This window comes from Gorilla gorilla, chromosome 5, assembly GCF_029281585.2.
Source record: "Gorilla gorilla gorilla isolate KB3781 chromosome 5, NHGRI_mGorGor1-v2.1_pri, whole genome shotgun sequence".
Lineage (NCBI taxonomy): Eukaryota > Metazoa > Chordata > Mammalia > Primates > Hominidae > Gorilla > Gorilla gorilla.
In genome coordinates, this window is record NC_073229.2 from 70,746,148 (window position 1) to 70,890,326 (window position 144,179).

General features: G+C 40.7%; 5 protein-coding genes across 9 annotated transcripts; 2 read left to right on the plus strand and 3 right to left on the minus strand.

The window, feature by feature from the left end:
- Positions 1–16,694: 16,694 nt before the first annotated feature.
- GSTA4 (glutathione S-transferase alpha 4) lies at positions 16,695–34,141 on the minus strand. 2 transcript variants are annotated; one of them, XM_004044208.5, is made up of 7 exons: positions 34,008–34,141; positions 32,905–33,009; positions 26,102–26,153; positions 24,190–24,322; positions 23,206–23,347; positions 21,321–21,452; positions 16,695–17,337 (listed from the first exon to the last, which is right to left on the minus strand). In XM_004044208.5, the coding sequence occupies exons 2-7, from the start codon at positions 32,989–32,991 to the stop codon at positions 17,215–17,217; spliced, it is 669 nt and encodes a 222-aa protein (XP_004044256.1). In that variant the 5' UTR covers positions 32,992–33,009; positions 34,008–34,141; the 3' UTR covers positions 16,695–17,214. The 2 variants fall into 2 exon arrangements, with proteins under 2 accessions (XP_004044256.1, XP_063563733.1); XM_063707663.1 differs by lacking the exon at positions 34,008–34,141 and adding an exon at positions 31,585–31,839 and having other exon boundaries at positions 32,905–32,995.
- Positions 34,142–40,038: 5,897 nt separating this feature from the next.
- Positions 40,039–80,006, minus strand: CILK1 (ciliogenesis associated kinase 1). 2 transcript variants are annotated; one of them, XM_019030131.4, is made up of 13 exons: positions 79,887–80,006; positions 76,715–76,769; positions 71,340–71,461; positions 69,880–69,959; positions 58,011–58,143; positions 57,114–57,285; positions 54,860–55,027; positions 52,441–52,758; positions 50,816–51,006; positions 50,548–50,696; positions 48,210–48,338; positions 45,054–45,176; positions 40,039–44,043 (listed from the first exon to the last, which is right to left on the minus strand). In XM_019030131.4, exons 1-13 carry the CDS (start codon positions 79,985–79,987, stop codon positions 43,889–43,891), a joined length of 1,896 nt encoding a protein of 631 aa, XP_018885676.1. In that variant the 5' UTR covers positions 79,988–80,006; the 3' UTR covers positions 40,039–43,888. The 2 variants fall into 2 exon arrangements, with proteins under 2 accessions (XP_018885676.1, XP_055247077.1); XM_055391102.2 differs by having other exon boundaries at positions 52,420–52,758.
- On the minus strand, positions 79,887–100,320 carry LOC129534347 (uncharacterized). Its single transcript, XM_055391104.2, has 2 exons — positions 100,167–100,320; positions 79,887–80,159 (listed from the first exon to the last, which is right to left on the minus strand). The coding sequence occupies exons 1-2, from the start codon at positions 100,210–100,212 to the stop codon at positions 80,017–80,019; spliced, it is 189 nt and encodes a 62-aa protein (XP_055247079.1). The 5' UTR covers positions 100,213–100,320; the 3' UTR covers positions 79,887–80,016.
- A 3,809-nt stretch (positions 100,321–104,129) lies between these two features.
- Positions 104,130–104,427, plus strand: LOC129534349 (uncharacterized). The gene has a single exon (XM_055391110.2). The coding sequence runs from the start codon at positions 104,158–104,160 to the stop codon at positions 104,425–104,427; it is 270 nt and encodes an 89-aa protein (XP_055247085.1). The 5' UTR covers positions 104,130–104,157.
- On the plus strand, positions 104,406–136,814 carry FBXO9 (F-box protein 9). 3 transcript variants are annotated; one of them, XM_063707664.1, is made up of 15 exons: positions 104,435–104,546; positions 106,987–107,064; positions 109,813–109,899; positions 112,236–112,393; positions 112,572–112,614; positions 115,252–115,309; positions 117,232–117,331; positions 119,393–119,523; positions 120,922–121,036; positions 130,862–130,980; positions 131,167–131,257; positions 131,901–131,996; positions 132,322–132,415; positions 133,953–134,104; positions 136,165–136,814. In XM_063707664.1, exons 2-15 carry the CDS (start codon positions 107,050–107,052, stop codon positions 136,271–136,273), a joined length of 1,368 nt encoding a protein of 455 aa, XP_063563734.1. In that variant the 5' UTR covers positions 104,435–104,546; positions 106,987–107,049; the 3' UTR covers positions 136,274–136,814. The 3 variants fall into 3 exon arrangements, with proteins under 3 accessions (XP_055247081.1, XP_063563734.1, XP_055247082.1); XM_055391106.1 differs by lacking the exon at positions 106,987–107,064 and having other exon boundaries at positions 104,406–104,546; XM_055391107.2 differs by lacking the exons at positions 104,435–104,546; positions 112,572–112,614 and having other exon boundaries at positions 112,236–112,392; positions 115,250–115,309.
- The last annotated feature ends 7,365 nt before the right edge of the window (positions 136,815–144,179 follow it).

Sequence of the window (144,179 nt, forward strand, 5' to 3'; positions counted from 1 at the left end):
GTACTCACTGCTTGGCAATAGGTGACAGTCTTACCGCTCAATGGTAGGCAATGGTCTCACCACTTGGTGATAGTCTTACTGCTTGGTGATAGGCAATAATCCCTTCTGGGTCGCCAAAATGTGTCCGGAATTGGTGGGTTCTTGGTCTCACTGACTTCAAGAATGAAGCCGCAGACCCCTACAGTGAGTGTTACAGTTCTTAAAGATGGCGTGTCTGGAGTTTGTTCCTTCTGATGTTTGGACGTGTTTGGAGTTTGTTCCTTCTGGTGGGTTCGTGGTCTTGCTGGCTTCAGGAGTGAAGCTGCAGACCTTCACAGTGAATGTTACAGCTCTTAAGGCAGCGCATCTGGAGTTGTTCGTTCCTCCTGTATGGAGTTGTTCGTTCCTCCTGTCTAGAGTTGTTCATTTCTCCTGGTGGGTTCGTGGTCTCGCTGGCCTCAGGAGTGAAGCTGCAGACCTTCACGGTGAGTGTTACGGCTCATAAAGGTAGTGTGGAGTCAAAGAGTGAGCAGCAGCAAGACTTATTGCAAAGAGTGAAAGAACAAAGCTTCCACAGTGTGGAAGGAGACCCGACCAGGTTGCCACTGCTGGCTGGGGCAGCCTACTTTTATTCCCTTATCTGGCCCCACCCACATTCTGCTGATTGGTCCATTTTACAGGGAGCTGATTGGCCAATTTTGACAGGGTGCTGATTGGTGTGTTTACAAACCTTTAGCTAGATACAAAAGTTCTCCAAGTCCCCACTAGATGAGCTAGACACAGAGCACTGACTGGTGCATTTACAAACCTTGAGCTAGACACAGGGTGCTGATTGGTGCATTTACAAACTTGAGCTAGACACAGAGCACTGATTGGTGCATTTACAATCCTTTAGCTAGACATAAAAGTCCTCCAAGTCTCCACCAGATTATCTAGATACAGAGTGCTGATTAGTGCATCCACGAACCCCGAGCTAGACACAGAGTGCTGACTGATGCATATACAATCCTCTGGCTAGACATAAAAGTTCTCCAAGTTCCCACCAGATTCAGGAGCCCAGCTGGCTTCATCCAGTGGATCCCACACCGAGGCCACGTGGGTGGAGGTGCCTGCCAGTCCTGCACCGCGCACCTGCACCCCTCAGCCCTTAGGCGGTCAATGGGACCAGGCACTGCGGAGCAGGGGGCAGCACCCATCAGGGAGGCTCGGGCAGCGTGGGAGCCCATGGGGCGGGGGGTGGGGCAGGGAGCCCACACCCACCCAGAATTCATGCCGGCCCGTGAACACCACGCAGCCCTGGTTCCCACCCGTGCCTCTCCCTCCACACCTCCCCACAAGCAGAGGGAGCCAGCTCCAGCCTCAGCCAGCCCAGAGAGGGGCTCCCACAGTGCAGCAGTGGGCTGAAGGGCTCCTCAAGCATGGCCAGAGTGTGCGCAGAAGGCACCGAGAGTGAGCAAGGGCTGCCAGCACGCTGTCACCTCTCATTAATGTCTTCAGAGGGAGGTCACTCAGGTTTGCAGATTTCCTTTCAATCAGTTCCAAAAGCAGGAGCAAACATATAGCTGCACCCTTTCAGACATCTGTTATAATTGAGCTAAGAGACATGTCATCTCTTGCTCTGAGCCCCTTTCAAGGTGTTAATGTAATGTTGGATTTCCCTTCATTTATAACCCATTTATTCATTCCTTTACACTCAGCTACTTCTCCCCTGATCCATTAATACCTAAACTTTTTCACCTTTGGGAAGAACATTAGAACCGCCACTGCGCTGGTCTAGATTGCAGGCAGCAATACTAGTCTAGCAAGTACCTCCTCCTCAGTCCACTGCCATTCAGGTGGGGTACAGTTCCATAGGTGGAGAACTAGTGAGCTATTTCTATCGCCAGGCAATATAGCTGCATTCATTCAGCCCCAATTTTGCTAGACAGGATGAAGGCACAATCCTTCCCCATCAGGCCCTTAGGAATTCTGACATAAGGTCTGAAAAACACTGACAGGTTCTTGCTTAGAAATCCCTGCTTCCAGCACTTCTAGTTGCAGCCCCAGTCCTAGGACCACTGCATCATGTTGGCAATACGCCCCCAAAATCTGGCCATAAACTGGCCCCAAAACTGGCCATAAACAAAATCTCTGCAGCACTGTGACATGTTCACGATGGCCATGATGCCCACACTGGAAGGTTGTGGGCTTACTGGAATGAGGGCAAGGAACACCTGGTCCACCCAGGGCAGAAAACCACTTAAAGGCATTCTTAAACCACAAACAATAGCATGAGCGATCTGTGCCTGTTCTAACGTTCCTCCAAAAGGTGAAAAAGTTTAGGTATTAATGGAGCGGGGGAGAAGTAGCTGATTGTAAAGGAGCTGCAGATAACTAGTCCAACCCATCCCTTTATTTCAGCCCATCCTTTTGTTTCCTGTAAGGAATACTTTTAGTTAATCTATAATCCATAGAAACAATGCTTATCACTGGCTTGCTGTCAATAAATATGTGGGTAAATCTCTGTTCAAGGCTCTCAGCTCTGAAGGCTGTGAGACCTCTGATTTTCCACTCCACACTTCTATATTTTTGTGTGTGTGTTTTTAATTCCTCTAGTGCTGCTGGGTTAGGGTCTCCTTGACCGAGCTGGTCTTGGCAGCATCAGGTAGGTGAGAAGAAAAACGTTTTTGAGGTGATTTGGGAAAGACAGAAAAAATTATAGTCGTTATACAAGTGTACTCTTCCCTTGGCAAAAATTGCATAGTCGTGTCACTGAAATGTGGGTTAGTTGCCACATGTATTGTCCAATTAACAAGAGCAAGGTCTGATACCAAGAAAGTTAACTTAGCCCTTTCTTGCCACAGTCTTTTCACCCTCTGGGGACCATCTGTATTGAGTTGCTATTAAGATTCAGTTCTTTTACATTGACTCTTGAGCTATTGCATGTTGAAAATTGCAGGAACTTCCTAAAAATTTATCACTTTACTGTCTTGGGAGACACCATGATAAAAAGGCACTTTGTTAACCCACATGCCCTGATGAGAGAAACCACTTGGTGGTTCTGTGACTCAATCCTAACAAACCTTAACATGAACCTTACAATAAAATGAATGTGGAGAAAACATGAGAAGAGGGAGAGGAGAGACTGTGCCTTGTTTATCTCTCCTTAACAAGAGAACTCGTCAATTCCCTGGCCCCCACCAGTGACCCAAGCAGGATGCTAAAGGAGTTACCACACTTTTAGAGGTCAAAAGTGGGGTGGCTAAGGAGTTCACAGACATGCCAAAAGCACCACGGGACAGCATACCCAGTGGCTTCCGGCATGGGCAAAGTCACCTTGTAAATGGGCCATGTTCCAGGTACTGACCAGGTGACAGGCAACCAGCAAAGCAAAAGCCACTGGACCATTGACAAGCGATGCCTCACTCAAAGGACCCCCACTCCCCAACCCGGTCTCCACCTGACTGCCTTCTGAGAAAGATAAAGCAGCACTGGGCCGAGCGCAGTGGCTCATGCCTGTAATCCCAGCACATTGGGCGGCCGAGGCGGGCAGATCACCTGAGGTCAGGAGTTCGAGACCTGGCCAACATGGTGAAACCCAGTCTCTACTAATAAAAAAATTAGCCTGGTGTGGTGGCTTGTGCCTGTAATCCCAGCTACTGCTGAGGCAGGAGAATCGCTTGAACCCAGTAGGCTGAGGTTGCAGTGAGCCAAGATCACGCTACTGCAATCCAGCCTGGACAACAAGAGTGAAACTCCATCTCAAACAAAACAAAACAAAAAAGATAAAGCAGCACTGTTGAAGTTCAGTATCAGGGGCACACTTGGGAAGTGCCATCTCTCCACTGTCCTTTTAGTGCACAGAGCTCTGATCCATTTGACCCCTCTCCACCTGCTCTGAGAGACAGGATAAAGCTGTAAAGCTGGTGGGGGAGCTGGTCTGGTTAACTCATGTGGTTCTGTCTCACTAAAACCTTTATCAGACCAAATTGTATTTGAAACTAATCCTGGGTGAAAGAACATGGGCACAGGAACTACTGTTAAAACCCTTTATACAATGGTTCTATTCTGCTCCCCCAGTTAGACACGCTGACTGTTACCTTTTGGTTTGTCCTGTGAATCCAGATAAGGTCACTTCTAGTAGCCGACAGAAAGCTGTTTTTTTGTTTTGTTTTGTTTTGTTTTTGTTTTTTTTTTGAGGCAGAGTCTCACTCTGTTGCCCAGGCTGGAGTGCAGTGGTGTGATCTCAGCTCACTGCAACCACTGCCTCCCAGGCTCAAGCAATTCTCCTGCCTCAGCCTACAAGTAGCTGGGATTACAGGAACGTGCCACCATGCCTGGCTAATTTTTGGTATTTTCGTAGAGACGGGGTTTCACCATGTTGCCTGGGGTGGTCTCAAACTCCTGAGCTCAGGCAATCCGCCCACCTCAGCCTCCCAGAGTGCTGGGATTACAGGTGTAAGCCTCCGCTCCCGGTCTGAAAGCTGTTTCTAGGCAGTGGTCACTTAAAATGCAGGCTGGCTGGTCCTTCTTCTGTCTAGTTATTCTGTTAGTAATGAAAACTCAGCTCTGGGCTGCCCACAGGAGACGGGTCCCTAATGTAACACTGAGTGTCATGATTTTCTGGCTCTAGGTATTATGTCTTTCCCAGAGACCTGGTCAAGATGGTGAGATAGCAATGGCTGTACCTTGTGCCAATGACAGTAAAATCTCCCAGATGATAGGAGCGGCAGCAAAATGCCATTCTCAAATGAGAAAAATAGGGCAAGCTTCTTGCTGGCATTGCAGAGCCAACATTCAAAGAGATGCAGAGATATGGGCCGTTGGATATGCTGGAACAAAGCAGTGGGGTGGGGCAATATCAGACAAGTGGACACCAGTCTGGGTACTAGAGATGGGATGCAGTTTTTCCTTTGGGAGAGCTGGAGTCACAGGGTGAAAGGGGAAACCTCTGCTCCTTGGAACATAACCTTCTGGATGTGGGCTAACAGCTGTTCTGACCTCACCAAGGGAATGAACACTGAGAAACCCAGGTGTGGATCCACTCCTGTTCATCTGCTCCATGCAAGTACAGGACCATGTTCTGTACAATTCTCAAATGGAAGTGATAAGTGGGTGTTAATATCCCCTTCTTTCTAAGGCAGGGGTCTCTGGGGCCTCAGGGGCACGAGTCCTCACTATAGTGACACAAGCTTATTCCATCTAAGCCTCAGTCTCCTAATCCTTAAAATGGGGGTTGGTGGTTGAACTACCCACCTTAAAGGGTTATTGTGGGGCCTGAGGATGGAAGCAAGCAATAGATAAAATACGGGCTGCACTCTGTGACCTATATCAAGTAGAGTCCTCCACGCCTCTTTAAAGGAATTACAAACCGATTTAGTGTTTTCTAGAGTATCTTTTACAAAGATTAGCTTGTCTGTTAGTTCTCCATGTCTTTTGAAAAATGTTTGTTGTAAATGCAATTGATATTTTGTAAAAGAAAGCTAAAACTATTGTAAATTTGACTCAGTATTGCAATAAAAGGTGTGTTAAAAGAAAGATCTGGAGTGGCTTTTGCCTTCATTTTGTGATTTATGAGCATAATTGGAGAATTTTCATTGTTTGGCGCTTTGTGTTAGTGAATTTGGAATTTGGAATTTCGTGTGACGCCTTTGGGCCAGCATAGTTTTCCCCACTTCACTCCTGCCTGCCCCCTGCATGTTCTCAAGGCACGTGGGAGATAGAAGGATGTAACTTTGAAGGCCAGCACCTCAAATGATAAGCAGTTACCACTTCTTGTAAAAATCTCAGCAAATGTTTTCATGCCCCATAAATAGCTGGCTCTGGCCAAGTAGTCACCGTACCTGGTCTCTCAGCCTCGGCTCCATGGGATTCTAAATTAGGCTCTCAGATTGCTTGAACCCGGAAGGCAGAGGTTGCAGTGAACCGAGATCGCGCCACTGCACTCCAGCCTGGGTGATGGAGGCAGACTCTGTCTCAAAATAAATAAATAAAAATAAATAAACTAGGCTCTCAGGAGGCATGATGAATGGACTGAACTAGAGGGTGTCCAAAAAGCCTCAGCAGGACTCCATTCCCCACCCCGAGCTCCTCCCGGGAGGAGCTCTTCCTTGTAGAACAGCTGAGTGCAGAGAAGGGGCCCCATACATCTTACAATCTCACGCCCAGCCAAAAGCCAACTTCTGTCTCTAGATTCTACACTGCAAAATTCTGAGGAGGTGGTAAACTCCTGGAAGGCAGGGTCAGGTCATGTTTCATCCATCCCCCTGTGCTATACTGCACATCGGCTGTGCAATAAATGTAGTGGATACTGTCAATGTACTATTTTAGGATACCAGTTTCTAAATTTGATAATATTCCTGTGTCCAGTCTTTTATTCTTTCTTTCAACATCAACATTTATTAAGCTCCTTTTATTTATTTACTTCTTTTTTTTTGAAATGGAGTACCACTCTGTCACCCAGGCTGGAGTGCAGTGGCACGATCTCGGCTCACTGCAACTTCCGCCTCCTGGGTTCAGTGATTCTTGTGCTGCAGCCTCCTAAGTAGCTGGGATTACAGGCGTGTACCACCACGATTGGCTAATTTTTGTATTTTTAGTAGAGATGGGGTTTTGCCATGTTGGCTAGGCTGGTCTCAAACTCCTGGCCTCAAGCAATCGGCCTGCCTCAGCCTTGCAAAGCGCTGGGATTATAGACATGAGCCACCGCCCCTGGCTGAGCTATGGATAAAGTGCTAGGTTAGGTACTCTGGGCACTGAAAGATAAATAAGATGTAGTTCCTGCCATCAAAAACATCCAGACTACTATACGGTAAGTCAGAATGAAATAAGTGTTTAATAAAAGTACAATATGGTATTAAGAATTGAACAGAGCCTTTCTGAATGAGTACAAATAGATATAAGTTTGTTTGTCTGACCTCTCATCCTTCTCTTCCTTATGGCATTATAAGTTCAGGGCCTAAACCAGGTCCTTTAATCCTTTTTCCTTGACCTCTAATGAATTTCAACAAAGATTAGGCTAAATCACAGCTTAGTAATATAGAAGACCAAGTTTGTTTATACTTCAAAAAGTAAACCCAGTTATTCTGATTGTTTAAAAGTATACTGTCAAAGCTTAAAAGAACAGGTGCAATGGAAATATATACCCCATCTGTGAGAAATGAAGAAGCAGGGAACGAAGGAGCAGTGCTTTCTGGATTTCACCCAAAATGCAAACACTTTGAGAACTCCGCTGGAAGGTCCAGAACCTTAGAAGCTAAGATGAGCAGGCACTCAAGCCCATCTCCTCAGCTCTGGTTTTTCTGACGCTGATATTGGCCAACAGGTGTGTCCTCACATGGGTCTTATAACATTGGAAATTAAGTCCTATCTCTCAGGGCTTGAAAACTTCACCTGTGTGTAGCTTCGCCTGAGATGAGCCAGCCGTGGGGATGCATTCCCCCATCCACAGCCCTGAGTACATATCTAAGGTGGGCTGAGCAGAAAGGAGTGAAGACAGCATGATGACCTTTGGCTAGTTGGAGAATAGCCTTTGATTTAAAAAAAAAAAAAATAGGCCCGCAGCCGGGCACAGTGGCTCACGCCTGTAATCCCAACACTTTAGGAGGCCAAGGAGGGTGGATCACCTGAAGTCAGGAGTTTGAGACCAGCCTGACCAACAATGGAGAAACCCTGTCTCTACTAAAAATACAAAATTAGCTGGGCGTGGTGGCACATGACTGTAACCCCAGCTACTCGGGAGGCTGAAGGAGGAGAACCGCTTGAACCCAGGAGGCGGAGGTTGTGGTGAGCCAAGATCGTGCCATTGCACTCCAGCCTGGGCAACAAGAGCGAAACTTCATCTCAAAAAAAAAAAAAAAAAAAAAAAAGCTCAAGATCTTTTAGAAAATGTGGAAGAACACATTTACCCAAACACATTAATCTGAGTTAGGCTCTGGGTACTGGAAAAAAGACCCAGGTTCAAATCTCAGCTCTCTCTCTCACACATGAACAGGTTTCTTAATCTCTCTGAACTTCAGTTTCCTTATTTGCACAATGAGGCTAATAGTGCTTAATTCATTTCGTTATGAGGTTGAAATGAGATAATGTGTGCAAACTGTTGAACATAGCAAGGACTCAAAAAATGCCACATACACACACATACATCTCCAGATTGCAGCAACATTCACAAGTAAGAAAAGCAGTCAAACTTGCTTCTGATAGAAGTGCAGGGCATTCTTTGGAAGTGTGATTTTGGAGCAGCGGCAGTGGTGCCTGGGAGCCTTTTAGAAATACAGGATCTCAGTCCCTGAGCCAGGCCTACTGAGCCAGAACCTGCATTTTTAACACCATCTGCTGGAGATTCATACGTATAAGAAAATTAAATTTAAGAAGCTGGGCTAGAGTGAAAACAATTAACCTGCCTCTGGGGCTCAGTGTGCGGCCCTGGGTTGTTCTCCCCAGGGACTGCTGGGCAGGCATACATTACAGGACATGATGTTTAAAAAGGGGGCTGAATAAATAAAGTGCTGGAGTTGTATGTGGCTATGGATAGAGAAAGGAGAGGGAAGACTAGAAAATTATAAGTAAATTCCTCATGTTAGATCATCTGCATTAACCCTCTTTTAAGATCAGAACTCCTAGAATTCAAGGCCCCCCTTCTTTTTTTCCCTACCTTGAGAAACAAGGGTTTGTGTTTATTAACCAACGGGAGGGAAGTCAGAGCAGTGCAGCCTACTAACCAGCCCCTCTTGTAGTCTACCCACCTAGGCCAGCTGGACTAGGAAGGATTGGAAAAAGCAATAGATAGGCCCCCTCCTCCCTGCCCCAACCCAAGGTGAGTTCCCAGGGAGCCAGAGCCTGCTGAGTAAGGAGGAGGAAGTCAGCAAAGGTCAGAGGCCAAGGAAGGAAGGAAGAAACAAAGCCACCAGGGAGACAGCCTTGGGGAGATCTCTTGGACCTTCACTCTCAGTGGGCAGGGGCAAAGCCCCCCAAATGCAGCCCCACAAGAGGAACTAAGCAGAGGTACATTCATGTCAAAAACCTTGTATGTGGGGATGGGGGGGTGAGGATGTCCAAAGTCAAGAACAGCTCCCTCCAGGGTCAGTCCTTGCCCAAGGATGCTGGTTCAGCCTCCAAGGCTTTGTCTCCATACCAAGTTTACACCAGGGAGCAGCCTCTGACATGCCCAAATCCAGGGAATGGATACAAGAGAGGACAAGGGGCCAATTGCTTCTTTAAGATCTGTCCCATGGCAAATTCCGAGTCCAGTGGAAGTCCAGCCTTCAGCTGCTGGGGTCTCCCGTGTCTTCCTTAATTCATACAACCACTTGATCATGGGTGTGTTGCACTCCACCACCAACATGCCACAGGGGACATGCTCCTGGGCCTGCTCCCCAACAGTAGCCAAACGGAGGCGGAAGCAGCTTCCCTCGGAGTTGCCCCCACCCAGCAGTGGGCCCAGCCAGGGACATGATGTCCAAGTTGGCAAGGCCCCCCTTCGATTCCCAAATTTAACAACATGCCAGATGTGTGGGTTCCAGCCCTGAGGCAGGGTCACAAAGAGATGTCAGTTTCCTCAACTATAAAATGAGGAATTGGTTTAGAATCAGATCGTCTCCTTAGTTTCTTCCAGTTTTAACCACCCCTGCCACTGCCTTTTTTTTTTTTCTTTTTGAGACAGGGTCTTGCTCTGTTGCCCAGGCTGCAGTGCAATGGTGTGATCATGGCTTACTGGGCCCTTGACCTCTTGGGTTCAAGGGATCCTCCCATCTCAGCCTCCCAAGTAGCTGGGACCACAGGTGTATGTCACCACACCAGGTTAATTTTTCTGTTTTTTGTAAAGATAGGGTCTCCCTATCTTGCTCAGACTGGTCTTGAACTCCTGGGCTCAAACCATCCTCCCGCCTTGGCCTCCCAAAGTGCTGGGATTACAGGTGTGAGCCATCACACCTAGCCTTCAAGGGTCTTTTAATCTTGTTTCTCCTCCCATGCATTCATACTTTGCCCTATGGTCTTATCTGCTGAATACACCTTGTAAAGGGAGCCAGTCTCTTTGCAGTGACATTCTACTGACAATGTTAACAGTCATTCTGGATCGTTGAGGCAAAATAAGCACATTTTTCTCAATGACTTGAATAGTTAGGCAAAAGCAGGTTTTTAGTGAGTTTTCTGGATAATAAAAATTATAAGAAGCGAATTTAGGAGACCGCCAGTTTTAGGGATGTTTTGGGCCAGAATATAAGATGTCAATTCTAAATATATTATCAATAGAAATATCCTTAACATTTACCTTAGCTTCACTAATGGATCAGAATGGCCTATCTTTATTACAACCAGCAGATAAGAATGTGTCACTGGAACTAAAAACTCTCCTGGCTAGCCCTGAATTTCGATTTGCTAGTTTAGAAAGATGTAGCATCACTTTTGCTTTAAGTGTATAATACAACAGAGAAAGAATATTTTAAAGTTGGAAGATAACAATGAAAATAACACAACCAAAGGTTCCAGTAGAGCTTTAAAGTATAGCTTTATTGTAGCTTCAGTAAAACTTTAAATTTACAGTGATTGATTATAAATTATTTCTCTCTACTTTTCTGACATATGACATGTTAGCAAAAGACTGAATTAGTTGGGTTTGACATGCTACCAGCAAACATGGTCTCCTACATGGAACCAGCCCTTCCAAAAAAGATCTCAAGTATTTACATGGCACTTTTAGTACACAACCAACCAAACAATATTACTGTGGAGGAGGTGATGGTCACTTACTTTGTAAAATGATTAAGGAGGGAGGTCTATTGCAAGCTTGTATAAAAAGCGCCTTCTCCAGAGACCCCTATATTTCATTTTCGGAAACTAAATTTCCTTTCAACTAGGGCCTAATGGATTGATTCATGTTTCCAAAACTCACAAGAGATTGACTTATATCTCCAAGGCTTACAAACATATTTACATTAAAAATATATCTGAGTCAAGAAAGAGATTTTTATCTACCCAGGTTTTTGAGACTTCTTGGAGAATAAATAAGGTGAGCTATCACATGGCTCATTGCTGTCGAAAGACTGGGGCGAGAGTCCTAGAAAAATTTGTGTGAGAATTTTTGAGTTCTCATCTTGGCATAGTTCCCTGGGGATGTAGAACCCTGAAGGAAGACCCCAGGGTCAGATCATTTGAATTAAATCTTCCAAGCATACATGGAATAGATCTGTAGGTGCAGGAAGACTTAGTTTACCCGTTAGACACCATGGCACAATGTGGCTGGGGCCTACGTCCTTTTCAACTAGGTACAAAATTATCTGACATTTGCTTGAGATGGAAAAAATGTAATGGTCCAAATAATAAGTATTTTTAAATTCTACTAAGCATATTATGTCAACCAATCAACTGAAACACCACTTAACTCTTAAATACTTATTTTTAAAATTACATGTAATGTGTGATGCAGGTATGGGGATATTTTAATACGTCTGATAGTATGTATATTATGCATAGACAATAAAAACCTTCAAAAGGCCTTGTCTACACGTACATTGGCTGTTTTTCATTTACATTATCTACTCTGCAGAAAACAATATCTGTTTATTTCATTTGATAGACGCAGGCTTGGAAATACTAAGCATTAAATTAACCACAAAGTTAAAACAGTTGCTGAGTATAAGTAGAAAATTGGGCAGTAAAATATTATAACTATCCAACCAGGCCCCCAAAAGAGTATATAAGAACTTCACCACTCAGCTTCTCTCCTAGGCTCTTATCTCCAGGGTGCTGAGGGGAGATTAAGTGAGGGTTTATAACCCTCTCCTTTCCTATTGAAAGCTCTGCCCACTCAAAGTATCAACCAACAGTCATTCCAGTTTGGGCCACACCTCTGGGGTTTCACTTTACATTCATTTTTTAAAAAATATTTTATAGCACGTTGAGCTAACTAAGAAGAAAGTAACATTCCATTGGCTCATTCAACAATTGTTTGCTGAATACCCTTTTCTGCCAGACATTGTTTTAGGATTTGGCTCTATAAAGGTAGGTATGACAGCATTTCTACACCTGTGGTGCTTACATTCTAGAGGAGGACAAGCAGTACATATATATTTTTTAATGTGGTTTGTTCAAAATAATAGCAACAATGTATTGGTTGATTATAACTTGTGTATGAGTTAATGTATGAAAGCAAAGTTACAAAGTATGGGAAGGGGCAATTAGGAGCACTGTGTTATGAGGTAGCTGCACTATTTGAGAAGTGATATAGTGTTACTTGAAAGTGGTCAAGATTAGTTGTTAATATATACTGCAAATTCTAGGGCAACCACTAAAAATATGTTTTAAAAAAGTATAATTGATTTGCCAAGAGAGGAGAGAAAATGGAATCATATAAATAATATAGCCATATGTGATGGTTAATACTGAGTGTCAACTTAATTGGATTGAAGGATGCAAAGTATTAATCCTGGATGTGTCTGTGAGGGTGTTACCCAAGAAGATTAACATTTGAGTCAGTGGGCTGGAAAAGCCAGACCCACCCTCAATCCGGGTGGGCACATCTAATCAGCTGCCAGCACAGCTAGAATATAAAACAGGCAGAAAAATGTGAAAAGACCAGACTAGCCTAGCCTCCCAGCCTACATCTTTCTCCCATGCTAGATGCTTCCTGCTCTCAAACATCAGACTCCAAGTTCTTCAGTTTTGGTGCTCGGACTGGCTCTTCTTGCTCCTCAGCTTGCAGATGGCCTATTGTGGGACCTTGAGATCATGTGAGTTAATACTTAATATTAACTACCCTTTATATATATATCCTATTAGTTCTGTCCCTCTAGACTAATACACCATACAAATGGAAGAAAAAAAAGAAATAAAGGAGCGACAATAGGAAACAGCTACAAACATGGTAGGTATACATCCAACTACATCAGTAATTACTTCAAGTGTGAATGGTCTTAAATACACCAATTAAAAGACAAAGACTATCATGAATAGATTAAAAAAAAAACAAGTCTCAACTGTGCATATACAAGCAAGCCATTTCATATATAGAGACACAGATTGATTAAACAAATAAGCATGCCAGAGGGTGCTGAGTGCTATGAAGAAAATAAAACAAGAGGATAGGAAAGAGGTTACGTGGGGGCTGGGCGCAGTGGCTCACTCCTGTAATCCCAGCACTTTGTGAGACTGAGGCGGGCAGATCACTTGAGGTCAGGAGTTCAAGACCAGCCTGGCCAACATGGTGAAACCCCGTGCCTACTTAAAATACAAAATTGGCTAGGCGTGGTGGTGCATGCCTGTAATTCCAGTTACTCAGGAGACTGAGGCACAAGAATGGCTTGAACCTGGGAGGCAGAGGTTGCAGTGAGCCAAGATCGCACCATTGCACTCCAGTTTGGGTGACAGAGTGAGACTCTATCTCAAAAAAAGAGAGACAGAGAGAGGTATATGGGTGTATGAGGGTGGGGGTGGGGGTGGGGGAAGCTCTGTAGATCTTATGGTCAGAAAAGGATTCCCTCACATGGGGATATTAACACTAAAGGAATAAGACACAGCCTGCCATGCAATGTTCTGAGGCTTGTTATTTGGGTTAAAGGAATAAAATGCACATTCAGCCATGAGGGAACATCAGCAAATACAAAAGCCCCTACTGGTTATTGTCTGTTGCAGCCCCTGTCCCGAGGGATTCACTTTCTGCTCTGTTCCGTCCCCTAGGGAGGTTGGCCCCTGCAGAACTGCCTCGGCCAGGTGAGGACAGGAGGAGAGTCAGAGTCAAGTGTTTCTTCAAGCACTTAATCTGGCAAAACCTCTCTGAAAGTGTGGCTTTATTCTGGGTCCCTTGGCACTTCTGTCCTAGACACCAGGGTCCCACATTGTCCATTTTTCCTCTTGTTCCTGACACTGAAGCCTCTGCAACTGCCCCATTTAGGCATGGCTGTGCACTTTAACCCCGTTGGTTCACGTGTTGTGGCTTTTACTCAGTGAACCTCTTGTCTTCCTTCTGCTCTTTCTTGCACCCTGTCTCACTCATGCTGACTTTGGGTTTAGCCTTGAATGCTCAGCATGTTGATATTTTTTGAGGATAAATGATCCTGTCCCTGACTTCCTACTCTATTATCAAAGTCTGATAACTCGTGAAAATTGTAGGGGGTAATGGTGATGGCGGTGGTTGGAGGTTTGAGACTAAAGGGTGGGAGCCTGCACCAAAAAAGGAAATGATGAAACTGGGGTAATGGCACCTGAGGCAGAACAGGGTAGGAGGGTGCTGGTTTCCAATATGGAAAGCAAATTGCACAATTTAAGGTCATGCAACCACGAACACGAGAAACATGGGAACCTCTTTCTGTTGGAGAGGGCCTGGTCTCTTGTTTTTATTTCTCTAATCCTTTAATTCAGTGCAGAAGCCAAACTTCCTCCCTGGTTTTTTCCTCAAAGAACCAGATTCAGGGGCCCTCTTGTGTCTAAGAGAATTAAAACCCAAGCAGCAAGTACTTGCAAAATGGTTTAAGGTCTATATAGCCAGCCCTTGATTAAAATTATCAGGCAGTGACACTGGGTGGTAAAAATAGCAACACAGTAATATAAACTAGCCCAAATTTGCTGCCATCCCACAAAACTCAGTACAGGTTGAGTATCCCTTATCCGAAATGCTTGGGACCAGAAGTGTTTCTGACTTCAGAACATTTTCGGACTTTGGAATATTTGCATTATATTTACTGGCTGAGTATCCCAAACCAAAAAATCCCAAATCCAAAATACTCCAATGAAGATTTCCTTTGAGCTCCATGTCGGCACTCAGTTTCGGATTTTAAAGCATTTTGAATTTCTGAGCATTTCGGATTTCAGATTTGGGCTGCTCCACCTGTTAATACAGACCCCTGAGGATTGTCAAGTCAACTGTCTGTTCTCATGTATAAATTAGTCTCTAAATGTGTGTAAAATGTTTATCTTCCCTGAAGAGTTTAGAGGGAAGTTTGAGGGGAACCACCCTTAGGTTGGATGATTCATTCAAAGGACTCACAGAACTCACTGAAAGCTGTGATACCCATGGCTATGGTCTATTACAGCGAAAGGATACAGACGAAAACCAGCCAAGGGAAGAGATGCATGGGGCAGAGTCCAGGAGGGATCCAAATATGGGCTACCAGATGTCCTCCTGTGGAGACATGGCAGCGTTCACTCCTTTCGGCAACACTGTGTCAATACCCATGGTGTATTGTCAACTGGGGAAGTTTACCCAAGCCTTGGAGCCTAGGTTTTTTACTGGGGGGGGGGCGGGGGGGGGGGTCCATCAGGTAGGCCTGGCTGACTGCCCAACAGGTGATCTGTTTTCACTCCCTCCAGAGTTGAGCTGATACCACGTGAACCAGAGCTCTCACCCAGTATCACATTGCTGGTGTGGCTCAAAGCTCTCACCCTAAATCACATTGTTACTAGCTGGGTGGCCCAAGAACCCCAGGCAAACAAAGACACTCCTGTCAGGTCTAGCATTCAAAGGACTTAGAGACTGCCTTCCAGAAGCAAAGGCCAGACCTCTGTTGGGGCAGGGTGAAAGTCTTTACTACACACTTCCCATTTTCTTTTTTTGTTATTGGCTACTGCACTCAGGGGCCTGGCCAGGGCTGGGCCTCTTTCTCAGAACAGCAGCCTAGGTCAGCACTGTTCCTCAGGCCTGCCTCGGGGCTGCGCCTGCCACCAGGCTTTTGCTCTTGCAGGAATTTTAAATATCAGGGTGATAACAGAGTGCTCACATTATGTAAATATGAAGGCAAATCACTGCCTTGATGTTTGCACTTGATTTTCCTCTGACAAAAACAGTATTGATTGCATCAGACAATGATCACCTCCCACTTGTCTTTTCTTCTTTTGTTTCCGCTGAGCAAAAAATCCCTTCTGTAGCGAGAGATAAATGAGACTGTCATCAAAAACTTGCCTTTCCTTAGTTTTAAAATTTCTGAGTAGTAGATACTCCAAAAGCGGCAATTCTTTCCTTTTTAAAATTACTTCTGCTGTTTACATGTGTGTCTCCCCCTACCCTATGCTGAATTCTTCTAAAGCAGGGGCTTTGCTCTACGATTCTGCCTCCTGGCAGTCTGCCTGGCATGTAATAGGTGCTTGATTAGTATTTCTTTTTTTTTTTTTTTTTGAGATAAGGTCTCACTCTGTCGCCCAGGCTGGAGTGCAGTGGCGTGATCTCAGCTCACTGCAGCCTCCGCCTCCCAGGTTCAAGCAATTCTCCCACCTCAGGCTCCCAAGTAGCTGGGATTACAGGGGTGCGCCACCATGCCGGGCTACTTTTTGCAGTTTTAGTAGAGATGAGGTTTCACCATTTTGGCCAGGCCGGTCTCAAACTCCTGACCTCAGGTGATCTACCCACTTGGCCTCCTAAAGTGCTGGGAGCCCCTGCGCCCAGTTGATGCTTGATGAGTATTTGAGACGTGAATCAACACCAGTTTAACAGCAGCATTATATTAACAGACCATACTTTTAGTTCTGAAATGCAAAAAATTAGAAGCCTACAAATAACCATTTTGGGTAGTAAGAAGATAAAAATAATATATATTTGCATTTTCTTATACATGTGTCAGATGTAACTGGAAGGGTACACAAATAGTAACTGCATTTGCCTGTGAGAAGCAGGATTTGGTTGCGGGAAAGCAGAGTTGAAAAGACTTCCAAGACTGTAGACCCTTTTATACTTTTTTGATTTTTGAACCGTGCAAATGTATTCTATATTTGAAAAAAACTAACTAAAAAATTCTCACAAGAAGACAATGAGCAATGACTCATAAATTCTTTATTTTGGCTAATACTGATTGCACTCATTACTACCATTTTATTTATTACAGCTCAGAGGAGAGTCATTTACCAGACATTCGGTTGTTATTAAACACTAAAAATTAGGCAGAGACTGGAGGGGATAAGGATAAGAGAACAGGATAAGGAGAGCAGAAAGACGCTCAGGAGAGCAGAAAGACACTCAGGAGAGAACAAGAGATCCTGCCTATTCTTATTATGAGGATAAACTGGCTACAGGACATGAGTAGCCCAATCAGATCTAACTTAAATACCAGCCTCTCCAAAAAAGTTTTCCAATAAAGATCCCCTAACAATTATTTACTGGACAAAAAAGGTTGATATTTCTAGAAGAGATGATCTCTTTGACACAAAAGACCCAACTTAGGATCCAGCTTAATACATAGATAGCACCATGACAGAGCTGGGATCCATTAAGACATGACTGTAGACAGTACCATCTCTAGGAACACGCTGTCACTCACACATGGATGTGTTGTTTTATGGCCTAAAGATGTTGTAGACGGTTCTCACGTAAATTTCATCAGGGGGAGGCTTCTTCTTGCTGCCAGGTTCAAGGAATCTCTTAATTGTAGGGATATTACTTAGTTTCACTGTGTACTCCTGAAAAAGGAAAACCAAAACTTTAAGGCTAACAAAAAAGGTATTAGATACTACGAAGATATGGTTATGCAAAATGGCCCATCAAAATTTGTTCAATAAATACTTGTTGAAGAGTTCCAAGCAGAACTGAAATCTAGCATTTGTTTAGCAGGGGTGTCCAATCTTTTGGCTTCACTGGGCCACACATAAAATACACTAACACTAAAGGTAGCTAATGAGCTGAAAAAAAAATCCCAAAATATCTCATAATGTTATAAGAAAGTTTATGAATTTATGTTAGGCCACATTCAAAGTTGTCCCGAGCCACATGCAGCCTGCGGGCTGTGGGTTGGACAAGGCTAGGTTAAGATCTGATCTCTATGATTATTTACAATCTCTGTCATCAATCACCGGTATCAAGATCAGGCTTTACACAAATCTCCAGGTTCACAAAAAGATAAGCACTCTTTACAGAAATGGCAAAAGTAAAAACATACTCAAAATAGAATTATGACACTTAAGGTGAAAAAAAAGGAAGGGGAAAACTCACTGAAAACACCTCCAGTGTATTGTTTTGTATTGTTTTTTAACAGTAGTCAATTTGAAGCAGTGGGAGTGGGGAAGGAACAAAGAAATCTGTAACTGGTTGTGATCAATTAGCTGTAAACACCACTTGGACTAGCCACCTGAAGTGCACTGATCTGCTGGGAGAAAATGCATGAGCCACTTAAGTAAAGGTGCTTTAAAAAGTCACTAGATGGTACAATTTATATCTTAAGATTCAGCTTCTTCAGAGTTTTTACTCCTATCAGTAAATAAATCCTCTTTCTGGCTATGTGCAGGAAATAGCCAGTTGCATTTTTTCATAGCCTCTGGCTCAGATAGCAGATATTTATATAAACTGGAATGGAAGAAAAAAATTGTATTTTTCATTCACAGAATCAAATCTTACCAATTCTCAGTAACTGAGAAGAAAAGCCCATTTGATCTAGTGAAAAATCTGAACTATATGAAGAAGCATATGCTCATCATATATAATTATTCTAATAAAACCTTTTAAAGCTATTTAAATAAAACCATTTATTTAAAAGTGGTCATTTTAAATAGCTACTATTTATTAATTGCCTATTATGTGCAAGGCACAGCCTTAATTAAGCACACACACAAACATACATACGTCACTAATAGTAACAAAAACCCTAATAATGATGCCAATTAATTATATATAAATATGACAATTTTCTCTTTTCATTATGTACTTAAGCTCTACTTGTATGATTTTAAATATTATACCAAAATTTAGAATCTTGTTCCAAATGATGTATTGTTTCAAGATTTATCTGGGGTTCATAGTTATCAAAGTATAGTAAAATTTTTGTGACTTTTTAAATCCATTAATCAACACAGGAATAACCCTTTAAATTCAACACAGATCTGGTGTCCGATTCTGAAGTTTTAAAATATTGATGCTCAATCTGATCACAGATTAAAACTGTATTTACGCAGATAATGCTTGGGGCTTAAAAAAGGGTTGTTATTATAGTATCATCAATGTAAAAATACCAATAGGTCCTGGTGCTACAGTTTACCAAAAAACCTTGATCTCTATCATTTACCCTAGACTTTTAAAATCTTTTGTGTCCATTCAGTGAAAAGTACTTTACTGCCTGTGAGGTGTGTGTGTATGTGTACACAAGCATGTATATATATGCATGCCTGGAAAGACTTCACTTATTTTGTTTTTTTTTTTTCGAGACACAGTTTTGCTCTGTCACCCAGGCTGGAGTGCAGTGGCATGATCTCGGCTCACTGCAACCTCCACCTCCCCAGTTCAAGTGATTCTCCTGCCTCAGCCTCTGAGTAGCTGGGATTACAGGCACATGCCACCATGCTCAGCTAATTGTTTTATTTTTAGTAGAGATGGGGTTTCACCATGTTGGCCAGACTGGTCTTGAACTCCTCACCTTAAGTGATCCACCCACCTCGGCCGCCCAAAGTGCTGGGATTACAGGTGTGAGCCACTGCGCCCAGCCTAGATTTCACCTTTAATAAGCTTAGCATTCTACCTACTTCTGGGTTCAGCATCCCACCTATTTGGGGCCAAAGGTACTTCTAGTACTTCTAAATGTGTTTCTCAGAAACCACACAGTCTAGTGGAAAGAGTACAGACTTAGATCCCAGACTCCTCTGTGGCTCCCAACTCAGTCATCCACAGTCTTGCAACTTTATGCAGAATGTAATGTTGCCAAGCTGGTAATTTTCATCTGTAAAATGGAGATAGTGAAGCCCATCTCCTAGGGTTATTGGGGTGGGGTTGATGGGACAGATGAGCAAATGCATGTAAGTGCCTAGCAGACTGACTGGAATGAAGCTGGCACTCAACAATTTGCAGATCCCTTCCTCTGATTTCCCTTCTCTGCTAAACAAGTAACTTTTTTAACAGTGCAAAAGAATACTTCAGGTGAAAAGTATCCTAAGTTCTGAATGAATAAAATCAAATTAAGGAAAGTCAATCTCTGTGTCTGCAAAAGTAAATGAAAAAAAAATTGAAAAAAATATATAAACTATAACATAAATGATATGGTGGTTTATTGCCTTGTTGAAGATTTTTATTCTCATTTTCTGGGTGTACTTATTGAACTGGTGGTAATTGCTCTCATTAGTATATCAAAATATTTAATAGACTTGGCAAAAAATTGTTTTAAGTATGTGTGTTACTCTTTGGAGAGTTAGTGTATCTCTCTTGGCTTTTGATAACCTGCTCAAACACATAGCAATTTGGTCTGTATCTGGGCTGTTTCAGGGATTGGCAGGCTTTTTCTATAAAGGACCAGTCAGCAAATATTTTAAGTTCTGCAGGCCATATGGTCTCTATCAGATCTACTCAACTCTGCTGTAGAAAAACAAAAGTAACCCTGACATTGTGTAAATGAGTGGGCATGGCTTTGTACCAATGAAATTTATGAATACTAGAATTTGAATTTCATATAATTTTTATGTGTCATGAAATATTATTCCACAGATTTTTTTCAACCATTTAAAAATGTAAAAACTATTCTTAACTCACAAGCTGTATAAAAACAGGTGGCAGGCCAGGTTTGGCCCAGGAGTTACAGTCTGCACATTAGACTTGGAGATAAAAGGCTAAGGTTCTAGATAAAACTCAAGCAACCACTGGCTAAGCCAGCTTGGCTGCTGATTTATCCTGGGTCTCTACTTCCTCAAGTGAATATTGAAGCCATTAAATGAGTTTTTTTTAAAAGGCCCTTCTCTCCCTTAAAGTTCTATGATCAATCCTGCCAGAATAACCCTGAGGGATAATTTGAACCACACAAGTCTTTCCTTGGAATTCTCAGAAGGAGAATGGTAGGAATCCTTTGGGGTGATGTTTAGGGTGCTAACATCTCTCATTTGCTCTCAGAGCTCAGGCTTAGAATTTCCTAACTTGAGACCATACTATTTCTGAGAAAGGGGGTCATAGCCTGATGAATGAGACTGTTTTGATGTTTATCTTGCCCACTATTCCATCAGTAGATACATGTGAGTGTGAGACCACCTCATCTCTATGGTTATTTCTATGGAAAGTCCCCTGAGGCAAACTCCCTGTGCATGGAGTTTTTTCCAGGAGTGCAGTTACGGAACAAAATTAAGATGAAAATTTCTGAGCTGGGTGTGCTGGCACATGCCTATAGTCCCTGCTACTCAGGAGACTGAGGTGGGAGGATCTCTTAAGCCCAGGAGTTCAAGACCATTCTGGGCAACATAGTAAGATCCCACCTTAAAAAAAAAAAAATCTTTTACACTTCAATGATCTTTCAACTTGAAGGATTTAAGGACCAGAAAAATAACTTTGGGTCCTTACTTTCATTTCATTTGCCAAACTAGAATCTTAAAAATATTACACATACACACACACACACACTCCCCAAAGCCAACCAAACAACAGGCACTGAAGGAAGGCCCAAGAGTTCTAGGCCAATCTTCTAATACATAGTTTTATTTACCTGGAGGAAAGGAAATGCAGACAGGATATTAGGAATTTTCTCTTCTAGAGCTAAAATGGTTTGGAGTAAAATCACATCTGCAAGGCTCAGCTGATTACCAACAAGAAAGCTTTGTCCGTGACCCCTTAAAATCTGTAGGGAAATGGTGTGCATCAGTTACAATATTCCACATGGAGAGACTGATGAGGCTATTGAATCAGTGCAGTATCTGAGAAGAGGTGAAACTATGACCTTGTCATTTCATGCTTTCATAAATAACATCAATTAAGAGAACGCACCCTATATCTGACAGAGAGAGTGAGAGGGGGGGGGGGGGGGAGAGAGAGAGAGAGAGAGAGACAGAGAAAGTACAAAAAAGGTGTGGAAATGAAAGCATCCTTAAATATCTGCTGTGGATCTGAATGAGATATTGAAGTGGGGAAGGGAAAATTCCTTATTTCTGGATTTAGCATCTGGTGTTTTGAAAAGATATATCTACTCCAAAAATGTATCTACAGAAATGCATGCAGGAGGCTTGGGGAGGGGCAGGGTGATTTAAGAAATCTAAGTGATAGATCATCTTCAAGGGGCCCACTCTTATTTCCCAGTTCTGTTGCTAGAACATCAAGAGGTGTAGTCATAAACTCAACCCAATTATAAAATTAGACTTCCTCTTACATGTCCCAAAACAGAGAAAATGAAAAGCTTGAGTTCATCTTGACTCCCATTCTGAGGGTAACGTATAGGTGTGGGGCTTATAAGAATAGATTGTGATTAGGGAGAGGCAAGAAGCAGTGGTAGCAAAGGGGAGATCCCCTTCACAGTCAACTCCTGGATGCCCATGGGTGTCTGCATGTGCACAAGTGTGTGTGTCACAGGGACTCCGAACACAATTCCAGGTCAAATATAGCTACTGGAGCCAGAGTGGCATAGTACAATGCATCCTGAATTTGTAGTCAGAGGCCAGAGTTCCAACCCTGCACTCCATTTTCTGGCCATGTCACCTTGGACAGGTCACTGAATCTCTTCATGACTTCATTTCATTATGTGTAAAAGGGACAACGGTTCTCACCTCGTAGGCGTGTTGCAAGAAACCCTGACACAGTCTGGGCCCTTGGGACCTAAGAATGAGCAGTGAACCTTTGCCAAAGCACCAGGTCCTCTGTGCCCGTTCCAGACCACATTTCTTCATTATCCTATTTTACATTCACAAAGTGCCTGTGGGAAAGATACCATAAAACCTAGCTACAGAAACCCCAGAAAATACCTCTCCTTTTTCCTAAATCTAGTTCCATAAAGATGGTCAGAGGAAGCTTGCCAAATAGGTCTTCCCATATTTTCACATCCTCTTCTTTAGTGTTTGCATTGAAACACTAAAAAAGTTCCTCCCAGTTCAGGAATAAAGAATTTGAAGCTCAGAAAAGCAGATATAACAAGAAGAGAAAAACAACAAAACCAAAAACAAAAAGAGCAAAGGGAAGATAAATAAAATGGAAATGGTTCTCCTCCTCATATCAAATTATCAGGGAGGAAGTCAGCTATGAGACAGCTGTTCAACAACTTTTGTTGAATGAATGAGGTAGTTTTTGTTTTCTGTATCTTTGAAGTTTCTGCTGTATCCACACAAGGTGGGAACTTGGTGAATGCAAGGAACAATAAGGAACAAAGGCAGGGAGCCCATACTTTTTCTAGACTTCTGAATCATGTGGTCCTAGCAGAGTCCAAGGGGCTCTAAGACACCAGCTTTGTGCTGTGGCCACTATTAGCTCTTAGGAGTCCATTAGCTCTTAGGTTAGTTCAACTGGGCTCAGTTTTAAAATCCTTGGACAGAAAAGGGTGTTTGTGGCAGCTTCTTTGTGGTTTGTGGTTTGGTTACTCTGTGTATGTAGGCATCTCTGCCACCTACCTTTTCAAACACAGGAAAGTATCTAATTATAGCCTTCTGGGCCATGTTAACCACTTCCTTTTGTTGATCATCTGGTTTTAAGAAAGGATGCATGATAAGCAGTTCCAGCAGATCCAGTGTCCCCTCCACGTACATGTCAATCCTTAAAACAAAAAAGCAGTTGTCTCAGTTTCTCCTCTCTTTGAAGCCATCAGTTTCCACAACTAAGAATTCAGAGTGCTTTTTTTTTTTTTTTTTTAAGATGCTGCAACTTAAGTCCCTAGAAGCATTTACCTATACCTGTCTCTTAAAAGCAAAGATATAAGGTCAATTCTAGTTGTAACTCAGAAAAATCTGTCACAGATCAGACAGCTTGACAGTCATGAGTGCTCTCTCTCCTGGCATCCTACTCCTCCACTTTTACCCCAGCATCCATGTTTTGGTCTCTTCATATGGGTCAAACTTCAACTTTATAAAAATAGTGAATACCACTTATTGAGTGCTTAGAGTGTACCAGGCATGGTGCTAAACACTCTCTATCCATTATCTCATTAAATCACATGACACTATGAGAAATGTACTATTCTTATACCCACGTTGCCCAGGGTCATACATCTAAGGGGTGCAAGGACCAGGCTTTGATTTCAAATTATAATCTAATGCTCACTCTCCCAGGCCTTGAATGTCACAGCAGCTCCTCATTCCTAATACTTAACAATAGTGAATGTGCAAGAAAGGGAAAAAGCAGTATCAAAGCATTTAAAAATGTTGAAATCTGAAACAATGACACCCTAGATATAGTATTCAATATCTGAATCCAATTCTTTTGTTTTACTCAGACTCTCTCTACTGAAGTTCCAACTGGTCTTCGTGACCTTCTTGGTTTTTTGTTCCCTGATCTCACTATGTAAGACATAAAGTAAATGTGGTGTGCTACAGAGGTTGCTAATCAGCTAAGGCATCAGTAAGCTGACAAGTGACAACACTCGAGAGGGGCCACAGTACAGGGTTCTCTCCTTGAGGTTCTTGCCAAAGAGATTGTGCTTGTCTGCTATGTAGTGGAGAATGCTTCGGGTCTGTACCAACTTCATCCCGTCAATTTCAACCATGGGCACTTGTTGGAACAGCAGGTGGTTACCTGAGAATGGAAGCCCAGAGTTAGAAGTGATCTTTTCTTCTCTGTCCCCCAACCCCTAAAAAATGCTCTGTGGAATGAAAAGAAACGGTGGAATCATGGCCTTAGGAAATAGTGTAAAGCTTCCAGATGACAGATAACCTTAACTTCATTCAGGAGAGCAGATTTAGCCACAAAAGAAGCCTGAAGGGGCCAGGTGTGGTGGCTCAAGCCTGTAATCCCAGCACTTTGGGAGGCCAAGGCAGGCGGATCATGAGGTCAGGAGTTCAAGACCAGCCTGGCCAACACAGTGAAACCCTGCCTCTACTAGATATACAAAAATTAGCCGGGTGTGGTAGCAGATGCCTGTTGTCCCAGCTACTTGGGAGGCTGAGGCAGGAGAATTGCTTGAACCCAGGAGGCAGAGGTTGCAATGAGCCAAGATCGCGCCATTGCACGCCTGGGCAACAGAGCAAGACTCTACCTCGAAAAAAAAAAAAGAAGGCTGAAAACTAGCATTGTTATAAACGTTCCCTTTTCATTTTCACCCCAGGAAAAATACCTATCCACAGTGATAAGGGATTGAGGGGAATGTAGTGAAGATATTTCTTCAGTGCTACACTGGCCAATACAGCAGTCACCAGCTACATGCAGCTATGTAAATCTAAATTTAAATTAATTACAATTTTTAAAACTTAAAATTCAGTTCCTAAGTTGCACTAGACATATTTCATGTGCTCAACAGTCACATTTGCCTAGTGGCTACCATATTGGACAATGCAGAATAGAACGATTCCTTCACTGTAGAATGTTCTGCTGGACAGCACTGTTTTTAGAGAATCTGATCATGAAACCTAAGTAACTAGCTGAGACTCATGTATACTCTTTGGCTCATGTATACTCTATGGCTACTCTGTAGCCACAGAACAGACCGTTTACTACCAAGTTTGCTGTCACTAGTTAAAAAAACAACCCATTGTTTTATTTAACAAACCTGAATCCAACACTTTCCACATACCAAACCCTGGGGAGAGATGCCGGTATAGGGTACAGCTCGGCCCTTGAGGGTTTGGGCATTCGGAGCAGGCGAGGGGAGAGGCAAGAGGAGTACTTAGCTCATGCCTAGTGGCTTCCAGCCACCGTCACACACAAAAGGTGGCCTTACAGCCCTGGAGAGCTGGTACCACACAAGGGAGCCTCCAGCTGGGCCTGAGGACCCTGCTGTTGGCTGGGAGGGAGGCTGCTCACAGGGTTGATGGGCGCATTCTTTATGGGTCTGCTGGTGGCTCCTGCTATAATGGATGGGCAAGGAGGGAGCAGGGCTGACCAGGAATTAAAGGTGAAGGGAGGGGGCAGTTCATTGATTTCACTTCTGTGTAGTATTTACTTCAGAAAGTATCCCCATGTAAATGGGGATATTTATTTGCATACTTCAAGCAGGCCAGGATGCCTCAGATAATGTGAAGGAAGTAGGGAAAGATGAGAAGGAGGGAAGGGGCAAGGGAGAGAAAGAAAGGGGGAGGAAGAGATTGGAGGGGAGAGAGGGGAGAAGAAAGGGATGGAGAAGAGCTGTTCGCTTGGATGGGGAAGGAACTGCTCACCCCCTTCGGCCAGCTTTTATGGAACTATTGAATAAGAAGTGATTTCCTGGCAATTTCAACTATTTATTCCCTCTTGCTTTTTTTGGTTTTAGGATACTGTTCTGAATGTGCAGTGTCATTGAATACTTTTGCCCTTCCACATAAACAGCAGTTCTTAAAGGAAAATCAGTATTAGAGGCAGTTGTTTCATTTTCATACTCACCATCCTGCAACTTGTACAACTGTTCTTTTGTTTCCAGAAATTCTTCATCAAACTAAATTTTAAAAAAAGAAACGTATATATACATAGTGGAATATTATTCAGCCATTAAGAAAACAAAATCCTGTCATTTTCAGCAACACCAACAGAAACAGAGGTCATTACGTTAAGTGAAATAAGCCAGGCACAGAAAGACAAAGACTGCATGTTCTGATTCATATGTGGGAGCTAAAAAAGTGGATCTCATGGAAATAGAAAGTTGATTGGTGCTTACTAGAGGCTGGGAAGTGTAGAGAGGAATGGGATGTGAAAAGAGGTTGGTTAATGGTACATAAATACAGCTAGACAGAAGAAATAAAATCTAGTGTTCGATAGTACAGTAGGCTATAGTTAACAATAACGTATTACACAGTTCAAAATGGCTAGAAGAGAATTGGAATGTTCCGCCATAAAGGAAAGATAAATGTTTGAGGTGGGTGATGGATATCCTAATTACCCTGATTTGATCACTACACATGATATACATGTATCAAAATATCAAATGTATTCCCCAAATATGTACATTATGCATCAATTTTTTAAAAAGATATCCTCACCCTCCAAAAGGAGGTAAATATCATACAGGCTCAGGACAAAAAATGCCAAGTTAAACAGTCTTAAGAAGCAGAGAGAAAGAGCAAACTTAGCATCCACATCTTGGTTTCTAAATATCACTGCCCCCTAAAAGGAACTAGAGGTCCTACAAGAGAAGGTTGATTTTGTTATGCCAGAAAGCAAGGAAGTGCTCAAATGTGAAAGAGAAAGGCACGGAGGGCCCTGTAAGGGGAATTCCTACCAAATCTGGGAAAATTTAAGCATCAAAAAGAATGATGTCAATTATGGATTATAACACCCAACAATAAAATCTCTATGTCCATAAATGATGATGCTAAAAAAAAAGGTAGGAGGAAGGAAAAGCTCTTTTTTACAGAAGACTTAATTAAGTTACTAAATTATGATAAAGGGAAAGTGTCGATTTATAATGGAGAGATCGGGAGATCTCTCACCCTCTGTCTAACCAAACAATCAAACTTGGCTCCCCAGTGGAGAACACTCTGACATCCTGAGGCTTCTGTTGTAACACAGTGAGAAGGGCACAGTCACACCTGCTAAAACAACACCAAAAATATTTACCGAGTCTACACACAAGGTGAAAATCAGGTATATTCAGGATGTGGGACCTTACGAACATAATGGCCTGGACTTCTCAAGAGTCGAGGGCATGAAAAAAAGTCAGGTCCTGTTGATGAAAATCAACTAAAGAGACTTAACAACCAAATTGGAAGTAGATTTCAGAGGAGAGGAAACTGTTATAACTGCTAAACAGACGTGTAACCATTATATAGACATTTGGGGGAAAACAGGGAAAATTTGAATATGGATTGCGTATTAGATGTTGTGAAGGCAGTGTTAATTTTCTTGGTGGTGACAATGGTATTGTGGTTATTAGGACAATTATTTATTTTGCCTTGGTGTCAGAGGCGTGTGAACCAGAGCAACTCCATCTTGAACAGGAGCTGGGTAAAATGAGGCTGAGACCTACTGGGGGGCTGTATTCCCAGACAGTTAAGGCATTGTAAGCCACTGGATGAGACAGGAGGTCAGCAAAAGATACAGGTCATAAAGACCTTGCTGATAAAACAGGTTGCATTAAAGAAGCCAGCTAAATCCCACCAAAACCAAGATGGTGATGAGAGTGACCTCTGGTCGTCCTCATTGCCACACTCCCAACCAGCAACATGACAGTTTACAAAGGCCACGGCAATGTCAGGAAGTTACCCTATATGATCTAGAAAGGGGAGGCATGAATAATTTACCCCATTGTTTAGCATATTATCAAGAAATAACTATAAAAATGGGCAACCAGCAGCCCTTGGGGCTGCTCTATAGAGTAGCCATTCTTTTATTCCTTTACTTTCCTAATAAACTTGCTTTTGCTTTGCAGTGCAGACTCGCCTGAAATTCTTTCTTCTGCAAGATCCAAGAACCCTCGGTTGGGGTCTGGATCAGGACCCCTTTCCTGTAACATTGGGAGGAAGACACATGCTGATGTCTGCAACTACTTTGAAACAATTCAGAAAAAACAGGAAGGGAGAAAGCAAATGTAGCAAAATGTTAACAATTGGTGAATTTAGTTGAAAAACATTCAACTTGGAGGGGTGGGGGAGAATCAGGATCATAGGCTTGGCTTCTGCTACTTGCCAGAGTGGGTGCTCATGGTGTGAGGAAAGGAGCCTCAATGCTCCCAGAGGATCTCCATCTAATGCTCATGAACAGTATCCTTGGGGCAACAATGCTTGAAGCCTAGATGGTCAGATGTAGTGCAGGCAGTACTCCTGGATCAATTGACAATTTGTCTCTCAGAGAGATTCAGTTGAGGAATTTGTCCCTGGATATTTGTACTACAACATACTAAAATCAAAAGTCAAAACATCATATTAGTTAACAGAAAGGGTTATTTATTTATTTTTTCTTAGAGGTCTGTCACACAGGCTGGAGTGCAGTGGCTCAATCACAGTTCACTGCAGCCTCAACCTCCCGGGCTCAAGGATCCTGCCACCCTCAGCCTCCCAAGAAGCTGAGATTATAGGCTCAAGCCACCACATTTGGCTCAGAAAGTTTATATGATATATGCAGGGACAAGGTGCTCAACTGATGCTCCCAGTTAATGGTAGAAATGGTGTAAATCCTCCACGTCTCAAAGGGGATTTGCCTGGGTTTTAAGGGGTCTTCGGGAAAGTAAAGTTCCAAGCATGGAAGAAACAACCAACATAGAGCAATGTCAATGATGACTCAAATTAAGTGACTGACCAACATTGAGAACTCCCTGAATTAGAAAAGGCTGTTTTTCAGTAGGTTTTAGTGACCTAGTTACTCAGATGTGTGTGCTTCAACTTTAGGTTCAACCCAATCGTGGGATATTGAGAATCATGGACTTGTCTGGTGGCTGCCAGCTGGTCCCTCCCGACTGTCTCAGATCTATGTGAGCGCTAACTTAACTGGCAAAGAGATGGGGAGGGCCCCTCCCCACCACCTTGTAAACCATGTGGTCACCCTGGGAGAGAGACCAATCTAGCTTCATCCAGTCTGGTCTGAGGAGTGGGCTCATTACTCTACCTGATCAGCCTGTTCCTGTGATTGGACTGGGGTAGGTGGGTCAGATGACTCATGTTCTTTTTTTGTTTAACTTATTTAGGGTTGAGTTTTTATTACTGTAACTAAAAATGTTGACTCATAGGTGAGTAGGAGGGGCAGGGTAGAATGAAGAGAGAAGATTTGACAAAGGGTTATATTGCATACATATATAAGACATCCATTCAAAACCTATGAAATAAATCAAGAATTACAAACTCAGAAGCCTATGGGGATTAGAAAACTGACAGACACAAGTGAAATTGAGCAGGTTCAGGGGACCATGAATGTTTTTCACTTTCCTCTTAACAGTTAGCAAACACACCCTGAGACAAGAGGGCGAGGTAGGGCAGTCCTTATTCAGATCCAACAACTGCTGCCCTGTGAAAATGAGCTCAGGATCACCACATCTTCCAATTTCTAAAGACAACTCAGAAATCAGAATTTGCATATGAAAATGATGTCAACTCATTTAGAAAATTGTAAAACACCATGTGGCAAGTTGGCATAGGCAAAAAATAAAAACAAAAAACAAACACAAAACGCATAACCCAACAACTCACATTTGCATCTTTGGAGGTTGCTAGGGTAACAACGCATTATTGTGAAAATTTATAATCAAGCATTTACCTTGCCTTTCCTATATGAAGCATATTTTAAAGTAATTAAATAGTTAATGAGTGACAAGTACTCTCTTAGAAGAAAATCACAGTTCATAAACATAGGTGAAATGATGGAAATTGAAAGAATTGCCATTTTGTAATCCCTAACAATGATGATGATCAACAGCTGCTAAAACCACAAGTTGAAAAGAATATGGGAGAAACTATAATGTGTGGATTGGGGTTGATATCACAGGAACACACCGATGAAGGTCGGCATCACTGAAAACGAGACAACCCCTGACGTGATACAATAGAAGTGTGTTCACAGTATCTCTTCTGACATAGTCTGGCAGGGAAAAAAAAAGTTAAAGAGAAAGAAAAAACGAGCCTGAAGTGATCATGCCTCTGGGTCCAGCCAGTAATTTACGGGAAGTACAGAGAATAGAGGAGCATGTTAAAATAAAGGTATCCTCACTTTACCATGTTACCTCAAGGCAACACCTGGAGGGTAAGTAAACCAAATCCAGAATAGGGAAAATTCTACAGGGCAGTTTCTTCCAAAAATAAATGGCACTAGAAACAAACGTAGACATCTAGCACCCAGATCTTGGCTATTAATACCTTTTTTTTTTTTTTTTTTTTTTGAGATGGAGTCTCGTTCTGTTGTCCAGGCTGGAATGCAGCGGGGCAATCTCGGCTCACTGCGAGCCCCGCCTCCCAGTTCAAGCGATTCTCCTGCTTCAGCCTCCTGAGTAGCTGGGACGACAGGCACATGCCACCACACCCAGCTAATTTTTGTATTTTTGGGAGAGACGGGGTTTCACCATGTTGGTCAGGCTGGTCTCGAACTCCTGACCTCGTGATTTGCCCACCTCGGCCTCCCAAAGTACTGGGATTACAGGTGTGAGCCACCGTGCCGGCTGGTTAATACCATTTTTCTATTGAAGAAATTCCTGATTCTAGGGCTAGGGCAGGGAAAATATTAATACAAGATGAGCACAGAGCATTTTATACTGTCAGAAAGTGCTGAGAACAAAAAAGAGGCCAATCTGAAATAAAAAAAGGTAAACCTGAAAGAGCACCAGTGGCTAAAGCTGAAACAATTTAGGCAATTTAAGTCATCAGACTATAATCTAAAGTATAAAATCAATATACTTAGGTCTATAGTGACACAAAGAATTGAATAAGTGAAGAAATGAGTGGAGATAAATCTTCCTTATATAAAAATTCCAAATGTAGATACTCCCTCATCCAGAAGGTAGAGCTTAATTCTCATCATTTTGAATGTGGGCTGGACTTCATGATCTGCTTCAGAAGAATACAAGGAAACATAGTAACTTTACAATGCAGCAACCTGGCAGAGACTACCTTAACCATGTGATCCAGGTTAATATTGCCAGTGACAACTCATGTTGATACGTAACCCCTAATATGATGACGTGAACATACTTCACCTCTGTGGCATTCTTTCCCCAAACCCATAACCTCAGTCTAATCATGAAAAAAAACAAGATAAACCCAATTTGTAGAGGATTCTACAAAAATATCTGACCAGTGCTTTTCAAAACCGTCAAGATGGTAAAATGAAGGAAACGACTGGGAAGTTGTCATGGATTGTTGGCAACTATGGAAACAGGATGAATAAATATAATGTTGGATCGCGGGATAGTAAAAGGATATTAGCAAAGGGCCGGGTGTGGTGGTTCACACCTGTAATCCCAGTACTTCGAGAGGCCGAGGTGGGCGGATCACTTGAGGTCTGGAGTTCGAGGTCAGCCTGGCCAACATGGAGAAACCCTGTCTCTACTAAAAAAATACAAAAATTAGCTGGTCGTGGTGGGGTGCACCTGTAGTCCCAGCTACTAGGTAGGCTGAGGCAGGGGAATTGCTTGATCCTGGGAGGCAGAGGTTGCAGTGAGCCGAGATCACACCACTGCACTCCAGCCTGGGCTACAGAGTCAGCCTCTGTCAAAAAAAAAAAACCCAGAACATTAGTAGAAAAAACAGTGAAATCTGAATAAAGTCTGTAGTTTAGTTAGTCATGCACCAATGTTAATTTCGTAATATGACATGGTGATTGATGTAGGATGTTATCATTAAGGGAGACTGAATGAGGGACTGTATTATTTTACAACTTTTCTATAAATCTGAAAATATTCCCAAATATAAATTTGTAAAAAATGAAGAGGAAACTTACAGGTTTTTAAAATACCGAAAGAAACATAACCATTTTAAATGTAATGCATAGATCAATGTTTAGATCCAAACTAAAACAAACTATAAAAACAAACAAACAAACAAAACACCTGTTTGAGACAATCAGACTGAAGATTAGATGACAAAGAATTGCTAATTTTGTTGGATGTGATAATAATATTGTTACATTTTAAAATCCTCATCTGTTAGAGGAAAATGTTGAGGAACTCCCAGATGAAATGTTATGATGTTTGGATTTTGCTTTAAAATACTTCCACAAAACAAGGGGAGGGAGGTGATAGATGAAACAAGATTAGCATAGAGCTGATGATTGCTGAAGTCGGGTGATGAGTACATAGAATTCATGGCAATGTTCTCTCTACATTTATTTGTATTTGAAAATTTCCATAATAAGAAGCTAAAAGAACAGAACGAAAACAAAAACAGACACACACACATATGTAAGCAAGATACCAAGGCTGCCAGTTTGAAGCCACTGAAGAAAACAAGAAATTTACCCTGAGAATGCATAATTAATAAGAGCTCAGAGTAACTGACAATTTTCAGGTAAATTTCCTTTCTTATTAATAAATATTCATTGGTGCTAGATCAGAAGCCAATAATTAAGTAAAAGTCAAAAGGAAAATAGAATTCCATCAACTACGTTCTAATTATAAAGAAAAATCCCTTCAGGGATGGTATCTGACTCAGTGAAGCGTGCCTGTGATTTTGGTGGACGAGAACTAGAACTGAACGGTGCTTCAAAACGTATTTTTCTTTCAAAGGTCTCAAAAGCTGTATGACAAATCCGTGAAGAAACAGCATATAAGGTACCTCGACTCCGGCCGCAGCTAAAACCCATCTCACGGACTCCATCCGGCCTCTTCCGTTGGGATAGTGGAGCTTGGGCCTTGCTGCCATGATAGCTTTTCAGGCTTTCTGAAATACAAATGCAGCAGCTCGTCGCAGACCAACAGTCCCAATTTCGCGTCTCCAACCCAGTGCTCAGGGGCGAAATGAATATTCAGGATTTTGGAACGGGAAACTGTTCTTTATTTTTGTTGCTGCATTTTCCCTCACTCAAGAAAAAAAATACCACCATTTTAAAACATGGAGAAAAAAACCTTGGCTTTTATATGATTTCTATTTATGACTTCTTATCCTGGATCTTGGGAAGCTGGGGCCATTTGTTGTAAAAACATATGTGCTAGCAGTACGGGATTTCACAAATTCAGAATATTATATATTTTGACCTCGAGAATCTCAGGTTTTCCAAATTCAGCTTGGGGATAGGGGGTGGCAAGCGTTGAAGAGGGTAGCGAAGGAAAATCGCACAGCCACTGGAAGCTCTTCAAGTATTCATGCTTTTACATACATCATCATATTTTATTATCACGGCAACCGGAAGGTGAACAGGCCGAGTACTACTACTGTCTGCAAAATGTGCGTCCACCGTCACGCATGCGGTGGCTGCCCCACCCCCCCCCCAGGTCCCGCGTGTCCACCACCCCTACTGGGAGATGAGCCCCCGGCCTTGTAAAACGAGCCGGGGGCCAGGGCTTGGCCATCTGAGATCGCACTCTCCCATGCTCGTCTTCCCCGCTCAGCCCACGCAGGGGCGTAGCGGCAGCCCAGCCAGGCCCGGGGACGATCCGAGCCCACCTTCCACCAATGCATTCAGACTCCGCAGAAGGGGTTTAAAAAAAAAATACGCACACTGAGCCAAGAAGGACCCCAGCTCCAGCCAAGGGGCCCACCTCTGCCCAGACTGGATGGAGCAGGAGGACAAAGAACAAGAGGGAGAAAAGACAAGAGAAGGACTGAACTGGGGGGGTGAGGGAAGAATGCGAGAGTGAGACTCAGAGAGTAAAGGGGAGGGAAAAAAAAAAGAAGAGAGAAAGGGCGAGGAAGGGGGCGACCGCAGGAGGGAGACAGACCTGGAGTCCACTTGGAGGCCTGGAGCCGCACAAAGCGCAAGGTCAGCGGTCCCGGCTGGGTGAGACCAGCAGGCGGCTCTAGCGCGCGGGAGCTGGGCGAGGCTCCGGGACGACCTCACCAATGGAGACTGCAGTATTTAGCATGCCCCACCCATCTGCAAGGCATTCTGGATAGTGTCAAAACAGCCGGAAATCAAGTCCGTTTCTCTCAAACTTTAGCATTTGGGAATAAATGATATTTGCTATGCTGGTTAAATTCGATTTTAGTTAAAATTTTCTGCTGAAGCTCTAGTACGATAAACGACTTGACCTAAGTGTAAAGTTGAGATTTCCTTCAGGTTTATATAGCTTGTGCGCCGCCCAATACTTCGGATGTGAGGGCGATCTGGCTGCGACATCTGTCACCCCATTGATCGCCAGGGTTGATTCGGCTGATCTGGCTGGCTAGGCGGGTGTCCCCTTCCTCCCTCACCGCTCCATGTGCGTCCCTCCCGAAGCTGCGCGCTCGGTCGAAGAGGACGACCACCCCCGATAGAGGAGGACCGGTCTTCGGTCAAGGGTATACGAGTAGCTGCGCTCCCCTGCTAGAACCTCCAAACAAGCTCTCAAGGTCCATTTGTAGGAGAACGTAGGGTAGTCAAGCTTCCAAGACTCCAGACACATCCAAATGAGGCGCTGCATGTGGCAGTCTGCCTTTCTTTTGACCCATTACCCATCTAAGTTAGATGCTTTTTTAAATGTTTTTTTAATTTTTAAATTTTTAATTTTTTTCATTATTTATTTTTTTATTTTTTATTTTTGAGACGGATCTCGGCTCACTGTAACCTCCACCTCCCGGGTTCAAGCGATTCTCCTGACTCAGCCTCCCGAGTAGCTGGGATTACAGGCGCGCGCCACCATGCCCGGCTAATTTTTGTATTTTTAGTAAAGACGGGGTTTCGCCATGTTGACCAGGGTGGTCTTGAACTCCTGACGTCAGGTGATCCTCCTGCCTCGTGCTGGGATTGCAGGCGTGAGCCACCGCTCCCGGCCCTTAGATGCTTTTTAATCAGCAAGTACGCAATGCTTTCCTGACAGGAATGTCAAGTCCGTCAGGAAATCCACATAATGGTGTTAAGTAGGCAAAGTACCACATACAGATTAAAATCAAAAGCACTGTCAACCCTTATTTAATTTATACAGTAGACCCTAACTTTTCTAATTTTGTGTATACGTATATATACATGTATACATGTATACATACATACATATTTTCTTCTTTCTTCATCTCAGTGGGACATCTTGAGATTTCTCTTCATTTTGTGCATTTTAGAGACAAGTGCTCTATAGTCTCGGTCTCAAGTCAGCACCTGTTTGGAAGGGGGTCTTTTGGAGTTGGGGGTGGTGCTAAAAGAATAATTTGGCTGGCAAGTTAGTTAAAACATTAAAAATATATTAAAACTATCAGGGTTATATTATGGAACAATTGCAAAATTCACATGGATTTCAAAGTTTGAAATATATGCCTTCGAAAATAAATTTTGTTTTTAGAGGCAGCTTCTGCTATTTCTCAGGCTATAGATGTTGTTATTTTCTTCACCCACGAGGGCGCTCGAGAGTACCTTGCTTGACAAGCCTGGGTGCTGAACAATTGCAGCCGCTAACATGATCAGATTTTATTTTCAGTAGGTTTCTCTGGCCAAAGTGAGGCGAATGAATTGGGGTAGTAGGGGTAGAGAAAGAAACCTCTTGTGTCTGTGTAAATTGAAGTAGCACCATGAGTTTGAAGAATATGAGTAAGAAAAGGTGAAATACAAAGGAGGTAGGTGGTAAAGCATTTACTAATCAGATCAAAGGGAAGGAAGGAGGAAGAAAAGTCTAGAATGATGCCCTGTCCAACACACACACACACACACACACACACACACACACACACACACACACACACACTCTCTTGTCTTTTTTTTAATAACATGTATTGTCATCTAACAGGACATTTTTTATTTATTTGTCTATAGATTCCTAGAATGTAAATTCCACGAGATCGAGGATTTTTGTGCTTTTGGTTTTCCTTTTGTACATCCTGGTTAGTATAGAGTAGGTATTCAGAGAACACTTGTTGAATGAATGAATGAGCAATGCTTTGGTTTCTAGTTCCATAAAGAGCGGAGAAGGAAGACAAAGTTTGGGGAAAATGGGTTGACTTGTCTTTTGTTGCTATGAACCATCCAGCTGGAAATGCCCACTAGACAGTTGAAAAAGCCAATGAGGGCTGGGCGCAGTGGCTCACGCCTGTAATCCCAGCACTTTGAGAGGCTGAGGCGGGCGGATCACCTGAGGTCAGGAGTTCAAGACCAGCGTGGCCAACATGGTGAAACCCTGTTTCTACTAAAAATACAAAATTAGCCGGGCGTGGTGGCCTCTTCCTGTAGTCCCAGCTATTCAGGAGGCTGAGGCGGGAGAATCGCTTGAACCTGGAAGGCAGAGGTTGCAGTGAGCCGTGATCACGCCCCTGCAGTACAAGCTGGGCGAGAAAGTAAGACTCCCTATAAAAAAAACACACCAAAAAGACAAAAACCAACCCAGTGAGGACTCAGTAGAGAGAACTGAAATCGGTTGAATTGGTGGCAAAAGAATGAGCTCATCCAGAGAAGGTATGCAGGGTAAGAAGAGAGGTAAGTCAAGGACCACTGGGCACCCCAAAAGTCAGAAAAGTCGTTTTCAAAAAAGACTTAACAGTGTATATCCAATCATATTTCTACTTCTGATTTAACAGCAATTACTCAGTTTAACATGAGTAGGAAGCCATATTTTCCAGCCTTGCTGAAAGTGGTCATTCTTTTTTTCTTGCTTTTAGTTTATAATTAAGGAAGGTTTATTGAACATCTGTGCTGAGGTCTACTGGATTTACTGAGACATAAAAAATAAATTATAAAATCCAGTTCTTGCCCTCAAGGAGCTTATTTTTTAATTGACAAATAAAATTGTATATTTTTACTGTGTACAACATGATATTTTAAAGTACAGTCATCCCTCAGTATCTGTGGGGGATTGGTTTCAGAACCCCCTCAGCTACCAAAATCAGACCATGCTCCAGTCCCTTATATAAAACGGTGTAGTATTTGCATATAACTTAACACACATCCTTTGGTTTACTTTAAATCATCTCTAGATTTTTTATGTTAACCTAAATAACAAACAGAAAGAGGCTCTTTAAAAATATTTATTTGGAAATTGAATTTTGCAATAGGAATATGCACGCCACAGTAAATTATGTGTGTATTCAGGGAGGTAAAATAACACAAAGATTTTTAAAGGACAAAAATGACGATGGCATAATTGTTTTAAAATAAGTATCCTTTGCTGCAAAGATGAATAACAAGGGCAATAATACCAGTATTTTTTTGTGTAAGACTGCAATGGCCATTGTGGAAGGTTGTGGTTTTTATAGTCTTTTGTGATTGTGTGTTGTTGTTGTTGTTGTTTGTTTGTCTTTTGGAGACGGGGTCTTGCTCTATTGCCCAGGCTGGAATGCAATGGTGCGATCAGGGCTCACTACAGCTTCGAGGCTCAAGTGATCCTCCCACCTCAGCCTCCTGAGTACCTGAGACTACACGCACATGACACTACACTGGCTAATTTTTAGTTTTTGTAGAGAAGGGATCTAACCATGCTGCCCAGGCTGGTCTCAAACTCCTAGGCTCAAGTGATCCTCCCACCTCTACCTCTTAAAGTGCTGTGATTACAGGCATGTACCTCTGCACCTGGCTTTTGTGATTGCTTTTATGAGACATTTAAGCCAAGCACTTGTCTCCATTTGCTTAGTTCCAACTGGTTGAATTATACCAAATTGCTAATATCTTACTGTTTTTAACCTTCAAAAATGGCAGTTTCAGATGTCCAATCTTATAAAATAGAGGCAAAATCATCCTAGAGTTAGGGAAACAGGAGTGTAGGAGAGCCAGGGTGACAGCATTTTGAAATCAACTCCATCTTACAATAAGAACACATAGACACAGGGAGGGGAACAACACACACCAGGGCCAGTCGGGGGGTGGGGGGGTGAGGGGAGGGGGAGCATTAGGACAAATATCTAATACATACCGGGCTTAAAACCTAGATGATGGGTTAATAGGTGCAGCAAACCACCATGGCAGACTTATGTAACAAACTACACGTTGTGCGCTTGTATTCTGGAACTTAAAGTAGATTAAAAAACAAAAAAAATCAGCTCCATCTTAAGATGTCTACAGCTGAGGAAATAGCTTAATAATACCTGGAAGGACAAATTCCTATGACAGTAGAATGTCCAGATGTTCCAATATTGCATAATGCTAAACACCTTTAAGGTAATTATAGTCATGCTTTCACGTACTTACGCATGAAAATGCCAAGGATACCTTTCTTTAAATTAACAAAGTACTAATTTTTTTCATTCTGTTAGCCCACTCGCACGTAGACATTGCTTAGCTTACCTTTTACATAGATAAGACCCCTATCGAATAAAAACAAAGAGGAGGCATTCCTCCTCTTGCTTTCTGAGAATGCTCTACTCTATAACTGAGTAGCTTTCAATAAACTGTTACTTCTCATGGCACTCTGTGACTCGCCTTACATTCCTTCCTGTGCGAGATCCAAGAACCCTCTTTTAGGATCTGGATCAGGACACCTTTTTCTGGTAACACTCAGCCTTGTTCACCTGAAAGTGTAACTAAGGTAGCAGCATGACTGCTATTACACAGGCTTGGGGAGAAATGAAAAATCCTGTTATAATAGTTCTGGCACTCTATGACAGGTACCCCAAAGGCATTTTATTCCTTTGAAGCCCCTGACATCATCAACCTACTTGTTCTTGAAGACCCTTAGAGTTGCCCTCATTCTGAGACAGTCTTACTCATTTTATCTATCTATTCTACCTACCTACCTACCCACCTACCTACCTGATACATTTTCAGAGGCCCTGAGAAGTCTTCTTAGCCTCAACCCTTCACTCATCTGCTCAGTAGTAGGTAAAATTGCTTGCACAAAAGTCAAGAGCTTCAAATCTCAGTTTAAGAGCTTTGTATACTCCCAGAAGAGGGAAACATTTGACTTAAATTCAGCCTTAGCTATAAGCGATTGGTGTAAGACCCTATTCTAACAAGTGGGTTTTCTTATCAGGAAAGATGGTTGAGAGCTTGAAATGGCTTCTTCAGGGTTTCTGAAGGGGCAACATGGGCCCAACGTGATGCCAAAAAGACAAATGCCCATTATTACACAGTAAAGTCACTGTTCTGATGGCGAGAGGCACACTTAGGGATTCACCAATGCAAGTTTGATTGGTAGATCATGTTCTTAGAAAATCCTGTCAAGGAGTCAAAAGAATGTTTAGAAAATGAATTTCCTGTGACATTCTTTATGTAGTTCATGAAGTTATGAACTTCTTTTGAAGGTTTATATTGTATATGAGAATGTGCTGTGAAAAGCTAAAAGACATACAAGGCAGGTTAAAATGATGAAATCAGGAACAAGAAACTGTTTCCACCTGCTTTTGCTTTTTTTTTTTTTTGAGACAGGGCCTCACTCTGTTGCCCAGGCTGGGGTGGAAGGGGGTGATCTGGGCTCACTATAACCTCTGTCTCCTGGGCTCAAGTGATTCCCCTGCCTCAACCCCCCAAGTAACTGGCACCACAGGTGCACACCACCACATCCGGCTAAATTTTGTAATTTTGGTAGAGACGGGTCTTGCCATGTTGCCCAGGCTGGTCTCGAACTCCTAGGTTCCAGGGATCCTCACGCCTCCACCTCCCAAAGTGCTGGGATAACAGGTATGAGCCACCACTCCCAGACGCCTAACTTTCTAAAAGCTGAATTTTAAAAAAACCTCCACATTGCAGGGTAACTCTTCATTCTGCTGCTCTAAGTGTATGCATCTAATTTCATAGCAGTAGCACGATAGATACTAAGCATTCAGGAGAAGTTAGAAAACATCGAAGTTCCAAATGAACTAACAAAGGACAAAAATTAGAAAATACTAATGGAAGAACATGAAAACAAAAACAGAACACTCAAATCAATTTTTCTTAAACTTCAACTTTATTTGGACCAGGAAATTTTTCCTTACATAAGGTTGACATTTTTAAACACCTTAGGACAAACTATTTAAAAAGCAACATTTTTTATTTCAGAAGGGTCTTGCTTAAGTGGTTTTCTGAATTCTTCTCATTATTATGAATATGTGCTTTATAAATAAATATATTGTCGGTTACTCCATTGTAATCAAATCAGGTGACTAATTGCTATCTGTACTGAGTTATCTGAGATCAGAAGACTTGATGCAGGTCATTTAAAATTCACATTAGCACAGTGTCTATGAGAAACTGATAATACAGATTAATGTGATATTTACCTCTAGTTTGTTTTCCTAATGGCTTCCATGAGAAGGTCCTCACAATAAATTATATAACAGTACAGTACATTTGGTTGGAAATCGTAAAAATAATTCTAAAAATTAGCTCCATATATTATGTTGCTACAGTATGATTTAAATGATATAAAATAATTAGTATGTCAAACATCTTCTTATAAACATATTGCTTTTGGTCATACACTGAACTGAAATGTACAGCATAAATTCCTTTTTTTCCTCTCCTGAATGGCACAAAACAATGGCTTGATGGTAGGGAAATGCTACTTCATGAGAAAGCATGGCGCCCATCAACTCCAACAGTACCTGTATTTGCACTTAAAAATAAAATAATTCTTATTTTGTGTTGTCTTGATTGTACACAATTTTTGATAACTCCAGAAGATGACATAGTGTTACTTTATTAGACGTATATAGTCCTTTAGGCAAGAGATACATTTAAAAAATTATTTGAAAATCAAGTTTCTTCCTACATAAATCCTATCACACATGAGCTGGGTGAGGGCTTGGTAATTAATGGAATTTTTTTGTAAAATGAACAATCATGTCAAGAGTAGTTTTTATGCAAATGCAGTTTTCCCTGCTCTGCTGGCATTACCTGGGGCACATCAATACCCCTACAACGCACCTTTGTCACTGAATTTCTGTCTCATTTCGGCACGAAATGAGAACCAACCCTGTATCATTTCCTGACATCCCAGTAAGCTTTCTGACTGTAAATGAGGTATAGTCCTGATAGGTACAGTTACAGGTATATCATTTCTGTTGGTGTCTTACATTACATTTCATAATTCTATAGTAACAAAAAATAGAGGTAACAAGTAGCATTTTGTTTTCATGTAACAAGAAATGGCTGCAGGTTCTCAGTCAGAACAGAAACAGAGAGACAAAAGAAATGGTTACTATTCCCTTCTATAGTGCATAGGTTTTTTTACACAATTTGTCCTTTACCCATTTCAGAGAAGGGGAGGAAGAGTAATTCACAGCATTTGCTAGTTAAAATTTGTTTTTTCAGTCCTTTAGTTTTCTCAACCGCACATCAGCTACTTGATTTTTTTTATGAATATGTGTTTGGCTTCCCCAGGGAAGTTGCTTGCTGGTAAACAAAGGAAAGCATAAAAAGAAGAAAGCGAAGTATTTTCTGAAGTTGGGCCCTATAAAGTATTAGAAAAACAATTTTATAATGTGCAATAATCAGGTAACTAGGTTTTTCAGTTAAAAAATGTAATGACCTTATATAAGCTAGATTACTGAGACTATGGTATTAAACAATCCATTTGCTCCTCTAAGGAATATTTACAATTTAAAACCTGCTTTCCAGCAAGCTGGGCCAGGTTTCACATTAATTTACTTTTCATATATAATACAGAAAATGAAAATAAATATTAACCTTATAGTAAAGGACTCATCTCTGAAAACACATGTTCTGATGCTTTAGATAACGAGTTGAGAATATAATACAGAAATGAATTCAGCTTCAAGTTGTGCTTGCATATATATTTTCTGAAGCTTTGCTGCCAGCTTGTTAACAGGCAAAGACCACCTATCACATCCACATCCATTATGTGCTTTTCTCATGCCCCTAGGGATCATGGTGCTTGGTCAAGTATATATTTGAGTCAGATTCTCCAAAGCATGAATTACTCTCTGATTTTAGGTTAGGGCCCTTTGGAAGCCATGGTAATTTGTTCAGAATGCAACATATCATTAATACACCAAGGCAATAATTTACCAAGTCATTAGGTTGAACCATATGAAAGTGTCTATATTCATTTCACCTATCATTTTAACCTATAAAAATGATCACTTGGCTGGGTGCGGTGGCTCATGCCTGTAATCCCAGTACTTTCGGAGGTGGAGTAGGGTGGATCATGAGGTCAGGAGATCGAGGCCGTCCTGGCTAACATGGTGAAACCCTGTCTCTAATAAAAATACAAAAATTAGCTGGGCGTGGTGGCGGGCGCCTGTAGTCCCAGTTACTCAGGAGGCTTGAACCTGGGAGGCAGAGGTTGCAGAGAGCCAAGATCGCGCCACTGCACTCCAGCCTGGGTGACAGAGTGAGACTCCGTCTCAAAAAAAAAAAAAAAAAAAAAAAAAGATTACTTACATATGGTTCAATTTGTCATTATCCTGGAACCAATAGAGAGTAGTTTGAGCCCTAGGAGAATATGAATCAATACACAGTTGAGATTGCATTGCGTTCACTGATGGTGACCCTCCCTCTTGCCTTTAAGGCAACCATAAGTGAGGCAAATGTACCATATAGAGATGGATGAGACTGGACCTTTTGTCTTTTTCTGTCTCCAAACTGACTTTGTCATTTTTGAAACTGCTGTAAACATTCCTCTCAATGGAACAGCCTCTGCCCAACAAATAAAGTTCTCACTCTTGAAAGAAACTACACCAGGGTTAGGAGATCAAATGTGGCATGTGACTGTGACTTCGTAGATGAGTGGAACCTCTGCCATAACTCTTTCTGCTCCCCAAATTGTCCTGAGAATTTGGCTAGGACAGAACATTAGTCATTGACTGCTCCTAGCCAGATCTGGAGAACTGAGCTAGGCACAAAATTCCATCTCAGTTACTATAATCAAAAACCTTCTGCTACTTTGATACTTAGTTTTTTGGCCATGCATCTTGGCAGGAATGTAAGTTTGATTGACTGTGTTAACCTTCATGTGGAGAGCCTTTTGAAGCAGAAATCTCTTTTATTGGTACACATACAACTTGATTTCAAAAATGGAATAAATTAGAATATAATGGCATAGTATAATTAAGCTTGGTTTCATCTGAGATCTGCAACCACATTAAAGGTGTCAGAAAAATTTTTAAAAATGTATTTACTTAGAGTTCTTTCATCTGGGGAACAAAAGTAAAACAAAGTGAATTATATAATAGTCCTTTTAGAACAGCAGAGTGGTATCCAAAAATCAAACCAATGACCTATTAAGAAAAGCAGAGGATCACTTTTCTAACCACAGTCCAAGAAGGCCTGAAGTACCTAGTGAGCCACACTTGAAATTTCACCACTTCATAAATATCTGCACACACTGAGTAAATAACCCTCTATCACATAGCCTTAAATTGCACCCCTGTTGCAACACTGCATTAATATTATTACATTTTTCAAAATCTGTAGAAAATATTATCTGGAACCCCAAAGGAAAATCAATTAATTTTTAAAAAGTTCATTACAAAGTTGACTGTATAAAATGCTAAAACATAATCCATATATACAAAATGCTGTTGTTTAAGAAAATAATGGGACCCAGTTTTAGAATAAAATAATTTTATACAAAAAAGCCTACTGCATTCAAATCAATATTTTAAAAAAAAACTTTAAAAAAGAATATTGACATGTCTTAGTTCAGAAGAATAACTATAAAGTGTTGATTTGCTTTTATGCCCTCCGCACATCTTGCAGGTAGAACACCAGTCAGCTGAGGGAAAGTATCCTGCTTCTCCCTATGAAGAGATTCATCACCAAGGCAGACAGTCATCGCCGAGATGCGTACTTGGAAGCCCAGTCTGTCCGGCCATGCACTGGCTGGGCGGCTGGAGGCCGTGGTATCAGCCCAGGAGTGCTTCTAGGCTGGGTGTGGAAGAATGGTCGCCCAGGATGAGGTCTCATGGCCTTCAGGGAGGAATAACCTGCAATGAAAGAAAAAGGCCGGCATGACTGATATGGGGCCAATGTAAGCAAAGTACAAATAAATGCATTTTGGTGACAAAAACATGAGAAAATAAGGAGTTCAAGAGGAGCATCTTGTCTCCTACTTATAATCTTCTCTACTGCAGTTAAAGACATCGTTTTAAAGTTGTCAGGCCAAAAATAATGGCATCATTCTTGACCCCTCTTTTTTTCATATCCCACATATAATTTGTCAGGATATCCTATTAGTTCTACCTTCCAAATATTTACAGAACCTGGCAACTTTTTACCAACTGAACCACTACCACGCTGGCCCAAGCTAGCATCATTTCTTACCTGGATAATTTCAACATCCTCCTAATTGGATTCCCTGCTTCCTACCTTGCCCCTACTTCAGTCTCATGACAACAGCAACTTGAGGGAGCCTGCGGAGATGGCTGTCAGATCACCTCACTTATGGACTCAAAGCCCTCCAGGGACTCCACGCCACTCAGAATCCATGACAATGTGCTTACAGGCATCGTGTCACCCCTGACCTCATCTTGCTACTCCCCCTCTCACTCCTGTCACTCCCGCACTCTGGCCTCCTTGCTGCTCCTTGAATTTGCCAGGCCAGTTCTGCCTGAAAGCTCAAGCACAGAAGAATCTCCTGCCTGGAAAAGCCTCACTCATACTGTATGCTTGCTCAATCACCTCCTCCAGGTCTTTACTCAACAACTCCTTTGCAGTGAGCTCTTCTTTAGCTACTCTATCTAAAATTGTAACCTGTACCCCACACTCCAACCCCCACAATCCCTACCGCCTGTCTGCTGTATTTTTCTCCTTAGCACTAAGTCAGTAAGCATCTGACTTACTATATGTTATATAGCACTTATTTAGCTTACTTATTGTCTGTAGAGTGCAAGTTTCATTTATTGGTGGATCCCAGGCCTAAAACATGCCTGGCACAAAGCAGTTGTTGAGTAACCATTTGTTGAGTAAATTCATGAATAATTTAAAATAAACTCACCAGGGGAAGGGTCTGGAATAGGTGCTAGGTGTACCCTCTGCATAGCAGAACCGATTTCTTTTTTCAGAAAGGAAGGGACATAGTTTCCAGTCAGTCCACTAGAACTTGTAGAGCTGGAACCAACTGATTTGCAAAAGCAAAAAGCTCATTACTACAAAGACATGTACCCAGGACACCAACAAGGTTAAATGACAGCACTGCAGAGCAATAACAAACTAAGTTTTTACTTTTAGGGAAAAGAGCAAATCATGATAAAAATGAGTTCAGAGCCAAGCATCCCACCATACTACCCTGTCAGAAAGACTGCGGGGGCCAAAGACAGTGCTGCTCCTGTGAGGGGCAACCAAATAGAGGGTGGGTTGGTTGTGAAATTTTTTTAAAAAAGGGAAATGTGACATTTGTTCTTTATTTTCTTTTGTAAAAGTAGATTTAGACTGTTCTAAAATTTGCTTTTTTCAGTCCATAATATAGAATAGTTATCCTTCCATGTGAGCACATATAAATTCTAGAGTATGGCTAAACCATAATCCATTTAACCATTTTCTTATTGATCAACACACGTTATATTAAATTATTTAGCTGTGACAAGTAATTACACACTAAATATTCTTATCCACATCAGAAAAATTAACCATTTTTAAAAATGTTAAATACCTTAACTTTTTAAGTCATTTCCACTTGGGAGTGCTTTAAGGGCAGGGACTGTATGCTACTCGTCTTTGTATTCTGGGGAGGATAACAGAATGCCTTGCATATAGCAGGTAATCAATTAATTTTGGATGGGTGAATGAATATAATTCTTATTATTTAGGCTTAAAGGTACACATGGAATAATGAAGACTGTTATTATTGCCCGTTATAGAAATGGAAATTCTAACCATTAAGAAAAGTCAGTAAGTAGTAGAGTTGCTCTGTTTTCACAACACAGAGCCTTTTCAGCAATTGTTTAAGGCAGAGTGGAAACACAGTCTAGAATGCCTGTGTGAGGAGTTGCATTGGTCAGCTGGGGTGTATTTTGCACTTTGGTGAATGAAGAAACATGAAGAAAAATGGGAAGAGAATTTGAACAGGTAAGTCACAAAAGAGAAAAAACTTATAGTCAATAAACACAAGAAAAGATGATGAACCTCATTAGTAAATAGGACATGCAAGTTTAAACCACAACAGGATACCATTTCTCACTCATCAGATTAGCACAAATTTTAGTCTTGACAGTACCAAGTGGCATCAAGGATGCAGAGCAACTCCCATATCCCGCTGGAGAGCAAGTAGTTTGGCAGTATCTGTGAAGTTGAAGATGAGCACACCCTTTAACCTAAAATGTTGACTCTGGCTGGGCATGGTGGCTCACACTTTGTAATCCCAGCACAATGGGAGACCCAGGCGGGTGGACCACCTGAGGTCAGGAGTTCGAGACCAGCCTGGCCAACATGGTGAAACCCTGTTTCTACTAAAAATACAAAAAAAAAAAAAAAAAACCATTAGCTGGGTGTGGTGGCACATGCCTGTAATCCTAGCTACTTGGGAGGCTGAGGCAGGAGAATTGCTTGAACCAGGGAGGCAGAGGTTGCAGTGAGCCGAGATCATGCCACTGCACTCCAGCCTGGGCAACAGAGCAAGACTTCATCTTAAAATAAATAAATAAATAAAAATAAATAAAATAAAATAAAATAAAATAAAATAAAATAAAATAAAATAAAATAAAATAAAATGTTGACTCCTAGTTCTCATACCCAGAGGAATCCTCACACATGTGCATAACAATAGGGGTACAATAATCATCTCAGCACTCTTTCTAATAGCAAAAATTGCAATCAACTTATGTATTTATCAAGAAGAGAAGGCATACATAAATTATGGTCCATATAAATAATAAGTTATAGTGTTGTATAGATATATATTGTATATGTTATATAATATATAATATGATATATATCTCTATAATTGCTACACATATATTTATTAAAATGCATGAAGCAGTGATCCAAGATTATCTTCACATAAATTTTAAAACCTGCAAAACCACACTATGAAGTTTATACAAACCTAAATAAACACTTGATCAAGCTGGCATGGGGGGAGGTAAGGGGAAGCAGGGAGGTGGGAAAGGCACAGACACTGGGCTTCATGTGTATTTGCCAAGTTCAACTTTTTTTTTTTTTGAGACAGAATCTCACTCTATCACCCAGGTTGGAGTGCAGTGGCGCAATCTTGGCTCACTGCAACCTCCGCCTCCCAGGTTCAAGTGATATCCTGCCTCAGCTTCCTGAGTAGCTGGAATTACAGGCCTGCTGCCACCATGCCTGGCTAATTTTTATATTTTAGGTAGAGACAGGGTTTTACCATGTTGGCCAGGATGGTCTCAAACTCCTGACCTCAAGTGATTCACCTGCCTCAGCCTCAGCCTCCCAAAGTGCTGGGATTACGGGCACGAGCCACCACACCTGGCCAAAGTTTGACTTCTTAAGCTGGGTGATGGCTACACAGGTGTTGCTATATTATCTCTTTCTTTTTTGTTTTCCTTAAATTAAACAAACACCTAATGGATGAAGGCAGTGCACTTGGCAGTGCAGAGGGGAAGCAGCACATGGCAGGGGCTGCCTGCATCAGGGAAAAATGACGCAGGAAATGTCTCTACTGTGAACAGGGTTTGTCAGCCTTGGGACTCAGTAAATTCATTCATCCATTTAACAAAAAAAGTGGGGAGGGTCTTCCAAACTGTCCACCTTCCAACTAGAAGGGATCTTGATACTCTGGGCCTGCAGCTGGGTCATCAGAAGGAGGGGACAGGCTGGAACAAGGCAGACACAGCCAAGGGTGACTTCCACCTCAGGAGGAGGGTGCCTGCTGCAGCCAGGGCCTTAGCCATCAGGCCTAGTAAGAGTCTGTAAAGGTATTTTTGTTTTTCCCTTGAGCCAGGGAAGACTACGCTCTACTCCCCAGCTACCCTTGAAGGCAGACTCCCATGGGAGCTGGCTGAGTCCCAAGGGACTGCTGCCGAGAAAGAGAGGAGGATAGGGCTGGAAAAGAGGCCTGAGCTTTCAGACGACAAAGGCCCCTGTGCTTCCAAAGCCCGTCCCATGACTCCTTGTGCCCATCTTCCTGCATCCAGGGAATTTGCTTTTTGCCATTTAGGGGTTAATGATCATTACTCACCTGAATTTACTTTGCTGATTACTGACATTGTCCCTGAAGATTTTCCAGACAAGCCAGAACTAGACCATGGATTAGGTGGAATAAATTCCTTGCCTGGATTCGAGAGTATGCCATTTCTTATACTGATCCCTGATAGAGAAGAAATGATTTTAAAATGCAAAATACATAATGAATCTTACACTAGACTACAAAGATAAAATTCATGCAGAACTCAATTTGTCAAAAACTCTCTATGATGCAATAATCAAAGCAAGAACTGACTGTGATGATGTCATCTGACAGATGTCCAAGGAAAGATATCTCACTGGTTGGTGGCCCGAGAGAGGCCTCTTATGCTTCTAAGATCCAATGGATCTGTCCCACGTCTTGGCCCTCTGGTGCCATCCTGGGCTTCACTGCTGCTGGACATGCTGTTCTTCCCCTTCACAGACTACTTCCTTTCAGTCACCTTTTCAGTTTCTTCTCCATCCCCCACCCATGGCCTCCGACTCTGCAGCCCTCTGCTCTCCTCTCTCTGTCTTGTCCCCAGAGTTCCATCTTCTCACCCGACCTGGACCATTACTCCCATTCCCACAGGCACTGCAGCTTTTTTTCAGAACTGAAAGTTTAAATTCCCCCTTTATCCTTCTCCTTCTTCCCCTACAACCAAAAAGAAATAAAATAGCTCTCTGATTCACTCCCTGCTCCTTTTTGCCTGTGGTCACTGTAATTCTAGGCTTGGCCACTCATACTGGATCACTCTATACTTGTCATCTGGATCTCTCTTCTTCCAGATCATCCTGGGGCCTGTCAGGCCAATCTTCTAAGAACAAAATGTCAATCCTGATGAAGTCTAGCAGTATTTAGAAGCCACATTCCAAACCAGAGGGTGAGGAATTTCATGCATCAAGAGGGCCTGCCATTCTCACCCCATTCCTCCCTTCTGACTGCAGCTCAGCCTGTGCCGCCATCTCCCTCACCTGGATGACAGCTACAGCTTGCTGGCCCCTCCCCTACTCAGCACACAGGTGTTGATACAACCACATCACTCCTTCAGTTAAAACCCTTCAGGGACTTCTCATCGCTCATGAAGCAAAATCCAAATTTCTTACAAGGCCCCAAAAACGCCTCATACTACACACTACGTCACCTCCTTTCTCACTATGCTCTGGCCACACTGGCCTCTGCCATTCCTCTCACAGGACAAGCCCTCTCCTGCCTCTAGACCTTTGCACTTGCTGTTTCCTCTCTCCCTGGTGTGCTCTGCCCTCAGCTCTCTGCACATTTGGTTCCTTCTCATTCTTTGGGGCCCAGTCAAGTTGCTTATTCAGAGAGGCCTTACCTGACCATTCTTTTACAATCTGTGATTACTATTTGTCTATTTGTTAAAGTCTCTCTCCCACCACTAGCAGATAAGCTGTGTGAGGGTGAGGATGTTGTTTGCAAAGCTGCTGTATAAAGCTGCTGTATAAAGCCACTGTGTAGACTACAGTGTGAAGGAATTCCCCAGGGTTGTGTGACCCAGTGGCCCTGCCTGGCTGTTTTGTTCACAATAATATTCGCAGTGCTCGGCATGCAGTAGATGCTTGATACATATGTACTGAATGAATGATTCACTAATGCTGTAAGTTTGGAATATAGAAAATCAGGAGAGAGGCTTGGATACCCACCAAAATATAGCATTGACATTTAACCCCCATAGCACTGCCAGGACAGTGTGACTAAGCTCCTACCCTGGTTTCCCTATTGGCCATTTCCCCTAAACCTGGTCTGGTAGAGGGGCCTCAGACATGCCGCCCAGCTTTTGCCAGTTCCTCCCTCCCTGGAGGCTGGACCCAGTTTCCTATACCATATTTCTTATCTTGGGTGACTATAAAAGATAAAACTGTGAGGCCTGGGCCCAGGCACGGTGGCTCATGCCTGTAATTCCAGCACTTTGGGAGGCCGAGGCGGGTGGATCATTTGAGATCAGGAGTTCAAGACCAGGCTGGCCAATATGGTGAAACCCTGTCTCTACTAAAAAATACAAAAATTAGCCAGGCATGGTGGCGGGCACCTGTAGTCCCAGCTACTCAGAAGGCTGAGTCAGGAGAATTGCTTGAACCCAGGAGGTGGAGGCTACAGTGAGCCGAGATGGTGCCATTGCACTCCAGCCTGGGTGACAGAGAGAGACTCCAACTCAAAAAAAAAAAAAAAAAGTGAGGCTTGGGCTTCAGCAAATATTTCTATGATGTTCCCCTCAGTTCTGAAGGGAAGCCCCCTAGTATCTGCCTTCTAAAACAGAACCTTTGTGAATATGTGATTCCAAGGACAGGGTTTCTTATTAATAATCAAAGTAAAGCCAAGTCATTTATATTACCAGGCAAGTATCGAGAGTGCTTCAAATAGTGCTGCTTGGCTGCAGATCTCAGGGTGGGCGTGTCTCGCCGCTGATATGACGTCTGGGTGGGGGCACTGTTTCCTGTGCCCACAGGCTCAGAGGGCTTCAGGTCCAAAACACTCTCAAACCTGAATGAAGAGAGCATGGCTTGGGTCAGCACGAGAGACAGTATGTATTCTCGGATATGTACCCATAATCTCATGAATTCCAGATTCAGTCTGTTTACAAATGTGAGCAGCACACTTGCCTGCAGAGAGTGTCATCACTCTGTCTTTTCTTGTTTTTCAGGTCAATCCTGCTGAGGGATGGACTGAAATCCAAGTCATCCAAGTCAGCCCAATCATCTGAATCCTTTGTTGACCTGGAAATAAGACCCCACCTTCTCCTACTCTTTGGCTTTATCTCACCATTTTTGTGCTCCAGGCCAGCTGTGATTTTCTGTGTAAACAAATGGGATGGGGAAAGCAATACTTGGCATTAACAGAACTCATCCATGAGTAATCTCCATCTGAACTTTCTCTGCTATGCAAAGCAGGCTCCTGGGGCATAACATTGCTTATCTGAAGGGGCAACTGTAGAAAACACATTCCCAATCTTTCTGTCTCACTCGTCCTTCACGGATTGTATCAGCTGCCATCCATTGATGATGTTAAACTTGTATAAAATAAGGATAAAAAAATTTTTAAGATACTTCTTACACACCAGGAAGATGGCTAAATTCATACTCAGTCTCATGCTAGATGAGTTAATATGATCTCTGTTATAAATATGGATGTAAGAAATTAAGGCTAAGATGTCAGTCAGCCTGTCCTTTTACAGAAATCAATGCAAATAATGCTTTTTTTTGCCTTCTCAGTATATATAGTTACTATCTCTTAGCTATAAAGAATTAGCTACAACAGGACATTTCCATACACATACCACTTCTAAATTGTGTGCTGCAATAAAGTGACTAGGCCAGAGATACCACCCTTGCATCTCACATTGTGGTGGTTGGGAGCCAGCAGTCAGCAAATACTAACTGACACAGAAAGTGCCACTTTTTCATAAAGGATAGACAGTTGGCCTCTTCAGACAGCACTGCAAAGCTAATAAAAAATAGAACCCCTTGTCAGGGTTATTATTTTATTAAATCTAACACTCATTGTTTTCTTTCGAAAAGCAGCCAAAGAGGAGCAGAAAGATCTGGGCTCAGTTAATAGCCCAGCATTAACGTATTGAATAACAGCAGTAATGTGGATAACAATCTACAAATATTAACACAGCGCTTTATGCTTTTCAAAACATCTTAAAAACATCATGGCCTTTGATCCTCATGAACAACCCTGTCTGGTAGGTAAGACATGCACTATAATCTTCCTTTGATAAATGAGGAAACTGAATCCATAGGGATTAATAACAATTACTAACCTTTATAGAGTTGTAACTAGGTGCCAGGTATTATTCTAAATTCTTTTCAAGTATTAACTCATTAGTCCTCAAAGCAATTGTATCAGGTAAGTACTATTATTATCCTTATTTTACAGATGAGGAAAATGAGGAGCAGAGAAGCCAGATAACTTGCATAGGTATCAAGCTACTAAACAGCAGAGCTGAGATTTGAGCCCCTGGCAGTCTGGCTGCAGAGGCCAGCTCCCAGCCACTACCCTATAGCTGCCTCCATTAGTGACAACGTTTTTAACAGGCACAGCCAGAACTTGAATTTAGATCTTTCACTCCAAAGCCAAGGGTCTTTACAATTCCATGCTGTTGCAAACATAAATCTACCATAACTGGACCCTGTATACTGAAAAAGAAAATATTTCACACAATAATGGGGTCAGAAGAGGAATAAATAGACACAAAGCTCACTGGTGAATCTGGGCTGCTCACCGACTGGGGATGCTTGTTGTGGAGGGACGGGAAAAGCAACGGGCTTGGCTTGTCCTGGAGATGGCTTGGGTGATCTGTCCTGGAGACCTCTGCTTTGTAGGGGTACGTGAGATGCAGAGGGGGCTGGCTGGCTTGATGCTGTCGTGAAGAAATTCGTGTGTGTGGCTTGGTTGGCGGCTGGGCAGGTGGGACTGGCTTAATATGAGGAGGTGGGCCTGCCTTTTCCAGGACGCCTTTCTGTGGTTTTTCTGAATCCTGAAGGTTTTGTGTGGTGCTGCCTAGTGGGTGTCCAACTTGGAAGTAAGGATATCGAAGTGCCTGGAATGACAAATAAGGCTTTAGGAGAAAAGTCTAGCCAGGAAAGTTACCACTGTCTTGATTACTGGGCTATATTTCATTGTGACCAGTTTACTACTGTTTCTTAGCCCAACTAGAAAACAGTACCTTGAATTTTTAACACCCCTTGTGATTTTTCTTATCTAAGATACCATAAAATATATGTAATGATTGCAACACAAAGTTATTTATATATAGTAGCCAGTTACACCGCTGTTACCCTGGCTACTTCTAAAAAGCATTCTGGATCAACACAGATCCTGGTTTTGTAACTTATTTGCTATGTGTCTTAAATAGAGTATTTCATCCTTCCAAGCCTATTTCCTCATTCCACAGAAGAAGAAAAAAATAATACAAAACTGAAAGAGCCAAACATAATGATCCTGGAAGACTCTGAAGAATTGAGTACAAAATAAGCAGGCACATATGCTTTTATCCCAAAAGTGCCAAGAGTGTAATACATGATATCGTTAACTCTTCCCTATCAAGAACAAAACCGTGTCAGTTGTTCTGGATAACTGAGTTTTCTGGATAGCCAAGAGATAACTTAAAGTTTAGGGGGTTACAATTCTTTCTGAAATATTTCCTGTATTCTCTTGTCTTTCTGAATGAAAGTTATTAAGCATAACATAATCTTTCTGAGTAGGCCTGGGACAGTTATTAAACATCTGTAATGCTTATATGCAAGTGTAGATACAGAGGCAATTAATGGGAATAGCCTGGTAGAGGTCCCAGACTCTAGCATCTATTATAACTTGAAAGCCTTCTCTGTAGTCACAGACATTTTTGCAAGTCTTAACTGATTTGGGGGGTATTTTTAGCTTTTCACACTATTCTTAAAAGCATACATTCCTCTCTTGCTTCCTTGTTACAGAATCTTTTTCTTTTCATTTCTTATATGCATCTGTTAAAAAACTGGGTTCATCCAAAAGCTTCTTTTCTGCCCTGCAGCCATTTGTGAATTTCACCACCAGAACTGCATTCCTGAGAGCTTTCCAACCCTTGAGCCATCCAAAGTCTTACGGCACCAAATTGTAGTTCTTTTTTCCTTGAGCTTTCAGAAAATTGCTTTTCTACACTCCTTAATTATTCCTCCAACTATCACCTCCCCAGCTATCACAAATTCTACCACCACATTGGCACTTTTCTTCAAATATCCTCATCACTCTTCTTCTGAACATCTTCTCTGATTAGAATTGGTCACTTACATGATCCTCTGAGCAATGTAACTGTCAGTGAGACAAGTTGAGAAGGGGCCAGATGTAACTACCACAAAAGGAGGCTTGCAAGATGCCTGTGAGTGATAAGAGCCCCCAGCGTTACCATACCTCTTTTGGGTGTATTTCATTATTTAAGTCTAAGTGGCCCATGGGAGGATGGATTGGGAAAGGAGCTATGAAACCAGTGGACCTGACTCCATACTTCAGGTCAGTTGGTTGAATTGTAGTTAGTTGCACTATTTGAACTAATTAATGGATGAGTGATTAGAGCAAATTGCTTAAACTTTCCAAGATTGAGTTTTCTCACTCACAGAATTGAAAACAATAATGCCTGTCTCATGGAGTCTTTATTGGATTAAAAATCATATAAAATATATTCAAGCATTTGCACACTGTAAAGTGCTAAGAAATACTAAGTGCAGTTACTATCCTAGGTCTATCTCATCTGTCAATCTCTTCAGGTCATGAGTCAGTTGGACTTTTACATAATATGAAGTTGCCTTTCAACAACCAGTACCGGCTTATAAACAGACTATTATATAATTGTAACTCATAGAGAATAGATTTGAAAACATTCTCCAAAGACAGATAAATATATGTTTATTTCCATTTCCATATAAATGGTGATATATCATGTGAATTATATGCCAATTTTCAAAGCAACTATATTGTTTACATTGTAACTACTTTATACCCAGTAAGTTTCAAACTATTTTAAGTTCTCATACCTTATATAGTACACCATTAGTGGTATTCTGTACTATTTCTCACCCATAATACTAAATACTAAATATTTCCTGTGCAATTCATAGAAATTATTCAGAGTTAGATATGAACGTTATAACAAGAAAATGGAAGAAAACCTGACTAGCTGTTGGTCGTTTCTTGGGATCCCACTGAAGCATGTCTCTCAGGAGCTGGACTGCTTCACTGCTAGCATTGGGAATCAAGGTCTTTAAGTTATTGGGTACACACTGTGGCCAACGGAAGTTCATTGCACTTGAAAGTTGATAGCCTTCAGGCCAGTCAGTCTGAAAGAAGGAAAAGACAGAAAATCTTGCTCAGCCAATTGCTGTGATATAAGTTTGTATTCTGGCATGTGTGCCCCAAATGGAAAGGCAACCATGTCATTACCCACCCACATTCATTAACCATCCACATTCACTACTGTGGCACTGTATGGAATGAGACATACATTTAGATTAATAGAGAGACCACCAAGACCATGAAATCTGGGGGAATAGTGGAAAAGACACTGGATTTGCCAACTTGTTTAATTATCTTTACATAAGAGATTCTCTTGAGATTTTGGGATTGAAACAAATTAATATTTCCCCAACTGTGTTCCATGAGACAGAGGTTTTGAAAACTGCCAATGAGATATTCTTTTGGGTAAAACAAAATAAAACAAAACATTTTGTTCCTGGACAAATAAATTTGTGAAACTCTACCTACAGTATCTTCAACTTGATGATTGAAAGTATACATGTGGAGAAGACCAGCAGTAAAGAAAGGTGTTTCACCCAGTCTCAAGCTTTCCACTTTTTCATGCATCATTTCTATGGGACACTAAATGCTAGAGGGAATGATGGAAAATGCTAAAGAAATGGTCTTTAGGGTTCCTTCTAGTTCTAACACTCTACTATTTTATAACATACAGCCTAAGGTAATTGTTCCTCCACTCCTTTTTAAAGCCAAGTGGCAATACATATAGCTTTTATCATTCATTCACTTGACAGTTCTGGAATGCCTACTATATGCTTAGTGTTGTTGTTGGAGATCCAAAAATGATCCAGTATAAATCCTGCGCTTAAGAGTATTACTGTTCTTAAAAGAGAAAAGAGCATTTATTTAAAAATGGTATAATGCAGAGTAAAAACTGACAAAAGCTGCAAGAGATGTACAGGTACAGATATGCAGAGGAGAAAGATTCCAGCATCGGACTCAGGAAACTTTCTTGAAGAGGTGGCATTAATAATTCATTCAAATGATTAAAAAATTTTTTTGAGGATCTAGTTTCCACCAGCAATGGTGCTGGGACCTGGGAAAATAAACATACAGCAAATCCTTGTCCTGAGTGAGCTTATGGTCTAGGAAACAACTATGTACACAAATAATAATATTAATAACATAGGACACAGCTGAAGATGGGGAGGAGATTAGAGAGACAGTGAGGAGGGGGATTACTGACGGCCATGTGACAGATATCACTCAGGCAGAGGGTGTTATGTGCAGAGCACAGAAGCAGGGAAATTTCAGGGCATGCAGCTGTTAGGTGTATAGGTATGAAGTGAGCGATAGGAATAGGAGTTATGAGGCTGGGCAATGGGGAGTCAACCAATACTTTTATGAGGGGAAGTCAGTACCAGAGCTGTTCTTTAGGAAGCTGAATCTGGCCACAGACTGAACAAGAAGCCAGAGTGAAAATACTTCAAGGCAGAAAGATGGGGAAGATGACATTAGACACAGGGGGGTGACTGTGGTCCAGTCTGTAATGGCAGCAGTGGACTTGAAGGAACAAGAGCCATGTGGCAATATTCAACAGGATTTACCCACCAACCGCTTAGATGAAGGGAAAGGGGAGCAAGAGAAAGACAGAAGGTAAAGCTGAAATTCAGCCTCAAGGTGGGGGCTCTGGGATTATGATCAGACCACAAATGAAAATGGAGAATGAAAGAAGGAAGCTAGTAGGGTGTTAAACAAAAGGCAATGATGAGTTTGAGGTGATGGTGAGGGAGTCAGGAGAAAATCCCATAGGGCGTTGTAAACATGTGAGTGGAGTAATAATGGAGGGAGGCAGGGGCTAAGGATTACATTCAGGAGACTTCTGAACAGGCGTAGGAGTTGTAGCAATGAGAACTGAGAAGTTCTGCAAGGGAGGTGAGATGATACAGAGAGGAAGGCAGAAGGAGCCATGACAGATGTCATACTTAAGAACAGGAGGAGGAAGAGAAGCCGACCGTATCTGAGAACGTGGGCAGTGGAGAATGACTGAGGTCAAGAGAAAGAGCCTAGAATGGGCAGGCGCTCAATCATGCCAGTGCTGAACAGGGCTGAGCGGAGGAAGCATGGGAAGCTGTTGGCTTTGGCCCACTGGCCTTTGTTCTGTATCATTACCTTTTTTGGTGTCCCCAGCACTTGGCAAATTTTGAATATTGTGTCAATTTCACTGGCTCCAGGGAAGAGTGGCCTGAGGGTGTAAACTTCTGCCATGATGCAGCCCACCGCCCAGACGTCAATGGGGGAGCTGTAGTTGGTAGACCTCAGGAGTACTTCTGGAGCCCTGTACCTGGAGGAACAAAGGTTAACTGCTAGCTACTGCTTCCACCGCTCAGACATTAAATTAAATAACAATCAGTTCTCAGTGAGGGGGTGTATATGTTCCTGTTTTCTCTCTAGTTCACTGTGGTGTAATGGAATTGTGAGAACTTGGCAACTGCCGTGGGCTGCTGTTGACAAGTAGTGCTTCTCTAGTTCACAATATTTTCTACTGAGCATTTCTCTACAGGAGACTTCTCTATGGCATCTTTGAGAAACACAGAGAAAGTAAGAATTAGGAAAAAAGAGAGAAAAGAGAAAGTGGAAGAGAAAAACTAAGAGAGAAAGGAAGAGGGAGGAAAAAACCTACAACTTGTGTGTAGACTACTTGGTCATGGCAAACTGCTTAAATCAAATTCCCAGTGTCTCAAAGTTTTCACAATAGCAATTAGATGGTTCTCAGACAGGTCTTTGCAGAATATTTTACATAATTCTTTTGTTAAGCTGTCCTCAGGAAGGCCTATATATAAAATTTTATTTACATTATAGAAAAGCATAATAGGTTTTCTTTTAACATGATTTAGAACACAAGATTTTTAACCTTGTACATTACCAACATATCTATAAATATATGTTTCAGACTGCACTGTTTCTCTTAGTGAAAAGTTAACGTTTGTGACTTTAATATTATCCTTAGCATAATGATATCTTTTTAAAGAAGTGCAATTAAATAATTTTGAGAAAAATGGTATTCACCATCTGGTAGATACATAATCTGTATATGGAGGTTTTGATCGTATTTCTCGGGCCAAACCAAAGTCTGCAATTTTCACAAGTTCTGGTCCCATGCAGAGGAGGTTCTCAGGCTTTAAGTCTCGATGAAAGAAGCCTATAGAGACAGTAGAGGAGAAGAAATCCAAATGCAAGTTTGCTTCGTATTATTCTTTGCGATTGTATTGCTCTCTGCAAAATAGTTATAATTTAAAAAGTAGTCTGGCATGGCACCGAAGTCTTTATGCATTCATCCCACAGATAACGTAGAGTCCTTCGAACTTCTCATAGGATTACTACATTCATTTCCCTTTGCAAATCATTCAAAGGTGAACTTCATAATTTTTTTTAACTAGAGAGAAAATTTCTTTTAAAATATCAAACTGGATTATAGGCTGAGATAACTTTGCAAAAATAAACTGTCACTCAAGGAAAAAATATCACTGATGGCATCTCATTCTATTGCCTAGGTTGGAGTGCAGTGGCACAATCATAGTTCGCTGCAGTCTGGGCTCAAGTGATCCTCCTGTCTCAGCCTTCCAAGTAGCTGGGACTACTGGCACAAACCATGGTGCCTGGCTAGTTTTTTTGTTTTTGTTTTTTGTAAAGATAGGGTCTTGCTCTGTTGCCCAGGCTTGTCTTGAACTCTTGGCTTCAAGCTATCCTCCTGCCTCAGCCTCCCAAAGTATTGGGATTATAAGTGTGAGCCACCATGCCCAGCCCAGATAACTGTCTGATGGGAATTGAGAGTTTATACCACAGCAGAAACACAATTATAATTTTTGTTTAAGAAAGAATTTATGAATATGACCTACTCATATCTGAGATTGTGGTGTATGTTGCAACATATGTTTAAATGTTAAGTACTTATTACTTTGCCTAGTGAGGAAGTACAATGGTACATTTGCAGCTCACATGAAAGGCAAAGATAACTCATCACGTAGGAAGCCTGTCTCAGCTATAGCAGAGCTCTGGAGGTACAGGCAGGAGATAGTCAACATGGCAATCTTCCAAGCTCACTCAAACGCCCAGTGAATTGCAATATATGTCTCTGAAAACCCCAAACCTCCCACTTCCTGAGAGTATCACCAACCTAGACATCATTTAATGTGGCTCCAAATCTCAATGGGACACCAATACTGGAAATACAACTCAGCTGCTGCTGATGCTATTATTTGTTACACGTTATCATTGCTATCATTACAGGCTGAGTATTCCCTACTTTGAAAATTCAAAATCTGAGATGCTCCAAAACCTGAAACTTTTTGAGCACCAACCTGACACATAAAGAAATTGCTTACTGCAGCATTTTGGATTTTGGATTTTCGGGTTAGGGATGTTCAACTGGTAAAATATAATGTAAATATTCCAAAATCTGAAAAAATCCAAATTCAGAAACACTTCTGGACCCAAGCATTTCAAATAAGAGATACTCAGTCTGTATCAATGTTGTGAAAGCTGGATTCTAACTAGCACATTATGGGAGAAATTAATAGCCATCACTAAAGATCTACACGATTCCTTGACAACCTGTATGTTGACAACACTCAAGTCTACATTTCTAATGTGCCTTCTCTACCCTTCTGAAGACCTAAATCTCTATTTGGACAGCAACTGGATGTCACTATCATCCCTATGTTAACTTATCCAAAACCACTTTTGTCCTCTCCCAAATCATCTCCCCTTCCTAAACTTTGGATAAGATTTCTAGGTACCTTGCAGTTATGCTGGATCCATCCTTACCCAGTTATGAGATTGTGTCGTATTTTCTATCAAAACATCTCATATCAGCTAGGCGCGGTGGCTCACGCCTGTAATCCCAACACTTTGGGAGGCCGAAGCAGGCGGATCACTTGAAGGTCAGGAGTTCGAGACCAGCCTGGCCAATATGGTGAAACACCATCTCTACTAAAAATATTTAAAAAATTAGCTGGGCGTGGTGGCACATGCCTGTAATTCTAGCTACTCGGGAGGCTGAGGTGGGAGAATTGCTTGAACCTGCGAGGTGGAGGTTGCAGTGAGCTGAGATCACACCACTGCACTCCAGCCTGGGCAACAAAGCAAGACTTCGTTTTGGAGCGGCACGGGGGGGTTGGGGGGGTAAATCTCATATCTGTCTCTTTCTACTTTCTCACTGCCTATGCCTGCATTGCCACTTTCTTGCAGACCTTCCTTGTTCCAGCTTCTCTCCTATAATCCTGACCACTTAAACACTATCTTTCCCTTGTCACTCTCTCATTCACCCACAAAAACCATCCATGACTCCTTTTTATATTTAACAGGGCTGAACTCCTTTCACTCTACCTAAAGAGAGAAACTTATTTTCCAACACTTATCAATACATGTAAAGTGTGCTCCAATCAGGTGCAACTCCTCATTCTTTGTAAGTTCACTGTACAGTCATGCACTGCATAACGAAGTTTCAGTTAATGATGGACTGCATATATGATGGTGGTCTTATAATATTATAATGAAGCTGAAAAATCCTTATCTAGTATTCACTATACTATACTTTTAATCATTATTTTAGAATTGTACTCCTTCTACTTACTAAAAAAAAAAAAAAAAGTTAACTGTAAAACAGCCTGAGGCAGGTCCTTCAGGAGGTACCTAGAAGGCTTTGTTATCATGGGAGATGACAGCTCCCTGCGTATTATTGCACCTCAAAACCTTCCAGTGGGACAAGATGTGGAGGTGGAAGGCAATGATACTCATGATCCTAACCCTGTGTAGGCCTAGGCTAATGTGTGTATTTGTGTCTTAGTTTTTAGCAAAAAAGTTAAAAAAGTAATAATAATAATTTAAGAACAGTAAAAGCTTATAGAATAAGGATATAAAGAAAATATTTTTGTATAGCCATATAATGTGTTAAGCCAAATGTTATTATAAAAGAGTCAAAAAGTTAAAAAAAGTATAAGTTTATGAAATAAAAAGTTTCAGCAAGCTAAGATTAATTATTGAAGAAAGAAATTTTAAAAATTTAGTGTATCCTCGGTGTACAGTGTTTATAAAGTGTCCTAGACCTTCATACTCACTCACTGATTCACCCAGAGCCATTTCCTGCAAGCTCCATTCACAGTAAGTGCCCTATACAGGTGTAACATTTTTTTAAAAATCTTTTATACTATATTTTTACTGTACCTTTTCTATGTTTAGATACACAAATACTTACCATTGTGTTACAATTGCCTATAGTATTCAGTACAGTAACATGCTATAGAGGCTTACAGTCTAGGAACAATAGGCTATACCATATAGTCCAGCTATGTAATAGGCTATACCATCTAGGTGTGTCTAAGTAAGTGTACTTTATGATGTTTGCACAACAACAAAATTGTCTAACAACACATTTCTCAGAACATATCCAGTCATCAAGTGATGCTTAACTGTACTTATTTCCATTAATAATGTGCCCTTTACTCCTTTTTGTCTACATCAATCCCAACTTTTGCCATCCTCCAACACCTGTTTTGAGTTTTGCTTCTTCCATTATGCCATTCTAATATGCTAGCCTTCATTCATTCATTCATTCATTCATTCATTCATTCATTCTACCAACACATTTTCACTGAGCATCTACTCCATGCCAGGCAGCAGATTAGGTTCTAAGGATTCAGAAACAATGCAATGGACATGACTCTTGCCCTCATGGACATAATAGGCCCTCCCCTCTAACTCCAGTTGAGCTCTATCAACTTCAGGTATGTTAACCATTTTTTTTTTTTTTTTTTTTTTTTTTTTTTTTTTTTTGAGACGGAGTCTTGCTCTGTCGCCCAGGCTAGAGTGCAGTGGCACAATCTCAGCTCACTGCCAGCTCTGCCTCCTGGGTTCACGCCATTCTCCTGCCTCAGCCTCCTGAGTAGCTAGGACTACAGGCGCCTGCCACCACACCCTGCTAATTTTTTGTATTTTTAGTAGAGGTGGGGTTTCACCATATTAGCCAGGGTGGTCTCGATCCCCTGACCTCATGATCCACCCGCCTCAGCCTCCCAAAGTGCTGGGATTACAGGTGTAACCCACCGCGCCTGGCTAACCATTTTTTATGAATTTGACGGAAGCACTTTAAGGGCAGAGGCCACATTTATATTTCTTATGAATGCCTGGCACAGTGGCAGGAGCACTGTGGTCTCATAATATATTCTTGTTGATTGAACAAAGGACTTTCGTCTGTAGGGAACATTAAACAGCTTAATGTTAACACATCTACCTGAGCCAAGCACCAGGGTCAACTAGAGAGCAAACCAGAGCTGTGAGGAGGATGGGAGGGAGGAAACCCATGAGACAGCACTGAGAACTGAGAGAGAACAATGACCCAGTAGTGCAGGGGACAATGAGGGCTCAGAGCTGGTTGTCCTTGTGACAGAGGGAGTTGTATTAGTTGAATGAATGAATGAAGGCAGGAACTCTAGTAGGACTAAATCTATTAGTCAAGGTTGTTTTCCAAAGACTGTCTCTGCCCTAGAGCAAAGGGAGGGTGATTGTGATGTGGTTATATGTGAAAATACACTAATTGCCATTATCTTGGAAAGGAACAATATTTTAGTAATAGGACAATCCTCTCTGTTCATCATTCTAAAGACAACAGTACTTAATACTGGGTCAAGTTCCAAATGGATAGTATTATACTATGGCATAATGGCGGATCTGTAGGAGAAGTAGCTGGCATAGATGGACAAAGTGAATGTAATTACAGAGCCTAGAACCCAGTAAATACAGAAGGGGATGAAGGTATAGAAGTGATCAGATACATTCAAGAGGGCATAAGCGAGAGGAGGAAGTACTTCCTTCCCATCACGGGGTTGCTTTTATTTTCCACAATCCAAGGCATTGATGAGATCAAAAAAGTTTGACATGGGTTAAACCAGAGACAGGCACAGCAAGTTTGCTATTTTATAGCACATGCATACACGGGTTTGTATGTATATTGTGAAATATTTATGAATATATATTCCACTGCTCATTCTTTATCCTGCCATTGTACTGGTACATACCTAATGGCCTTCCTCATACAATTCCTTGAAATATCCTAGTGAACTTAATAGTAAAATAAACCAAAATTATACATAAGAACCAAACTTGAGGTTGTCAACTCAACAAATGCAAAGAGCATTCAGTATCAGTCAAGAATGGCCTTTAAAATGAAAGAAAAGATTTCTGATATGGACACATTTAGATGCTTATGATCAGCCTAATTAAATAAAGATTTATTCATGCCCACCACAGTGGGTGACATCTCTAAGACTTAGTACAACTGAGTCATTGTGTTTGGACCCTCTGTTCTTCACAGCACCCTCCAGCTTGCAGAAGGCCTGATTGTGTGTTTCCATTTTGGAATTGGCTTAAGAATGTGTAAGGATACAAGCAGTGATTACAGTGATCTTTTGTCAATGCACCTGCGACCTCTGAAAATAGATGAATTGTGAGACCATGGTTTGTCTTCCTAAAAACTCAGAGCGTTCAAAACATTCCAGTGAAAAAAAGGAATGGCAGGCATCATTTTCTTACTCAACAGATGGGAAAACTGAATCATGGTGGCAGGGGGCGGTAGATGAATTACTCCCAATTCCACCAAGAAATGTGTCATAGCTATTATAGTGTCCAGCTCTACTCTCCCTTTCAATCCATATAGCTAAATCTTTTTTTTTTTTTTTTTTTTGTAAGACAGAGTCTTGCTGGTCGCCCAGGCTGGAGTGAAGTGGCGCCATCTCAGCTCAATGCAACCTCCACCTCCCGGGTTCAAGCAATTCTCATGCCTCGGGCTCCCAAGTAGCCGGGATTACAGGCCTGCACTACCATGCCTGGCTAATTTTTGTATTTTTAGTAGAGACAGGATTTTGCCATGTTGGTCAGGCTGGTCTCCAACTCCTGGCCTCAAGTGATCCACCCGTCTCAGCCTCCCAAAGTGCTAGGATTACAGGTGTGAGCCACTGTGCCCGGCCCATATAGCTAAATCTTGATTTGTTGTTTTGATCCTCTCAAGTCTAGATTAATGCTATTTCCCCTCATAGACTCCCTTTTTCTCATTTAGTTGGGGTAATTATTATTTCCAAACTTATGTGGCAGTTCCGTTATAATGAGTCCTTTGTTCTGCAGCCCCTACCCACTATGGCAACTCCCTCTGGCATCATCTAGAACATCCACCACAACAAACTTGTGTCTTCTCTCTGCTCAGTTCTTCCTATCATCAATTCATACTCAGATGCAAGTATCGTGCTCACACTCCAGACCTCGTTCTTTGTTTCCACCGTAGTCATGCTCCTGTAAACATTGGCCACTCCTCCCATCAGCCAAGCTTTATCCTCTCCCTCACTGCTAACTCCTCTTTAATCATATACGTCCACAGAGGACATGCACACTAATGAAATGAGGGGAAGGAAGATTCCGATTCCCCACATATCCCTTTAAGCAGCTTCTCTTTTTATGGGCCCTACTTCAGGCTCAAAACAAGCAAGGGAAAATGTCTGGGAAAGAAAATTAATTGCTAACAGACTACAAAAATGACTGATGAAAAACTGTATCTGTCAATTGACATGCTGTATTTGTTATATTGACTTCAAGTAGAAGTCTATATAACAAATTTGTGAATATATCTGTAGACTATCTAGCCCTCTGTTAAGTACTGAATAATGTAGCAATGGGCTGTTATTAGCCTTATACACATGAGATCTATTCCTGGTAATTAAAAGTATAAGATCCTTATGTCATATACAGGTACTTCTCATGTCTATTTTAACATGACATTACTATTTCCTTACAAGCGGCAATGCCGCATAGCGGGTAGGTGTGCAGACCAGCCAAGTTGCCTGATTTCAAATCATAATTCTGTTACTCACTGGCTGAAAAGTACTTATCCTTCCTGTGCTTTAGTTTTCTTATCTGTAAAATGGGGAAGTAATAGCATCTACCTAATAGGGTTGTTCTGCAGGATTAAATGTGTTATATTTTTAAAGCTTTTTTTTGTTTGTTTTTTGTTTTGTTTTGTTTTGAGACAGAGTCTCACTCTGTCACCCAGGCTGGAGTACAGTGGTGCCATCTCGGCTCACTGCAACCTTTGCCTCCTGGGTTCAAGCTATTCTCCTGCCTCAGCCTCCCAAGTTGCTGGGATTATGACCAGCTAATTTTTGTATTTTTAGTAGAGACGGGGTTTTGCCATGTTGGTCAGGCTGGTCTCGAACTCCTGACCTCAGATGATCTGTCCACCTTGGCTTCCCAAAGTGCTGGGATTACAGGCATGAGCCACTGCGCCCAGCCTATAAAGCTTTTTGAGCAGTGCTTGCACATTAATACCTTGCAAGAGCTGGTCATTAACAGTACTACTATTAACACATTCTCTCATTTTACTCTCCCACAACCTGTTAAAGTAGGGAGGCAGACATGGCTCCATTTTTTGCTAATAAGAATTACATCTGACATGCTCCATCGGTGAGGAGGTGGTACTAAAACTCTGATTCGTAGCAGGGTTCCAGTTCTGCTGATGTGTGCAATGTGACCTATAACAATAAGCCTACTTCTTCCTTTGGGCTTCTGATTCACAATGGAAACCCTTTTAGTTGGGGTCATTCAGAGATCACGCAACAGCAAAGTGCTATTATGATAAGAACCTTCCTGTTCAAAACTGTTTGACTTCCAGAAGACAGGAACAGACCTTCAATTTAATTTCACCCCTATATGCCAGCTGAATAACAGAGGGATTTTCTTTCATCCTGGCAGAAAATGTGTGTGCTTACTTTTTCATTAATAACCCTTGGGCAAGGAAAACATCAAGCCACAAAGAAGGCTTTCTCCCCTCTACCACATTTTGTTATTGATGAATCATATGAATATATGGAAATAACCAGAGAATCTTCAAACACTATGAATTTATACAGGACACTTTCCTGCTGTGGAAACTTTAATTTCCCAGATATTATTAAATTCAAACCTACAATGTTTTTATCAAGAAGGCTAGAACGACAGCAATGCATAGAAAGGCAATGGACTGTCTCAAGGTCATGCACAGCAAGACAGTGAGGAAACACAGAGGCAGAGAACCATCTCTTGGTGCAAAACATTGTCCTTCAGACTGCCCAATGCATTTCTATTTCTGGCACGGATAAGTGTGACCTGGATATCTGTAAGGTCAAGTCAGAGTTGAAACAGACCATTTGCATTAATTATTTAATTCCTGCAAAGGACATATGCTTTGGCATTGCTCCATCAGTACCAAGTAGAGCTGTGTTTTCATTCCCCATAGGAAGGAAATAGTGACACGAAGTATGGCCATAGCAACTACCTGCAGCACTGTTCTCCCCTCTCAGAGGAGTCTACCCCCCAGAGGCAGAATGCACCTCCTCACAGTGAGAATGGGCTACCAGAGAAAAGCCTGAAATTTACATGACTAATCTTTGAAGTGCTTTAAGTGCTTTTTTTCCATTGCTGAAGGAAAGGAATATAGACGTACACGTGCACTTAACCAAAGTCAATACCATGCAAAAACCATTAGGCAATTTCTAAAAATCATTTAGCAGTGAAAATGGGATAGAGGCTGGGTGCAGTGGCTCACTCCTGTAATCCTGGCACTTTGGGAGGCCAAGATGGGTGGATCACTTGACAGCAGGAGTTCGAGACCAGGCTGGCCAACATGGTGAAAACCCCATCTCTACTAAAAACACAAAAATTAGCCGGGCGCTGGGCGCAGTGGCTCACGCCTGTAATCCCAGCACTTTGGGAGGCCGAGGCGCGTGGATCACGAGGTCAGGAGATCGAGAACATCCTGGCTAACATGGTGAAACCCGTCTCTACTAAAAAATACAAAAAATTAGCCGGGTGTGGTGGCACACGCCTGTAGTCCCAGCTACTCAGGAGGCTGAGGCAGGAGAACGGCGTGAACCCGGGAGGCGGAACTTGCAGTAAGCCGAGATCGCGCCACTGCACTCCAGCCTGGGTGACAGAGCGAGACTCCTTCTCGAAAAAAAAAAAAAATTAGCCGGGCGTGGTGGCATGCACCTGTAGTCCCAGCTACTCAGGTGGCTGAGGCATGAGAATCGCTAGAACCTGGGAGGCAGAGGTTGCAGTGAGCCGAGATTGCGTGACTGCACTCCAGCCTGGGTGACAGGGTGAAACTGAAATTAGTCTCTATACCACTTACAATGACTATTATTTTCTTCACCTCTTATTCTCTTGTTCTCGCTGAGCACAGGCAGGTTTTTCTAATCAAGCATGGCAAACAGGCATAGGCTATCTGAACTAATCTCCACTCAACCACTTTATTGCAATGGGACCTTTCACAGGTTTTTGAACTTCTCTGAACCTTAGTTTCCTCTTTTTCATAAAGACTAGATAACACCTATTCGTTCTACCTGATAAATTGGCAAGGAAATAAGGTAACAAATAAAATGTTAAGCTCAAACTGGAACTGGGCACTTAATTGCTGAGGAAAAGTGTCAACAAGAATCTCTGGTAATGGCAATGGTGTTGAGGCTATAAAAGCCAAGGTCCGACCTTCTCCATAAACTGAGCCTTCCCTGGTACCTTGTGGTCTGAGTGTCTAGTGCATGGAGGGAAACACAGTGCAGAGTTCCAACAGACTGTTTTGACACAGTAATATATGGATGCTAAATTATGTACTACAGATGAGTGTGTGTGTGTGTGTGTGTGTAAGATGAATGTATATGTAGGTATATATGCATGTGGGTATGTGTACATGTAGATGTTTGCATGTTTCTGCATGTGTCTTGGGGTGCTTATGTGTGGTCTATGTGTTTGTGTGTGTGTGTATATATATATATATGCATACATTTGATTAGGTAGAGGCCTGGACAGAAGGCTACTTTCTGGCAACAAGTATCTGGGTCTAAAGAATAGCAACAAAAATGAGAAAGAAGAGAAAACCAAAGAATATTAACTTTTGTTTAAGTCTACCACTCAGTTCCCAGTACTGAGAAAATAGCCTGAACAACTGAGACACTATGACTGGTCTCTATCTGAAAATGTGTTATCTCTTTTGAGAATCCCATTGAATTCTCATTATTTCTTTTCCCTGAGCTCTTAATCTAATAAGTGACCTTTCTCCTATTTGTCCCTAAGATAACATGCCAGAAGTTTTTAATGTTTTGCAAATTCACACCATCTCTTGTGAATTCTTGTGAATAAAGGCCCAAGTGCTAGTTCTACAAATGTCAGTGGAATCAGAGAAAACTTGTACTAGAAACTTTTGACTAGAACTGGTTCACAATTTGACTCAGTCTTGCATAGTACATGCTGATTACTCAGTATGTGCCTGAGGCAGATGAGGATTTGCAGATAGCCTAGGTTTGTCTGTGTTTCATTTAGTCTCTAATTGTAAGCAGCTACCTCGGAAGTAAAGGACAAGCTGGTAATGATCCCAGACGCACTATGCCACCTTCTTCAGCACAAGGTCTTTTCTACTCACTGTTAATTTACATCAAATCTAAACTAGCTACTCAGGAGGCTGAGGCAGGAGGATCGCTAGAGCCCAGGAGTCCAACGCCAGCCTGGGCAGCATATTGAGACCTTCTCTTAAAAAAAGTTTAAAAATCTGAACTGACTATATTATCAAAGGGCTTCCACCCAGTCTCCTTGAGTAATAAAACTTATTTGTTGGTGCAATATTTACAATGGCAACAACATCCTTGGACTGAGAGTAAATGGATTTCTACCTATGCAAAATCAGCTTCGCCCATCTGTCTGTATATTACAATGACCTCAAATGACCTCCTGAGAAGACTTCTGGCCCACCTGTGGATACGTCCATCTGGTGGCTCTGTGCTCACAAGAAGTATTGATCCAACCCCAGCTGGGTCTGTGTCTAGTTAGTAACAACAAGCAGCAATACTCCAGGTAGTTGCCGGAAAATAGAACCTCAAACTCATTGCTGCTTAATACCTTTCAAAAGCTCAGCTAAGAACAACAGTGATGGGGGATTTCCAGAATGCTATGTGGTCATCGTTCCTTTGGATATTCTAAATTTCTCCCCAGCCTAACCAGACCATCTGTAGAACAACTCAGACTGGCCCCCATAGAAATGTTTTCTCTGATTAGGTGATGTAATTGGCCTCCATTGAGGGATATGACAAAAAACTGCCCTCTAAAACCCATCACTGTGTTTATGATAAAGTCATGTTACATACCGTCCTCTCTAAAGGGTCCATGAAAAAAGCTTCTCTCTGGTCTTGGTATCAAGAATAGTTCTGCTTTTCTTGGGTAACTGGTCTCTTTTTACCTATGTGTGTTGTAACTGGTAATATTTCACATTTTGCATGGTCTGACAACGAGCTCACAATCAAATCTTAGCCTGCTTCTTCTACTGAAATAAAACTTGCTGGCATGCATTTTGAGGACTAACCTCACCTCTGGCTATATCCACACCTTGTTTTGCCTTTGTCTCTTTTTTAAGTTTGCTAATTTTTAATTTATTCTATTTTCCTGTGTCGCATACATTTTGTTAGACTACTTTTAAACTCGCTTGAAACAAGTTGAAATATAAATACATTAGAAAAATGAGAAGTAACAGCGAAGCACTGTTAGTGGACCAAACATAATACATGAAACTGCTCAGAATTATAATTGTAGGTTTCTCATTTAACATACTACTCCATGGTCAGAAACAATATTTAGATCTATAACCAACAAGCTTAATGTTAAAGCCTACAGAATAAAAACATGCAGACACAATAAGTAATGAGGGAAATTCAGAGATCAAGTTATAAAAGTTAATATATTTTAAAATCCATTGTCAGCCTCTCTTCAACCTTTTCTGGGAGTCAGCTACAAAAAATATTAATGTTTCCTACAACTTCTACTTGATAACAACATTTCACTGCTCTTCAAAAGCACAACACTCCGAATCACCTACCGTGTTTGTGAATAAATGCGAGTCCTTGTAATATCTGATACATGATATTCCTTATAGCAGACTCAGGAAACAACTTATTTCTGTATGAGGCAGAGGAAAACAAAGTTATAAATCAAAGGCCAGATCCTTTGATAATAAATACTAAAGAATACCATTTGTCCATACAGGGGAGCTACCTTATAAACACCAAATATATTCACATGTTACAAAAACAAAAAGATTAAACATTTGATAGTAAGCCAAAAAAAAGTTTTTCCTCCAACATAGCATATAAATATCAAAAAATCTCCTCTCTCCATGATACAAACTAAAACTTTAAAAATTTTTGGTGGGGAAAATTTGAGGTCTTCCAGATGAAGCCCTTATGCAATGCAATGGCTAACATTTTCCTCCTGGCTGGGCAAAACACACAGCACACTGCTGTCATTGTCAATAAAGATGATATTTGTTCATTCAGATCACTCAGAGGAGTACTGTGAATGGCATTCATTCTGCCACAAAAAATGTGCCCAAGAGGCTCCATATGGTTCACCTTTGAAGTTCAAAATTACCGTCGCAGGTAAATTTCTTATCAGCCTCCTCTTGCCAGCATGCAATTACCTGAGTACTGCAGCAAGAGAGGAACTGAAATAAACCTAGAACTTTTCAACAGAGGTCTCAAAATCCAGGAAGCTGTGCCCACCCTTGACTTCTAGTTGCTCTGCCCATATGTCCTAGTGGTAATGGAAAACTGCAATGTCTATTAAGTCTGAGCTTCTTTGGATGAATAACTCTTCTTTTTTTTTGAGATGGAGTTTCGCCCTTGTTGACCAGGCTGGAGTGCAATGGTGCAATCTCCGCTCACCCCAACCTCTGCCTCCCATGTTCAAGTGATTCTCCTGCCTCAGTATCCCTAGTAACTGGGATTACAGGCATGCCCCACCATGCCCAGCTAATTTTGTGTTTTTAGTAGAGACGGGGTTTCCCCATGTTGGTCAGGCTGGTCGTGAACTCCTGACCTCAGGTGATCGCCCGCCTCGGCCTCCCAAAGTGCTGGGATTACAGGCGTCAGCCACTGCGCCCAACCTGGATGAATAACTCTAAAATAAGAAAATGACTGCATTGACAACAGCTTCCCTGAAGCTATCAGAGGGCCTCTAAAGTAGAAATACGGGTGGGCCCCACACCTAACTGGCAGCTTTCAACATGAAAGCCCAGTAGCGTGAATGTTAAAGGATTGGAGAAAAAATCAGAATGCAATAAGAAAAGAAGAGCACACCAGCATGGCACACGTATACATATGTAACTAACCTGCACATTGTGCACATGTACCCTAAAACTTAAAGTATAATAATAATAAAATAAAAAATAAAAAATAAAAAAAAGAAAAAAAGGAGAGAAAGAAAACACAAAAGCAGAAAGAAAACACATCTGCTTTGCCTATTTATTTCTATAATAAGATAATGATGACCAAACTGTACCTCTCTTTAATGAGCTGGTAAAGATTTTCCTTCATGTACTCGAAGATAAAATAAAGATGATCATTTTCCCTGATAACTTCTTTTAATTTGACTACATTGGCATGGTTGAGCTTCTTTAAAGACTAAAGAAAGGCAAGGAAGAAACACAAAACAAATATTAGAGAAAATCTGTTGCTGAAAAAGAAAAGTAATCCTATGTATACTTGGAAAGAAACAACTAATTTTAGAACCACAGAAATGTCCTAAATTATATTTTATTGACAATTTAATAAACAGTATACCTCTGAAATTTATAGTAACTTTACATAGAAAAACTACTTCAATGAACTGAGTAGGAGGTACGTATTCGAACAGTAACTGGTATTTCTGGCTGCCCCCAGCACCAGGCAATGTACCAGGGCTATTTTGGGCCCACCCCCTCCAGATGATGGAATTCAGGCTGTGGAAGAAGCCAGGGGGGAATCAATAAAAGCAGCTTAGATTTTTCTAGCACTGGAGAATTTGCAGCTGCAGTGGGCTGAGATCACCAGCTAACAGTTTGCAGACACTCTGAATAGGAAATTGTTCAAAACGACGAAGGGTTGATGGCCTGCTTCTCTTGACTTTTGTCTGACTCATGTATGTCCATGAGGCATAGAGCACTCCTTCTTACAATGTGAGTTTGAGTTACAGAGGACCAGAAGGAGACGGAAGGACCCTGAAGTAAGACAAGAGAAATCCCTCTGCTTCCAAGAACAACGAAGGCAAAAAAGTCAGGCAGTGGATGAGGAATGAGAGGGTGGCTCAGAAAATGGTGCGTGGCCTTATATGTGTGAAGATTACTCATCTTCACACATATGTACCTTTCCTCTTCCTGGAACATGTGCGTACATGTGAGTATAGCCATGTGCACACTGTTTTCTGTTTGTATTGCTAGTTCTGTTGATAGTGAACAAATCAATTTTGTATTAGTAAGCAGCATCCCTCTTCTTGTACAGCAGACATACCTAAAACTGTTGGTTTGGATAATCAGAATCTGATCGACTGTCTCCTTCATGAAAGCCTCCAAGTGTCACTTTGGCCAGTGAGATGAGTCCTTTAATTAAAATAGCCCTTTCCTCATACATAGAGAAGGGAGTCCAATATTAAGTTATCTTTGAATTTCACTAAAAAGAACATCCTTTTTATAAAACAAACATGTGAAGAGGAAAGTGTTAAAACAAATATCCTCATCTAGAAGAAAACTCAGTGATAAAGTACCCAGGGTTCAAAGCTTGGGAATGTGTAATATAATCAGTTACTTCAAGCAGCTGGCGAGAGAGAGGAAATATGGTCAGTAAAAGAGAACAAAATAAGACTCTCTGGAGCTTCCTCCCCAGAAGAATAGTTCCTGCCAACATACTTCTCTGGCAGGGAATCCTCAGCTGTTTTGGCCAATTGTTTTGCTAGATCCTTCTAGTATGGACCAAAGAGGCTGATTACTTCTTTTAGTCGGGTTGGATTCCTGGTTCTCCATGAGTAACAAATATAAACATTGCTTAACTTGTAAGTATTCACTGAACTCTCAGTGATCACAGTTATCTTTTATGCCTGTTTGCTTAAAACGCATCACAAGCAATGGCTGAGGTAGCTAGCGGATAAGCAGCCTTGGGGAAAATTCATTCAGCAGAAAATGAAGTGGTTTTAAAGCTTTTCTGGGAGAGAATTCTAGGCAAGGAGTGGGGTGCCTCCAGCTCTTAGCCTGAAGTTTGTTTGGAGCCATGAATTACTGGCCCAACTCTATGGCAGCTCACAGCTCTTGTTTCTAGGTGAGGCTCATGAATAAGAAAGTCCATAGTAGTTTAATATAAAAAGAATTACTTTTGTGTGGGGGATGTCAAGTGACTGGCTTTATGAAGATGTATTTCCAGAAAGAGGCATCTTATTTTGGCTCAGGAAAGGATTCCAAAGCAGAGATAGAGGCAGGTCAGTTGTGTCAGAGTGGAGAAGCAGAAGTAGCAAATTAAGCCCAATCAACAGTCCAAATGTGGACTGTTTATCCTCATGGATGAAGCTTTCAGTTGGATATTACCAATGTTGTCCACATCAGAGACTGAGCAACACTTTCTAACTATTAAAACAACAATGTACTGGGCCCCCAGGGTATCCTGGGGCTTAAGATGCAGTGCTTGCTCTTAAGAGGCAAACAACCTAATTGGAAAGTCAGGACATGGATACAAAATACATCTAATAAAATAAAGAAGATCATATTAAGTGTCAAGGGAATGACAGAAACAAGGACCATCAGAGATGTGTCAAGGAGTAATCAGCAAACTCTAAGTGGTCAGTGGGAGCATCACCAAGATGTGACTTGAAGGAAGAGTGACACCTGGATGAGCTTGCTGGGAGGGAGCGGGCATGTCAGGAGGGAAGCCCACTGCAGGTAAGGCATGGAAACTGAGTGGAAGACTCTGTGTCTGGGGGACAAAGGATGAGAATCAACCTAGTTTGGTTCTGAGGGAGACTCATCTGTAAGACTTTGGCTGGAGAAGTGGGCAGGGTGCAAACCATTTGGATGCCACGTATATACCTGCTGGGTTCTTCTGGTGAATCTGCTGCCTTAAGTAGAGTTGCAGAGGGAGATGCCTGACTTGATGAGGTTGAAAAGTAAATGGGGTGTGGGAAAGCTGCACTGAAGAAAGAAGTTTGGAAGGTAATGTAAGAAAAGGAAAGAGGTAGAAACTCAAGGGGAGAAGGGCTTGGGACTTTTTTGGGTTAGAGAGAATGGTGGGCACATTTATAGACTAAAAAGAATGAGCAGGTGGAAAAAAAAAGAGTTTAATGATATGGGAAGGAGGGGGAAATTGTTGCAGCAAGAACCTACAGACATAAAAAATTAAGATGGTTAAAAAAACCAAAACAGCAAAGGAACACGGTAGGCAGAATATAGGCAGCCTACGGTTTCAAGATGGTGTCTAGAACAGCATAGTGCCATGTAAGACTATGCTTCTAAGAAAAATAGCACCAGGTGCCATTCCCCACATGACATCATGGGAGCAGGGATTCCCCTCCCTGCCATGGCCGTGAGGTGCAGAATATCCCTGAAGTCCACAGGGTCTTCATGGGCAGACATGGAAATGTACAGGCAGGCGGCAACGAGGAGAAAGGAAGAAGGAACAGTGGCGTGGTGAGTACCCAGGATTTCCTTTCAGTTCCCTCTGCTGCTGGAATGAAGCAGCTGGCAGGACATGAGAAACGATAGTGATAAGAGGCCTTCAGTGCCCTTCCTTTCGCTTCCCCTTCTGAGTCAGCAGGCACAAAAGAAGGACCTCAGCAAGGAGGAAGGGATGAGGAATCTTGTAAGGTACGCCTCCTTTCTACCCGCTTCTGCCTTCCCTCCCCTCTGTGTTCAGGGTTAGGCTGTGGCCCAGTGCTGGTAAGTCTGTGTGAGGCCCAACAAGCGCGTGGGTGTGGGGGTGGGGAGGATCCCAGTTGGCAGCCGATGTGGCATCTGTGCAGGCAAGGAAAAAGAGTGGGAGTTGTCTGGTGGTCATCAGCTAGAGGAGCAGTTTCTTCAACTATCTTGCCGAGGCAGTCACTTGCTTCCTAAGACGCTATGTGCCCATAGTTTTTCTAAACTGTATATATGAATAATCTCTTTTGCATTAGAACTAATACACAATTAGCTGTATGGGAAAATAAAGGTTTAACATCCAAGCCATGGATACCTCTCAGAACTTCATGTCACAGAGAAAATGTCCTTGGATTATCTTTGTTTTTTATCTCTGATGTTTGATTTTTTATATCTGATGTTTTCAGATCATCTCAAACTTTTATTTTCTAGAACAGAGGTTGGCAAACTATGTCCCATGGGTGAAATCCAGCCCACCACATGTTTTTGTATGGTCCACAAGCTAAGAATATTTTTGTTTTTGTTTTTTTTAAGACTGAGTCTTGCTCTGTCACCCAGGCTGCAGTGCAGTGGCACAATCTCGGCTCACTGCAACCTCTACTTCCCGGGTTCCAGCAATTCTCCTGCTTCAGCTTCCTGAGTAGCTGGGATTACAGGCGCCCACCACAGCACCTGGCTAATTTTTGTATTTTTAGTAGAGAAGGGCTTTCACCATGTTGGCCAGGCTGGTCTGGAACTCCTGACCTCAAGTGATCCACCGGCCTCAGCCTCCCAAAGTGCTGGGATTACAGGTGTGAGCCACCACACCCAGCCCAAAAAAGGTAAAAAAGAATACTTTTATAAATGAACGGTTGCAATCAGTTTGATGACAGGGAACACTAACTTTGAACTCCAATTAAGTTAAATATTATGTCCCCTCAAAAAGAATATCATTCTTCTCACTGGAAGACCTCTAATACAGAAAATTATACTAAATTATTATTACATTTTATATTTTATAAATAAAAATTTTATGGAAATTTGTTTTTGCTCTTGTTACACATGTATCTATATAACATCTTCAATGTGACCTTTTAGTCCTAGAAGCATAAAAGACTGACTATCTGGCCCTTTACAGAAAACGTTTGCCGATCCCTGCTTTAGACTTGTAACCTCACTTCCATGTACAGGACCCCTTTGGAGAAAAAGAAAGGGTGTTTTTCAGTATTCTATTAGGTGTTTCAAACAGGGCTGGGTGAGAGGACTAAAATTAGATGAAGCACCACTCCACTGCACAAGGAAGAGAATTATGCATGTAAAACTCAATGTGATCAATCTACTCTGACAGAGAGAAAAATTGGAACAAAATCAATAGAAGAAGGGGCAGGGGGAAAGGAGGAGAATAATGAATCCAGTCAGAAGGCTGAATAAAAGTAAAGATCGGTGCTCCACAATGCTTGACATGGCACAAAAGAAGGACCTCAGCAAGGAGGAACGGATGAGGAATCTTTTAAGGTGCCTCCTTTCTACCCGCTTCTGCCTTCCCTCCCCTCTGTGTTCAGGGTTAGGCTGTGGCCCAGTGCTGGTAAGTCTGTGTGAGGCTCAACAAGCGCAAGGGTGTGGGGGTCAATGAATTTCCTCACAGAAAGTGGAGTGCAAATTATTAGGGCATGAAACTGAAGTAAGTACTGCTATTATGTCTAGGAAAAACACTCAACAAGTGATTTTCCTTTACGTTAATAATTAAGAAAATAATTAGGCAATAATAATTCACTAAATCAACACATTCAACTTCTTTATATTGAAATATATTGATATAAGTGATCCATTAAAGATGAAAGCTTTCTAATAACAGTATATACAATTATACCATAATCTTCTGCTTCAGCTATAATGTTATCATTTGCCTCCCTTTCCAGCATTAGTGAAAAAATTCAAATGAAATGACTATATCAACTATAAATCTAAGCATGTACAAAGCTATTTTAATCATCCATAAATTATTCCTTGGTATATTAATATATACCTTAACCTCCCGAAGGTTCATGCATTCCTCCCAGGAATAAAATTTTCTTTTCATTCTAGAAGAGAAGAAAGAAACAAACAGCACACTTATTCTCAGTAATAGGTTAAACTTTGCTTTTACAAAAATGCTTCCATTCTGATCCTAATTAACAGTACTTAAAGTGGGTTTAAATTTCTACCCGGTATTATTTTCAAACAGCAGTGCAATAATCAATCCTAAGTCACAAATTTTGCCAGTAGCAGTGGTGTGGTGCAGTCCAAAGAGGCCTGGACTGCTGTCTTGCTCTACACTAACTAACTAACCTTGCTTTGGAAGGAAATTGCTCAGGCTTATTCTATTTAGACCAGAGCTGTCCAGTAGAACTTTCTATATTGGTGAAACTGCTCTGTGCTGTCCAGGATGGTAGCCACTAGACACAAGTGGCTACCGAGCACTTTGGCATGTGGCTAGCACAATGTGGGAACTGAATTTTAATTTCAATTAAATTTAAATTTAAATGCCACATATGGTTACTTGCTATCATACTAGACAGCAGAGTTCTAGACCCTCTAGTGCAGGAGTCAGCAAACTATGACCCATGGGCCAAAACCTCACCACCATCTGTTTCTGTACAGCCCACGAGCTAAGAATGGCATTTACCTTTTTAAATTGGGGGACAAGTCAAAAGAAGAATAATATTTCACACTGTAAAATTTTGTGCAATTCAAATTCCAGTTTCTATAAGTGAAATTTTATTGGAACACAACCATACTCATTCATTTATATACTGCCTGTGGCTGCTTTCAAACTACAACAGCAGAACTGAGTAGTTGCAAGAGACCATATGGCCTGTGAAGCTTAAAATATTTACAGCCTGGCCCTTCAGAGAGAAAGTTTGCCAACCCCTGGTCTAGAGCCTCAATGGAGAAAAGAAAACTCCAGAGTTAATCAGAAATCCAAGTTTCAAGGTTATATTTTTCAGTGCATTTCAATCACATTGTCTCATTTGTCTTATAGCAGGCCTGTGAAACAGATAGGACAGCTGAGGAAACAGAAACAGAGAAGGTACATGACTTTCCCGAGGTCTCACTGCTGGCCAATAACAAACTTCCCATCTCTCCAGCTCACTCTGTCCTTGTCACACTGTCTCCCAGTAGAGTGATCAAATCCTTTATTCATGCCCCAAATATTATTTAGCCCCTGCTATGTAGTACAGTAGGTGCCTTGTCAGGCACCGGAGAGACAATGATGAGAAAGACATCCCTCATGAAACTGACATCATGGCAGGAAGGTAGAAAATAATTTTCTGTACCAAGTGCTGTGAAGAAAGGAAAAGGGCCTATAAAAGTGAACCTGACGGGAGCAGTGGCTCAGCCAAATGATGTAGCAATTTGTAGGTCACATTAAACATTTGGGGCTTCATCCTAAAACTGCTAGGAAGACATTGGAAGCTGTCTTGGTTTGGATTCCTCCAAAAGCAGGGCCTGGGCAAGAACTTGGGTGCAGGTAGTTTATTTGGGAGGTGATTCCAGGAAGCCAGGGCAAGGAGCAGGAGACTGAGAAAAGAGAGGTAGGGAACCCAATAATGGGTGTATGAGTAAGCCAATAACAGGGTTGGCAACTGGCTCAGGCCTGCTGGGGACCTTTTAAGGAGCTGGACAGAATGCACCTTGGTTGAAAGTCTCCCACATGCACTTGGGATGGGGTGCTGGCATGGGCATAGAGCTCTGCGCTACAGCTGCACTGACATCAGGTGGGAGCAAGGGATGTGTTCATGGACACAAAGAACATTTGGTTAAGTAGTTTTAGATGATTGAAGTTGTATGTTTAAAATAATCCCTTTAGTCTGATATGAATAGGGGGAAAAAAGCCAGGAGCCCTAGTGGCGGAGGACCTCATGGTGGAGGTGGCAAATGGTAATGGGTTGAATGGAGGTTAGCAGTGGGAATATACAGAAGTAGGTGGATGACATAAATATTACATAAAATTGACAGTACTAGATGACTAAAGGTGAGGCATAATGGGGAGGGAAGGCAGGAGGACTCCCAGGTTTTGAGGGTATAGTACCAATTATTGAAATAGGAAACACTGAAGAAGAAACAAATTTGGGGTAAGAGAGAATATGCTAAATATGAGTGTAGTTTTGGGCATGGTGAGTGTGAAATGTCTGCAGGGCATTCAAATATAGATGCTGACAAGGCAACTGGATAGAGATGGTTGTGGCAGTCTCCAATGTGGTTCCCAGAGACTCCCACCTCCTGCTACCCAGGGCCTTTTAGAACCCCCTCTCCTTCAACGACTTGCTTCTAACCAACAGAATATAGCAATTTGACAAGGATGTCACTTCTGTGATTAATTTACAAAAGCAAGATATGACTTCCATCTCAGTACAAGTCTCTCATTGCCTTCTTGACTCCCAAGTTTTGATGAAGCAAATGGCCATGTTGTAAGCTGCTTTTTAGATGCCCACATGGCAAGGAACTGAGGGCAGCCTCCCACCAACAGCTGGCAGGGAACTGAGGCCCTCAGGCCAACAACCCATAGATCAACTCACAATCACAAAATGAGCTCAGATTCTTCCCCAGTCCAATCTTTGGATGAGACCCCAGCTTTGGCCAACACCTTGACTACAGCCTCATGAGAGATACTGAGGCAAAGAACTTAGCTAAGTTGTGTCCAGACTCCTGACCCAGAGAAACTGTGAGATAATAAATGTGTGTTGTTTTAAACAACTAAGTCTTGGAGTAAATTGTTACACAACAACAGATAACTAATACAATGTGTCTGGACTCAGGTTGTGAAGGGCAAGGGGGGGCAGAGGGAACAAGACAGCAGTCACCAGACCACCATACGCATGTAGATGGCCCAAATGAAGTCATCTAATTTCTTAGAGTTTCAGTTTCCTCTCATGTAAAATGATGTTTATTAACCTGCTTGTTACTACCTCACAATAAGAGAAAACATACTTTGATAACAAGTACTTTTACTATGTGCAAAGTAGTAAATCTAAAGTGGAAATGTTTTCAGACCTCTAACATGAGTGTTACAGAGTCAATAATCATTTAACCCACAGCAATCATTATCTAAGGTTCTTCTCTAGGCATCCTACCCACTCCCCTTTAGAACTGTTACAAAGACGGGTAATGGTGAGGGTAGAGTTAAAATTATCATGGCAGTGAAGGATCAAACTTACTTTTTAATAGCGATCAGCTCCCCAGACTCAATGCTTCTTCCCAGCAGGACGGAACCGTAGGTTCCATCGCCGAGCTGCCTGATTGTTGTGTATCTATTCATGGTGTGCCTGCTCAGGCCGGACACTCATCTCACGGCCGAAGTGGTTCAGTTCTGCAGTGGTAGCAGTCCTCCCCAGAGTGTAACCAGATTTTTCGATGGCAGCACCAGCACAAGGTATTCAACAGGACGTGACTGTCTCCCAAATACATATTTTCAAAAATCAGTCTTCTGCCTGCAGAGAAAAATGAGAGACAAGGATAAATGTTAATATACATTTTGAGTATACGTGTTTTTGTAAGTCTAAATCTGTGTTTTATTGGAACACAGTCATACCCACATACTTGCATACCATTCATGACTACAACAGCAGAGCTGAATAGTTGTGTGACGCTGTAGAGCCTGCAAAGCCCAAAGTACAGCAGGTTTTGGAATAATGTTGTTTCATTATAATGTTGATGAGGGACAAAAACTTGATTCCTGGCTGGGGCTGCTGTCCATGTGGAGTTTGCACATTCTCCCTGTGTCTGTGTGGGTTTTCTCCAGGTGCACACTAGGTGAACTGGCATGTCTACACTGTCTCAGGCTTGAGTGAGTGCAGAGTGGGTGTGTGAATGTGCCCTGCAATTGGTGCCTGTCTAGGGTTGGTTCCCACTCTGGGCCCTAAGCTGCTGGGATAGGCTCTGACCACCCAAGACCGTAAACTGGATTAAGTAGGTAAATAATTACCTTCACTTTTTTTTTTAATCTTTCTTAAATGTATTTATAGCTCACATTCATTCCAATGTTTAATATTCAAAGTGTTTTAGTCTTTATTTGGAAGTTTGGTGATGTTTTTATGACCAGAAATATGCTGTAGGAACTTAACTCTTGTTTATATCAATTAGCCTATGGCAAAATTGGTTTTGTTATATGTTGTTTGGCATAAAGTCACAGTTTCCAAAGAACCTATTGATAAGTTAAATGAGGACTTAGTGTATTGACTATGTTGCCCTTTACACAGTTCACTAACCCTTGGTCTAAATAATGCTCTTTTCTAATTTCTTATACAACTAGAGATATTACACTTGGAAAGTAAATTTGTCACTGACTCAGAAATGAATCAGCTCCAATTCAATGCTTTTCTGCTGACTAACCATTCTGGGCAAACACTGAGAGATAACTGTGGTCGATGAAAATTGCCAAGCTATGAAAATTTCGCTAAATATACTGTGTTCTATGCACTTGAGCTACAATTAACAATGTAAACATACAAAAGCTAAGAAATGCTAAAGTTCTCGTGATACAGAACTTAAGTGTGCTCCATGAACTACGTGTGGCTAAGCATCAATGGTATTATCATCACTACTAGACATTCAGAAGCTAAACAAAGAACTAGGAATTCAAGGCCTATGTGCAGGGTATGCTCCTTTTAAAGTCATTCAGTTTGTGTCTTAAAAATAATGTCATTGATTTTTCATTTATATAATTCAGTCTGCCTATAATAAAGAAACTGTAGTAATAATGTAAAGTGACTAGTATTCCTACAAAGTGTCCAGATCACAAAAGACAAGGACAGACTAAGGAACTGTCACAGATTGGAGGCAATTAAGCAGACATGCCAAATAAATGCAATGTGGGATCCTTGACAGGACCCTGGAATAGAAAAGGACACTAGTGAAAAAGTTGGTAAAATCTAAGTAAGATCTGTTGTTAGTAGTATTGTGCCAATGCTAATTTCCTGGTTTTGATCATTGTTCTGTGGTTATGTAAGATATTAATATTAGGGAAAGTGGGGTGAAGGGTTTCTAGGAACTCTGTACTATTTTTGCAAGTTTTCTGTAAGTCTAAAATTAGTTCAAGATTAAAAATTTAAAAATAGGCCAGGCGCAGTGGCTCATGACTGTAATCCCAGCACTCTGGGAGGCTGAGGCAAGTGGATCACCTAAGGTCAGGAATTTGAGACCAGCCTAGCCAACATGGTGAAACCCCGTCTCTACTAAAAACACAAAAATTAGCTGGGTGTGGTGGCATGTGCCTGTAGTCCCAACTACTCGGGAGGCTGGGGCAGGAGAATCGCTTGAACCCGGGAGGCACAGGCTGCAGTGAGCCGAGATCACGCCACTGCACGCCAGCCTGGGTAACAGAGTGAGACTTGGTTTCGAAAATATATATATATATATATATATATAAAAAAATAAAATAAATAAATAAATCCAGACTGTGTTCTCCTGAAAGCCGTGTGTGAGCTTGAAAAATCTTCAGACATATAAAACTCCTGCCTGATTTCACCATGCTTTATCACAGAATCAAACAAGCTTTTAGAGATCAAGCCCCGCTCTACCCACCCTCAGCTCATTCCCTTTCCCCTAGAACCACTGTAAAGCCTCTGGTTGGAGGGGCATTTTCCTTCTTGAAACTCTTCAGGATCAGACTCCCTACAACCTCCTTCAGTAGCTCTTTAGGGTGATGTATTCCATTGATGACTAATAAATATTTATAAAGCACCTTCTGTGTGACAGATCCTATCTTTAAGCTCTGAGAATATAGAGACCAATAAAATATGGTCCCTTCTTTTAAAGAGCTTAGAGTCTCCTGGCAGGGGATGGGGGTGTGGATGGGAGGGGGGAAGCAGATATGTACCACTCATGAATACAAACTAAGATATTTCAAGTATGCTTAGGGCACAGGATGTGGAGGGGAATTAAGGAGAAAGCCCTCTTGGTTTCCAGCTGGGTTAATTCCATCTGGGCTTAGGGAGGGCAGGAAAAATCGTCATAAAAGATTGTCTTAAAAAAGAGAAAAGTAGGTGTTTTGTAGGGCAAATGGGGTTCTAGCACTCCAAGAAGCAGAAACTAAGAGGCAGGGCTTGAAATTAGGGGGTGGGAAAGGGGGAGCTTGTGGAAAGAGTTGGCAGAGTTTTGTTTATGGAGGAACCCAGATGCCATTTTTTAAAATACAGGTTTTGACTGGATTCTGTACTGGAGAAGAAAATGCAATAAAGCAGGGGTCTCCAAACCCAGGGCTGTAAACCAGTCTGTGGCCTGTTAGGAGCTGGGCCACACAGCAGGAGGAGAGCAGTGGGTGAGTGAGCATTACTGCCTGAGCTCCACCTCCTGTCAGATCAGCGGCGGCGGCATTAGATTCTCACAGAAGCACGAACCCTACTGTGAACTGCCCACGGGAGGCATCTAGGTTGCGTGCTCCTTAGGAGACTAATGCCTGATGATCTGAGGTGGAGCAGTTTCATCCTGAAACCATGGACAGTAGATTAGATAAAAATATTTATCTGTGTTAAAGTTATTGTAGTTGTAGTTACTGTCCTGTGATTCAGTAAGAACATAGTTTCATTCTTGGGAAATATACTCTGAAGGGTTTACAGGTAAAGGGCCATGATGTATGCAATTTATTCTCAAGTGGGTAGAACAAAAATTTTGTGTGCATTGCGGGGAAAACAAATGGGGTAAAATGTTAACAACAGGTAAATCTGGGTAAAGGGTATGCTATGGACTGAATGATATCCCTCCTCCAAATTCACATGTTAAAGCCCTAACCTCCAATGTGATTGTATTTGGAGACAGACCTATGGAAAGGTAATTAGGCTACAGAGGTCATAAGGGTAGGGGTCTGATACAATAGGGCTAGTGTCTTTTACCTCTCCCCCACACACCCTAGCACATGAGGACACAGGAAAAACGCAGCCATCTAAAAGCCAGGAAGACAGCCCTTACCAGAAACCAAACCATTTGATCTTGGACTCTCCAGCCTCCAGAACTGTGAAAAAAATAAATTTCTGTTAAGACACCCAGTCTATGTTATTATGTTATGTATGGTAGCCCAGGCAGACTAAGATAGGATCTATGGGTATTCTTTTGGTATTCTTGCAATTTATGTAAATTTAAAATTATTATAGATTAAAAATTTCAATTATCCCTAAAATGGTAGAAGAAGGGAAATTTTTTAAAGATACAGGCATCTTAAATGTGTTATCTTAGATCAAAACATACAAATGCAGACTTATGTAATACAACTTATTGAGAAGACAGAACACTATCATATACCATGGTTCCTCCACTTCGTGATTACTGTATTACGGAATAGATTGGATTCAGGCTGTGCCTTAACCCAAAAAGTATATTTGGACCACAGCACAAGCAATTTTGGCTCTGCATCTGTTTTCCCCTTTTTCTTCTTTATCTTCAACTATTTTTTTCATATAGCATACACACAGTCCTCAACTTATGATGGTTTGACTTACGATATTTTGACTTTACAATGGCGCCAAAGCTACATGCATTTAGTAGAAATCGTATTTCGAGCACCCATACTATTCTGTTTTTCACTTTCAGTGCAGTATTCATTATATACATGAGATATTCAACACTTCATTATAAAATGGGCTTTGCGTTAGATAATTTGCCCAACTATAGGCCAATGTAAGTGTTCTGAACATGTTTAAGATAGGCTAGGCTTACAATGATGCTCAGTAGGTTAGGTGTATTAAATGTATTTTTGACAATGATTTTTTAACTTACAATGGGTTTATAGGGATGTAACCCCACTCTAAGTTGAGACACATCTGTGTATGAATCCTCCATCATTCATTATTTCACTTTCCAACAAATTAAGACTCCCAAACCATTGTTGTATGTCATCTTCCTAAAAAAAAAAAAAATCCCTGGAAGCTTGATTTGTCAAAAAAAAAAATCAGCCAACTAATAAACAATGTCTTTATTTTTATTTTTATTTTTTAAAGAAGGCTTTGCCCTATAGACAGTGGGAAGTCAACTAAAGTTTTGTAACTAGGGACTAACATGATCAGATCTGCATTTTGTAATCCAGTTAGAATATTTTTCTTCATGTCCAACCCAAACTTGCATATTCTAATTTAAGCAAATTTCTTCTGCCTAGTTTTCTGTGGATATAAAGAAGCTATGTCATAAAAATGTCTATGCACATGAAATGAGTAATCAAGCGTGTGTCTCTCAGCCTTCTCCTGCCTTAATTACACGACCTTTTCTCAGAGGAAGCATTTTCCACTCCTTTAATTACCTTTGGCATTCATCTCTGAATCCTCACACATTTCTCCATCTCCTTGATGAACTATGGTGACCAAAACTTAATAGTAACCTATATTACAGTAGCATGTGGGCTTCCCTCATGCTTTTTGCAATGGCATTATACTACTGATTTATATCAGTTATTAATAATAAAGCCTTTTTTGGATAATTAATGTCCCTTCCTCATCCACTTAAATTGTACAATTGGAACAATGATTCCTAGATTATCACTGAGAAAGCTATCTGTGAAAGAATTAAGAGCTTCATTGAAATCCAGATAGAGTGGGTCATTCATTCAATGCATAGTCACCCCAACAATTCCTCCTTGTTATAGTCTGTCATATTATCAAGGAACAAAATCTAATTACTCTGGCAAGATATGACTCTCACCATACCATGGCAGTTACTTTCTAATTTCTAATGCTACTTCAGATACCTAACAACTATACAATGGATCAGACTAGTGTCTCTTCAAGCACTGATGGCACACGGTATAATTTTATTTAAACTTTAATAAGATGCTAAGCATTATGCAAGGCTCTTGGGCACATTATGGATAAGGCTAGGGTCTCTCCTTTAAATCACTCACAACTGACAGATACACAAAAAATGTAGAAACTGCTATGAGAATGCAGTAGACAGCAACCAATCTTGGGAGGAGGAGAGAGATCTGACAATCCTTCAGAGAAGAGGTAGTATTGAGATATTAAAAAATGAAAAAGGTTTTCTTACACAGAAAAGGAGAGAAAGAAATTATAAGTGGAGGAAACTGTAAAAATGTTGGTGAATATAAGAGCTTGGTGTGTTCACAAGAGGGCAGGCACAGCCTAATGTTTCTCACCCTGGTTGAATACAGAATCACTTAGAGAACCTTTAACATTTACTCATGCCTAGCCCCAGCCCCAAGAAGCAGGTCAGGATGGGGGCTGAGCTTTGAGAGTTCTGAAGGTTTTCCAGGTCTAATGTGCAACCAGGGCTGGGTACGAGGCTAGAGCGTAAAACCAATTCAATGGAGGGCGATGGGGCAAATTGCAGGAAATAGCTAGAAAGTTAGGGTGGGCCCAATTATGAACGAGTATGTGTGTCATGCAGGAGTTTTTTGTTTTTGCTTTTGTTTTGTTATTTTTTTGAGACAGGGTCTCACTCTGTCACCCAGGCTGGAGTACAGTGGTGAAAATCACAGCTCACTGTGGCCTCAACCTCCTAGGCCCAAGTAATCCTCCCACCTCAGCCTCCCAAGTAGCTGGGAGTACTTGGTGTACACTACCAGGCTTTTTTTTTTTTTCCCAGGTTGGTCTTGAACTTTTGGGCTCAAGCAATTCTCCCACTTTGGCTTCCCAAAGTGCTAGGATTACAGGCGTGAGTACACCTGGCCTCACGCAGGAGTTTGATTTTTATCCTACAGAAGGGAGTTCCTCAGAGTTTTTAAAGCAGAGAAACAGCATGAATAAAATCCCTCTGGAGACTACATAGATGTTAGAATAGAGATCAGAGACAGAGACTAATTAGGAGGTTACTCCAATAGCCCGGGTGAAATACGATGAAAGCCCAAACAAAGGCACTGGACTGGGTGAGTCTTAGATACAACAGGAGACTATGGGTTTGAGATAGGGAATGTGTGTTTTTGTGTTATTTGGACAATGTACAGAGATGTGGGTTCTGTTTTCTCGGGGGCTGAATTTGAGGTATGTACCAAACCTCTCACTGGAGATGCTCAATAAGCAAATAGCTCTAAGGTTGTTTTATTTTTCCCCAAAGATAGAGTATTATTGGAGTTCTTATTGGGAACACAGCATTCAGACAAGGCTGATACACTGTGTAACTCCAGGGTACTCCATTCACATAGAACACAACGTGAAAGGTGCCCACTGGAGTTGTTAAATAAGGCAGCCTGTGTTCAGAACAAGGAATGCAATAGTCCCATCACATCCTTGGTTTACTGCTCCAGAGGCCAAACTTCAAGAGAAATATTAAAGAACATAGTGAGGCATCTAAATGAAAGTACAAGAAGGGTAGATGAAGAAACACCGGATGCTGGAAGCAAAGGAGACTTGGAAAGCCATGATAATTGTTCCACGTGTACAAAGGATATCAAAGAGAAGGGTTAGTTACACTAGGTATGGTTCCAGAGAACAGAACCATGACCGCTCTTTGAGCTTTCTATTATTCACATTAGTGAATTATTTCTCATACTGAAAAAAAGTGAATGGTATTAGCCAAAATGGCATTAGACAAGAAGCACCAGTCAGCTCACAGTCCAATCTGAGCATATCCTAGCAGGATGTGGTTAAATACATTTGAGAATGGTATTGTTCAGCTATTCATCCTTTTTGTGGTGGCCCAAATATGATGAGTCACCTCATAATCTGAAAGTAAAGAACAAAAACTTACTGGTGCTCTGGGAAAATAGGGCGATGGACAATGCACTAGAAAAAAGAAGGGAGCCATGGTAGGCGCCTTCGCTGCTCTACTCCATAGCAATGCTCCTCTTCTTGCTTAGTTTACAGAACCTGATTTTACTCAGGATTCGACATACTCAGGCACAGCAGCCACCCCAGGGCATGAACTATGATAGATCTAAGCCAAGCAAAGGAATTCTACTTCCTTACTAAAATCTGTTTAGGAGTGGTGCCATGGCTCAGACTTATGAGAATGAAAGGGAAGTGAGCTGGTGAGGAAGGAGAAGAGCTTCTGAGAAGGAATCTACTCCCTAATAAAGACAGTTGACAAAGAAGCGGCATTGAACATGGCTGTGTAAAGTGGGATATTTAGGGCTGAGGCAGAGACGACTATGAGACATCAGCTCTAAAGATGAGAATCCCAGCTGCAGAGGGTGTATTCATAGAAAGAGGTTGAGTCCTTGATGACATCAGTGAGCTGCTGCTTGAACCCTGAAAATATATGCCTTTGGGCTTATTGTTCTACAACCTAATTGAAGGTCTCTGTTGAAGAAGTCACTGTTAATCTATCCAGTACAGCTGAAAGCATTCCTGATACTATGGGCTACACCCACTTACAGTGGGCTATACTAACTTTTGTATTTTAGGTGACAAAATACAAAATTCTCTACAGGAGGTGACAGATAGACCTTTATGGTTAGCATAGTTTTGAAGACTAAAAGAGGTGTACAGCTGGAGACAAATTACAAGTAACTATTAGCCTAATGTTCATTTGCTTTCCATTATCTGCTTCCATTTTGAAAGAAAATAAGATGCAAGTAAGATACAAACCTATTGTGGTAAAAGAATGTCCAAAAACGGCCCTCAGTATCACTCCAGGTTGCTTGGACAACTAGCTAGCTGAAGCTTTGCGACCTTGTGCAATCCAGTCATGTGCCTGTAACATGGCAGGTGGGAAACATGAAAGGATTCCACTTTGCATGACAAGTGGGGCCCAACATGGGGACCACTCTGCATGCCATCCACAGTGACATTTACTACAGATAACCACAGAGCTTCAGTCAAAGGCAACCAAGGCAAACACGGAACTCTCAAGCTGAGTTCTTTTTTCTTTTTGTGAGACAGGGTCTTGCTCTGTCTCCCAGCTGGAGTGCAGCTGTGTGATCATGGCTCACTGCAGCCTCATGGGCTCAGACAATCCTGATTGTCTCAGCCTCCTGATTGGCTGGGACTATAGGCATGCACCACCAGGCCTGGTTAATTTTTGTATTTTTCGTAGAGACGGGGTCTTGCTATGTTGCCCAGGTTGGTCTTGAACTCCTGAGTTCAAGCACTCTGCCCACCTCAGCCTCCCAAAGTGTTGGGGTTACAGGTGGGAGCCACTGTGCCCAGCCTCAATTGGAGTTCTAACAGGAAAAAAGGTTTCAGCACTCTAATGACTATTTTTAGTGTATTAATGTTAATACATCCTTCTTTGATACTTAATGGGAGACATCTACATCTACAGAGTCAGTGCTTCAAAGAAAGAAGCAGGCAAATATCAAAAATTTGATACTTGACAAGACATCACAATTCCAGCCTGAAATCTCTGAGTATATGACATTAGCATACAAAGATTTCACACTGTGTAGACCAGAGACCACATACTGGCAGCATAATATTTCACCCGTAAGTCACTCCATTGAGACCTCACTCCACAAGTAGAAGACCGTTTCTACTGTTGGGCTCTTTACAATTTGTTAAAAAAAAAAAAAAAGCCAACTATTATCTTTTCTATGGTTGTGAGGTTTACTCGCATTTGTGTGTGTGTGTGTGTGTGTATATATATACACATTTCACATACATATAATATTCATATATTATAAATACATTATATATGTATATATGTAAATATGTGACATATTTATTTTATAAAATTATATAGGCTGGGCGTGGTCACTCACACCTGTAATCCTAGCACTTTGGGAGGCCCAGGTGAGCATATTGCTTAAGTCCAGGAGTTCAAGACCAACCTGGGCAACAGGGCAAAACCCCATCTCTACAAAATACAAAAATTAGCTGGGCGTGGTGGTGCATTCCTGTAGTAAGTCCTAGCTACTTATGGGGCTGAGGTGGGAGGATTGCTGGAGTCTGGGAGGCGGAGGTTGCAGTGAGCCTAGGTCACACCACTGCACTCCAGCCTGGGCAACAGAGCGAGACCCTGTCTCAAAAAAAATTTTCTTTTAATTTAAAAAAGCATATAAATATGCATTTTTGATATACAGCAATATCTGAAATATGCTTAAGACACTAAAGTGTCAACAAAGCATCACTCAAGTGAAAAATTAAGTATAAGGCCCTACGTTCAGTACTGAGATATAAGATCCACAGAGCTGTGGGTGGCAGATCTGGCCTCTGGGGACTTCTCACGCAGTTGGAGAGGTGGGAAATACACAAATGACCAGAAGACATGGACACTGGATTAAGTTCCTACATGGAGTGGAGATGAGAGTGCTACCAGTGCACAAGGAAGGAGTCACTTTGTGGATCACTGGCTAGGAATCTCAAGGAAGGCTCTGGGCCACCAATTTCTAAACTACAGCTAATTTTTCTTGTTAAGGACATGTCACTTATCCATATTTTGATCCAGATATAAATAACAAAAAAAAATTTTTAAACTATACAAAGTTTTCCTTGTCAGTTATATTAATTTCCCACAGCTGCTCCAAAAATTTTCACAAAGTTGGTGGCTGAAAATAGCAGAAATTTATTCTCTCAGGTTTCTGGAGGTCAGAAGTCCGAAACCAGTATTCCTGAGTTGAAGCAAAGGTGCTGGCACTTCCTCCAGAGGCTCTAGAGGGAATCCATTCTTTGTCTCTTCCAGCTTCTGGTGGTTGCAAGCACTCCTTGGCTTGTGACCACATCACCCCAATCTCTGCCTCTATGATCACATTTTCTTGTCTTCTGTTTTTAAATCTTCCTCTGTCTCTCGCTTATAAGGATTTGTGTTTTCATTTAAGGCCTACCAAGATACTGCAGGATAATCTCTCCATTTCCGATTCTTTGATTCAATCACATCTGCAAGGTCCATTGTGTCATATAAAGTAACACTCACAGGTTTCAAGGATTAGAACCTGGTATCTTTGCAGGCTATTATTTAGCCTATCACTCCCTAGCAAAACATCCCAAAGACTTATACAATCATCTAAATTACACAGCAGTGGTGTTATTCATTCAAAGTTGGGTGTTTTAGAAATGAAATCAGAAATCTGTGCTTACTTACCCAGCGAACAAGGACATTCTGTTTTAAAATATAGAATGTACTTATCTCTTTTATTTTACTTTAAGTTCCGGAACTCATGTGCAGAATGTGCAGGTTTGTTACATAGGTATACGTATGCCATGGAGGTTTGCTGCACCTATTGACCCGTCCTGTAAGTTCCCTCCGCTTGTCCCACCTACCCCACAACAGGCCCTGGTGTGTGTTGTTCCCCTCCCTGTGTCCATGTATTTTCATTGTTCAACTCCTGCTTATGAGTGAGAACATGCAGTGTTTGGTTTTCTGTTCCTGTGTTAGTTTGCTGAGGATGATGGCTTCCAGCTTCATCCATGTCCCTGCAAAGGACATGATCTCATTCCTTTTTATAGCGGCGAAGTAGTCCATGGTGTATATGTACATTTTCTTTATCCAAGCATACTTCTCTTTAACTTTGCACAGTGAACAAGAATTGACAATTCTAGCCTGAAATCTCTGAGTATACGACATTAGCATATGGAGATTCCATGCTGTGTCGACCAGAGATGGCACACTGGCACTCTGGGGGCTGAATCCCAGATTTAAAAATAGGGAATTTCGGCCGGACACAGTGGCTCACACCTGTAATCCCAACACTTTGGGAGGCCAAGGGCAGCAGATCACGAGGTCAGGAGTTCGAGATCAGCCTGGCCAACATGGTGAAACCCTGTCTCTACTAAAAATACAAAAATTAACCGGGCGTGGTGGTGTATGCCTGTAATCCCAGTTACTCAGAAGGCTGAGGCAGGAGAATTGCTTGAACCCGGGAGGTGGAGGTTGCAGTGAGCAGAGATCGCACCACTGTACTCCAGCCTGGGACACAGTGAGATTCTGTCTCAAAAAAAAAAATCAATAAATAAAAAATAGGGAATTTCCTATATAAATCCCTATTTGGAGCTTCTCTGGAAATACTGAAGGTCTAACCACCTGGGGTCCTTAGCCCTTCACAGTAATAAGAAGTGGAAGAAATGTCCGTACCTCTTCAGGCTGGGCGTGTGCTCTGCAGCTCACCACAGTCCCCATTTTTTCCCTGTTGCCACTTGCCTTTTTTTTTTAAGCTGTTCTTTTTTTGTGTGCCTTCATAGCCACTTGTTTTACTGGATGAAAAATATTTCTCTGTTCCTATGCCTATAACAAAAGTGACAAAGTAAAAGCCTGAAAAAAAAAAAAACCTTATACTTAAAGAAAAATTGGAAGAGAAGAAAAATTGTTCTTTTTTAGAAGAGAAGAGCAATTTCTTACTGTTTGACAAGCACACACCCAGCTTCCTTGAGTCTTTTATTTTCCTCCTCTGCCCTGACAGCATTTAAATTCAGCTTCTGGTACAGATAGTTAACACTGCTTGAGAAGTGAATGGAATGTAGCAGCCTGTCCATTACCTTGAGAATTAGCATGTATTTCTAACTCGCAGTATTTCTAAATTCTGCTTTGACTCCAAGAATTAACTTGGATAAATCATTCACTACAACGAATCTACACTTAGCACCCTCATATATCAAATATGCCCAAAACATGATAATTTTAGTACTTAGTATGTACATAGTACTATTATAAGTGCTTATGCATATATTAGTACATTTAACCCTCATAATTCTACCAGGCAGGTACTATTACAATTATCCCTATTTTACAGAGAAGGAAACTGAGAGACAAGTTACATGTCTAGATTATACGACTAATGTGGCAGAACCGAGACAGGAACCCAGGCTGACTGTACCAAACTTAAGGTAAAGCTTTCAAAAGATCATGAGATCTTTGGAGGATCTGAAAATGACAGGAACAGAAGTAGTACTTTGTATCTCAAAGCCCAAATATGGAAATGAATGATATGGCTATGTTCTAATTGCCTTCATTCTGCAATCAAACATCAGCGAATCCACTGGAGCCGTCGGCAGCACCAACATGCCCACAGTGGAGGCAAAGTGAGGGACTGGTTCCAGTTTCCACTCAGCACTGATCTGCTGTGCCTCGGGGCATCTCTTGGTCCTTGAGTTTACTTTCGGTGGAATTAGGGCATGGGACTTGCTCTAAGGTGGTTTCTTCCTCTAAAGCTGTGTGATTCTGTGACTCTGTATCAGGAATTGAGCTAGCATTTGTCTAAGAAAAAAATGGATAAATGTTTCTGCTTTTTGCATCACATGAACAAAGGTTAGCGGAGAAGACAGTGCCACCAAAGGACCCTGTATGCTACACACCTTTCTTTCAAGAGATGCACAAGTGCCCCAGTGCCTCAGCCAGGCCCCAGTAAACATTAAACATCGATTCCTTCTCTTTCGAGCTCACACATCACCTCTTCCAAGCCTCCTGCCCCAACCTACACATATAGACCCGAGAATGGCCCTCTCCCTTGATGCCATAGTGCCTTGTCCTCACCTCACTGCCAGCCCCTTCCCCGTGGCAATGACCTGCAGGTGTACCCTCTGCTTCAGCCTCGACACTCTCCAAGACTGCTTCATCTTTGTCTTCTCACTCCACTTGCAGTAGCAAGTCCTCAAAGATTGTTTGAAGGGCCCAAATGTGAGTTTTAGTCTTTGCTATTATTTTCTGTACCACCTTGGCTAAGTACCTCAAAATTCTCAGTGCTTCTATTTTGTCATACGCAAAATAAAGATAAACTGTTGGGCCCAACTAAAAGTTCTGAAGTTCTGAAGTGGAAGAACAGTGAATACCACAGAATAGCTGGGGCAGGCAGGCAGCCTGGGCCCTCCCACAACAATGCCAGGATGACTGAGTCTCAGAGGATCACAGAAAGTCCCCCTCCATGCGGTCAGATCAGGCCTTTGGCCTTTGTGTAAGGCTGTACTCAACTAACAAAGAAAGACAGCTTTATCTCTCTTTCAAAGAGTTCCAGCAAACCCTTGAAGTCAATGTTATGATGTTCCTGGCTAGGTGACATTGGGGAAAAGCTTCCTGTGATTTGCCCCAATTCCCTCCCCTCAGCGTCAATCCTCGGTGGAGGCAAAGAACATTTGCTCATGGCCAGCAGCTCGCATCAGGTGCCTTGCTCATTCACAGCCTAAAAAATGGAGGCGAGGGGCAGGGAAAATTGTAGTTCATTCTTTATTTTGAAACCTTAATCAATGCATTAATGCCATCATTACACATTTTCTAAGACAGGAGACAAAAAAATTACAGCAAACTTGGGGTTCTCTGGGAGTTGTGGTTTACCAGGCCCACTGACACCATTCAGTTCCTTAGAAGGAGCTTGTCTCCCTTTGCATTAATTATCTTACATTGAAAAGATTCTGTTACTTTCATTTATCCTCCTAAGAAAAGTGGATTATATGCAAAATCATTAGATGACCCTTCTCATGGTACTTCGGAGTTCCATTTTACCTTTACAGGTTTATAATTACACTTCGTATTCTAGGTTTGAATGTGTCCTAACTTTACAAAAGTCAGTGAATACTGTTAATTTCTTTTAAAAAGGTACTAGAAATAGTATATCTGGGTTTATATTTTTCTCCTGGACCTAATTCTTCTGCCTCTGTACATTTTAGCAAGCAAATCTTTTAAGCATTTTGCCTCTTGGACTACTGCTTTTTTTCTGCATAAGGAATAGCAGTTACAAAGCCAAAAGGACCTTCTTTACATGGATCTTGCTTTGTCTTTACCTTGACAGAGGAGTGAATTAAAGATGCATTCAGCTATTGCACCAACTGGATGTTAACAAGAGAAGATAATCCGTTACATGATGTGCCTTCTTCTGTGCCCCAGAAACTTCTTCATACCATTACCATCCCTCTCCTCTTTCAATCCCAGCTTCTGAAAAAAGAACTCGTCCTGCACTAGGTCCTTAATCCCATGAGAAGCTTCCACAACTCCCTGTCGCTTCTCTTACAATATAAAAGGTGCTCACGCCTTGAACCTTAAAAAAGTTCTTCGATCACTTGCAGATGATTTTTAAACTAGGACACATAGTTGGCTTTGGTGGACTGTAAAGAACTGAAGTAAAGGCGAAATGTTAAAAAAAATAAAAAATAAAAAAACAGCCAGAAAAACAAACCTTTACCCTGCCATGTGTGAAACTGTTGATGAGCTAGAACGAGAGTCCCCAGCTTAATGAAAACTGCCGAGGGTGGCAATAGTCCTGCTTGCCTGTGTTTCAGGGGTGGGCAAGATAAGGGATAGTGAAGATAGGGGAGTGACTAAGAGCATATCACAAGTTCATGTAGATAGTAACTTTCATGATACTGGCAAATAAGTAGCAGGACGTTACACAATAATACTTTACCTTTCTGGTTCTAACTCATTATCTTTTATGGTAGTTACAAGGACAGCCACATGTTATCAGTATCTATATACTATTACAACACATTTGACTAAGGAGCTGATCTCAGTGTAAGATGCTTTGCTAGCATGTATACAAAAAATCAAAATGAATTAAAGTAAAGGAAGTAAAGGCTTAATGTAAAAATAAAATAGGGCAGGAATCAGCACATTTTTTCTGTGAAGGGTCAGTAAACAGGATAGGCTTTGCAGGCTCTCCATCTCTGTCACAACTCCACTCTGCCATTGTAGCATGAAAACAGTCAAAGACAATATGTAAATACATGGGCATGGCTGTGTTCCAGCACAAATTTATTTACAAAAACAGGCAGCAGGAAGGACTGGCACACAAGCCATAGTTTGTCAAGCCCTGAAAATGAGGAAATCCCCCAAATAAGCAGAAGCACTTTAGTACTCTCCACAGAGCCCTCACTTACCCCTAGGTTACAGGGCTACATACAAGCTGTGTTTAACCTTAGAATATAAGCTCTGTGAGGTCAGAAACGTTGCCATATTCACAACTGTATTCCCAGTACTCAGTTCCCAGAGAACTGGCATAGTTGGCACAAGTACGGACTCACAGTAAAGACATGTTGAATGAATTAACTAATGAATGAACAACTTATGGAGCTTTAAAAGGCAATCCTGACCATAGATGATTTTCCTATACTACCACGTCCACCCTCACTGTCATCCCGTCACGCCCCACTTCTTTGCAAACTGGACAACTGTACTGGGACTAGGGTACCAAAATTATGACTCCTTCTAAAAACTTTTACACTAATTTAGGAAAAAACTTGTTTTTCAACAGCTAAGATCACATGAAGGCATGTATATCTTACATTTTTCTCACTCCCCTTTGTCTTAGTTAAATCATTCTCTAGTGAATTCTCTTTCAAAGCAAAGGCAATGTCCAAGAGGGCAAAACCATTAATAACTATCTTTTGGGAACCACAAGTTCATGCAGATAGTAACTTTCATGATATTGCCAAATACGTATTTGGGCATTATACAATAGCACTTTCCTTTCCGGTTCTCAGGCATTATCTTTCATGGTAGTCAAAAGGGCAGTCACATGTTATCAATACTTTATCACAGGTCATGCTTCACCTATAGAAAGGTAAAAAATAACTCACACTGATCTCTCCTAAAAAAACATGTGGTTCTCATAAGCTCTGGGCCATTGTTATACATTTATTAAGTGGCTACTAAGGGTTCTTGACATGGTGGGAAAAGCACCAAATGAAAAGCAAGGCACTATTGTGGCCCTTTCATTTCAAAAAAAGTGAGTTAGGATGACAATCATCTGCTAGGAACTACAAGTTCACGCAGATAGTTACTTTCATGATATTGTCAAATATAGTTGGACATCACACTTACAATACTTTATCTTTTGGTTCAGAGGCATTATCTTTTATAGCAGCCGTGATGAGCTTATTTAAAGATAAAATATAACTGAATGCTAATTAACATAGATTTGAATGCTAAATTCATTAGGAACTATGTTCAAAGCCTAATGTTGAAGAAACTTCAGACAATAGAGTTAGAATTTTTTTTTTCTGTAAAGGACCTTAATGTTTACTTGACATTCTCACTCTACAGATGAGATCCAACTAAGAAGAACAGAATACTTGTTATCTTCAGAGTAGCATATTTTTTAAATGTGTGAATATAATACGTTTTATAGCCAAATAAAGATGTATTAAATGTTCCCCACATGCCCCTTAGTAAAAAGCATATGAATATTTTGCTAATCCTGAGCCCATATAGTTTAAAAAAAGGAGGGAGCAGATGTTTGAAGATGTGCTATCCTCAAACTCAAACATGACTTCACATGTCAACATATGTTGGATTTGATTTCAGCCTGCTCAGGTAAGTCCCACGACAAGACACTCTTCCTACCCAGGAAGACTTCAACTTTCAAAGCGCAGAGAGTCAGGTACTTAATGTGCAAAGATAGTTCAGTTTCCTTGGAAGAAAATCAGGAATAGAAGCCTTCTGTTTGGGTTGAGTGTTTCCTTAAAACCTGTTGAGTAGTAGTTTTTCCTAAAATTGGACAGCAGTTAACTAGGAGCAGACAGATTGAATGAAGATGCCCATATCAACCTTGGTTACCACCTTGAGGTAGACCTGAGCTGCTGCTTTTACTTCTTTGGCTGCAATCAAAGGCATCTCTGATTTTCTTCTTGCCACAACATTTCCTTAGCATTTTAATGCAATTTGCCCCAGAAAATGATTTGTTTCACCAAATTCTTTTTACTAGGTAATTTTCTAGAACACATGTGCTTTTATAAGGAAGTTAAAACTGTATTTCAAAAGTAAGCACAACCACAAACTAAGACACAATTACACTATAATCCCAAAACATGTGTATAAGTCATCCGGCACACACCTCTGTTTGCGCATTCTCCCTGTCAACCACATCAACCATAAACACTGAGGTTCACAGATAGGAGAGTTCTAATACTCTAAACATAGGCCCTTCTCAGAAAGCCACAGTCATCAAAGACCACAGGTGAAAGACAACAGTTAAATGAGATACTATTCACAGGCTTTCAGATCAACATACACAGAGAGGTTATTATACCCAGAATTCTCCCAAGGAACCACCAGGCAAATACACACACTCACATAGATCCCACAAGCAGAAAAATGCATTTTATAAGGGCAGACATCAATAGAACGGTTAGGTACCACTCCAACTCTGCAAGATCCTACAAAATGAAATGGAGGAGACTGCTGCAAGAGGAGCAGTATAAAAAAAAAAAAATTTAAGCAGTAGGGTTCCTGGCAAGGTTCAGATGGAAAAACAGCAACAGATCCCAGAAGCAGAGCTGCAGCCAGGAATAACCTAAGCGCAAGCCATTTTAAGTAAGGGCAGGATAATACTTACTAAGGATTCACTGCATGGTTACCCTGGTTCTCTAGGCCTCCAGGCTGAGTGTTCAGGAATTGGACTCTGTTAAGTTACTGTCAAGGGATAAGCAGACCTTTATCATGTATATGCCAGTTATGGGTAGGCACTATAGACCATCTTCACACCACAACTCGGGGGTGAAACTGGGGGGGGAGCATTTTCCCTATTTTGCACATGAGATTAATAGTAGGAGAATTACAGAAGGCCACACAACTAATAAGTGGAGTCAGGCCCTTGCCCCAATTCTGCTGTACTTCAAAGCCCACAATACCATATTACCATGCATAAAATATGGCTCTGGCCCTAAAGAGGCTTAAACTAACCTAAACCAATTGGAGATCAATACAGCCAGTATAATGAAGGGCTAACAAGCAAGTATCTTGAGAAATAGAAAGAGGAAATATTATAAGAGAAGTAGACTTAGGCTCCTCTGAGGACAGGTAGGAGTCGCACAGGAGAGTAAAGAGAAGGGAGGTGGTTTCTAGGGAAAGCACTATGAGCAGTGACACTGCAGTGGGAAGAAGCCTGGCACCATTAGCAGGACAGCAAGAAGACCAGACCAGACTGCTTAGAGTGCAGAGATGCATGCTGAAATGAAAAGAGGATTTTAGATAGGAAGGGCAAGGCTGATTATGATAGGCCTTGAGAAGTCAGGTATATTATTTTAGACTTGAGATAGTACATAATGGAGAGAAACTGAAGTTTGCACATCCAGAATAGATATGATGAAGTGATCATTTTAAAGATTAGACAGGCAATAGAACACTGAAAAGATCAGAGGGACGCTTCTCATTCATTCATTCAGCAACCATTTAATGAGAGCTTACTAAGAGTCAGGCTTGGGAGGCTGTTGCGGTACTGCAGGAGTGGAAGAGTGAGGACTAGATTAGAATATAGAAGGAGGGATCCATATAAAACATATTTCAAAGGTCTTGATGACTCATTGATACAGAGGATGAAGGAAATGAAGGAAAAGATGGTTAAAGATAATTCCAATGTTTCAAGATTAACATAATTTCCACTGTACTAGGAACCTCAAAAAGCAATGAGAATAACAAACAATAAAGTATAAAAAGGGCTCTGATGATGTTGAACAGTCAATAAATAAAACTGCTAAATGGCTTGTTTGATACCCTAGTAGTTCATTTACACTTAGTCTGTGGAGAAGAAACTTCAGTGAAAAGGCCTTTTCTTTGTGATTAAATGCTGAGTTCCCTTGGCAAGGACAGCAGGGGTCTACCTAATCAGACAGGCTCCATCAACCCTCCAGCACACCCCTCCACCATCTGAACCTAGATTGGTTTCATTAGGAAATGTGACGGACTCCCTGCTGCCTGGCCACCAGTTTTAACTTTGGAGAAGGGGATAAGGCAAAGCAGAAAGGGAGAAATAAAAAGTGGGCAGGGTCACTTAGAGAATGGGGAATGGTACCAGATGTCATTTTAAATAAAGGATCCCAGTACTGCTTTCCTTTCTACATCTACTTCTAGTGTTTTACAAGTCCTGGTCCTCAAGTAGATAGGAAAGCCTTAAAGAGTCTACCAAATTGTAGCGCATTGTTCAGAAACTATTTTAAATGTGCATATTTATGCATATATTAACTCCCAGCGCAGTTCAGCAAATGATTGAGACACAAATTCTTCTTAATAATATATATGTTGACTACAGAAATTTAAAGCTCATTTAATCTTTATATTAGGCAATGGTGCCATTCACTATTGAAGCACACCCTGAAACTCCACTCACTGGGAAACGTGAGAAATGAAAACTGTAACTATCAAACTTCTGTTACTACAAAGAGTTCTACCGGCCAAACAAACAAACGAAAAAAAAATTCAAACCCCACAAGCGCCAATACCTTAGAGAAATCCATCCCGCTTGTAAAATTCAGTGTGGAATTCCCTCAGCCTAGCACAGCTCCAGCAAAAGCAGGTCTTATTTAGTTGTAAGTGGAAAGGAATACTCTTCTCTGCAGAATGATGCATTAGCTATATTACATATAAGTCCTTAATGTTAGTGTCAAAGTCAAACTTTAAAAGGTTAACATTACAAAAGAATCAGTTGTTCTGGAAAATCCTTCAATATCCTTCTCATAACAGCTACTCAGATTAGTAAGAAAGAAATCAGAACAGAAAGAAATCCAGTAAAAAATGGTTGCAAATAAGTACTCGAGGATTTTTGCTCAGACCCCTTGTGGGACAGCCAAGGGCCTAGTCAGGGAAATTCCGAGAGCAAGTCCTCAACGTGCCCCGCAACGAGGCTTCAAATTGGCTAGGGTCTTCCCCCTCCTTAAGACTAAAAGATAAACACCCATCAAAATCCTCCAGGCTCCGAGTTTTCATACCAGGAAGGAGAGATCCACATGATCGCGGAAAGAAACTATAACCCATTAGCCTCTTCCTGCGCCTCCGATCCGTCGCCGGGCCACGGCCAGGGGTCTCCCCGCCGCCCCATCCCAGCAGCTACTACAGTGACAGGTCGCCCGGCAGAAGCCCCTAAATCCCGGAGCCCCACTTACTGGCGCCGCGAACGCAGGCGGGGGCCCGCCCCTGAGGTGAGCGCAGCTCCTAGACGAGCGGGGCGCAGCCGCCCGCTCCGGAGCTGGAAATGGGGACAATCCCTGCTAGGACCGGCCGAGGGCTCCGTACAGGGAAGCCCGCGAGGTCCGGCGAGTCGCACGGGCCGCACGGCGCATGGTAGTGCAGCAGGAACCCGGCCGTTTTCCAGCCTCCGGCAGGAAAACAAACAAAAGGCTGGGTGGCTTCTACTGGGGACGACCGGCCGCTTTCCCTGGGAAAAGTTACCCTGCAGCTCCCCTCGCTGGCCCTGCGCGTCCCTGCACTGCGTCCTGTTCGCCCTGGCTCGCGCGTCCGAGCCGCGAGGCGCAGCTCTGGGCCGAGGGCAGCACAGTGCCCAGGGACCCCTAACGCCCTCTGACCACAAGGCGATCTCCGACTCCGAACGAACGCCTCGTTGCAGATCGGCTCGATCAACCATCAAGACTTAGAAATGGAGGCTGTCGATGGACGTTCTGAGCACATTAAATTAAAGATAATCGTTGTGAAAACATTTTTCTGATTTGAAAAAACGTAGCTGAGGTGGCACGACATTGTGAAAGTAATCAATGCCACTGAATTGTATTCAAAGTGGTTAAACAGCAAATTTCATGTTACCTTTACAGAAAAATAAAATGAAAACGCAACTGATTGCCTGTTAGCATTCCTTTGAACTCTTAAGAGTTTTTATGTTGTTAGCAAGTAGTTGTAAAGACTGGACTCTTAACCCAGGTGGGAAACTGACTCTAGTCAGATATCCTCTACACAACAATCGTCCTCTGTAACTAGTTATAGGGAATCTGACACTAACATGTAATTTTATAACACATTCATTTATGTCATAAGTGATATTGTAGACATTACCTTAAATCATCTTTATAAGGCTAGAGCGGTTTGAATAAAGAAGTTGCTTCCAGGTCCCTGATTTTAAATTTACATAATTGTTCTAAGCCAACAGTTCTTAAACATTAGCGGGAAGCATCAGAACCACCTGGAGGACTTGCTAAAACAAATTCCTGGGCTGCACTCTCAGAGTTTCTGGTGCTAATGTTGCTGGGTCACACTGCTGTAAGCAACACAAATTTAATTAATAAAGCAGTAACCCTTTAACACTTTGTGGACTGTTCTCTGAGTTTACAATTCCCAGCTGATCATATCAGTTTTTTTCTCACTATTTTTATTTTTGAATTCTACAGACTGAAGATTGTTTTTTACTGAAAAAATCTATACCAAGGCCTGAATCCTTCTCTCCTCTTGATCTTGTGGAAGAAACATGCAAGATATAAGACAGTCAAGCTTCTTTAGATTTCCTCTCCCAAATGGAAAAAGGTCATCTGGCCACTTGACATATGTATAACATTGATATCTACCTTTGTGTTTACCTATTTAACAGCCAGCCCATATGGCAAATGAAAGCTGAAAATCATTATCAGTGAAAAGATAGAGACACGACAAGGAATCTAACAAGTCATATACTACTCCCATGAAAAGCAATTTCTAAAGTAAAATGATCAGTTTTAGTCAAATTGTCCAAGCAGGTCTACCTGGCAAACAAAGGTACTGTCTTGGTCTACCTTTTAGCAAGAGTCTGCTAGGCTAGTAAGTAGCCTAGATCAGTAGTTTTGGCCTCAGGAAATTATAATCCTGTAAATATAATATGAGAATATAACCTTGTAATGAGGTCTAGTGGATACTGTGGAACTGACTGAAAATAGAAAATTAGTAGCTATGAAGCATAACAGTATTTTAATGCTCAATTTATCTTTACAAATATTATTTTATTAAGCTTTAATTACTTGCTAGAATAAAAGAAACCATCTGTGTAATTGACCAGGCTATTTTAAACTAGCACTCAACATTTTAAATGAAACAGATTTGTTCCGAAACTATTTCAATACTTCATTCTCAGTATGTAAAAGAGTCACATTTATCATTTTATTCTATTATAAATCTTAGATTTAACCTTTCCCCCCAATTTAAATTTCAAAATTCAATTTTAAGGAGTTCATTGGGAGGAAATTTATCCTTAAAAAGACTTAAGCCCTAGAGTCTCCTTTAAAACAAAAAATTTAAATTTTTGGCCTCTTTTAAACACTAAGGCATCTTTTATAGGTAGCTGACTTAGGGTGCAAATAAAAACACACGCATCCGAAGGGTGGATCCCAATATTAAAACATGGCAGGCCGGGCGCAGTGGCTCACGCCTGTAATCCCAGCACTTTGGGAGGCCGAGGCGGGCGGATCACGAGGTCAGGAGTTCGAGACCAGCCTCACCAACATGGTGAAACCCCGTCTGTACTAAAAATACAAGAATTAGCTGGGCTTGGGGGCGCTCGCTGTAATCCCAGTTACTCAGGAGGCTGAGGCAGGAGAATTCCTTGAACCCGGGAGGCGGAGGTTACAGTTAGCCGAGATGGCGCCACTGCAATCCAGCCTGGGCTACAGCGAGACTCTGTCTCAAACAAAACAAAACATGGCATTTGGACTTCCTTATTGTAGCTCGTTCTCTCTCCCCTTCACTCTCTCTCTCTCTCCCCTCCCTCAGCACTTTCACCTCCATTTCTGTGCCAAAGATGTACTACAATTTTTTTTTTTTTTTTTTGATGCGGAGTCTCACTCTGTCGCCCACGCTGTAGTGCAGTGGCGCGAACACTGTAACCTCTGCCTCCCGGTTTCAAGCGATTCTCCTGCCTCAGCCTCCTGAGTAACTGGGATTACAGTAGCGCGCCACCAAGCCCGACTAATTTTTGTATTTTTAGTAGAGACGGGGTTTCACCATGTTGGTGAGGCTGGTCTCGAACTCTTGACCTCGTAAGCCACCCGCCTCGGCCTCCCAAAGTGTTGGGATTACAGGCGTAGGCCACCTCGCCCAGCCGATGTACTGCATTTTTAATCTCTCCAGAATAGAATGGATTAGAAATTTAAACTCTGTAAACTCGTTGAATGTTTGGAAGCCTATTAGTTCCTGGCACCAGTAGAAACTTTAAAAACTCAGTAAATGTTTGCTAAATTAAGGTTATAGGCTATTAAGCCTATCAGTTTTCACAAAACAGGCAAACCCGTAGTTAAAAATATTTAAATTGTGTAAAAGCAAAGTATCACCTTATGAACAAGTACATTCACTCGAGAAGAAATCAGGTAGTTTGGGCTTTAAGGGGTGGGGCCGAGGACCAAGTGTAAGTTCCGGTGCTCAAACCTGAGCGGCCGACTACAAATCCCAGAGTGCCTCGCGGGCGCGAGCTCCACGGCACTTGGGTTTCAGGGCCATGGAATCGCAAGCCCTTTTCTCACTGCATTATGGGATCTGTAGTGAGAGATGCCTTGCGTTGGTTCTTTCCTCCTGCTGGGCACCAAAGCGCGTCTTTTCCTCAACCTCCAGTCTGTCTGTGCTCTCAAAAACTTTAGTCGTTATAACAACTGTGACTGTTGAGAAATTTCACTGTTTTCCCGCATTCCTGGCGCGGGACTCTAGCCAGAGGCTCCGAGGACTTTGTAGCGCCTGTCCCAAGCGTCCAGTTCGATGCTTCTCAGGGCGGCTTGCTTTAAGGGCCCACCCCTAAATTTGGGTTGTAAAAATTTTTGAGGTAATGCTTGTTCAAGTTCGCTTAAGTGTTCACTCAGCCCAACAGGCGGGTTGGGCTTGAGGTTCGGCACCCGGGCAGCCTCACCCCCCCGCGTCAGGCGCGCGTACACAGTAGGTCCGCGAACCCTTAGCCCTCCACTAGGCAGCCCACGGGGCTGGGTGGCCGGGCCGCGCACACGGGCAGCACCGGCACTGCGCATGCTCAGCGCGTCGGCGCAGGTTTCCGCAGCTGAGGGGGCAGCTCCGCGGCGGCGTCCGGGGTCTCCAGTAGGGCTGACGCTCCGGTGCTCGCAAAATCCCCCGCCTCGGCTGGCAACGGGCGTCCCTCCACTCCCCGAGTCCCCGGCAGCCGCCGCCACCCCAGCGCGCCCCGATCTGGCCCCCTGCCCCGCGAAGATGGCTGCCGTACGCCGGGCCCGCAGTTATTGCCGCTGCCTGGTGCGCTTCTCCGACCGAGAACTCTGCTAAGCTCCGCTGCAGAGACAGGCAGGAGTAGACACCCGGACACCCAGCACCCCTCCTCCGGGGGGCGGTGCAGAGGGGGCACGGAGAGCCCCTCGAGCGCATCAGGCCGCCCCGCCAGCATGGTAACCTGGCCAGGGGGCTCGAGGGTGGACGCCGCGGGGCGGGAGAGCGTGGTGTGCAGGAGGGGCCGGGCCTAGGGCTGGGGATCGGCGGGGACTCTGGGAGGAGTGGGAGCTTCACGGCTGCCACCCGTTAGAGGGCCCTGGCCTGAGAAGGAGTGCGTCGGGGGGCGGGGGGTGCCAACCCTGGCTTCTCCCCAGGATTTCTTCCTGCTGAGCCTCCCCAACCCCTGCCGAGCTCGATGTGAGGAGGAGGGTTTGCAGGACAGCCAGGGAAAATGTCCCTTCTCGGCTCACTGAGTATATTGAACCAGTCTCGGTCCTCTCGAGGGATTTTATCAGAAGCATTGAGCATAGATTGAGGTAAGCTGTCACAGCGCCTGAATTCAGGAGGGAGCTCTGGCAAGAGGAGACACTTGTTGATTGCCCTTCTGCCGAAAAGCCAGGCCCACCGACAGGCCCTGCCGGCACCTTGAGGAGCCCTGGGTGTAGGACGCATCTGCCCCGCGAGGCGTCATTCCCTGGGTAGGATGTTGGCAGGCGGTCCTGGCGGAGTGGGGTTGGAGGGTTCGTCTCCGCGGCGTCGGTGCCGTCCAAATGAGAGACTGAGCTAAGTTGCAGAGCTTGACAGTGCAGATTCCATGAGACTGTTGCATATTGGAATACGTAGTCTCTGCCCTATGCCTTTCTTTGGTTTAGAATAAATTGTTCATCTGAGAAACTAATCTCTGGCTGGGGCTTAAAGAATCAGGGATGCAATAATTCCAAACGATTTAATTTATAGTGGACTCAAATATTTATTGCATAAATGAATGGCTGAATTTATTTTTATTAAATTAATCTGGAGGATAGAAAAGGCAATTGCCCCTGCCCCTAAACTTTCAGAAGTAGTTCTCCGACCGGGATTAAGTACTTAGCCTTTATAATTTATTAATCCCACCTGTGAAACAGGAGTAACATGATGAAGACATGGACTACTCATACACATGAGCTGTTCAAGTGAAGGTGATATTTAGGTCAAACTCGATTATGAAAAATAAAAGGAAAACCTCCAGGTGGCAACTGAGGCCCTACTTATTTCAAGTAGTAGTTGAATTGACCAAATGTCAACTCAGCCGATCCCAGATATAATAGTTTGTTTTTGTGATCATACTGTCAAAATCAGAGTAAGAATGGTTTAGAGCTCCACTGTAACACAGGGGAGAAGAAAGATGCTGTCTGTATTACACTTCTCCCATTTCCTTTCCTCATCCTTCAGATACACATTATCCAGATGGCATTTTATTTGTCGATTCAGCCAATATTTTTGAGTACCTATTAGCTTGGCATAGTGTGAGACTCTGGTACAATACTAGATCTTCAATATAACCAAACCTGCAAGGTGATTTATGATAAACTTTTAATCACAGAATGTCACATGAAAAGGGACCTCAGTAGATCACCATATGTCTTTATAGATGACCCATAGACATGACAGCTGAGGCCTAGACAGGCCTTTACTACAAATCAAGCAATGTGGTTGACCTTATGGTTACAGAGGTAACTGAGATGTGTTCCTGTCCTGGATGCCTTAAATCTAGTAAATGAAACAGCCAACCTCAGTACAAATGTTGTGATAAAAGTAAGCACAAGTGTTATGGGAACACAAAAATCTTGAAAAATGCTTCTGACTAAGATGAACCCTGAGCTGAATCTTGAAGAATGAGTAGAAATAGCTAAGTGAGGAAGAAGGCATTCCAGATAGAGCAAGCAGCGTATGCAAGCCAACTGGACAGAGCAGGGGAAGCTCTTGAAGTCAGTTTAGAATGACTGTTAGGCAAGAGTTAGAAAACTAAATTACAAAGGATACCCCACAGAACTCAGGTCCCCTCCCATTACCTGTACTTAAGAGTTTGCAATAATAGACTCTTGAGAAGAGAGAGAAATACACTTCTCAGTGGGATTTATACGCTCAGTCTTTCATTACATATTTTCCTACTAATGGTGTTCTTAGTAGGAAAAGCTCCCAACTTAAAGAAACTAAAAAATAATGTATTTGACAATACATTAATCCTTAAATTTTCCATTTTTCTAGAAATTCATCTGAGTTCTTGATCTCATTTATTTCTTCACAGATGTGTGCTTTACAGTGTGCCCAGCATTTTACCATATACTAACTGGTTCAAGTCTGAAAGGCACCTCTGCTTTGAGTCTGCTTGCCAGAGATAAGATAGGAGGCAAGGCTAATTTATTTTCTGTAATATAGTGCAAGTATATCTGGTAGCTGTGTTAAAGATGTGTGTTAATATAAACATTACCCTCCCCCCACCACCCTGAAATAACATATGACTAAAATTTGCAATTGTGAAACTTACCATCTTTGGAACCAGTAAAATTAAATGGGTTTTATTATTATCTAGCTTACCTTGAAGGCCATTTCCCTGATTGCCACATTTCTTTACAGTAAGTGTTGAGCAAGTTTCATTTGCTAATAAGTCTATTAGCTAACAGACCGAACTGAGGCAACATGCCATTTTCACTGGTAAGTAGGATTTAGTTTAATTTAGCAAACATTTATTGAGAATAAAAGGATAAAATTAAAGTCATCTGATTGAAACCTTTATTAAGCTCCAAGTCACACACAGTAATTCCAGTCTAGCTTTATTCCACTGAAGCCGATCCAATATATAAAAACTGGATTTATAGACAGATAAAATAGAAGGGGTTTCTTTACAAAAGCATTTACTATTAAAAGTCTTTGACTAAGAAGCTTTCGTAGTACATATAAAATACACAGAAGTCATATTTGCATAGAACACATTTAATAACATGCTAGCTGTATAAAAGAAGTGATATCATCTTACGGAATATATATATATATATATGTGTTTTTTTTTTGTTTGTTTTTTTTTTGAGACAGGGTCTCTCTCTGTCTCCTGGGTTGGAGAGCAGTGGTGCAGTCTCGGCTCACTGCAACCTCCATCTCCCAGGCTCAAGCAAACCTCTCACCTCAGCCTCCCGAGTAGCTGGGGCTACTGTGTACCACCACCCCCTGGTAATTTTTGTATTTTTTGTAGAGACGGGGTCTTGCCATGTTGCCCAGCCTTGTCTCAAACTCCTGGGCTCAAGCAGTCCTTCCACCTCAGCCTTCCAAAGTGTTGGGATTACAGGCATGAGCCACCACACCCTGCCTGGACTATATTCTCTTAAGTGATCCATGAAGCAAAAACTATCTGCTACAGCCAGGTATGGCTGCACAAGCCTGTAGTCTCAGCTACTCAAGAGGTGGAGCAGAAGGATCTTTGGAGCTCAGGAGTTTGAGGCCATCCTGGGCTGCATAAGGAGACTCTGTCGCAAGAAAGCAAAAACTATTTGCTGAACTCCATAGGACAACTAAATGTTACTATTTTCTGAAACAGAGTTGTTATTTTTAGCCACCTAACAATACATTTTTACCTAGAACCCAGTGGATTTGTTTATTCTACAGTATCAAAAAAAATTCAAGTATCAAGTTATATCTGATCGGTATCATTAAACTTACCTGTGAAGAAGATAACTATAAAGAAGCAATGTTGTATTTCATTAACATGAAACATTAGAGTATTTTCTGTTTTGGGACTTGTAGAAGTTTATGGACACTAAAATTATTTTGGCTTTTTGCCTTAGACTCAATTATGTTTGGAACATCTGTCACAGCACCTTGTCAACTGCATTCCAGAACATTTCTCCTCCTGATGGAAAATACAACATGACCTATGAGGCAGTCTTGCAAAAGAAAAAAGAAACAGCAGAATCTAATCTAGCCTTTCAAGATCCTGCCACAATTTATAGGAAATAAGAGTAAGAGGTCAAAGGAACATATTTATTGACACTTCAGCAAAATCTAGCTTCTACAGAAAAACGACCCAGTTTCATCCCAAATAAAAAGAGTGAGGATTACAAAAGACTTGAGACATATCAAGCAATTACAATGTGGACTTTATTTGAATCTTGATTTCACAAACTGTGAAATATATGTATTTTACATATGACATCTTGAGAAATATGAATACTGTGACTTGATATTTGATCTAAGGAATTACATTGATAATTATCAAAGTTGGGTCATGAGTACTTAGGGATTAATTCTCTTTAAATGTTTTTCTCATAAAAAGTTTTAAAGTCTTGTAGAACTAAAAAAATACCAAAGATGTTCTAATTTTATTTCATTTTTTTCTAAGAAGAAAAAGTGAAAATAATATTTTTCTTTTCTTTTTTCCTTTTTTTTTTTTTTGTGATGGGGTCTTTGTCATCCAGGCTGGAGTGCAATGGCGCAGTCTCGGCTCACTGCAACCTCCATCTCCCAGGCTCAAGCAACCCTCCCACCTCAGCCTCCCGATTAGCTGGGACCACAGGCGTGCACCACCACGCCTGGCTGATTTTTTGTATTTTTAGTAGAGATGGGGTTTCACTATGTTGGCTAGGCCGGTCTTGAACTCCTGACCTCAAGTGATGCTCCTGCCTCAGCCTCCCAAAGTGTGGGGATTACAGGTGTGAGCCACCGTACCTGGCCAGAAAAAGAGAAAATAATTTTTATTATAGATTATCAGTAGTTATGTATATTAATGAAGAATTTGGCTCCATTTACCTAATTAGATTAATCATAAATCATTTATGAATAGTAATAGACTTGAATTATTACTTTATATAACACAGTTGGCCCTCTGTACCTGCAGGTTCTGCATCCTGGGATTCAACTGTGGATCAAAAATATTTGGGGGAAAAAAAAGCAATACAACAATAAAAAATAATACAAATTAGGAAAAATATACTACAAGAACTATTTACATGGCATTTACATTATAAGTAACCTAGAGATGACTTAAAGTATATGAGAAGATGTGCATAGGTTATATGCAAATATGCCATATGAGGGACTGGAAAACCCAGGGATTTTGGTGTCCTGGGGGCTCCTGGAACTAATCCCCTGTGGATACTGAGGGACAACTGTAATTAAATTGGTTTTTGGATGGATGCAACTGATGTTAAATTTGGCGGGGGGGAAATGTTAGGATTCACAATAGCGTGAGTACTGTGGGTTGGAGTAGAGAATATGCTTTTCAGACTCATTTTCCTTTGGAAATTAATAGTAAGGTCTCAAGTGCCCCCTACAGCCTTGCTACTCAAAGTGGGTTCCACAAAGCGTTGACAGTATGGTGCTAAATAGAAAGTGGCTGAATGAGAAATGTAGACTGCAGAGGGCAACTGGTGTGTTTATATTCCTGACATTATTTGGGTTTTCCCCCCTCAGGCAGAAGCTGAGGAAGATTGTCATTCTGATACTGTCAGAGCAGATGATGATGAAGAAAATGAAAGTCCTGCTGAAACAGATCTGCAGGCATGTTTCTTCAATTGTGTCTTTGATTTTTATTCCATTGTTCCCATACATATGCAGAAATTGATCATAATCATGGGTATTTGTAGGTTATTACTGTTTGCATTGAATTTAACTGTTTCCATACTGGTTTATAGAATACTTAAGACTATGTTATGGCTTTCTTTGTGAAAAGAAATATCAATAATGGCTGCTTGTAGTTTAACATGGGTTTAAAGTATTCAAACTAAGGCTTACGCATGACTCAAAGCCCATAATCTTAAAAAGATTGATGGGTTTGACCACGTAAAAGTTTAAAACCTGTGTATAAGAAAAGGCATCATAAATAAAGTTAAGAGAAATAGCCAGCTGGAAAAACTGTTTATTATATATGGGCAGAGGATTCATCTCATTACATAGAGCACTCATATATTTGGAAGAACAGAGGATAAAAAGATATGAGTGGACTGTTAATGGCAAAATAATACAAATGGCCATTAAATATTTGAAGAGATAATTAGCCTCATTAATAATTTAATCAGATTGGTGAATAATGTGCATCGCTGTCCAGGCTGTGAGAACACTCATGCAGTGTACATGAAAATGTAAATTGGTACAGCTTTCTGGAGGGCAGACTGGTGATATGGATCAAAATGAAAAACATGCATTCCCTTGACACAGCAATTCTACTTCCAGGAAATTAATTTTAAGGAAATAGTGGGGAAAGTAAATATGCAAGTATAAAGATGTTTAGTATAGCATTGTTTATCTGGAAACTCATCATACAACTTAAATATTCATTACCTGTTACTAAGTAATGATGCATCCATACAGTGAAAACACTACAGCCATTTAAAAGGATGAAGTAAATCTTTATACATTAAAAGAGAAAAAAAGTTGCTGTAACTAGTTAAGAGTGTCTCACTGCACTTGTAAGGTTAATAATAATTATTTGGAACAGCTCATCTAGTAGACATTGAATGCTGCTAAAGATTCTGCAGGTCAGAGATCTATGTGTAACAGGTTAAAAGCGTAGCAACAAAGCAGTGTACAGAATATAGAGAAAAATTAAAACATTGTAGATAAGTCTTTTTTTAAAAAAAAAAGGAAGCCAGGAATAACATACGCATCCCTGTTAGCAACGGCTGCCTTTGGGCAGAGCGTGTAACCCAGTTTGGGTTCCCCAGGAAGCAGACTAGGTGAAGATTGCTGTGCAGGAAGTTTATCAAGGAGTACTCTTCGGATCAATACCTATGGAAGGGAGAGAGGGAAACAAATGGGCAGGGAGAAGACCAGCTGCAATGCAGTCTTAATGGACTGCTTAGCCATCCTCGAGGGAGTTCTGAAGATGAAATACCCTTTCAGAGATGACCTGAGTTGCAGAGAGCCAAGACTTTATTAGCCGTTGATCAGTCATTGGGTGGGGATTGAGAGGACAGTGTGATTTTGCCGAGGCAATACCCAAAAGAGCTGACAACTCAAGTGTTTTCAGATAGAACTCTCAGCAGTTTGGGTAACAAGTTCTTTATTTCTGAAAGGGAATCTGGGCAACACACCAGAGTCTACCTTATAGGGTTCACTTTTTATGTGCTTTTAATTTTTTTTTTTTTTTTGAGATGGAGTCTCGCTCCATTGCCCAGGCTGGAGTGCAGTAGCACGATCTCTGCTCACTGCCAACCTCTGCCACCCGAGTTCAAGCAATTCTCATGCCTCAGCCTCCCAAGTAGCTGGGATTACAGGTGCCCGCCAGCACACCTGGCTAATTTGTTTGTATTTTTAGTAGAGACAGGGTTTCACCATGTTGGCCGGGCTGTTCTCGAACTCCTGACCTCAGGTGATCCGTCTGCCTCGGCCTCCCAAAGTGCTGGGATTATAGGCATGAGCCTCTGTGCCTGGCCTTTACATTTTTGAAATAATAAATATTTGAAAAAACATTTTCTTTTTGAAATACAGAATGTTAATAGAAAGATTTTGGGCTTACCTACAGAATTTTTGGCAGCATTCTTAATGTCTACTAGATGATATAGTCATTAAAAAATTATTGGAAGCTTATAACTTCAGTCTGTAAGTGATGGCTTATATTTTCAATTCTAATTAAAATTTGGTTCTCCAATATAATTTGACTTTTGGTGTACTGACATGTATTTTATGCCAATTTTCTTGATTCTTTAAGTTTTGAGCAGAAAATTATTTTAAAAGATGTATTTAATGGATATTTAATAATTCAGAAGACAGTGATTTCTGGACTTAGAGTAATAAGTATATACGTGGAAGTAGATAGATGTTGGACATATTGATACATTGTTCCAGAGTTGAGCTACCCTTCCTTGATGAGTCCTAAAATGCTGTTCTCCCCGTAGGCGCAACTCCAGATGTTCCGAGCTCAGTGGATGTTTGAACTTGCTCCAGGTGTAAGCTCTAGCAATTTAGAAAATCGACCTTGCAGAGCAGCAAGAGGCTCTCTCCAGAAAACATCGGCAGATACCAAAGGAAAACAAGAACAGGCAAAAGAAGAAAAGTTAAGTATTATAGATATTGTAACAAATTACTTTTTTTTTTTTTTTTGGCACATGGAAATTTTCACTGACACAGTAAGTAGTCATTATAACCAGACTTTCGGGACATAAACACATATCTTGTAAAATAAAAATTTTGACTAGTATACTAGTTTATATATTTCTCACAATTTCTTCTAGGTACTTTGGATGGTACCACTACTCCTGCATGGCTTTTTTCTCTGTAGGTACACTGTCTTCATTGAGCTGTCTTTTGTTAATTTATAGACCTCTGGGATTCATGTGGTTCCTAAAAGATTGGTGTCTCTGAATTTATTAACAGAACCAAAAAGAAAAAACAGAATTTTCTGAATTTATTAATAGAACCAAAAAGATTGCTCACATGTTAATGTCTTTCCAGAGGTCTTAATTTCATGCAGTATTTTGTTATATTTTGAATTGATCAGCTTACAATAATGCATTAATCATTTCCTTATTCTGGAAAATTTTGAAATATTTTCACACTGAAAATATTTTGAATGCTGTCTAACATTCATATCTCTTCTGGTACTTACTCACACAGAGTAGGCACAGCATACCATTTCATTTCTTATTCTTCTTCCATAGAGGCTGCCATCTTTTTACCATCAGATCCAAGTTTGTGTTTATAATTAGTCATCAAATAATTGGCATTACCATGATGACTTACCTTCTATCTCCTCTTAATTTTTATTTTGAAATAATTACAGGTCCACAGGTATAGGGAAGTCCTGTGTGCCCTTTAACCTCCTCGATGGTAACAACTTGCATAACTATAGCACAATATCAAAAACGAGGAAATAGACATTGGAACAATCCACAGTTTACTTGGATTTCCTGAGTTTACAAGTGCTTGTCTGTGTGTATGTGTATAAATAGTTGTTTGCAGTTTTATTACAAGGTAGCTTCATGTAACCACCACCACAGTCAAGATACAGAACTGTTTTATAGTTATATACTCCCTTTCCCTAGCCATTCGTAACCACTGGCAACCACTAGTCTGTTCTCCATTTTGTAATTTTGATATTCCAAGAATGTTGTATAAGTGGAATCATCCAGTATGTAACCTTTTGAGATTGGCTTTTTTCACTAAGTATAATTCCCTCAAGATCAGTCCAAGTTACTATGTATCAGTAGTTTGTTCCTTTTTATTGCAGAATAGTATTGCATGGTATGGATGTACCCCAGTTTAACCATTTATTGGTTGAAGGACATTTGAGTTGTTTCCAATATTTGGCTATTATGAATGGAGCTATGGAAATATGCGTGTAGGTTTTCGCATGAACATAATTTTCACTTCTCTGGGATGAAACCCCAAGAGTACAATTGCTAAGTTCTATAGTAAGTACATGTTTGATTTTAAAAGAAACTGCCAAAGTGTTTTCTAGAGTATCTTATATTAAGTTCCCACCAGCAATATATGAGTGATCCAGTTCATCCTCATCAGCATTTAGTGTTGCTACTTTTTAATTTAATTTAATTAATTAATTTATTTATTTTAAGACAGAGTCTCACTTTGTCGCCCAGGCTGGAGTGCAGTGGTGTGATTCCAGCTCACTGCAACCTCTGCCTCCCGGGTTCAAGTGATTCTCGTGCCTTAGCCTCCCAAATAGCTGGGATTACAGGCCCTGTCAGTAACGCTGGGCTAATTTTTGTATTTTTACAAATTTGTATTTTGTATCTAGAATGCAAAAAGAACTTCCAAAACACAATATTAAAAATATTAGCAATCTAGCTGGGTGCGGTGGCTCACTCCTGTAATCCCAGCACTTTGGGAGCCTGGGGTTTCACCATGTTGGTCAGGCTTGTCTCGAACTCCTGACCTCAAGCAGTCCACCTGCTTCAGCCTCCCAAAGTGCTGAGATTACAGGAGTGAGCCACTGCACCTGGCCTTTAGTTTTATTAATAGCCATTCTGATGGGTATGTAGTGGTATCTCATTGTCATTTTAATTTGCATTTCCCTAATGGCTTGTGATGTAGAACATCTTTTCGTGTGCTTATTTTTCATCTATTAATATATATTCTCTCTCTGAAATATCTGTTGATGTCTTTTCTAATTGGATTACATATATATATATATATATATATATAATTTTTTTTTTTTTTTTTTTTGAGATGGAGTGTCACTGTGTCACCCCAGGCTGGAGTGCAGTGGCACGATCTCAGCTCACAGCAAGCTCCGCCTCCCAGGTTCAAGTGATTCTCCTGCCTCAGCTTCCAGAGTAGCTGAGACTGTAGATGTGTGCTACCACGACTGGCTAATTTTTGTATTTTTAGTACAGATGGGGTTTCATCTTGTTGGCCAGGCCAGTGTCGAACTCCTGGCCTCAGGTGATCTGCCGACCTCAGCCTCCCAAAGTGCTGGGATTACAGGCGTGAGCCACCGTGCCTAGCCAGATGCTAATATTTTTGATGTTGTGTTTTGGAAGTTCTTTTTGTATTCTAGATGCAAGTCTTTTATCGAATATGTGGCTTGTAAATATTTTCATCCTCTTAACAGGGCATTTCACAGAGCAAAAATTTTTAATTTTGACAAGGTCCAGTTTATCAGTTTTTCCTTTTGTGGATGGTGCTTTTGGTGTCAAGAACTCTTTGCCTAGTCCTAGGCCTCCAAGATTTTCTTTGTTTTCTTTTCTTCTAATAGGTTTATGGATTTTACATTTAAGTCCTTGATCCAGTCAAGTTAATTTTTATGTAAAGTATGAGGTTTAGGTCAAAGTTCATTATTTTGCCTATGAATATCCAGTTATTCTGCACAATTTATTAAAAAGGCCCTCCTTCTGCTATCCATACTAGTTTTTAATGCAGGTTTTCAAAAATTTTTACTTTATATTTTTATAGGCTCGAGAACTCTTCCTAAAAGCAGTAGAAGAAGAACAAAATGGAGCTCTCTATGAAGGTAAAAATTCAGAACCCAGGTTCATATCATAACATTTCTGAATAATGACTCTGTTATTAGCCATATTTTTTTTCTATAACGTATTTGGTATAGAACATCACTTTTCTTAATACATTCTTCCTTCAGTACTCATTGGAAATTGGTTCCAGGACCCTTTGTAGATACCAAAATGCTCAAGTCCCTTATATGAATGGTGTAATATTTACATATAACTTACTTATTATGTAAATAGTTGTTATACTGTATTTTTTTTAATTCGTATTTATTTTAAATATTTTTGATCTGTAGTTGGTTGAATCAGAGAATGTGAAACCCATGAATACAGAGGGCCAGCTATATTTGAAATTGTTTTTTAAAAAATAAAAAATAGAAATTGTTTTTCTATATAACCTGTCTTTTTGCAAAAAAATATTGCTGGGAAACATCATCATGTTGGTAGGATGAGCAAAATAACTTTTTTTTACATTTAGCTTTAGTTATTCTTCATTAATAAAGTATTTAAAAATTGTTCATTTTAAAATATGCTCTTTTTATAGGTGAAAATTCAGAGGATGGGAATATAAAGGATAAATTGAGGAAAAAATACATGTTTTTCTTTCTAAGTTCCAATTTACATATTACCAACAGAAATATGTGGTAATATATGTGTCAGCTTTGTGTTTTTTATTAACCCAATAGAAATGTGTAAATAAAGTGATAGGACTATTTACCATATTAGGTTTGTAATTATGCTTTCCTTTTGTGATAGTAAAGATAATAATTGATGCATAGGAAAAATCCTTGTGCTTGAATCGTTTGAAAATGCCCCAAAACTAACATCATTCAGAGTTACTGCATTTATATGCAAGTTTCTTCTAGTGATATTTTTCTTTAGATTTTTAGAAAGGCCCAGTTGATCAAGTCCCTGTGCAGCCTTCATTGGTTTGTGAAATTCGCATCTCCACTTAGTGTATGGTAATTCATCCAGAATAATAGAACATGGCAGAATATATTGAATCATAAACTCCTTTGTAGGGAAAAAGAACTAGTCAGCCTCTACAGCTCCAAGTTCTACTGGTGTATCTCTGTGGGGAGAGTTATTGAATATTACAGCTCTAAACTACCTGTCTAGGAAATTTGTAAAAAATAAGTTTTGAAGATTACTTAGGTAAATAAGAGGCAGCTGGGCTAAAAGAAGTTAAATTTAAAGGATAATTAAAAAACAAAAACAAAAACTATTCTTTATTCCACCCAGTAGGAAGCATTTAATTTTCCTCAACTCTGTGTCTTAGAAAAGTTTGCTTAGAAGTGTTTTTGGCCAGGCATGGTAGCTGACACCTCTAATCTCAGCACTTTGGCAGGCTGAGGTGGGAGGATCGCTTGAACCCAGGAGTTCAAGACCAGCCTGGGCAACATAGCAAGATGTTGTCTCTACAAAAAATTTAAAAATTAGCTGAGTGTGCTGGCTGGGGCATGCCTGTAACCCCAGCTACTCAGGAGACTGAGGTGGAAGAATCACTTGGACCTGGGAGGTGGAGTCTGCAGTGAGCCAAGATCGTGCCAACTGCACTCCAGCCTGGACAACAGAGTGAGACCTTGTCTTAAAAAAGAGAGAAGTATTTTTGTTGGCTATAGCAATTGCATCTTCAGAGCCCAAAGAAAGACAACTATTTAAAAATCATGATACATAAGAGGGTGAGGAAAAATATGGGAAGGGCTAATATATAAGAGTAAAATACAACATCTTAAGTTTAGGGAAAAGTTTCTTTCTGAGCATTAAGGTTTGGGAATAGATTTGTGTCACTGAACTACTGTTGCATGTAGAAAAACAGAATTTGGCCATTTGTAAAGGAAATTACCAAATTAAACCACAGTTAAGGGTAATCAAAGGAAATGACAAAAATGTGTGGTCACAGCTAATTTAGCTTTATTTCTTCTTTTAGCCATCAAGTTTTATCGTAGGGCTATGCAACTTGTACCTGATATAGAGTTCAAGATTACTTATACCCGGTCTCCAGATGGTGATGGCGTTGGAAACAGCTAGTGCGTATATAATTTGATAGATAGTAATGCATAGAGTTTGTTAAAGTTAAGCATCTTTGCCCTGTTGACTCTTAAGATGGTGCTAATTCTGTTGAGCTCTATACTCTTTAGTATATCTTTGTTTATAAAGTTGTAGAAATTTTTTAATTAGGGAAATTGCAAGATAGCACATAGAAATGCACCTTTTAAACAGATACAAAAATAAACAGATACAAAAAAATGGTTTAAAAAAACAAAAGCAGTAGTTACTGAAAGGAGTAAATTAAAGGACACATTTCAACTTTCTGAAACCTATTTGAAGTAGAAAGTTTTAAAATGTAATTAGGCTAAATTTGGCAAAATATTAATAATGGTTAAAATTGAGTGATGGGTACATGGGAGTTTATTACACTAGTTTCCTTTCGTATATGTTTGAAATTTTACATTTTAAAAAAGCCTTCTAATTTTATTAGGAAAATGGTGAACTATAAAAGATGTTATTATTCTCTTAATGTTTTTAGTAAAACATTAAGACTCTAACATTTATTTAAAAGCACAGGTGCAGAATATATTCCTAAAAGAAATCATGTTTGAATTGTATAGTTGCCACTTGCATCAAAGCCATGAAGTAGCGTTGGTTTTATATGGATAAAGATCAAGAAAACGTATTATTAAGGCAATACTTTTGCAAGACAATTATAAAATTGTTTTGGCTTAATTCCACTATCTCCCAAAACTCAATTTGCTGATATTAGAAGGGAAGGGAGTCTGTACCCATGAGAGAATGTCAGGTTAAAAATAGACAGTGCAGAGAAAAAAGTTTTGGTAATGAAATATTATATTAGCTATTATATTAATATATTCCCTCTATCATGAAATAATTGTCACCTTTATTGATAACATATGCTTATTGCCAATGTTTTTTTAACTGCATATGGTATTAACACTTAAGCTTTGGATAAGTCATATTAAAAACATCCCAACGAGGTCAATATTAATAGCCTGTTTAAATTTTCAGCTAATAATATTGTTCACCAAATTAGAGTTAACAGTGTGAGGTAGTTCATACTTAAAATGAGTCACTTGGGTTTTTTCTAAACCTTCTTTAAATTTGGGTAGAGTCATTTAGACTCAGCTGTTAGCCAGTTTTATAAATATGTGCCAGATGCTGTTAAGAAAGATTGTATTAAAATATTAAAGAGGCATTTCTTTTCTTTCCCATTTTTTATACAAACCCAGATGCTATGAAAGTTCTTTAAGGATTCATCTTTTTTTTTTTAAATAAGATCTGATAAGCCCTAAAAGTTTGCCTTTTTTTTTCTTTCCTGTAACATGTTTGTAGAATAGCAATTGAGTCCATCTAGCCTCAACCACACTTATATTTTGTTGTATTACAAAATGCCCTTCCTGGTTTTTTTTTGTTTTTGTTTTTGTTTTTTTAAGTCTACATCACTTGAAACTTCCTGGTTTTCTAACTTCGCCTTCATCCAATCCTCTTTGTAAGTCTGATCATCTTTAAGGTTTACTTCAGTAAAAATAGAAAGCTCATTTTTCTAGCACCATTCACTACACATTTGTGTATACTGGTAGATGATTTGTGAACCCTAAGATGTTTTCAAAGTAGGTATTTTCCTCTCTAAAGGTAGGCTGATAAGGCAAATCTGTTAGAAAACCCTTGGTAAGTAAGTACCTCAGATGACATCTGTAGATTTGGTTTTTATCCAGTTAGAATAAATTAAGGTTAAAGAGCATGCTACGTTAAGATTTTTGAAATCATTTGAAAGCTTGCAGTAACTCATAAAATCTCTACTTTACAATAAAATTAGTTAAATCTCAACACCTGTATCCAAAAATTCTAATTCTTTCTGGATGATAATTACTGAAGCTTTTTTCTTTGAAAAACTTGGTACAGTATTCCTTTGTAAGACAGGATAAATTCATCACATTTAAAAACGTATCACATGTTCAATAAGCTTTAGGTGACTTTTTGTAAAGCAAATTTGAAAATTCTATGAAAAATCAGTTTCTAAACTGTACGCTTGTAGACTGAGGCACTTAATTGATTCACCTCCCTTTTTTCAGCATTGAAGATAATGATGATGACAGCAAAATGGCAGATCTCTTGTCCTACTTCCAGCAGCAACTCACATTTCAGGAGTCTGTGCTTAAACTGTGTCAGCCTGAGCTTGAGAGCAGTCAGACTCACATATCAGGTGTGAATACTTGTTTTTCATAACTCAGTGAGAAATATCTTAACCTTAAAGATTTCCAAATTTATAAGGTCAGATAATTTGCCAGATAACTGCTGCTTTAGTTCAGAATATGGTGGAAGATCTAGTTATAATTATCATTTGCATATACTATTAAGCTGTTTTGTGTTTTGTTTTGTTTTTTGAAATGGAGACGTGCCCTGTCACCCAGGCTGGAGTGCAGTGGTGCAATCTCGGCTCACTGCAACCTCCGCCTCCTGGGTTCAAGCAATTCTGCTGCGTCAGCCTCCCAAGTGGCTGGGATTACAGGCGTGTGCCACCACACCCAACTAAATTTTTGTATCTTTAGTAAAGACAGAGTTTCACCATGTTGGCCAGGCTGGTCTCGAACTCCTGACTTCACGATCCGCCCACCTCGGCCTCCCAAAGTGCTGGGATTACAGGCATGAGGCACCGCGCCCAGCCCAGTAGTAAGCTGCTTTAAAATCTGAAGCAGAACAGTTTGTAGTGCTGTTGTTTAAGGATGCCATACCTTTTTCAGTAAAGATTTAACAGGGTAAGTCTGAGTTGTTGAGGTAGCCCTAAGAAAACTGGAGGAATACTGGTATCATGAAGCATTTCAGCCACGTTGGACAATTGTCCTGAGACAGACTGAATGTTTAGAAATTAATGGATTTTTGTTCGGGCATGGTGGCTCACACCTGCAATCTCAGCATTTTGGGAGGCTGAGTTGGGAGGATCACTTGAGGCTAGGAGTTCAAGATAAGCCTGGCCAACATGGTGAAACCCCACCTCTACTACAAATACAAAAATTAGCTGGGCGTGGTGGCGCATGACTGTAGTCCCACCTACTTGGGAGGCTGAGGCACGAGAATTACTTGAACCCGGGAGGCAGAGGCTGCAGTGAGCTGAGATTGTATCACTGCACTCCAGCCTGGGCAACAGAGCAAGACCCTGTCTCAAAAAAAAAAAGAAATTCATGTATTTTTAATATGTTAGATATTGTTTGGTTCGGGGCTTTTTCAGAGGAGGAAAATTAAAAGTTTTCAAGGAGATGAAAATAACTTTAGTGTTAATAGATGCAATATGGATCACACACACATAGATTATTTTTCTAAAACATTTATTTTAATATGTCTGGCAAAATAATCTTATGAGGGAAAAGAGTGCTTTATAAAAAGTAGCTTTAGATCTATACTGAAAAAACAAAGATATTTATGTCTTGATGTTAAGAACCATTCATTATTATTATTGAGTAGCTAAATACATTCATGCTTTAGCTCTGAGCAATACAGAGGGTGTGATTATAAATTTCTAGGAAGGTATAAATGTACTGGGAATGTAGTTGTGACAATAGAATGACATAGAGGAGAGTCACTGAAGGATGATTTTCTTTTGCAGTGCTGCCAATGGAGGTCCTGATGTACATCTTCCGATGGGTGGTGTCTAGTGACTTGGACCTCAGATCATTGGAGCAGTTGTCGCTGGTGTGCAGGGGATTCTACATCTGTGCCAGGTACTAAGTTTTTGTTTTTGTTTTTTAAACAACTGAGGCAACGGTGAAAAGAAAGATGGTCCTTTGCCAATCCTGATAAAATTACTTGATTGGTGTTCTGAGTTAAAGCTTAGAATAAACAAGTTTTGCTAAGCTATACTTAACTTTCTCAAATAACTTAGAATTTAAAGGCTAGAATATGCTAGGTTTCTAAGGTATAGAATAATATGTAGGACAGATGTAGTAACCCATACTACTACCATAGAGTTTGCATGCTAGCTTAACTGATTTGGGAAAAAGAGTTATATTAGAAAAATATATTCAAGTCATTTTTATACTAACTGTAAACTCATTGTGGTAATGGTTTAGATTAAAACAGCACTAGCATAGCTCATTAAAAGTTATTCTATATTTTGAAAATTTTGCTATGTGTGGGAAAGGACTCTATTCAATAAATGGTGCTGAGATAACCGGCTAGCCATGTGCAGAAGATGGAAACTGGATCCTTTCCTTACACGACACACAAAAATCAAATCAAGATGGATTAAAGACTTAAATGTAAAACCTAAAACTATATACTTAGTCCTTATATAGAATTTTTAAAAACAACTTGTTCTTAAAATTCAGATGCATTATTTTTAAATTAATTCCATTTGGAATCTTGTAGTTTTCATAAAATATTTGAATTTCTTGAAGACTCTTTTTCACAATTCTGTGTGCTAGTATATTTAACAAGTACCTATTAAACACCTAGTGGATTGCCACTAGAGTCTCTAGCACTGTTATGTCAACCTAAATAATAAGCAGATAGACTCTCTAAAAGACATTTATTTGAGAATAATACATTGCAATGGGAATACACATGCCATAGTAAACTATTCAGGGAAACAAAAGTTTTTAAAGGAAAAAATGAGGATTACATAATTGTTTTGAAATACTTAATCCTTGACCACAAAGATCAGTAACAAGGGTGACGCCAGTCTGAGATTGGACAGACAGTTTCTTGGGCAGATGTCCTTGCAGCAAAAATATTTTTTGTATAGGGCTGTGATGGCCTTTGTGCAGAGCTGTGTTTTTTATAGTCTTTTTTGTTAACCAGTCATAGAAGCCTGAGAATCTTCTCTTCATGGCCTTCCTCAGCTCTCTGTCAGGGTTTTCTTAACATTAGTGGCTCCATTTTTATTTTAACAACTTTCACATTTTCCCCTTTTGATCAGTATCTTTCTCTGATCAGTCATCCTGTAGTTAGGTTTTGACATCCCATAGTACCAGCATAGACCAATCCTGGTTTCTAGTCTCATCCCATGTTGGGGAGAATGATTAGCAACTAGGAGTCCGTGTCAAAAACCTTTTAAGCCACATTTGGGCAAGAAGGGACGTTTGAAGGGAATGACTCTCAGGCTGTGTCTACCTGGATTCCATGATTAAGTTTGATTTTTGTCTATTCCATAGTCTTTTGTTACTCAAAATGCTGGGCCAGCGTTATTGTTAGGTGTGGTACTTCTGCAGAAATTTAACAAGTAACAAAGTTAATAGTAATATGACAATTCCAATTTGCATAATGGTTTTGAGCCATGAACCTAGGCTTAAGAACAACTAATTGAGTAGACCAGTGACCACAGGGAATTAGGTGAGACCATGTAATCATGCGACCTGTTTTCTTATTTTGTGTACATGGGTCTCAACTTCATCAGAGGGATTTATCTAGGTACAGCATGTAGTAGTAGCAATAGCACAGATATTTTCTTTTTTAACCAATGAATACTAAAGGATTTCTTGGGTTAGGTTCTGTTAAGTTACCAGCAGAAGCTATTGATTATGAAATTTCAATTACACCATTATCCTGTCAAGTGAAAAAAGTAGCATTAAGTGGGGGTAAAAGTCTTATGATATGGTTCTGATGTCATGGGAAAAGCTGTCTACAGCTTTCACAAAAACATCAGATTCTCCTCCTGATTTATGTTTGAATGTCTCTGGTCATGATATTGTTGTGTGGCTCATGAGACTTGTTTCTTAAAATTTGAATAGTTTCAGCTTAAAGGGCTTTACGAACAGAAGCTTTTGTTTTTAGTTGGCGTGTTGTAGTCCAATCCTGGAGGAAACTAGGAGAATTCATGAAACAGTCCAGTGTACGTGTGGATAACAACAGGTGTATTGCAGTTTTTTTTTTAAGAAACTTTTTTTTCCTACATTGATCATATAGGAATTTCAGATTTAAAAATCTCTTGAGGCTAGGAAGTCAAAGAGAGGTAGACTTTAGGCTTCACTTAGGGTCTTAAGGTTCTTGGGCCTGCTAGGAAGTGACAGGTTTTACTCACCATAAGGCTGAGAACTCTTAAAGCCGGATGTTTTATGCACATTCTTAAATATGACATTTTCAGTCAAAGCCTTGGTAATATAAGTAATGTTTCTAATTGTATCCTCATATAAAGAGAGTAGATTTTTATTGAACTTATATAAATAAAAATAATATGAATAGTTTCTGAATTTTGGAGAAATCAAGTAGGGAGAAAAAGCAAATGGTTCCACCTTTGTTCACAAAAGTCTTCTAACATCATAAAGACATTCTCTTCATCATTTACATCAATTTTATGTAATTTTTTATTATGCTTGATCTTTATTAGCAGTTCAATGAACCCATGAATTTATTAGAGTTCTGGAAATTTTTATTTAGTCCATTGATCTTAAAGTTAGCAAAAATCTTTGTTCAAGAGTACTGCTAGAGTCTTTTCCATGAACAGCAGTTTTGGACTGTAGCTGATTGCAAATGTTTTTAGAGAATTCAAAATAATAATTGTGATGACAAAAACTTAGAATAGCCATGTAAAATCTGATGAAAGTTCTCAGTTGATGAGGGAATTTAGTTATTTCTAGTACATGTAGCATTTTAAGATAACCAGAATCATGACTGACAGTGTCACATCAGGACTATCAGACTTTTATATAAATTTCATCTAATCTTTAGAATACTCACATTAATAACATCTATACAAATATAACTTTAGAAAATATTTGACATAATAGAAATTTATAACTAATAGCATACTAGATTTTTATGAGTTTACATAGTTTTGGAACATTTATATCAATAATATACCCATAAATGTAACTGAAAGAAGATCTAATACTTATTATTTAACAGTGCCTCCCATACAGTTTAACAAGTGAGGTTAATCATTTGATATATCTACAGGATAAGAGATACGTTCTTTGAGGCTTTCCAGGAGCCCAACTAGAAAATCCCAAAGTTGGCTGGGTGTGGTGGCTCACGCCTGTAATCCCAGCACTTTGGGAGGATGAGGCGGGTGGATTACCTGAGGCCAGGAGTTCAAGAGCAGCCTGACCAACATGGAGAAACCCCGTTGCTACTAAAAATACAAAATTAGCCGGGCGTGGTGGCTCATGCCTATAATCCCAGATACCTGGGAGGCTGAGGCAGGAGAATCGCTTGAACCCGGTAGGCGGAGGTTGCGGTGAGCTAAGATCGCACCATTGCACTCCAGCCTGAGCAACAAGAGTGAAACTACATCTCAAAAAAAAAAAAAAAAAAAATCTCAAAGTTAATTTTAGACCAGAAAGCCTTAATTTAGGATCTTGATTCTGGGGAAACCTGCCAGAGATGTCAAAGGTTCAAAACATTTGATCAAAACAAAATTGCTGGCCACTGTGAAGTTACTTATTTAACCATACTGATAATCAAAAGATCTTAAAAGCAATGCAGAAAGTTACATGGATGTAAAAGCCTTAATCCTTTTAAAGCTCAGTTTTCCTAAGTAACCAAAAAACCTAATAAAGAAAACACAGGCGTTATATTGATAAAACAATAAATTTTTTTTTTAAGGCCAGTTGCCAAAAAGATAAAGAAATACCTTTTATAGGGTATTTGCTTCTCCTTGTGGGAAACCTGTTTAGATAACTTGTAAGTTAAACCTGATTAAAAGGGTACTTGAATTTACTTAGGGACAGGAAGTATCCAGGGTTATATGTCTACATTAGAGACGAATATAAACAAGAAAACTAGTAACTTGAGCAGGAGAATACATGGCTCTTAAATAGCATAGGAAGTTTCCTGGTTACATGGAGTAATTCAGATGTCACATAAAGCCAAGAGTACAGAATCAAGTTATATTGGAGGAAAACATTGCTCTTCTAGACCTTTAAACTAAACATTTCAGGCCGGACATGGTCACTCATGCCTGTAATCCCAGCACTTTGGGAGGCCAAGGTAGGAGGATTGCTTGAGGTCAGGAGTTCAAGACCAGCCTGGACAACATCTCTACTAAAAAAGCAAAAAAATTAGCCGGGTGTGGTGGTGCATGCCTAGCTACTTGGGAGGCTAAGGCAGGAAGATGGCTGGAGCCTGGCTGCAGTGAGCTATGATCATGCCACACCAGCCTGAGTGATGGAGTGAGACCCTGTCTCAAAAACAACAACAACAACAACAAACACAGGTGCAGTGGCTCACACCTATAATCCTAGCACTTTGGGAGGCTGATGTGGATTGATGGGTTGGACCCAGGAGTTCGAGACCAGCCTGAGCAACATGGCGAAACCCCGTCTCTATGATAAAATAGAAAAATTAGTTGGACGTAGTGTGTGTACCTGTGGTCCCAGCTACTCAGGAGGCTGAGGCAGGAGGATCACCCGAGCCCAGGAGTTCAAGGCCACAATAAACCGTGATCATGCCACTGCACTCCAGCCAAGATGACAGAGTAAGATCCTATCAAAAAAAAAAAAAAAAAAAAAGATAAACATTTCCGTGTCAGGCTATTAACAGCAGAGCTAGAACTGGAGGGAAAAAATTAAGAGGAGTTGACAAAAAGGTTGAAAGAGAGAGTTATCACCCTAGCCAAGCAAAAAGATACACTCTTTCAAGGGGAGAAAGAACAGAAGGCAATGGTGTATGACCTGCAAATCATGTGCAGGAGGGGTACAGCAAAAGTTGAACTTCTGATATAAATCTGAGAAGCTTCAGAAAGAAAAATTTTACCTTGAGAAGTGAAATTACCATTCTGAGTGAAAAAGACAGCATTTCCAACCTGGAACTAGGGAAATTAATTAGATCCCAGGAAGAAATAGAAACTGTAGTTTTGCAGATGGCTGTTCAACAGATTTTAGAATTTAAAATCAAAACCTCTTACAGTTTTATTAATACTAAGAGCAAATTAATACTTTTAAGAAAACCTCATTGTTCTAACAGAGGACCAAGTTTTTTAGTTTTGTATTAGTGTATTTCTAATAGCAAAGCTCAATCTTTAGAAAGACTTATAAACAATTCTCTTCAATTATAGCCAACTTGACCACACACAAAATCTTTTATGAACCTTATTACAACTTATATTGATGACATGCTTGGACTTTCTGCTCTGTTGTATACCTTCCTCTTTCTTAACCAGTCATTTTACTTTAGGACAAAAATCTACCATACAAGATTCTTTTTTGTACAAAATTATTCTCTTTTTCATCTATTTTTAACCAAAAATATATCCTTGTAACTTTCTTCACATCTCTGTCTCCTACTTACTTATTTGTTTCTTATTCCATATTTTGAAATAAGCTTTAAATAACTTTCAAATTACACAAAATTCTTCATTATTTAATCTTGGTTCACATGTCATAAGCAGTGAGTTTTATCTCAACATGAATGGAAAAGTCAGCAGATTCAAAGTGTGAAGAAAAAAATAGAGAACTTAGACTATATATATTCTATAGTTGCAGGTTTTTGAATGATGATAATTTGAGCTGTAAATTTTTCTTGATGTAATTTTGCCCATCAGTTTAAAAATGTGCACAAGAATAGGCTATAAGATGTAGTCAGCTGGAATCCCAGAAAACCTGGCATGTTTTAACATTTGAGAATCCCATTCTGTTTCTTACTACTCTCTCCAGAGGAAAGAAAATTCTGAAAATCCTGTCAGAGAAAGTCAGGAGTTTAGACCTGTGTTTTAGGTGGTGGTGACTGACCTAGTGGTTTGTCTCTTTTTCTTTTTTCCCCCTTTTGAGACAGGCTCACTCTGTCACCCAGGCTGCAGTACAGTGGCACGATCTTGGCTAATTGCAACCTCCGCCTTCCGGGTTCAGGCGATTCTCCTGCCTCAGTCTCCCGAGTAGCTGAGATTACAGGCATGCAACACCACCCCCTGGCTAATTTTTGTATTTCTAGTAGAGACGGGGTTTCACCATTTTGGCTGGCGTGGCCTCTAACTCCCAACCCCAGGTGATCCGCCCACCTCAGTCTCCTGAAGTGCAGGAATTACAGGCGTGAGCCACCGCACCTGGCCCTAGTGGTTTTTTTCTTTCTTTCTTTGTTTTTTTTTTTTTTTTTTTTTTTTTTTTTGAGACAGAGTCTCGCTCTGTCGCCCAGGCTGGAGTGCAGTGGCGCAGTCTCGGCTCACTGCAAGCTCCGCCTCCGGGTTCACACCATTCTCCTGCCTCAGCCTCTGTAGCCCTAGTGGGGTTTTTTTTGTTTGTTTTTGTTTTTTTTTTCGAGACGGAGTGTCGCTCTGCCGCCCAGGCTGCACGTGCAGTGGCGCGATCTTGGCTCACTGCAAGCTCTGCCTCCCGGGTTCACACCATTCTCCTGCCTCAGCCTCCCCAGTAGCTGGGACTACAGGCGCCCGCCACCAGGCCCGGCTAATTTTTTGTATTTTTTAGTAGAGATGGGGTTTCACCATGTTAGCCAGGATGGTCTCGATCTCCTGACTTCGTGATCCGCCTGCCTCGGCCTCCCAAAGTGCTGGGATTACAGACGTGAGCCACCGTGCCCGGCCAGCCCTAGTGGTTTTTAATTAGCCATCTTCTGCCCACCATTCAGAATCTTTATTTTTGCTTATGGAAGATTTTCAGAAGAAGCAAGGGAAAAGAGTCAAACCAAATCAAAAACCAAAATAAGAACGTTCACAAATATTTTATCCCAGGCATGCAGATCAAACAAAATATTAAACTGAATGCACAGACCAAATCAAAAGTAAATTCACCAGAAGACGTGAACAGAATGTAAATTCTGTAGAAACCAAGAATACCCAATCTAAAAAGACACTTTTCTTTACACCAGAAAGGACTTACCAGGAAAGACAAAAAGTTTATCATCTCAAAAGGGATGTATGGTCCTTTATTAAGGTGACCTTATCCAAACCAGATCCCAAATGATATCAAGAAGCCTCTACCAAAAAGGAAGGAGGCTCAGCCTGAAAGAAGATTCACCAGGGCAGAAAAGGCAAGCCGTGGAAGTAGAGTGCTCAGAGCACTCAAGTAAGTACTGCACACTGGTTCCAAGAATCTCTGATTCCTTCAGTTAATGATCTTTTCAGATCCCACTTCTGACACTTCTGTATTTCAACCTAAATAACAAACCACCTAAATAACAAATGCCCAAAAGTTATTTGGGATTAGAGCATTACAATGGGAATACACAGGCCATAGTAAACCATGTGCTTATTCAGGGAGGTAAAGGCAGGCAGGTTTTTAAAGGAAAAAATGAGAAGGATTACATAATTGTTTTGGAAATAATTATCTTTGGCTACAAAGATCATTAACAAGGGTAATGCCAGTTCGAGTTTGCACAGGCAGTTTGCTAGGCAGATGTCCTTGTAGAAGTATTTTTTGTATAAGGTTTAATGGCCTTTGTGCAGGGTTGTGTTTTTTGTAGTCTTTTTTTGTTATCAGGCATACAAGCATGAGAACCTTATTTTCATGGCCTTTCCCAGCTCTGTCAGGATTTTCTTCACATTAGTGATTTAATTTTGATTTTGACAACTTTCATAGTTATTCCTTTAACCTGTAATTGTATGTGAGAAAATACTATAAAGAAGGAATTGGGCTGGTCTGAGTGCAGTGGTCGTTTACATCTAATTGATCACAACCAGTTACAGATTTCTTTGTTCCTTTCCCACTCCCACTGCTTAATTTGCCTAGCTTAAAAACAAAAACAAAGAAAGAAAGAATTGGTTAAGCAAATATTCAGGAATAAAACTTCATGTGTCATCATAAAAGTAATTCTTTAAAAGCAAACATTTTAAATATACATTTTAACATAAGTTTGAGGGGACTTATCTTTTTCAATCTGACACCGATATAAGTAGTTTTTGCTTCATTTACTTATTTATGAATGAATGAACAAGACAAGGTCTTGTTCTGTCGCCCAGGCTGGAGTGCACTGGCACCATCATGGCTCACTGCAGCCTCAAACTCTTGGCCTCAAGCCACCCTCTTGCCTCAGCCTCCTGAGTAACTGGAACTACAGGCATGTGTCACCATGCCTGGTTAATTATTTTTTTCATTTTGTATTTTTGCCTAGTTAATTAAAAAAAAATTTTTAAGAGATAGGGTCTTGCTATATTGCCCAGGCTAGTTTTTACATCTTTAAAACTGAATACTTAGCTGGGTGTGGTGGTGCATATGCCTGTAGTCCTAGCTGTTCAAAAGGTTAAGGCAGGAAGATTATTTGAGCCTAGGAGTTCTGGGCTCTAGTGCACTATGCTGACTGGGTGTCCACATTAAGTTCAGCATCAGTGTAGTAAACTCCAACGAGCTGAGAGCCACCAGGTTACCCAGGGAGGGGTGAACTAGCCCAGGTTAGAAATGGAGCAGGTCAAAACTCCCATGCTGATCAGTAGTGGGATCATACCTGTGAATAGTCTCTGCACTCCAGCGTGGACAACATAGTGAGACCTCATCACTTTAACAAAAACGAACCCTGAATATTTTAAGTTAGAGATGGAGTTAGAAATACTTTTAGTTATAGCAGAATCATGTCAATTTTTAGTACATCTTTTACTTAGCTTTTTGCACACTTTTTTTTTTTTGAGACAGAGTCTCACCCTGTCCCCTAGGCTGGAGTGCAGTGGCACAGTCTTGGCTCGCCGCAACCTCCGTCTCCCAGGTTCAGGCAATTCTCCTGCCTCGGCCTCCTGAGTAGCTGGGACTATAGGCACCCACCACCATGCCCAGCTAATTTTTGTATTTTTAGTAGAGACAGGGTTTCACTATGTTGGCCAGGCTGGTCTCGACCTCCTGACCTCGTGATCTGCCTGCCTTGGCCTCCCAAAGTGCTGGGATTACAGGCGTGAGCCACCAGGCCCAGCCCCTGCACTAATTTTTTAAACAAAGTCCTGTTGGTGCTCCCTTCAAAATTTATCTCCAGTCTGACCATTTTACCACTTCTGCAACAACCCTTCTGACTCAGCCACTGTTCTGTTTGGTTTGGATTACATAGTGGCATCCTACCTGGTCTTCCTGTTTCCACTCTTATACCACTAGACCATATTCTCCATAAACCACCAGAGTGATCTTTTAAAATAAAAGCATAAATTATGTTCAAAACCCTCCAGTGGCATCCATCTCATGTAAATAACCACTCCTTCCTACAAGATGCCACCTCACCTGCCCCGACTGCCTCATCATAGTTCCCTCTGCACAATGCCCACTTTGCCACAGCTGTGTGCTCCTGCTGGCTCTTGGGTGAGCCCACCAGTCACACTTCTGCCTGAGGGCCTTGCACATGCTCTGGTTGCTGCCTGAGATACTTATCCCCATCACTATGATCACCTTCCCAGAGAGGCATTTCCTGGCCTCCCTATTTCCTCACCACCATCATTTCTGTCTGCTGACTCTACTTTGTCTGTTGGTTGATTTTTGCACTAAGCGTACTACCAGAAGCTTTCCTCTCAATTTGCTTTCCCACAGTAAAAGAGCAGGGCCTTTGCCTTGTCCATTAGTTTCTCCTCAGAACAGTGCCTCCCAGGTGTTCAACAAATACTTGCTAAATAAAAGATGGCTGATAGCAAAAATATTCATGTCTATATATAGGGACTTAGTCTTTATTGACATTGTGCTTTTATTCCCTAGAGACCCTGAAATATGGCGTCTGGCCTGCTTGAAAGTTTGGGGCAGAAGCTGTATTAAACTTGTTCCGTACACGTCCTGGAGAGAGATGTTTTTAGAACGGCCTCGTGTTCGGTTTGATGGTAAGTTGGATTCTGTAGAACTCAGCAGAAATACTGATCTATAATGCTGATTTTTATAAATACGCCGTTTAAATTTTCTGTGATGAACGTGAGTACTGTAAGCATGTTTAAAGGAAACCACAGTAAATATAATGCTGGGAATATCTGAATATTATAATTTTTAACTTTTTAAAATTATTTTCATAGGAGTATATATCAGTAAAACCACATATATTCGTCAAGGGGAACAGTCTCTTGATGGTTTCTATAGAGCCTGGCACCAAGTGGAATATTACAGGTACAACTGTAGTACACTGAGTGAGTGGAAAATTCTCTCTCTCCATGTATTAGTTAAATGGACATCTGTTCTTTGTTGCTTTTGATTGACCCGCAAAATGGCCCTCAGTATTTTTATCTAGTACTCAATGTAGGAATTGCACTAAAAAAAAAAAAATAGGCTGATATAAATTACAGAATTTCTTCTGGCCTCTTTTAGATTTCTCCTTGTCTTTTGCCCTGGGTGTATTTACTTGCCTTTTCAAATAGCTTGTGCTTTTGTTCCACCTTATTGCTTGCCAAATATTATTGTCATTTAGAAAAAAATAGACATGTTAACCATTGTGTGTGGATCTCACTTTGTTTGAAATTGTTGCTTTGGGAAAAACACAGAACTTTAATAAAACAATATTTGACTTTTATTCAGTGAGTAAAACTTAAAAGTTCAACAGTTTCCCCTGAGGAAGATAAAACATCTTTGGTTCTTTGTTGCTGGACTAACAGGTAGTCAGTCATATTTGTTTTAATGTTTTAGCAGTTCTTTAGCCCGTGGTATTTCAGTGTTGGTTTCATAGCTATGAATAGGCATAGGTACTAATAGATAAGGACATATTTTATACTTTGTGTGTGGGGTGTGTTTTGGTCTTCTTTTTCTTATTACATAGGTACATAAGATTCTTTCCTGATGGCCATGTGATGATGTTGACAACCCCTGAAGAGCCTCAGTCCATTGTTCCACGTTTAAGAACTAGGAATACCAGGTAGCATTTGTTTTTTAAATGGCTTTCCATCCAGTCTATGTTTTATATGGTTGCTTGCAGGTTAAAGTAATCCAGTGCTTCTTTCACTTAATACTGGATGATTTTAAAAGCAATCATTCGGGGTCTTAGGAAAAATACCAATTTCTGGGCTTTTCCTTAGAAAATCTACTTCAGCAGGTCTTTGGAGCCTTGGAATTGAGGTTTACTCAATCCTAGCTGATTCTTTTCAAGCAAGAGTAAACACTGTTGTAATTTGTTACTTCTTAGATTACTTAAATCCACTTAATAACTGATTTAGATTCAATTTGTTTTTTTTTTTTTTAAGGACTGATGCAATTCTACTGGGTCACTATCGCTTGTCACAAGACACAGACAATCAGACCAAAGTATTTGCTGTAATAACTAAGAAAAAAGAAGAAGTGAGTATACAAAGTGTAATTAATAGTTTTCTTATCTTAATAGCCTATTCATCCAAGCATTCTCGATTAGAACAACAACAAAAAAAACCCTTTCTGATTATTTATACTGTTATATAAAATGTATATTAACTTCTAGCAATCACTGAAGAAAGCTGGAGAGTTTTCTAAAATGTGGTTATTTTTTATTGGATCAGCTTTTTTGTTTTTTACCAGATAGTTTGTTTTTTATATATGAAAATGTAAAACTGAAATCTCTTGTGAAATAACTAGTAAAATTATACCTGAATATGTTTTTGGCTCTGCTCATGTCGAATCACAGGGGATTTTTTTTCCTAAATTAGCTCATATAGATAATTCTTTCCATAAGGATATTGTTAGAACTTCAATTTCTACTGGAAATAACCTAACTTCAGATAATTTTCTTCTTCCTGTTCTTACAAAAGGAAAAAAATGCCAAGCAAATATGATTACTGACATTATTACATTCTAGAATGCTTTAAATTGTCCTAACAGATTGGTAGCCTAATATTTTCACCTTTCTCCATATGCACGTTTTCAATCCTGGTTAAAAATTGTTATATGTACCCAAGAAGCCAGTTGTATGGTATTTGGAATAAATATTAATATTTACTTGTTGCCTTTTTAATTAATACAGCTTTTGAAGGATATTTCTCTTGTATGAAATTCTCCCTTCTCTAACATCATATGTCCAGACAGGGCAGAGTTTCATCTGCGAGTCCTATCACCTTGTGGCCGCCTGTTGCTGGCATCTCCACTTCCCTCTGATGGGCTCCTGGAGCCTGGGCAGCAGCAGCCTGAGAGACAGAGAGAGTTGCTTTGACTGTGACTGCAGGTTTCCTGAGGTCAAAATTGGGAATTTGGAAGGCCTTAGTTGCTTAGGTTTTATCTAATTAAAAGAGTTTAGGAACTCCCATGTAGAATGTCAATTTTCTCTTCAGAATATGATGAAATATTCATAGTGTTTACATTTTTTTGTTTTTAGCAGCAGTATTTGCAGAAGTGTAATTCTAATGAACCTTGTCACAACTGTTTGCTCATTTATTTTACTGTAATTGCAAAAGAAAAGTTATACTCTGTGCTTTTTCAGCATCCTTCACCAATTTATCACTTTCCCTCTTAAAAAATGTCCAAGTGTTTTCCAGTAGAAGGAAATACTAGGCTTAGAGATAGGAGATAATAATTTTACATCCCATCTATGTAATGTTGGTTACATAGTAGTTTTACCTCCCTGGATCTTGATTTTTTAAGCTAGTAAAGAGAAATAATGCAATCATATTTAACACATGAGGTTATTGTGATGATTAACTGAGATGATGATTATGATGGGGAAAAAAATCTGATATTTTTAGAGTATTTAACAGTTTTTAAAGCACTCATACATTCTTGTGATAGTCAAAACAACTCTTTACTGCATGCAAATATTATGTTACTTTTAGTGTCACTGTTGCATAATATTTCTATAAACATAGAAGTGAGGTAAGGTTTCATTATAACTTATGCATCTTTTCTTTTGCAGAAACCACTTGACTATAAATACAGATATTTTCGTCGTGTTCCTGTACAAGAAGCAGATCAGAGTTTTCATGTGGGGCTACAGCTATGTTCCAGTGGCCACCAGAGGTTCAACAAACTCATCTGGATACATCATTCTTGTCACATTACTTACAAGTAGGTGAATGCAATAAAAATAACAAGGTTACACTATAAATGTATACTTCGTATCCAGCTTAAGAATTTCAGATATGTTTCTAATTTCTCAGAGTTAACACTACATTACAAACTAAAACCAGTACTACTACAAACTACTGCAAACCAAGAAAATGGCCCAAACGAAAAAGACTAAGCATGCTTGAGGAAGCAGAGCATCTGGAACACTCATATAGTACCCATTGGAATGTGAATTGGTACCACCACCACTTTGGAAATGAAAGTAGCATTCCATGGGAAGAATGGTACTTAGTCAGCTGTGAGCTGTCCATGTATGACTTAAAGCCATTTTAAAATACCAGATCATTTTTCTTTTCCCACAGTTACCATTTTTTGCTTTATTTCCATTTGTTTTATTCTCAGGGATTATACACTGATTTAATAAAATTGTAGTTAGGAAAGTAAGTCTACTAAAAAAATAAGATCGGAGGTATTCCAAAGCCAAATTTGTTAGGTGATTCCTATTTAAAACTCTTTGTTCTATGCAGTAGCATTTACCTGTACATCATAATCAGTGAACTAAAGAGGGGAGGTATGAGAAAGGAGCCATACAGAAATACAAAACTTAAAAAGGAACCAGGGAAGTGAAATATCAAGTCCTGTGGCAATTAAGGTTAGCTCTTGTTCAATTTGAAAGAATATTGGTACATGACTGAAGGCTCTTTGTTCTGCTTGAATCTAAAATTCTGAGAGAGAAGTTTTGAGGTCAGCTTCCATTAGCCTCTTTGCAACCTTAACCACATTGTTGAAAACTGTGTCACATTTCCACTTTACAGATAACTTTTCCCTGCTCATTTGGAAGGTCCTGACAACAGAACGTTTTTCTTTCTCATCTTTGCCTACAAATTCTACTATATCTCCTTTTTGCTTCTCTCTCTAATGCTGTGGGATTTTTTTTTTCTACTTTTCAAAGAAAGAAACCTGAGCAGGTGTGGAGGCTTATGCCTGTAATCCCAGGACTTTGGGAGGCCAAGGCAAGAGGATCACTTGAGGCCAAGAGTTTGAGACCAGCCTGGGTAAAACTGGGTGACCCCATCTCTACAAAAAATAAAAATATTTGCCGGGAATTGTGGTATGCACCTTGAAGTCCCAGCTAATTTGGAGGTTGAGGTGGGAAGATCATTTGAGCCTGGGAGTTCAAGGCTGCAGTGAGCTATGATCACACCACTGCACTCCAGCCTTGGTGATAGAGCAAGACCTTGTATCAAAAAGAAAAAAAGAAACCAAACCCTGAAGTAGAGCCAAGCAAATGAACGATGGATGGTTATAGTTTATACTTGACCCATTAGAAAAACATTGTTTATTTAGGAGAAAAAAGGACATTACCATAGGCATTATTTGTAGCTGCTAATTATCACATTGACTTCCTTGTAATATTTATAAAATCACTTGAATTCTCTGCTTTCGTTTGTCTCTCTCAGTGGTAGCATAACTTACCACCTACTTTCCCTCCCCCCTGCCTATAATTATGCTGTTGATCATGCAATTATTAAATAATCAAATTCTATTCTAGGAATATAGTTCTTTCTGAAACATTTTAAGAAGAACCTAACGTCTATAGCTTCTGACTTAAAAATTCTATCTTAGGAATCTCTGAAGGACATCAAAATCACATAATTTTTAATTGAGAAATAGTAGACACAACCTAAATCTCCAATTAAGTAAACTGTGGTACAAGCAGACAGTGAAATATCATCCTGCCACTAAAAATGGTTTCTGAAAAATAATGATGTGGGAAAATACAAATAATTAAATGAAATAAAAAGAATTACTAAGTTTGATCTCAAGAAACACTAGAAAATATCCTTCATATGGCTCTGAGTGTTGGAATTATGGTGATGTTTCTGTATACATTTCTAAATTTTTCGAGTTTTCTACAATATGCCTATATTATATAGAATTTCCTAAGATGAATTAAAAATAAAAAAGGCTAAAGCATAGAATAACCTTCCCCAAACACACAAGGATTTTAAATGAATTGAAATTTCCTCATACTAGTAATTTTGTGCTTTTTTTTACAGATCAACTGGTGAGACTGCAGTCAGTGCTTTTGAGATTGACAAGATGTACACCCCCTTGTTCTTCGCCAGAGTAAGGAGCTACACAGCTTTCTCAGAAAGGCCTCTGTAGAGCCTCAAGTCCAGTCCTCTATCACTTTTGCATGAATTAAAGTATATAGCGCAAAAGAGCACCTAAGTTATAAATGTGTGTGTGTGTATATATATATATATATACGTATATATATATATGTATACGTATATATATATATATATGGAATTGGAACTTATTTTAAATTGTTGGAGTTCTTTTAAGAAGAATAGAAATTGATTATTTTTTTTATTTAAAGGGATAGTTGATTCTTGGGGTGTTTTGAAATTAAGTTGGAATTAAGTTGCTTAAGCATATTTATGTTGTGAGAAACCTTAATATGAGGTTTATCATGCCCTTTTTCAAGCAGATTTATGAGCAGATTTCTGTCACATAAGTCGTCTTCTGCTTGAGTATCCTAATATTTCAATGCATCAGGGGAGCGCTCCACTGGATAAGCATTTTATTTCCCGCATGGCATAATGTTTTTGCACTAAAGGCTCAAAGTGTGAGAACCTGTTCTGGATTTGTTTGAAATTATTTCACCAATAAAGATCATAAATAAATGTTTCTTTCAAGAAAATATATTTGGATGGCCTTTTTAAAGTAACAGGATATTTAATAAGAGTCCTAGATAGCCAGGGAGACTTTAAGAATCATTGCCTCTAGCTGGGTGTGGTGGCATGCACCTGTAGTCCCAGCTATTTGGGAGGCTGATGCAGGAGAATAGCTTAAGCCCAGGAATTTGAGTCTGGGAGTTTGAGTCCAGCATGGGCAACATAACAAGACCCCATCCCTTATTAAAAGAAAAAAAAATAATTCCTCATTTCATCATTGGTCTTTATATGTAGCCACAAACACTGACCTCATGTAGGCACCTTACCAATATATGACATTAAGTGAGAATGAATCCCTTAGGACTGGAACACTTCAAGCTCAACCAACTGACTCAGTTGTCATTCTTCACAGAAGAATAGTAGAAGATCATGTAAACCTGAGCCTAACTCTTGTTCCAGTATGAAAGTTGGGGGAGAGCACCAGCCACTTAGGAAAACTGTATGTTACCTTTTTACTCAAAGGAGTCCCCCTGCCCAGTAACAGTCCTATTAGTGTTTAATTTCAGAGTTTGTGTCTGGTAGACCTCTACCTGATTCAGATTTGGTTTTGTTGTTTCAACCATAGTTAGAGACAAATTCTCATGTACTTTCAGAAATCAATATCTGCAGCCACTGTTACTTTTAATTGACATTAAGAGATACTTCATAGGTTCCCACAATTCAGTATGGGATAGGCTTTTTAAAAATCACATACAGACCAGGCGTGGTGGCTCATGCCTGTAATCCCAGCACTTTGGGAGGCCGAGACAGGCAGATCACCTGAGCTCAGGAGTCCAAGACCAGCCTGGGCAACATGGCAAAACACCGTCTCTACAAAAAAAAAAAAAAAAATTAGCCAAGTACAGTGGGGCACACCTGTAGTTGCAGCTACTTGGGAGGCTGGGGCAGGAGAATTGCCTGAGCCTGGGAAGTGGAAGTTGCAGTGAGCCAAGATCGTGCCATTTCCACTCCAGCCTGAGTGACACAGTGAGACCCTATCTCAAAAAAATAATAATGATAGTACACGTTATGTTAAAGGTGAAATGTGCATACAGAAGGAAGAGAGTTGGCCAGGTGTGGTGACTCACACCTATAATCCCAACACTTTGGGAGGCCAAGGCAGGAGGATTGCTTGAGGTCAGGAGTTTGAGACCAGCCTGGACAACATAGCAAGACCTCATCTCTTCTAAAAATTAAAAAAAAAAAAAATAGGCATGGTGGTACACACCTGTGGTCCCAGCTAGTTGGGAGGCTAAGGCAGGAGGATCACTTAGCCAGGAGGCTGAGGCTACAGTGAGCCAAGATTGCACCACTGTGCTCCAGCCTGGGTGAGGAAGCGAGACCCTGTCTCAAAAAAGAAAAAAAAAGAGTTCTTAGGTTGGCCTTTTGTAGCAATCTGAGAAGTGTGTTTTTCAAGTTGGAAAGGAAGGAGAAAAGCAACTTGCCTAAGATAAGGTAGCTCTTCATGATATGACTGTTATTTCTGATATACAAATAAATAGAACATGATTAGGACATAGTCAAGTATAGCTAGAAAAATATATTCCTAAGGAAAGTGAGATTTGAGGAGTCCCTGTTGTTCTGCAACATCCCTAGATTGAATGATCTGTTGCAGATGGTGGATACCAAGTTCAAATTTAAAGATTTCTTTGTAAGCAGTAAAGTGACTTTCACTTACTTAACTTGGAACTGGAAAAAGTAACTTTTTTCCAGATTACATTTTCTGTATATTTTTAAAATGCAAAAGCAATATATATTTGTTGTGAGAAAATTAGAATATACAGATAAAATAAAATTTAAAAAAACACCCAAAGATAACCAGAAGAAAATTTTTGCTATGTAACCTTTTTCTTCTGGTCTTTGCAAATCCTGCCGTAGAAACTTTTTAACTTCAGGAGTGTCCTTCCTTTGCTCTATTAGGACATTACAGAAACCAATACTATGAAAAGCTGACAGCAGTATCTGGATTAACTTTTTAAAAACAATGAAAGCATTTTACAGAAATTACATTTCAGATCGTGCTGGAACTGTGTTCAGGAGATATCCTCAGAGGGAATCTGGCCTGAGCACCATCATGTTTAATCGCCTCCTCCTGTCTTGCATTTTCCTCCCAGCCCCCTTCCTACCCCTTAGCAGAGGGCCAGGTGAGGGTGCTTGGGGCCTATGGGGGCTGGGAGTGTAGACTTCAGTTACACCCCCAGCCCCCAGGGGAAAGCATTAGCCTTGAATCCTCAATCCCAGGCCCTCTACTAACCACTCTCAACCTATGGTATTTATCTTTTGATTATTCTGTGCATCTATAAAAATGGGATTATATTGTACATAATGCTTTGTAAGCTTTCTCTCCCCACATAAGAATGCCCTGTAAGCATTTTGTTAAATATTTTTAATGACTTTAGAGTCCAACTTTATACTTTATGCATAAAGATATGCATTTTGGTTTTCTAATTTAATGCTAGTGTAAACGTTTTTGGAATAAACATTCCTGTGGCTAAATCTTTGCATACTTCTTGAATTATTACTTTAAGATGTTTCTAAGAAGTAGAATGACTGAATCAAAGAGTGAACATTTTAAAATATCTTAAAATATACATTTTTGGTAAATAATGTATACACTGTAGAAAAACTGGAAAATAGATGAGCAGACAGAATAAAATGTAAATCACCTGTAGTCATCTCACCCATTATTCACTTTTTGATTTTAATCATCCTGGCCTTTCACATGTATGTGTGATTTTTCAGTCATACAGTGAAACACTTCCAGTTCTGTCTCCTTTATCTGATGCTTTCATGCTCTGGATCTTAATACCTGGCCAATCATTTCCCCAGTGATGGATGCTGAGTGTCAGCAACAGCTCTAGGTAAGTTGGCAACCATGACATGTATGGGCTAAGGCTTGCAAGGCTTCTCTGGCTACAGAGAATCCAATTGCAGTCAGAGCAGAAACAGAAGCCAAGGCGATGCAGTGGGATCCCAGTTTCACAGTGACCATCCATTGGTCACTGTGACCAGTCATGATAGCCTCCACATCCAAAAAGTGATTTCAGTCTTTGGTTATGTATAGTGAACAACACCTGCACATTTATCTCCACTGTCTCCTGAAACTCCACTAAAATAGTAGTAAAGAAATAGGGCTGGGTGCGGTGGCTCATGCCTGTAATCCCAGCACTTTGGGAGGCTGAGGCCAGGGGATCACTTGAGTGAGGGCAACATAGGGAGTTTGAGGGTAACATAGGGAGACCCCTGTCTTTCAAAAAAAAAAAAGAAAAGAAAAGACTTAAGTCCTTCAAGACAGGGAGGACAGGGGAGGTGCTGAAAGCAGACAGGACAGGTTAGAATTTGGAAAATAGAAAGCAGGTGGGCAAGTGGTAAAGTGGCATTAAGCATGGGCTGTGTGTTGCAGTGCTAGATCCACGACTGAGTTTGAGCAAGTTAGTTAACTCTCCATGTCATGATAAATTAGAGGAAATATTATCATAATACCTACCCACAGAGTTGAAAGGAGTAACAGATAACACTCCACGTTAATTGCATAGGACAATGCCTGATCGAGTTGGTGCTCAGTAAATAGCAGCCATTATATGTATTATAACTGTTGCTGTTCCAGAGAGATCTGAGACCTCAGCCAGAAGCAAGGGAAGCTAAAAAGTGCAAATCAACTCAACTGGCCTCCCACAGAAGGTAAAGTACCACATGGAAACAGCAAGACCCTGCGGGAAGGATCCCCAGCCAACTCCCAGAACTCAAGTTGTCAGGCTCACACCATCAGGCAGGAAAGTGGAGGCTTCCCCTCTAGGAAAAGACCGCTTCCCACAAAAAAAAGACCTATGGATACTGACATTTAGGAATCAACAGAATAGGTCCTCTCCCACGCCTCGCAGTCAGCAAGTACCACCTACCCACGTAGTTTCTAGTTAACATCGTAGTGGCTCCTTCTTGGCTATCAATGGACAAGCAAGGAACACCAAGTATTTGAAGACAAAGTCTAAATGAGTGACAGAGAATCAGAATTTTTAAATAAGCAGAGAAAGGGGACATGATGGAAATCAAAAAATGCAGGTAGTAGAAGAAATCTGAAAAACAAAATTCTATTTCTTCAAAGACATGGAAGAAGAAACAAGAACAAAAGGCTATTAGGAAACATTGGAAGTCAGAGCCTTTGAATAATACTTACGCGATAATGAAATATTTTTAAATGTCAGATGACACATAGAATGTCAAAGCTGGAAGTTTCCCTAGAAGTCACTTACTGACCAACTATCCCCATGTGGAGGTGAGGAAATGGGGGCTCATGAAGGGTGAAGTTGTTTGCCTCAGGTGGTATAACCAGGACCCTCACAAATTAAAGGCGTGTATTCATGCAGAGGGCCTGGCAGTTGTAAGCACTCAGTAAATTCTAGTCTTAATAATGTTTATTAAGAACTTAGATGTTACTGCATGATCTTACTTATTTGTAAAATCTAAAAGAGTCAAACTGATAGAAGAGAGTAGAGTGGTGGTTACCAGGGGCTGGAGGGAAGGGTGGATGGGGAAAGCAGAGATATTAGTTGAAGGGTATGTAAAGTTTCAGCTAGGAGGAATACATTCTAGTGATCTATGGCATAACATGGTCACTGTAGTTATTAACAATGCATATGTTTAAATGGCCAAAAGAGCATATTTTAAATGTTCTCACCACAAAGAAAGGATAAGTATATGAGGTGATAGATACGTTAATTAGTCTGATTTGCTCATTTTGCAATGTGTACATGTATCAAAACATCACATTGTACTCCACAAACATGTACCATTATTTGTTAATTTAAAAATGCAGAGAATCAAGAACTTATATGTTCTACCTGGGCAACATAGACCTCATCTCTAGAAAAAATAAAAACAAAATTGGCCAGGCATGGTGGTACGTGCCTGGAGTCCCAGCTATTCAGAAGCCCGAGAAGTGGAGGCTGCAGCGAGCCAAGATCACGCCACTGCACTCTAGCCTGGGCGACAGAGTAAACCCTGTTTTCAAAAGAAAGAAAGAAAGAAATTATATGCAAGTAATAATAAAGTTGTTTAAAAACTTTGAGAGATTATGTGTTAAGTATGGGGCAGAAGGCCTTCTTTTATATGGATTATCTCATTTGTGCTCACAACACACAGGTATTATTGTTCCTATTTTATAAATAAGAAATTTCAGGTTAAGAGAGTTTAAATAAACTTGTCAAGCTCATCCTGGTTACTGAGTAGTGGAGCAAGGCTAACTCCAGAATGCTTTCTCATAGCCAGAGCCAGGAGTAGAGTCCAGTTCTAAAGAAATAACATCAAAACTCCAATATGTTACAATTCCTACTGGAGCTTAGACCAGCACTGCCCACTAGAAATATAATTTGAACCACATATGTAATTTTTAAGTTTCTAGAGCCATTTTTAATTAAAAAGGTGAAGTTAATTTTAATAATTTATTTTAATGCAGTACTATCCAAAACAGTATCATTTTGACACGTACTCAATATAAAAATTACTAATGGGATTTTTTTTACACTTTAAAAAATTCTAAATCTTTGGAATCTGGAGTGTAATTTACACTTCCAGCACACTTCTACTGGCTTAGCCATGTTCCAAGTGCTCATAGCCACATGTGACGAGTGACTACTGTAATGGACAGCGCAGCCATCAACTAAGGGGTACATCATAAGAAAGAGAGTCAATGGATGGTGTGTGTCAAGTTCAACCTCACAGTTTCTCTCCTTGTGTAATTGGCATAGGGATAGGTAAGCCGAGCAGGGAGCTAATACCCGATTAATTGTTAGGCTCAGTACCTATGTATACTTTTCCTGATTCCACCAGAAGGTGTCCCTTGTCTGTCTCCAAAATATTCCACATTGCCTCTATCCCAGCAGTTATCACATTCCATGTTAATTCTGTTTTTACATGTGAATGCCCTCCGTCAAACCGTGGTTGAGGACAGGGTCCATTTCTTTCAAATCTCTGATTCCAAAGCACCTCTCTGTTGTGAACATGAGATAAAAGGATCCTTATAAAGCACTGGACACATTTCATGGGCTCTTGATGCTCTATCGGAAGAAACGAACAAAAGCATCCTTTTGTCACTAGGTGACACTCTTGTCCCAGCCTTTTTGTTTTTGCTCTTATTCTTCATAGTATTAGGGGGAGCTGATTTTCACATTCACAAGAAAATAGGAACAACCCAGATCTTTCTGACTGACCTTCAAAGCTGCAAGTGACAGGATCTAAGATTTAAGGTGTATATTCAAACAGAAATGCCATTTTTGTGACAGTGCCCTAACTCCTGCCATGCTGAAGAGCAAGTAGTCCAGAAATCTCAGTCTTCTTGGCCATTGTTTTTTTCTTTTCTTTTCTTTTCTTTTTTTTAAATCTGGCCAGTTTGTCCTGGCTGCATGAGGAAATTGAATATCCTGATTTGGAATGAATAGGAAAGGGATCCTGGGATTAGTATCTGAGGTTGGGGTTGTTGAGATCCAGAAGAGGGGCCAACCTGTCCCCATTTGACAAGCAAGTGGCCTGATTTGTGACTCTCTTGAGAGGCCCACAGCCCCTCTTGCTGTGGTCTAATGCTCAGTGCAGAGTTTTTGGGGGATCACTGTTAAATCCACTCAAGGCTTCCATATTTGCACCTTCTTCTTATGAATCCAGTAAATATCTAGCAGCAGAATTGAGATTCAGAAAACTGTGCAAGACTATCCTAAGAATGCTGGCCAATTCTGGACATGGTGTGCATGTGTGGGTATGGTAGATTGAAGAAGGATAGTGTGGAGATTGCATAAGCAACACAGGCTTCTTTTGCTGAAATGGCTTTTCTGTGCAGACTAACTTTTCCTCAAGTCTTGGAAATACATCCAGCCCAATTTATTGTATTCAGGCCAAAGGAGCACTAAGTTGAAACCTGCTCTGTAAGTAGGGTGATCAAATAGTCAATTTATTGTCAAAATCAGGACACTTTTTAGAGAAAAGAGTAGTGTTTTTTTTGTAATTGCACTGGAACAGCAAGCATAAATTGGGAGGCTCCTGAGCGAACTGGGATGGATGGTCACTCTATACACAAGGCATGGCCAGTGCCCTACATTCGGCTTTTTGTCAGATGTAACTCAGAATGAAGGTTATCCATTCTTTTCTGGCTATTTTTCTTCCTCTATAGAAGAGAAGAAAATACCAGCGGTGTTTCCTAGTGTGTGACGAGTAGAGTGACGATTAGACCTCACTAATTTCCATGATTTTAAGAGGAAAACCACTTTGCAGAAGGGTCCAATGTATCTGTTGCCCTGCAGTGGATTCTAAAGTCCCTCGGAATGCTCACTGACTTCTGCATTTGGCTAACAGAGGCTTTAGTACCA

Bases quoted from the DNA above. Each gene is read 5' to 3' on its own strand.
- LOC129534349 (XM_055391110.2), top strand. From the start codon at position 104,158: ATGCTCAGCGCGTCGGCGCAGGTTTCCGCAGCTGAGGGGGCAGCTCCG.
- LOC129534347 (XM_055391104.2), bottom strand. From the start codon at position 100,212: ATGGGTTATAGTTTCTTTCCGCGATCATGTGGATCTCTCCTTCCTG. The intron at 80,160-100,166 runs GTATGAAAACTC...TTTTCTCTGCAG, and splicing joins ATGTGGATCTCTCCTTCCTG to GCAGAAGACTGATTTTTGAA.
- CILK1 (XM_055391102.2), bottom strand. From the start codon at position 79,987: ATGAATAGATACACAACAATCAGGCAGCTCGGCGATGGAACCTACGGT. The intron at 69,960-71,339 runs GTACAGTTTGGT...TGCCTCATACAG, and splicing joins TACCAGCTCATTAAAGAGAG to AAATAAGTTGTTTCCTGAGT. The intron at 52,759-54,859 runs GTTTTCTTCCAT...TTGTCATTCCAG, and splicing joins AACGACCAACAGCTAGTCAG to GCACTTCGATATCCTTACTT.
- GSTA4 (XM_004044208.5), bottom strand. From the start codon at position 32,991: ATGGCAGCAAGGCCCAAGCTCCACTATCCCAACGGAAGAGGCCGGATG. The intron at 26,154-32,904 runs GTACCTTATATG...TTTAAAATTTAG, and splicing joins TAGCTGCGGCCGGAGTCGAG to TTTGATGAAGAATTTCTGGA. The intron at 21,453-23,205 runs GTAGGTGGCAGA...ATTTCCCTACAG, and splicing joins ACTTTCCTGTGTTTGAAAAG to ATTTTAAGGGGTCACGGACA.
- FBXO9 (XM_063707664.1), top strand. The intron at 109,900-112,235 runs GCATGTTTCTTC...TTCTCCCCGTAG, and splicing joins CTGCTGAAACAGATCTGCAG to GCGCAACTCCAGATGTTCCG. The intron at 130,981-131,166 runs GTAAGTTGGATT...TTATTTTCATAG, and splicing joins GCCTCGTGTTCGGTTTGATG to GAGTATATATCAGTAAAACC.